The 144,179-nt window shown below is 37.2% G+C and overlaps 1 protein-coding gene and 1 pseudogene across 3 annotated transcripts; both read left to right on the top strand.

Moving 5' to 3' along the window:
* The first annotated feature begins 34,952 nt into the window (after positions 1-34,952).
* On the top strand, positions 34,953-119,286 carry PPA2 (inorganic pyrophosphatase 2). Of its 3 annotated transcripts, XM_059923363.1 has the most exons (12): positions 34,965-35,180; positions 50,845-50,909; positions 54,838-54,882; positions 59,219-59,272; positions 60,725-60,844; positions 68,266-68,352; positions 75,483-75,609; positions 95,729-95,856; positions 97,483-97,568; positions 105,561-105,630; positions 117,969-118,005; positions 119,073-119,286. In XM_059923363.1, the coding sequence occupies exons 1-12, from the start codon at positions 35,000-35,002 to the stop codon at positions 119,099-119,101; spliced, it is 1,029 nt and encodes a 342-aa protein (XP_059779346.1). In that variant the 5' UTR covers positions 34,965-34,999; the 3' UTR covers positions 119,102-119,286. The 3 variants fall into 3 exon arrangements, with proteins under 3 accessions (XP_059779348.1, XP_059779346.1, XP_059779347.1); XM_059923365.1 differs by lacking the exon at positions 68,266-68,352 and having other exon boundaries at positions 34,953-35,180; XM_059923364.1 differs by lacking the exon at positions 54,838-54,882.
* LOC132366605 (26S proteasome regulatory subunit 8-like) lies at positions 40,312-41,578 on the top strand (annotated as a pseudogene).
* Positions 119,287-144,179: the final 24,893 nt, after the last annotated feature.

Raw genomic sequence — 144,179 nt, 5'->3', positions numbered from 1 at the left:
CCTCTAGATTTCTGAGACACTTTCCTAATCTGGATACATCATACTCTCTTCCTGTCTTCTCTATCATGCTGGTTTTCACAGCAGCTTTTGTTAACTAACCAAACTTGGGTCCACTTGCCCAATGCACAGCAAAGCCAATCTACTGATACCAGATTGCAGTGAAGGAAAGTACAGCATTAATTGCAAGGCAACCAATGTGAGGCCAAGGAAGGAGAATGGGCAGCTCATGCTCAAAGGATCCAAACTCCTGGATGGCTTTCAAAGAAGGGTTTTTAAAGGCAAGGTGAGGGAGAGGGTCGCAGGGTGACTGATCAACCCATGCACATTATTCATATTGGTTGACAGTGAGGTAACCCAGTGGTAGCTCAGGAGTCAACATCATCAACCTTCTGGTTCCAACCGGTCTGGGGTCTGTGTGCTGGTGTTTAGCATGCAGTTAATTTCTTCCACCTGGCAGGGATTTTAGTATCTGCAAAACAACTCAAGATTAGGGTTCAGGATATTCTCTATAGCCCTTGAGGGGGAATGAAAGGCCCTTGACTTTGTTTTATGGCTAAACTATTATTATTTTGCCTTGCTTGACTATTTTCCTTTGTTTCTCCATTTTCTCACTTCTCTGATTAAATTTGCTCTTTGGAACTCAGGGAAGGCCTAGGATGCTGAAGATTTTTTACAAACAAGAGGGAGGGGACACCAGTGAGAGGTGTCTGTCCCTTGGAAGACCCCTCAGGGTCCTGCTCGTTTTCATTTCGCATAGTGGAAACACAAGATAGTGTTTGGGAGTGGTAGGAAATGAGACCAGAGGGGCAAGCCTGGACCAAGTCTTGAGGCTGAAGGATCTAACCATGCTGAGAAGCTTGGACTTTATTGTGAGAGTTTATGTTTTGGAAAAGAAAAGGAGGAGAAGAAAAAGAAGAGAAGGGGAAGAAGAGAAAAGGGACTCTTGTTTGTCTGATAATGCATTCTAAGTGTTATCCAATTTCTCTTCCTCTTTTTGCTGCCAAACTTCTCAAATGAGTCCTCTATACTGAGACCTAAATAATAGGATGTCAAAGTAGGATAGTTGCTATTTTCTCAGCTTTAGGTGAGGCTCTAAACTTGAGAACAAAATGTTTTATTATCCACAAATTATAAAAAGAGGTGACTAAGAAGAGACAGCCTAAAAATTAATCAGGTAAATTCATCCTTAGCCTACATTGAAGATACTTTAAGGAGAGGCTTGAAAATTAATAGAAATGGGTGAGTAGAACTTCCTTAGTGAGAGAATCATGAGAGACTGAATATACAAATGAACAGTGACTAGATCATATATGTCAAAAGAACTCTCACCCACATCCTCTGCAGCAACCAGCCAGGAAAGCCAAACCACAACCTCTGTAGCAATCAGCCAGAACAGTTAGGACTTGATCCGTGACTGCCAGCTTCCTATTTTTTGACCTTACTTCCAACTCAGAACCAGCCAGAAAAAAAAAAGCCAAATATGCTCCTCAAACCCATCACATAAGATGCTCTGCTTCTAGTTAGAGCTCCTCTGGCTTCCCCACACCAACAATCTCCAATCAGAGCAAACCTGAAGGCATTCCTCTTTCTATACTCTGGAGCTTTCCTACTCCCCTGCCTGCCTTTGATTCTCTGCTAAATGCAAGTGATGGTGATGACTTCCTTATTACAAAAGGCTCTGAACAAATAGCCTCAGTTCTCATTAAGGTGGTCTTTATTTATTTTCAGAGTGCTATGACATTTCTCCTCCCCTCTGCCTGGGAGACAGGACAGTGATGCTTCCCCTTTGCCCATAGCCAAAGACTCAGGGACCAACATGCTATTCAGTCCCAACAAATGTCTAAAGGGGAGGCTGGTTGAAGGGACCTGTGATGGCTGAAGAAAAAAGGCACAGCTATGATGGGACAGTTTGGTAGGGCAGGGATGTATGCAGATATCACATAGACCAAGTGTGGATCACTTGGGCTATCTTGAAAGGGACCATCCCAGGATGACTTCCTGGGAAAGTGAGTTGACCCCAACAGAAGGTCTCTTAAAAACCCACAAAAGCACCCAGTGAGAGAAATCATCAACTTTTTGATGGACCAAATGGCAAAAACCATACAAGCGAAATAACACTGTTTCTGTCTTTCTTTCTTTTCCCTCCCGCAATACCATATTTAAAGAATCTGTGGGTAGAATAGTGAGTAGGAGAGGAAGTAATGAAATTTTCTTTTACCCTCAAATTTGATTATTTCAAATAGTATTTTTATTGGAATATTATTTCTTTATGCCAACACTTATTTTTTTTGCCAAGGCTTCTGAAGAGTTGCTGAGAAAACTGAGAGTTGCTGAGAAAACTACCCTGCATCTCCTCTGCCGTGGGCCATGACACTCTCCTTGGTTAAATTATGAGTACAGAAGTTTTCTATAAAATATTAAAAGCTTAATATTCAAGACAAATTTGACCAGTCTGCTTTCTCCCATTGTGTTGTTCTAATGCAATTAAACAATGCATTGTGAATTTGCTTTGAGGAGACCACAAATTAACTTGCAATTTTGAACAAAGCCCTGTGATTGCTCATCAGCCCACTGCTATACCCACCCATTAACCTCTACTGACTCCAGAAGAGAGAGAAGAAAAAAAAAAAGAAAAAAAAACTTCACTGACATTCCATCGGGAACTTTAGATCAGGGAGCGCTACAATGCTTCTCATCTCACTGACCTGACATCACCACCCCAAAGACAGGCCTCTCTGCACTTCTTCCTGAATTCATCCCCCCATTCTTGTCTTCCAATCACTCAGTGGGCCGTGAATAAGAGCTGTGGTAAAGAGTAGGAAATGCTGGCAGTGAGGGGAGGGGTTTCTATATTCCATAGAGTAATCAGGGGTGGCCTCACTGGAAAGGTGATAATTGAACAGAAAACTTCAAGAATTCAGAGACTAAGCCATGTGGATGGGGGCAGGGTGGGGAGGATGATAATATTTAAGTCAGAGCAAGTGCGAAGGATATGAGGACATAGGCTTGAGGATTCTAGCAATAGCAACGGACAGACATCACTGGAATGAAGTAAGTGAGACAGGAATTATGAAGAAAAGGAGCTAATGAAGTAAGAGGTAGTGTGTGTATGTGTGTATGGGGGTGGTGGGGAGTGTATCATGTAGGGCTTTGTAGGGCAGTGCGAGAACTTTGGCTCTTATTCTGTGTGAGATGAGAAGCCAGTGGAGGATGTTGAACAGAGGAGTGATTTCTCTCATTCAGAGAGAAAGGATGACTCTTGCTGTTCTCCTGATAGAGGAGTAGTGGTAGGTAAGGACTGATGAAAAGGAGACTATTATAACAATACAGCAAGAACTGGGGGGTGGCTGGATCAGGGTAGGTAGTGACAAGGGGTTGAAATATGCATATATGTTGATACAAGCACTAGGATTTGCTGGAGGATTGAATATGGGGAATGGGAGGGAAAAAAAGGAGTCAAAGATGATTCCAAAGTATTGTCTTAGGCAACTGGTGGGCCATTTACTGAGAAAGAACTGAGAACACGTGGCGGGTGAAGTAGGAGTCGGTAGTTGGCAGTCCATACTGGGGGTAGAAACAAAGAGCTAACATTCACAATAAGGAGGTAGAGACACTGCCCAAAGGTTCAGGAAGGATCCATAGGGTACACGTTTTTAAGCTATGCTTTAATATATGGATGAGGTTTTCACAGGGGAGAAAGAAAAAAGAGTATCCTGTTTCTTAAGCCGGAAGAGCCAAGGCAAAGGAAATGGGAAAGCATGGGCCATTATTTGGAATCGTGATCATTGTGGTTTGGTTGCAACATATGATACACATAGGAAATTGCAGAGAAATAGTTTTGGGAAAGCGGGATGGAGCAAGATGGTGACAGCCTTGCATGCTTAGTTTAGGAGTTTGGACTTGACTTGCAAGGCAACTAGGATATGCTGCAGAATTTTAAGCAAAGGAGGGAAATGATAATATTAATCTCCACTTTAAGATGTCAGTGGAATGTGGGATGGATTGGGGGGGCAGGTGAGGGAATAGAGTTGAAAGCAGGAAAGTAATGAAACCTTTGTGATGGACAGTTTCTATTTGCCCTTCCAGGTTCACTCTCTATCCTTCTTCAACCTGCATTGTGCCCCTGGAGTCTGACTGTTACAGACTATTTATATAGGCTACCTTTACTCTCTAATTTATGATTAATTTGTCCAATAGGAAATACAGCAGGGGAAAAGAGAGCAGGTGTAGAGTGAGGCCAGAGTGACTGTTATCCTGAGTCACTCACTCCCTGCCGTGCATGTCTGCTTGAAGACACAGCTCCTATCAGGAGGCCCTATTCTACAGCAACCTGGGGTCCAAAACCTGCTCTCTTCCTTTTTAAAATTTATTTTATTGAAATATAGTTGATTTACAATATTGTGTTAGTTTTAGGTGTACAGAAAAGTGATTCAGTTATACAGACATATGTACAAATATCTATTCTTTTTCAGATTCTTTTGCATTATAGGTTATTACAAGATATTGAATATCGTTCCCTGTGCTATACAGTAGGACCTTGTTGGTCATCTATTTTATATATGGTGATGTGTATATTTTAATCCCAAACTCCTAATTTATCCCTCCCCCCCTCACCTTTCCCCTTTGGTAACCATAAGGTTGTTTTCTAAGTCTGTGAGTCTATTTCTGTTTTGTAAATAAGTTCATATGTATCATTTTTTAAGATTCCACATGTGATATCATATGATATTTGTCTTTCTCTGTCTGACTTACTTCACTCAGTATGATAATCTCTAGGTCCATCCATGCTGCTGCAAATGGCATTATTTCATTCTTCTTTATGGCTGAGTAATATTCTGTTGTGTATATATATCACTTCTTCTTTATCCATTCATCTATCTGTGGCTCTCTTCCTTGATTCCTTAGGCCTAGAGACCAAATAGGTTTCTTTGCAGTTGGTAAATGTGCTAATGTTCCTTAACCCTGCTCACACCCTTGTGAAAAGTCCCTTCACCAAACTGTCCTTAATAACCCTATTCAAGCCTGCCATTTATTTGCCACTAAAACTGTAACTGTGTGCCACAGAAAAACCTCCAATCATGGTATTTAAAACTTGGTATTTTACTTTTTTTTTTAAATGACATCCACGGCTAGTGTGGTACTTTTGTGGTCATGCAGTATCTTGGATTGTATAATTCTTCACCACACTAGCACTGGCTACCACATGGCTGTGGGAACAATGCCCATCACTACCACTCTACAGGCAGCAGGAAGGAGAACAAAAGGGGTCCACTTCCCAACAACTTCAAGAAGTCTCCCAGGAAGTCTCCTTCAACGCTTTTGTTTCCATCTCTTTGACCAAACTTCATCACGTGGCTCTGCCTACCTACAAGTGAGACTGGGAAATGATTTTTCTAGCTGGGCACGTTGCAGCTCTGAATAAATTTGGAGTTTTGTCATTAAGAAAGAAGTAGAAAATGGTATTGTATAGGTAATTACAAGGCTCAATTCTGGTTAAATAATCCAGAAAAATAGAATAGGTAACAAGGGCCGGAGAATGTGTTGGGGGAAAGGGGAAGTAGTGATGGATACTGTGAAAGATGTACAAGATGTTAATGTTGGAATGGCCCTGCTTAACATCCTCTTTATTTGACAATATTTTACTTAAGCCCTTTGATCTAATAAAATATTATTTATCTGAATACACAACTCTCTAAAAGCTTCTTGTTGACGCCTTTTATAGAGTATAACCAAGAAAAAAGAAATGGACTTAAGTCTGAAGAGAAGTGACTAGAAAACAAAAGAATATTGGCAGTTTCCATTTCTGCAACTTTGGTAATGTTAAATAATTCTGGAGCCATATCAAAGGACACAATGGCAGAATTTCCATTGACCTAAATAACCTCCTGAAAATAAAGAGGTCACAAAATTAAAACTGTTGAATTATGATCATCACACACATACTTTTTGCAGAGCATGCCACTTTTCAAAAGGAGCAAAGTTCAGTGTTACTGATAAACATGAACAACTGTTAATGTGTCAAAGGTCTAAACCTGTGGGACATAAGCTTCCTTGATGAGCTGAATCTTAGGAAAAGTAATAACTTAATTTTGTCTCTCAAACTTTAACACATAACATGTTCCAAGATCTTATGTTTTTTTATTAGTCTGTAGAAAGTACAGAAGAACTATATTTCTTCTCTCTCTGAGAGTTTATATTCCTTGAGATATGAAACTGTACCTCTGAAAGCTGTGTGCATTTTATGTACAATATACTTGCACATATTTGCAACACATTTTTCTTTCCAAAGCCCTCATGGCTGAGTTAGTCACTAACAGAACATTGCTCTGAATGTCATTATATAGAAAAAAATTCCCACCTTTAAATACATTTGTAATTTATGCAGTTGTTCTTGATTTCCAAACTAAGAAACAAATTTAGAACTATGTGAAAAATGTAAACTTAATTTCTCATTGAAATATATATGTTAACACCATCATGGTGACCATCTTTTTGAATGAAGTGATAAACATATATTCTAATTTAGTCCAGCAAGTGCTAGATTTCGTATTGGGAATCTTACATCTGTTCTTCCCAAGGAAACCCACTGTCTCTTAATTTTGATCACCATTAACTTGTAATTTGCTAAATATAAGCTAGTCACATTGTGCTTCATTTGTAAAAAAATAATTAACATTCTAAGGTAGGGGGAAGGGATAGTTAGGGAGTTAGGGATTGACATGTACCCACTGCTATATTTAAGGTGGATAACCAACGAGGATCTACCATATAGCACAGGGAACTCTGCTCAATGTTATGTGGCAGCCTGGATGGGAGGGGAGTTTGGGGGAGAATGGATACATATATATGTATGGCTGAGTCATTTTGCTGTGCACCTGAAACTATCACAGCATTGTTAATCAGCTATACCCCAGTATAAAATAAAAAGTTAAAAAAATTAACATTCTAGCTTGTCTTCCCTTTTCTATCCATCATGCTCTGTGGAGCCATTAGAAAATACACATTTATGAAACACGTCATGGCTTGTAAACCTAGAACTCTGTTTGTAATTCAATTCCCTCTCCACAGTTTACCTTGTGTTATTTATTTAACCAATATTTACCAGATTCAAAAATTTTTAAGACTTTTCCTAACTAGCCATGTCAGGCTCTGTGCTAGGAGCTAGGTGTTTAACCTTGAGCTTTATGTATTGATTAGCTCTCTATAAGTTTGTGGTTGATTATATGATTATATGTCTTTTGATGCCCAGGAGTTTTTTGTTTTTTGTTTTTTGTTTTAATTAATTAATTAATTAATTTGTGGCTGTGTTGGGTCTTCGTTTCTGTGCGAGGGCTTTCTCCAGTTGTGGCAAGCGGGGGCCACTCTTCATTGCAGTGCGCGGGCCTTTCACTATCGCGGTCTCTCTTGTTGCGGAGCACAGGCTCCAGACGCGCAGGCTCAGTAATTGTGGGTCACGGACCCAGTTGCCCCGCGGCATGCGGGATCCTCCCAGACCGGGGCTCGAACCCGTGTCCCCTGCACTGGCAGGCAGATTCTCAACCACTGCGCCACCAGGGAAGCCCCAGGAGTTTTGTCTATGGAGAGGAACAACTAAAAGTATTTTTACTTCATTTGATTTTCAGCTTACTAAATTCATAATTTTACTTACTAGACTCGTATATTCATATTGATGGTAAATTTGGTTAACTAAATTTACTTTAAAAAGATAAACAGCAATTCCACATTAAGCATGACTGAACACCTTAAACAGCAAATAGAATATGTATAAATACAAGAATTATACAACTTATTATTACATATACCTCTACATGTATTCTAAAATAGTAACATTATAAGGTTGGTTAACATCTTCAATATTCCTAGTGTTGTTGTATAATATTTTTACTCTACTTAATTTGATATCTGCCTAAGGTTTTAGTAATATTATGTTTAAATAGTATTTCCAGGGGTGGTAAATCTTTCCTGATTAAAAAAAAGAAAAAAGACTTCCTAACTAGCCATGGTCACAGGATCTAGGTTATCAATCAGCTGATTATTGGATAGAGAATTTGGATATAGAATTTAGCTGTTTCTCTCAAGCAGATTAAAAATCAAGATAATTACTATCAGGCTATTTCCTTTTATGGTTAAGTTTTGCAACCATTTGTCTTTCTTATAAATGATGTATTTTGAAAGTTAGTAATTTCATCTATGTCTTGTCGTCATAATATATTGACCTGGTCTGTTAGTATTATTACAACATTTTTTATTCCTTAACTAGTATCTTATTATCATTTGTAGAACCACATAACAGTTTCATCTCTTAAGAGATGCTAGAACAGGAACATACATTTCTCTTTAAGACATTTTTCTAATTCAAATACTTTTGAACACTCCTACTTTGTTATAATGTGCTCATTACTATTAGAACCATTTTCTACCTGATATTACATGGGGCTATGAGGGCTGATTAGTTCTCCCTGTTATTGATACAATACCGTGGGTGTTTTTTTTTTTTTTCATTTTTATTTATTTATTTTTGGCTGTGTTGGGTCTTCTTTTCTATGCGATGGCTTTCTCTAGTTGCGGCGAGCGGGGGGCCACTCTTCATCGCGGTGGGCGGGCCTCTCACTATCGCGGCCTCTGTTGTTGCAGAGCACAGGCTCCAGACGCGCAGGCTCAGTAGTTGTGGCTCACAGGCCCAGTTGCTCTGCGGCATGTGGGATCTTCCCAGACCAGGGCTCGAACCCGTGTCCCCTGCATTGGCAGGCAGATTCTCAACCACTGTGCCACCAGGGAAGCCCTGATACAATACCTTTTATGGACTATGTAAAAATTGTCAAACTCTTTGCTAAAGTGATTGTACCATTTTACGTTTCCTGCAGCAATATATGAGAATTTAACTCACATCCTCTCCAATACTTAAAGTTGTCAGACTTTTTAATTTTAGCCATTTACTGGGTATTGTAGTGGTACTTAATTGTGGTTTTCATTTGCATTTTCCTGATGACTAATGACATTAAGCATCTTTTCATGTGTTCATTAGTTATTTGTATATATTCTTTTGTAAAGTATTTGTCCATGTTTTTTTGGTTGTTGTTCAATTTACTCTCAATAAGTTGCAAAAGTTCTTTATTTCAAATTCACATCTTTGTCAAATACATGTAACGTGAATATATTCTTCACTCTGTGGCTTACCTTTTCATTCTCTTGAAAATATTTATCAAAGAGCCAACATTTTTTTGTGTGTGAACACCAATTAATCAATTTTTTGTGACTCATGCCATCCCAGAGTAAAAAACATTTGTTCCTATGTTTTCTACTAAAAATTTTAAGTTTTATTTCTTAAGTTTAAGTGTATGTTTAAGTCTAATTTTGACATTTGGTATGAAGTAAGGGTCCAGGCTCATTTTTTTTCATATGTATATCCAACTGTTTGGGCACCATTTTTTAAAAGACTGTCCTTTCCCCATTCAATTACCTTAATACTTTGTTGAAAACCAAATGGTCATATATATGTGGGTCTATTTCTGAACTTTCCATTCTGTTCCATTGATCTGTGTGTCTATTCTTTCACCAATAGCTCACCTTTGGTTAATTTTTTTTATAACAAATCTTAGAGTCCAATGGTATATGTACTCTAACTTTGTTCTTCCTTTACAAAATTACTTGATTATTCTAGGTCCTTTGCATTTCCATACAGATTTTATAATCAGTGTGTCAGTTGCTGCCAAAATAACATGTTGGGATTTGATTTGGATTAGTTTAATGTATAAATTAATCTAGATACTGGAAGAATTGCCATTTTAACAGTGTTGGATCTTCCAATCCATGAACATCATGTATTCCTCCATTTATTCAGGTCTTTTAAAATTTGTCTCTGCAACGTTCTGTGGTTTTCAGTAAACATATATGCAAGCACATATTTTGTTATATTTATTCCCTAAAAATTTCATGGTTTTTGATACTATTGTAATGCAAATGTTTTATGATTTATATTTCCAATTGTTTGTTGTCAATATATAGAAATGTAATTGATTTTTGCATGTTAGCTATGATTTGGGGACCTTGCTAAAGTCATTCATTAGCAAGTAAATTTTTTTTTTTAAGATTCTTTAAGATTTTGTATGTATATGATCAGTTTTCTTATAAATAGAGTTTTTATTTCTTTCTTTGCAATTTCTGTGGTTTTTGTTTCTTTTCTTGCTTAATACACTGGCTAGAGTCTCCAGTAAATGTTGAAAAGGAGTAGAGAGGGACTTCCCTGGTGGTCCAGTGGTTAAGACTCCGTGCTCCCAATGCAGGGAGCCCTGGGGGTCAATCCCTGGTCAGGGAACTAGATCCCGCATGCCGCAACTAAAGATCCCACGAGCCGCAACTAAGACCTGGTGCAGTCAAATAAATAAATAAATAAATATTTTTTAAAAAAGGAAAGAAAGAAAAGGAGTAGAGAAAGCGGGGACATTCTTGTCATGTTCCTGATCTTCAAGGGAAAGCGTTGAATCTTCATTGATGCCCTTTATCAGGTTGAGAAAGTTTCCTCAGCTCAGTGAGATCTCTGTGCTTTGCTTGCGATCCCCCTATCAGTACAACCAAGTGGAATGTCTTCAGGCAAAAAGCCAGGTAATTGTAGGGCTCATCTCATTTGTTCCTCTTCTATATCAGAGATAATAGTTCTACTGTTCCTGTTATCCCATGTCTGAAAATACTTTTTCTTATATTTTATCCAGTTTTCTAGTTATTTATTGTGGGCTGGCAGATCTGGTCTGGGTTATTACATTGTGGTCCCGCATTCAGAGGAGATAGATAAACATCCATATATTAATACTCTCTGTTTATTTAAGTCAATAAAATTAAAAACAGCTCTGTATATTCATAATTTTTGTTGTGACTTTTATTATATACTTCAATTAATTTTTTAATTTTTTGTTTTTAAAATTTTTTATAGAAGTATAGTTGATTTACAATATTATATTAGTTTGGGGTATACAGCATAGTGATTCAATATTTTTATAGATTATATGCCATTTAAAGTTATAAAATAATGGCTATATTTCCCTGTGCTATACAGTATAAGTATATTCTTGTTGCTCATCTATTTTATACATAGTAGTTTGTATTCCTTAGTCCCCTACCCCTATCTTGCCCCTCCCTTCCTTCTCTCTCCCCACTTGTATCCACTAGTTTGTTTTCTATATTTGTGAGTCTGTTTCTGTTTTGTTATATGCATTCATTTGTTTTATTTTTAGATTCCACATATAAGTGATAACATACAGTTTGTCTTTCTCTGTCTGACTTATTTCACTAAGCAAAATACTCTCTAGGTCCATCCACGTTGTTGCAAATGGCAGAATTTCATTCTTTTTAATGGCTGAGTAATATTCCGCGCGCGCGTGTGTGTGTGTGTGTGTGTGTGTGTGTGTGTGTAGCACATCTTCTTTATCCACATATCTGTTGATGGACACTTGTGCTGCTTCTATGTCTTGGCTGTTGTAAACTATGCTGCTATGAACATTGGGGTTCATGTATCTTTTTGCATTAGTGTTTTCAATTTTTTTCCAGATATATAGCCAGGAATGGAATTTCTGGATAATATGGTAGTTCTAGTTTTAGTTTTTTGAGGAATCTCCATAGTGTTTTCCATAGTGGCTGCACCAGTTTACATTACCACCAACTATATACAAGGGTTCCTTTTTTCTATATCCTCATCAACATTTTTTATTTGTAGACTTTTTATGATGGCCATTCTGACTCGTGGGAGATGATATCTCATTGTGGTTTTGATTTGCATTTCTCTAATAATTAGTGATGTTGAGCATCTTTTCATGAGCCTGCACTTCAATTAATTTTTAACTTTTGAATATCTATTCAATTTATCTATTATAAATTGAAGGCTTTTGAGTAACTCAATCTCTTCAGTTAAACCTAATGATAAACAGAATAATCCTACAATGCATAGAAAAACCCCTTTGTAAACACAAAGAATTAAATTCCAGGAAGTTCTGGGTTATCCTACTGATAGGCTGACTAAGCTTCGGTAACATTGGAGAAAGTCAAGAGACCAGAATCCTGAGATAGAAAGCTGTTAGTTTATAGGAAAAGCATCCCATATAGCTTGTTAATTCAATGGTTCTGTCTCAATAGCTTCCTCTAAAGTCGAACTTCCATGCAGCTTGGGACTGTGTCTTCTTGTCTGGATTCCAGCAGTTCTAAGCACAGTGCTTTACACACTGCAATGCCCAGTACTATTTACTGAATGAAATTGCAAAACTTTATAATGCCTAGTAAAGCATCATTTTACAAGAAAACAAATTTTAAATGAATTGCATAATCAAATTTTCCCTTTTGGTAATTTAGATCATGAAAACTAATATTTTCAGTCAGTCATCCACGTAACATTTACTGGGCACTTCCTATAGGGCAACAGATATTTGTCCATTACGACAGAAGTTGCCTCCAAGTATCTATTCTCCCCTTCTTTTTGGCAATAGAACCCTGTAATTTTTGCTTGCACATTGTTATTTAGCTAAAAGACTGTATTTCAGTCTCCTTTGCATCTAGGTATGTTAATTTGACTTAGTTCTGGCCTATAAAATCTCAGCAGAGATTCTGTGGAAATTCTAGGAAGTCTCCTTAAAAGAGAGAACATGTACCATTCTTCCTTTTATTCCCCAGTCTTCTTCCTGTCTTTGATGCAGAAGCTCTCCTAGCAATTTTAGGCCCTTAAGACAAGGGTCATATCCTGAGGATGGTAGAGTCATGCACAGGAAAGAGCCTAATGACCGCAGAGAATCACTAAACGATTAGTGTGAATTGCCTGACTCTAGACTGCATTTACTGAAGAAAGTAAAATTCACTTTTGATTAAGCCATTGTTATTTGAGTTTTTCTATTATATGCATATGAATCAAATTGCAGCCAATGCAATTTGAAAAAAATATTTGAATATTCTACCTTTGCTGATCTTTTATGAGACTATTAATCTGATTTTTCACTGTGATAGTACTGTATAACAGATAGCCCTCAATATCTCAGTGGCTTAACACAGCAAAGACTTTTCTTGCTTATGAACTGGCATGTGGGCTGCTATTCATCTGATCTTGGACATGATGATGTTTGGCTGGTCTTGCCTGGACTCTAGACTCCAGCTGTGCTCCACATGTTGTCATCATCTGGGTCCAGTGGCTGCCTATCTATTTCTAATGATGCAATGGCAGAAGTGCAAGAGGATAAACCAAATCAGACAAACACATTTAAAGTTTAAGCTAATATTTTATTGGCAAGTCACATAGCCAAGCTCAACATCAATGTGATGGAAGAATATACTTCCACCTACTCTACTGAGAGGAATTACAATGACACCTGGTCATGTTGTGTGGATGAATAATTTTCCAACAGGAAGAGAGTAAAGAATCTGTTATGGAGAACTTGGAAAAGTTATAGAGATCTTGGAAAGGTTACTTTGACCTCTCTGTGTCTCAGTTTTTTCATTTGTGAAACAAAGTGTCAGGTTAGATGACCTTTAGGTTTAAAGGTTTGTGGCCATAATTCTAGATCATCTTGTTTTCTTCCTGGTTCTTGGGAGACAGAGATATACCAAAGCATAATACTAAAGAAGATTTTTTATTTAAGTATAGATTAGGGTTATTGAACTTTAATATACATGAAGGAACATAAAGCAGATATCAGCAGGTATATCAGGGATTTTTCTCTGTGAAATATTTTCTTCTCTTCATCTCATCCTACTCTTAAAATAATTAAGGGCACAGTCCATATAAATGTTCAGATTCGGATGGTAAAGTTTTGTTATCAGAAGGTCATTAACATCACATATCTTGACGGTCATATCTGGCTTGAGGGTATGGATATGCTGAGAATCTTCTAAATTGGGACCAGCAGTGGAAGTCCATAGGGAGGAGGAATCATAACCTTTCTATGTTTTCTTTTTTGCTCACTGCCCAATACAGAAGACTCTTTTCCTTTTTGAAATGACTGTTTAAAGAGTACTTAGTTCAGTTAAATCATAACAATAAGCTAGAAAGAATTGATGACGTCTGAGCACAAATTAGCCCCAAAATCATTCCCCAATGATTATGAATATTTTTTCTAATATTTAATATTCTACTTTAACAGAAATTCTTAATGCAAAGACCACAGACACTTAGGTTAGTGAACAACCTAAAATTTTAAGCAAATTTATATATATTGTGCACTTGGTGGGGGAAAGGGTCTATAGCTTTCATCAGATTCTGAAATGGGTCTGTGACTCAAAAAAGACTGACCCCCACTGACACTAAAACAAGGCATAAACACCCCTGATTTCTCTCCTTTGGGCTTCTTTCTGGCATTAAGAATCATATATGGTCTTAAAATATTAAATTCATTCATTGCTAAATTTTTGTTGAGTCTGCTATGTGTCAGACTGTTTGAAGCACCAAGAATTTGGTGCCTAAATGTCTCCTCTGGGGATAGCAAGCCTTACAGCAAAGGGGCTGGTTTCAGTAACACGGGGAGATGCTGAAAGTTGCATGTCAAGTTTTTGATCTCACATCAACAGAAAGGAGAAAATAGTATTATAAATGTGCAAAAAGTTGAGAGACTCCTGCGGGGAAACATAAGACAAGGTTTTATGGAACATTGTTTGGAAAAATCGGTCTCATTTGGAGCAACAGTATTAATCACTTGTGAATTATGGCTACTTACTCAGCCCTAAGTAGTCAGAATGAAGAGACCTAATTTTTATAAATATTGGTGGCTCCCCCTCCTTGCCTCTAGAAGTCTCCTGATTAGCAGAAATCAATGAGGGAGATAACACTCCTGGCTTTCAGACTGCAAAATCAAAGCAGAGCTGTTGGAAGGCACCGACCAGTTCATATTTGTGGAACTGCATTTGATACAGATGTAATTCTATCCCTATCTCTCTCCACCTCCCTCACCCTCCACCCGCTTCTACAAAATAAGTCCACATCCCCACAAGCAGAGTTGCAGAGACTGGGGACAAATAATTTCCTTTATCCTTGGTTAGTAGGCTCCTCAGAGAGGCTTTGGGCTCTGGAAAGAGAATATAAACATTTATTTTCTTCCCATAGACACTCCTGGCTGAGAAACAAAAATCAAAAGATTGCTCAGATCTCTGAGGAGAAAAATGCATATCTATTAGTTTTGTTTTGGGTGATGATTGGTGTCTTGGTGCGTTTGGGCTACTGTAGCAAAATACCACAGACTGGGTGGCTTATAAACAACAGATATTTATATTCACAGTTCTGGAGGCTGGGAAGTCCAAGATCAAGGTGCAGCAGGGTTGGGTTCTGGTGACAGCCCTCTTCCTGGTTCATAGCCAGTGCCTTCTCACTGTGTCCTCACATGGTGGGAGGGGATAGGGAGCTCTCTGGAGTCTTTTTTTATTAGGGCATTAATCCCATTCATGAGGGCTCCACACTCATGACCTAATCACCTCCCAAAGGCCCCACTTCCTAATATCATCACATCAGGCATTAGGATTTCAACATATGAATTTAGGGGAGACACAAAAATTCAGATCACAGTGAGCAAAAACTTTTGGAAGAGTGCACATCATCTTGAGAACTCTTCCAAGAAATTAAAGTCCCTAAACAATGAAGTGGTGAAAGGGCTGAAATGAAGAATGACTTCAACATTATTAAGGGGAAAAACTCAGAAGGCAAATCATTCTCCTCTTCTGAAACAAGTTGCTGATTATAGACAGAGGACCTTAGGATTCATGTTAGATTAGACAGTGCAGGTGGTCAGATATGGGGGTGTGATCCCTGACTTCACTAAGGCTAATAGGTGTGACAGGGGAAAAAATTGGGGGTTCTGAACACTCTGAACCCTGACACTGCTTGTTTGACTCAATGACAGCCATTTGTTTTCTAGGAAGTCAGGACTCGATTGCAAGTGACAGAAATGTAACTAAAGCTAGAGTCATAAAGAGGATGTGTTGGCAGGGTACTGGTGAAGCTCCTAAAGCCAATGTAAGATGAATAACCACCTCTTGGAAAGTCAGGGATTAGAGGAGCTGTAGGAATTTCAATAACTGGAACAAAGGGCTCAAGTACCATTAAGACTGCCTCTGTGCCTCTTGCTGTTTCTGCTGTTCACTGTTGCAGACATGTTTCTTCATACTGTGGAGTGGTGGGGTATGACCCTGGACTTGCATATTTATTACTTACTGCTCCAGTTTTAACAATATCAGAGAAGGACTCTGATTGGCCTGCTTGAGTCATGAGCCCATGTTTGGCTTCTTGTAACCCTGGAGACAAGATCACATAACTTGCATTGGACCATATGCTAGAGTGGGAGTGGGGACAGAAGAATCAGTCCCCCAGAGAAGAGGAGCATCAGAGACTGACGACTGGGAAGATCACTGTGAACCAGGTAATCGCCCCAATTAATGTCTACTCCATCTATTTCCTGAAGATCCTCTATAAGTTTCGCTGACTGGAGGAAACTTATCTTTCCATGCTGATGTAATTCTAATACTCAGGAAGGAAGGGCAGAAAAATCTTTCAAGGTTCTAAATGAACAGCTGAAGATATAATCCCTACAAAACCTGAGTTTCAGACTATCCCAAAATGGGCTCTCAGAGGAAAGTCCTATCCAACTCATAATGAAAGGAGAAGGGCAGAAAAGTTGGGTCCTGGGTCACCAAAGTTCTGAATATTACATTATCTTCTCTTCACCCACCTCTTGGAGAGAACTAGCCAAGGTGACCAAGATTTCCTCAGGGGAAGGTGATATTTAAAAACTGCTTGTTATTTATAACATCTGTTTTTCTAAGAGGGGAAAGGGGATAGGAGTGAAGTCTGATAATTTGAGGACCTTTTGCTTACTTGCTACTGTTTGGAGTATAGAAGTTTATCGCTTGGGAATTTTCCCCACAATTTTTTAAGTTGGAAAAAGGGCAAGTTTCTTTCTTTAATTTTTTCCTAAGTATGTTATGTAGAAAGATGCATCTTCTAGTATATGATCTGTTCTATTGCAATATGTATAATTTACCTTCTAAGTCATGTGTACAGAGAGCTTAGTGTGATTTATTTAAGTAGAATAGACACAAGACACTATTTGCTAATTTCATTTGTTTCTGTGACAAAAGGTACGTCAGGTCTGTATTAGTCAGGGTTCTCCAGAGAAACAGAGCCAATAGGATACATATAGAGAGATTTTTTATGAGGGACTGGCTCATAGGATTATGGAGGCGAAGAGGTCTCACGATCGGCCATCTGCAAGCTGGTGGTGTAGTTCCAGTCTAAACCCAAAGACCTGAGAATTCTGAGGCTGATGGCTTAAGTCCCAATCAGAATCGGAAGGCCCATCCAAAGTCAGGAGAAGATAAAGTCCCAGCTCAAACAGAGAAAGCATATTCACCCTTCCTCTGCCTTTTTGTTCTATTCAGGTCTTCAGCAGATTTGTTGATGCCCACCTGCACTGGTGAGACCATCCTCTTTACCCAGTCTACTGATTCAAATGTTAATCTCTTCCCGAAGTGCCTTCACAGACACATGGAGAAATAATGTTTTACCAGCTATCTGGTCATCCCTTAGCCCTAGTCAAGTTGATACATAAAAGTTACTATCACAAGACCTGTAAAGGGAATTTTAGCCAACGGTGCCTCAGAAAAAAAGAAAAATCCCAAGGTTTCACTGACTTGTCCAAATCATACATTATCAAGAAAGGTCTATTAATGTGCTATATAACACTTGAGTGGAAGGTGAATATCAGTAGAAACTAATATTAGACTGCTTTGCAGTCATGGGTTATAAATTAGGCATATGGATATTAGACAATGTACTCAGTGATGATTATTGACAATGTTGAATCGTTCAAAAGATGCTAATATATGTTCTGCTTTTACCATAAATTAGCCACTGTGCCAAATGATTTGCATGTAAAGTAGCCATCGAAGGAATTCTTTTACCACTACTCCCACCTTTTCTGGGTCTAGTGCCTCTTTCTAATGGAATCTACTATTCTCCTCTCTCTGCCATGTAGTATGTACAAGAGGTGCCGTCTTACAGACCATGCCCCTTGGCCACAGTTGGTTGGTTCACGGTAGGTCACCTCACTCAAGAACATCCAATTAGAGCCCATCACTGAGAATTTTGAATTTAGGAGCAGAGAGAATATGGCAGTGGGGAGCACAAAATCTCAAACTCAGGAGCAATTAGCAGCCATGGTTCTGTTTTCCAGAGAAGCTGGTAAGGAAGAAGAAAACTGATGTTTTCTTCTTATAAGAAAAACGGCAGGAAAATTTGGGTAGAGAACAAGAGTCCTGGACTTATTCAAAGACATGAGCTTCAATTGTTTTCAAGGACCAGCTGCATCCTTGTGGCTCAGTTGTTCAATATTTCCTTCTACTATATGAGATATCTTGTCAACTAATTTCCATTTTTGCTTAGATTAGTTTGAGTTGTAGTCCTGTTACTTGTAACAAAAGCATGGAACTAACACTGTGGATTATCTTATTTAATTCTCTCCATAATCCTTTGTGGTAGGTCCTATTATTCCCTTTTTATAGATGAGGAAACTGAGTTTAGAGAGGTTCAAATCTTGCCCAGGTTAAGCAGCTTGTGAACAGCATAGACAGGAGTCACACCCCAGGTAACTCCAGACACACTTTCTAAAACACAGGATTAGTGAATTATGGCTGTAAGATAAGAAGGCTGATTTTTCAAAAAACAAATTAGACCTTACACATAATAGTACATATTTTTCTGTTTTGCTTGTCTTGAGAGGATATATATTTTCCCAAAAAAGGTTGGTGTATCGATTAACCACTCCTGCAAAACAAATCACCCCAAAACTCAATGGTTTAAAACAACAATAATCAATTTTCCACGCTTCTGCTGGTAGGCAGATATACTCTGTCTGGAGAACCACAAAAACATGTGAGAGAAGGCATGGATACAGGGAGGGTTAAAGAATTTGGAGCAGTTCATGCAATCTACCATGCAGACAGTTATCACAACTGTTTTGGATTTTCCAAGTGATAGTGTTCTGGTTAATTATTACCCTGGATTAGGAACTGAGAAAAGGTTTCTCATGCAGTTGCAGTCAGATGATGGCTAGGGTTGGAACAGAGGGAGTGTTGAAGCCGATGGTGGCTGGCTGGGTATCTTGCTCTCATGGCCTGACCACGTAGTCTTACTATAAGACTTAGTTTGGGTTCCTTACTGCATGGTGGCCTCAGGGCACATGGACTGCTTACTTTAAAAGCAAGACTTTAAGAGCAGATATTCTAGCTCATAGCCTTGGAAGGCAATGTTAACTTTACTTCTGCCACTGTATTCTATTAGTTACAAGTGCATCACAGCTGGTCTGGATTCAAAGGAAGGATAATTCTCTATTTCAACTTCACTTCTTGACAGGGCAGTAGCAAGCTTCTAGAGCATGTGAGGTAACAGATATTGTTGGTGATTTTTATATTTTGGAATATATCATCTACCACAGGCATTATGATATAGCAGAAAATTGGACTTGTGCTGTAGTTCTGGTTTGGCACTTATTAGCCATGTAACTTTAGACATATTCTCTGATCTTCCAGTGTTGGCCAATAGTAAACATCACATAATATTTATCAAATGAATGAATGAGTGACTTCTTCAGCATTCAGTTTCTTCCCCTATATGGGATTAATAATACCTAAAGAAAGTCATAAAGAATAAATGAGATGAGAGACTTGAAGATGTTTTGAAAATTTGAAAGGACAACTGTCTATGGGTATTCTTGTCTTTTTTCTTCAGTGCCTATGACATTCTCTTTGGAATATTCTCAATAATAACAAATTTTTGTCCTCTGAATAATTTGGCTTTTGAAAAGAGTCATTTGAAGCAGGGAAAGGACTTATGATTTCACTGAGTAATAGCATTTTGGGGTCTAAAATGAGATATCATCATGGTATGATAAGACTGATATTTTCAAAGTAGCTGGTAACCTGGTCTGAATGACTTTTCTAAGAAAAGATTACTGAAAGTGTTTTAAGCAAAGGCAGGGGAATTGAAATAACCATATGATGGCTGCAAATAAGGGAAAATGTTCATTTGAATGTTTGTTTAAAACTAGGATTAAAAGTTTATCATCATCACTCTTGTCCAGTGTCTGAGGAAAGACTCAAGCTTCCTTTCTAAGATGGGGAAATTTGAATTTTACTGGTGATCAGTTTAAAAAAAAAAAAAAGCCAATAGGAATTAAGTGAAATAATTGTATTTGCAAGTAAGGACCACCTGTAGATTTCCAAAAGTTACTTAAAAAGCACCTTAGTTCAGTCACCTCTATACTCATCTTCTTAAGGTTAAATTACCTTGCTATTCTTACTTATATGTGTTTTTTTCTTTTTATAATCTTGGTGATAGTGAATGGGAAGTTATTTTTAAGTATTACTTCTGAAGGTTTTTTTTTTTTTTAACTTACAAAAAGCAAATTGTTTCTCCGTCACTAAAGCAAAAATAATTAATAAGAAGGAAAATGATTTCAGCAAATAGGGCTAATCAGTTACCAGCATTTTCTTTCTTAAAGACATAGGTAGTAGTTGGTTTTCTCTAGGGAAACCTTATGTATCTGTGATTAAAGTGGATAGCACTGTGCCATCAAAGTCAGCCAAGAAAAGTCTGAGCAGACTACTTAGGTAATTTTGATATTATTTTCACTTAGAGTAAAGTTAAAAAAAATGTTCTAAGAGAGAGAAAATGTAAAAGAAAAAGATTTTTAAATAAAATTATATATAATATATTATTCTATATGTTATATATATTTTATAATAGGATAGATATATTTTATTAGCATACATAATAAAATTAGGTGAAAGCTTTTAAAAGTATATATACTAGGATCATGCACTGGATTAACAGTCTAGCTGACTGCATACGGTCCTAAAAAGATCACCTAAGAACATTGCATGCTCATTTCTTCTCGAACCTGAAAGGTAATGAACAGCTATCAGAGAATTTTTGGTGGCTTATAGTCTGCTTGACTTTATGGGAAAGGCCTCCACTTAACTTCAGTTATCCACTCCCCTTTGCCCTCTTTCAGATGAGGCCAAACTCAGTCCTAAACAGTTCAGACAGCCCACAGGCCATTTTTGACTGAGCCACTGGCTGGTCCAGAAGACAAGGAGGATACTTTTGACATTAGCCTGAAAGAAAGTTATAAGCCCTGATTGGTCTTATTTGAGAAGGGCTGGGGAGCACAGGACCCACGAATGGCTCTGATAAACGATGCTGGTTTCCATAGCATGAATAGGATGTATAATTGCTGCTGCCTTGTTGCAGGTCCTTTGAGAGTACAGATGCTAAACTCAAGTAGATCTCTCCTTGAGGGGCTTCTAATGTGAGACCCAGATGGGGCTGAGGAGAGTCATTTATTCCACAAAATTTATAACTCTGATTGTCTTTTAATTTAACTAAGTCATTCTTCTTTGTGTTAGAGGTACTAGTATTTATCTTGTTTGCAATGGAAAAGTCCCTTATCTTAAAGAATACAATATTGTCTCTATGAGAAAAAAATTTTTTTCAAGTAGCTTAGAAGGTAAGTCAAGAAAGATACAATAAACTAGCTTCAGAAGTATCTTCGTCAACTACAAAAGTCTGTTCAAATGTGCTGCATCACACCAAGCACCACTGAGCAGATGTTACATAACTTTGATATTTTGTAACAAAAGAGATACTTTTTCACTAACAAGAAAATAACTGAAACCTGCTTAAACATAGTAGCAGATATTAGTTTTCCTAATTAAAAAGTTAAAGAGATATAACATTTAGTTTTTTTAAAAAGTGCACAATCATTTAAATTTTTTCTTAATTGGTGCTCAAAGATATAGATCACTACTGTTTTATGGCCTCCAAATTATAGCCCCACTCATTTTCCTAACTTTTTTTCCCATGTTACATTTTGCCTCATTCTTCCTCAGCTGCACAGTTCTTCCTTCCTTTCTTCCCCTCCATGTCCAGTCATCTTTGTCCTTCTTCTTTCTCTCAGACTCTCCTATCCTTCTGTGTGCTGGATTTGTTCTTTCTCCTCCACTCTGGAAATCTTTTCCTATTTCAGCTTCTCTACCTTTCCTAGAGAAAAGGACCACAAGAAAGCCTTGTGTTTTCCACCATTTTTTGCTGCCACTCCCCATTGTTTCTTGCTTGGATTCTTCCATTGGCCTCCTAATCAGACCCCTAGATGCTATACTTGCACCCTCTAGTTGATTGGCCACACTCCAACCAAGGTGATAGCTGTAAAACAAATTGAATCATGGCATCCCCTGCTTAAAACACCTCACTGGGTTCCCACTGTATTTAAGATTAATTCCAAAATCCTTAAAATGACCCATAAGGCTCTACATGATCTGTTTACTACTCTGCTCTGTTACCCACTGTGATCCATCCAGTGTGGACTGTTTTTTGTCCTATCTTCCTCCCTTGCTTTCTTTCTGCCTAATTATTTTTTTTTTTAAGAAGGGGAGGGAGTCAGAGTGATGGTGATTCTTAGTATCTTAGGCTTATTAAAAAGAGAGAGAGAGAGAGAGAGAGAGAGATACTGTCCACATAGGGGTTGGATGAAGCTCTGAAAATTGTTAGCTATTGGAGGGCTCAGAAAATGCTTACTATAGTGGGAGGCATTACTTTTGCTGCAAGATCATCTAAAGCCTTTTAAAAATACTAAAATAATACATGCTATTGTAACAACAACGACTACTACTACTACTACTCAGAAATAAGCTTCAGAGATGTCCTTCCAGGTTTTTCTCTGCATTTATTAACATATACATAAACACAGGTAAGTTCTTTCTTGGACAAACAAACAAAAATTATAACCTCTCACCCCAAAATAGCTGAACCTCAGAATAGAAGGCTAGAAATTGAGATATTTTTATGATGAACCCCTGTAAAATTTTCTGCTTGCTTTTCCTGTGGACTGTAGAGACAGTTAAATGAATCAGTCCATTTAACCGTTTAATTTTCCTCTTCCCCCGGCCCCAACATAGTGTGGAAATTCACCTTGGTTACTGCAAACTCTGATACACTATCTAACAGGGACGCTTCTTCACTGAGGAAGGTGTATCACGTTGAGAGGGACCATTGTTCAGGGATCCCGGGGTGAGCATCAGTGTAACTAACCACACCTTCATCTACCATGGGTATTATCATCATTAAACTCTTGCCAATGCAATGCACAACAAAACAAAAAGGCTTCTCATTCTAGTTTGCATTTTCCTTGTTGCTAACAATGGCTGAGCATGTTTTTATACATTTGTTGATAACTTGTGATTTTTCTGTGAATTGCCTACTTTTGTCTTCTACTCTATTGGTTATTGGGTTGTCTTCTATTGATTTGTAAAAGCTTGTTGTAATATTGAATATTGTGATGGATGTGGAGATGTCCTTCCCCCCCAGACCCCCCCTTCAAGGAGGGGTTTGTTGCCTCAGCTGCAGAAAGTACTATTGGCAGAGAGCCTTCAGCTGTCAGGCCCTTCAGGGATGGCGTCAGCTGCAAAGCCACCTAGCCCAAAATCACACTCTCACCATAGTGGCTTACATCCAAAGACTGATGTGATGGACGGAAGGTTATAAAGGTCCAGCCATTCTGGCCCACTAGGAGACAATCCTGACAGGCCAGTTTACTTGTAGATCTCCCTGTGTGGTCAACCAGAGCTGTTTGGGTCTGTGTTGCAACTGGACTTTTCCCTTGGCCCAATCCTGAATCCTTCCCCTGCCTTCACAGCGATTGATCCTAAGGGCACTTCCTAATAAATATTATGTCTCAGGTTCTACTTCCTGGAGAATCTATCCTGACAAAAATATATATTTCATATATTGTGGCAAATGTTTTCTCAGAAAATATTTTTCAGACAAATATTGCCTCAGGACCTTTGCACGTTCTCTTCCCTATGTCACTTTACCCTTGGCTATCTCCTACTTACCCTTTAGGTACCAACTAAAATGTCACATCCTTACCAAGGCCTTCCCTGATCTTCAACATAAATCAAGTCTCCCTATTATTTTCTGTCATAGCTTCCTATATTTTCCCTCATAGCACTTATCTCAGCTTTTAATCCTATTAATAGGTTTATGTGATTATTTATTTATGCCCGAATTCTTCACCAGACTCTAAACACCGTAAGGGCAATGATTTTCCTAGTTTTTCATCATTCTTCATCCAGTTACTATCATAGTTCCTGACACATGGTACATCTTTAGTAAATATTAGTTAATGAATGAAGGAGGGAGAGAAAGGATGAGTTCTCTTTCTAAAACACTATTTTCAAACAAGGAAAACTCCTCAGCTACTGAGTTTCTAATACAAGAATCATCAACTGAAATCATGAAACTATTCTGCATTCTTTTATTAGGCCCTGAGATTCTTTTGTGGTGTGAGCGTGAGGTTTGATGTAAATTAATCCTGTCCCTATTTTCTTGCAGTGGGTGACTTAAAATTTATTTCAAGGAATTGCCTTTGGAACCCAGCGTTCTTTTGAATCCAATCGGAAGACCATTATTCCATATAATTAGAATAGTATAAAAGAGGAAAAAAATAAAGAAGTTCTATGGTTAAGCCATTTAAAAACAAAATTAATTCCCACTGCTCAAGGCCTAAAGGGAAAATCTAGAAAGAGGACAGAGAAAATGGGTTGTCTCATTAGATTTTGTTCAGGACCTATTATTACCAATTTAGTAGCTCACCCTTGAATTGGATTAGAGTATTACTATGATTACTAGATTTATAATATTACAAGGGATTTATAATGTGTCATTTGGAACTGAAATTTCTCATGATTATTTTAGCCTAGAAGCAGTAATAATACTTAATCAAGCAAAACTTTCTATTACTTCATGCCATTTAACAATGCGTAGTTAAATCACATGTGATTCTTGTATGATGGATAAATTTTATTACATCCAATTTAGTAAATAGCCAGAAAGACTGAAAGTTTAATACCGATATATTCTGCACATCACTGGGACTTCATTGAAAACAACTTGATTGTCTTCTACTCTATTTTTAAGAGGTGTGTGGGCCTCAGGACATGGACTTATTTTCACATATATATGATCATTCAGAAAAGAATTTCTACATGTTAACAACAACAACTTTTTTTTTTTTCAGACGAAGGGGAATAAAACTAATTTCTCATCTATCAACCAATTATGTCTCTACTTGCTGGGTGAGTCTGCTTCTTGGGCCATTTGTTTCATCAAAACTTGGATCAATATCTTTTGTAAAATAGGAAAGAAAAACGTTAAAAAAAAAAAAAAGAGGACAGACAGATGTCTCATCTGCTCTTCAGTCATGACAGTTTTAAAGAGGAATCCAATACGCCAACATACATTTTTTTCTTTGTCCTCTATTCTTCTATCCAGCTCTTCTTAACCACTTCTACCAAATTACTCCTAAGGGCAAAGGGGAAAGACTATATGCCCCTTCCCTTTACTAGATGTTTACCACCAGCAATTCTGAGGTAGAATTTAGGGGGTCAGTGAACTTGGATTTTTAAAAAAAGATTATGTCTTTATTTTCACTTACTTTAATTAAAATTTAGCATTTATGAATGTAGGCAACAAACCCTATAGTAGTGTTAGTACTATATATGATTTTTGCTTCCAATAGAAATGGTATATAATTGTTATATTATTTTTCGGTTATTGCAGATGTCTCTAAATATCATTTATATCCATCACTACTTCAAAATTATGGTAGTTATTAGATCTATTTCACTTAATGCTTCTGTGAAGAAGCATGTATCTTATTAGATCACGATGTTTTTTCTAAAATATTTTTGTAAATACATTTCAGTGTAATTGGTTTCCTTTTTAGCTATGTATTTTATTTTATACGTTTACAAACATCATTTTGAGAAGAGTTTCATAGGCCTCATAGGTGGCTAGTGGGGTCCATTGAACAAAAATGGTCAGGCACCTCTAAAGCATTTATTTTCAAACTTATTAGACCTAACTTATCCCTTTTTTTAAAATTGAGGTAAAATTGACATAATATACATTTAACCATTTTAAAGTGTACAGTTCAGTGGCACCTCGTGCAGACAAACTATTGTGCAACCATCACCTCTTTAGTTTTGAAATATTTTCATCACTACAGAAGAACACCACTTACCCTTTGAGTAATCACTCCCCATTCCTCCCTCCCCCCATCTCCTGACAACCACTAAGCTTTTTTCTATCTCTAAGGATTTGCCTAGTCTGGATATATCATATAAAAGGAATCATACAACACAAGACCTTTTGTGTCTGATGTCTTTCACTTAGTATCAATGCTTTTGATGTCCAACTCGTAGAATATTTCAGAACTTCATTCCTTTTTATGGCTGAATAATATCCTTTTGTATGTATATACCACAACTTGTTTATCCAACTCAACAACAAAAAGACAAATAACCTAGTTAAACAATGGGTAATGGACTTGAATAGACATTTTTCCAGAGATCTACAAATGGCCAAAAAAACAAAAACAAAAACAAAAAAACCCCACAGGAAAAGATGTTCAACTTCATGGTCATTAAAGAAATACAAATAAAACCCACAATGAGATACCACTACACACACACTAGGATGGCTCTAATAATTTTTTAAAAAAACAGGAAACAATTATGACAAGGATGTAGAAAAATAGGAATCCCTGTACATTGCCGGTGGGAATGTAAAATGGTGCAATTGTTATGGAAAACAGCTTGGTGGTTCCTCAAAAAGTTAAATATAGAATTGCCATATGACCCAGGAGAAATGAAAACATGCCTACACAGAAACTTACATAGGAATGTTTGCAGCAGTGTTATCTGTAATAGCCAAAAGATGGAAATAATCTAAATGTCTGTCAATGGGTGAATGGATAAACTAAACTTCCCTTTTAATAAGAAATCTTTTGTAACAGCATCTTTACTTTCTTGAAATGAAATGGATAGATAATAAAACTTATTACACTGATAATTTACAAAAAAATCAATGTAATGCCTATCATATAAAAGAGACATAAAAGAAAAGTAGTTTGTAATAAAATTATGCATATTTCAATATGTAAATACTCAGGTACCAGTACTTGAGACTTACGAAGTAGTCCTATGTTTGCATCCACATATAGACTCACTGTGAATTAGGAGTTATAAGTGCAGACTGATACAGTATTAGAGATTCAAATATCACAAACATATTAAAACAATGCAAAAAACACTTTGTGTTATATACAAAATGACCTTAGTGTTTAGACGGGGATAATTTTGGAAAAAAAATAAACAGATTTGCAGATCTTGCACCTACTTGAATGTCTGACGGGAGATTTGAGAGCAATGAAGGACATAGGACAATACTTTCTTGCGTAGGCCTATCTAAGTGTTGTAGGATGGTCAGCACCCCTGGGCCCTATACACTAAATGGCAGTAATGCTCCTCAGTCATTGTGACATCAGAAAACACCCTGACAATTTCAAAAATGCCTCCTTGGGGGCAGTACTACCCCTTTGAGAACATGTGACCCAAAGTTTACTTGCTGAATCTTGAAGTTTCTCTGAAGATTCATGTTTTACCCTTAAAATTGAACGCATAGTGCATTCTATGATACAGTGTAAGTGTGCCTGTTTAAATATATATGTAACTCTCATGTATGTGAACTGCATGGAAGCCAGTCTCAGTATATTTCATCTTCCTTAAAACACTAACTTAACTCTGAAAGTGTTAGTGAGTAATATAGATGTCCCTGTAACCTTCAAAGGACGTCTCAGGAAAGAGTTACACTTCACCACATATGGCAAAACTTCTTTAAAATCCGTTTTGAGACTCTCTCCTCTTTTCACAAAGTCCCTCTGTCTCCCCAGATGTCTATCCTTCAGCTTTTCCAGCCGGGCTGGCTTCAGATCTTTTCACAATTCTCTCTAAATATTTTACCTTAACATGCTCCACCAAACAGAACAAATATTAGACAATAAAAGCCAGTGACCAAGTTTCCTGGTCCCTCCCTCCAAATGGACACAGACTCTGCAAGGAAATTATGATCATATTTGTCCTTTTGTCATTTTACAGTAGAACAAGGAGTTCTGGCATTTGAGATTTTGTTTTAAAGGCTTCTGGGCTTTAGGAAGGGACCTACAGGAACACATGGGCCCTCGGATCTGCTCTCTGCAGCCCTGGCCTCGGCTTCCTCCTAAAGTGGCCCTGATTCTGATTGTGCAAACAGTTGTGGTGTTGACAGCCCCAGTTCCTTCCTCCAAGTAGCTGCTTAACAATTGCCTTACAACAAATTGATTTGTTCTCAGGGACCCTTCTGAGAGTGTAGAGTTAGGAAAAGAACTTTGAAACAGTGTCCCTTCAGAAAATAAAACTTACAATTTGCGGTTAGGCATCCTGAGGTCTGAACCACCAAAACTGAGGTTCAGAGACCCACGCTTTGCTCTTGGTCAGGTGGTTAGATGTGTCACACGCAATGGAAATCTCTTTTTCACTTAAACCAAATATATAGGATACTTTCTTTATTCAAGATACCCAGAGCTATGTCCTGATATTTAGACGTCTACAGGCACTATCTCCACTTTTTCATATTCTTCCCTCACCTCAGTCCAAACGGCTTCCTCCACCTTCACAGGGTTATCAATGACCTCCTTGTCAAATACGAAGGTCAATTCTCGTAATAAATCAGAATGAGAGAATCCAGAAGACAGCATTAAATAGGACACTTTTTAATTAGAAATTAAAACTTTTAAAGAAAATCAAATATTTCAGTTGTTTCATCTGGAAAAGTGCAAGCAAGAAGAGTAGTAATTTTATGTTGTACACCTGAAACAATACCTCAATAAATTTTTTAATTAAAAATAGATTGAAAAATAAAAAGAGAAGAGTAGCAATTTTACAAAAAGGGGCGAAAAAGTTCACTTATGATCTTTGCAAAAACTAAGTGAAATAGTTTTAATTAAAAGAGAAACCATTTTAAAAATAATAATCAAAATACTGTAATAAAAATTAGCTAATAAATGAAATGTTAATAAGCACAATGAATACACCAATTCATGAAAAATATAATTCTAACATAAAATTCTGGCTCTTGCAAGAGAAGACAAACATCTTTATGTAAATGATGTCAATTAATTTATAGTAATTAAGTCACAATTACAAGATCTGATCCAATTCAAACTAGTTAACCTCTCTCTGTTCCATGGCTACAAACAACATCCTCTGGTTATTAATGTTAACAAGATAGACAAGATTTTTAAAAATTGATGGAAACAAGCTTTTACTCACAAAAATCTGAAAGTAGAAATCTTACCAGGATGACTCTATAGTGATCATGTAACTTTATATAGAGAGACTAGTACTTACATGTACCTAGGCAGTGGTCAGGATTTTGGTCAACACCAATGTCTGGAAGTAAGTGATACAGCGCTTTCCTATATGAGGGAGCCACATTATTTCTATCCTGTTGCTCTGATGTATTCGATCTCCATTGCTGAGGTAACCTTCATAGTTCAAAATGACTGCTACAGCTCCAAGCATAGCATCTTCAATCTACCTAGCAAGAAAGAAGAAATAAAAGAAGGATGTATCCTTCTCTTAACAACACATCCCAGAAGTTGCATACACCACATATACTTGCATCCCATTGAGCAGGACCTAGTTGACTGTCCATAACTAACTATACACTAGCAGTCTTTTTCAGGGTGGTCATAAGCCCAGATGAAAATTAGGAGCCATACTACTACAGAAAAAATGGAAACTGAATATTAGAGAATAACCAGCAGTCTGCCATAAATGTCGTTTTCTTTTCCTATATCCAACTTCCTTGGAAATGTCAGTGAAAGGTTTACATATTTCTACTCCAGTTGTGAACAAGGTTCACATTCTTGGGCACCTGAGTTCTTTCAGCATCTCCAATTATTTCATGACAGTTAAAATTAGGAGACTGGTCTACCCAAGTTCCCAAAAAGATCAATAGGAGATATCATCACTAGTTAGTTAGACTCCCTGCTTAGATCGTAGATCCTAAAATGTTTTTGTCAACAGTAGTGGTTTTGTCATGTGCCAACTTGATTAGGCTAAAAACTATAAGGCAGACTCTCCCATAAAAAAGAGGGAAATTTCTTTGTGCATATACCATGATGGTTGTATCATTTTATTGTTTCCTGACGTAGAAAAAAAGCTTAGTTGATCTATCAACCTTTGAAATTCAGATGTTTCAACAAGACAAAATCCTATTGAGATAAAGTTGTGGGCTAATTTCTAACGATCTATATATTCTTAGAATGAGATCAAACATTCCAGGTGTTTGATTCTTAGACATATTATTTCTCCATAGCATTAAACACAATGACTTACTTTTAAAAAAAAAAAAATTGAGGTATAGTTGATGTACAATACTATATAATTTTCAGTTGTACAACATAGTGATTCACAATCTTTAAAGGATATAGTCCATTTGTAGTTATTATGAACTATTGGCTATATTCCCTGTGTTGTACAATACATCCTTGTAGCTTATTTATTTTATACATAGTAGCCTGCATCGCCTAATCCCCTACCCCTATCATGCCCTTCCCACCTTCCCCCTTCCCTCTGGTAACCACAAATTTGTTTTCTATATCTGTGAGTTTCTTTTTTGCTATATTCACTAGTTTGTTGTATTTATTAGACTCCACATATAAGTGATATCATGCAGTATTTGTCTTTCTCTGTCTGACTTATTTCACTTAGCGTAATGCCCTCCAAGTCCATCCATGTTGTTGCAAATGGCAAAATGTCATTCTTTTTTATGGCTGAGTAGTGTTAAAGGATGGCTTTCTTTAGAAAATGATGAAGAGAAGAATTTTCCCGAGAGAATTCTTCCTCAAATTAACAGCATAAAGTTTCCTAATACTTGTAGTTACCCATTGGGAGAATCCAGCATATAGTTCTAAGGGCCCTCTTGCCAATGGATTTCCTTAACTCTGGCAACATATTTATTCCTAACTGCCAACAAGTTATGTGCATCCTGATTTGAAGAAACCGACAAAAATATTAAGCATTTTTAGAATATGAAATGTTTACTTAAAATGAAATATTGACACTTGTTATTTTGTAAATTACATTTTAGAGTGTTACCTAGTTTATCTTGCATTCAGAAAAGTAAGTAAGGAATTTTATTAAATAAGTTTTCACTTATTGTTAATCATTTAAATCCTCATCTTTCATTCCCTACAATTTACTGAAATATTTAAGAATCAGAATTAAGAGTGTGTGATAGCAATAAGAAGAAATAATAGGTAAACCAGGTTAAAGTTCTTTAAAGATTTTAAATATGCATTTCTGAAGGTAATATTTATTACATAATATTTAATTATTTCAAATTTAGCCCAATGATGGGCTTGCATCATTGACATCCCCTGCTATTGTCAGGCAGCAAGTCTCAATTCTAGGAGTTTACAAGTTGGAGAGTAAAGACAAATACACACGAAACCATTAAATAACATTTCCAGAGTTTATGCTGATAAAACACACCAGAGGTTCTTGAATAGAGAATTGATTCTATAAACTGATGGTTTAGGAAAACGTTTAGAATAGCATGCAGGAGGAACCAGAATAGGACATAAAAGACAAGGTATGTCTAGATATTGACAATGACTCAAATATCAGGTGATAAGGACCCAGACGTTAGTCCTGGCAGTGGATATAGAAAGGAATATTGGATTTGAAAAAATTTACAAAATTTGATGCCTGATTGGAAGTAATGGAATAATGAGAGAAGAGTCCAAAAAAATCACTTAATTTTCTCTACAGAAGGAGAACAACAACAACAGCAACAAAAGAAAAAACATGTGATGTTATTCTCAGATAAAAGGAAATAAAAGTGGGAGATTAACTTGGAGATAAAATGATAAATTTGCCTTGGGACATGTTGAGTTTGAAACAATGCAGACAGCTCTTATTGAAGATGGAATTCTTTTCACTGGTTGGATTCTCTGAAGAGCAGACTTTGAGATCAAGTGTGGTATGTACAGTGTTTACTAGGTTGTACCCTTGGGACTGGTACATGAAAGTGAAGGCAAGAAAGCGACACTGGGTAGAAGGAGAAGTTGAGCTGTGATGCAGGCCCAGCAACAAGTTCAGCTGACCCTGCAGGACACTCTAGAGCTTAAAAGGCCAGTTAGAGTCGCCCAGTGTAGGGTCAAAATCATCGGCCTTTATAACTCCAGTGATTGGATGGGCTTCCCTGGAGAGGGGCATGACTTGGACAAAGCAGCTAAGGCCGTTCCTGGAGAGGCTGACAGCCGAAGCAAATAGCCCTTCATTAAAGGGGGCACATCCCAGTAACTCCCACAATTATGAAACTGTGGTGGAGATGAGAGTTGGAGCTAAAGCAAAGTTAGTTAATTAGTGAATCCAGTTCTGTTTCTGCTTCTAACATTGGTAAACGTAACACAAAATCTACCATGGTTGTAGTTGTCATTTTCTGAAATGCTGGATTATCCTAGCAGGAAATAAAAGAATTTTAGAATTGTGGAGTAGTCATTCATGTGTTGACTTTTATAAAAGCACATATGTCTCTAAAATGAATGATTATCCTTACCTACAACATAATAAATAAGCAAATTAAAAAATTGCTAATTACCGTTGCTCATGCTTGCTAGCCAATAGCTGGCTTTGGGAGCTGGGCCATGAAATACAGCAGTAGTCAATAAAAGAAATGAGAATTTTAAAACAATTCTGAACATTTTCTAACTTATCTGTTTAGGGACACATAGACTGTGATATTTCACTGGCTTTTTGAATACTTTATCTAAAAGGGCAACTTTAAAAATATTTTTATGTTACCAAACGTTTAAATTTTGTCATACTATCAAATGAATGTTCAATAATATTTCTAAATATTATCTAGAGTTCATGTTCATCCGCTATTTGTCAGCAACACTTTTTCCTTCTAAATACATGTCAAAGTTCTGTATCATTTCTCACTTAAATACTATTATTCTATTGAGAAACAAAGTTATCACCATGACAATACAAAAACTTTGTGGAGCAGAGCTGCCATACTTATCTAGTATACATACCTTTGGACTTTTACATGAGAGAGAAATAAGCATCTATTTTATTTAAGCCACTAATATTCTTGTTTTGGTTTTTGTTTTCTGGTTCTCCCAGCTGAACTTAATTCTAATCTTAATTTTTTTCTTCTTGCATAGGAAAATATTGTAGGGTAAGTTTTTGACTTAAGGCCCCCTCTTTACTACCTATATAATTTCATTCAAAAATGCTGTAAAAATGTTACATGATCTGTCATTATGATGTATTTAAAGTAAGAAGTTATTTGTACTTGAAAGAAAAAGCATGTAATATGTTCAACTCTAAAAACCGACTAAGATAATATTAAAAGAGAAGTTAAGTTGAAATCTTAAGCAGACTGGCAGAAAATCTTTGCAAAACACACGTCTAATAAAGGACTGGTATCTAAAATATGCAAAGAACTCTAAAAACTCAACAATAAGAAAACAAGCAACCCCATTAAAAAATGTGGAAAAGATCTGAACAGATGCCTGACCAAAGATATACAGATGGCAAATAAGCATATGAAAAGACGTTCAACTTCACATGTCATTAGGGTATTGCAAATTAAAACAACAGTGAGATACCACTGCACACCTATTAATTAGAATGGCTAAAATTCAAAGCACTGACAACACCAAATTCTTCAAGAATGGGAAGCAACAGGAACTCTCATGAATTGCTGATGGGAGTGGAAAAATGCTAAAACCACTTTGGAAGACAGTTTGGTGGTTTCTTATAAGACTAAACTACTCTTACCATATGATTCAGCAATCATGCTTCTTGGTACTTACCAAATGAATGAAAAACTTATGTCCACACAAAAACCTGCACATGGATGTTTATAGCAACTTTACTCAAAATTTCCAAAACTGAGAAGCAACCAAGATGTCCTTTAGTAGGTGAATGAATAAACAAACGGACTATTATTCAGTGCTCAAATGGAAAAGAGGTATCAAGGCATGAAAAGACATGGAGGAACCTTAACTGCATGTTACTAAGTGAAAGAGGTCAATCTGAAGGGCTACATACTGTATATTCCAACTACATGAATTCTGGAAAAGATAAAACTATGGAGAGAGTAAGAAGATGAGTGATTGCCTTGGTTTAGGGATGGGGGAGGGTTGAATAGGATACCAGTCTACAGAAGATGTTTTCAGAAGTTTTTCTGAAAAGCCGATAACCAGAATTTCATATGCTCATGAGAAAGATCTGGTAGAGAAGGAGTTCCAGGAACAATTTAACTCAACAACAAAGGAGCCATTATCTATGCAAGACATGATGGATGTTCCATTCTTCAAAAATGCTAAATCTCAAGTCTTAAGTGCTTGGCACGTAGACAATCCAGTGGGCCGGTCAGGGTGAAACAGGGAATAAGATAAGCTCACAAACATATAGGTACAGTACCCAGTGCCATTGTAGGAATGAAAATGTAAGAAAAAGGAAGGATAAATCACCTCTACTTCGGTTAAATAGAAAAAGGGTTCATGGAGGAGAAGGCATTTGAGGAAGTTACCGTTTTTTGGCTCTGTAAGTCACGTCAAGGTCAAGTCCTCACAAGGAGGCCTGATCATTATGTCTCAAAGTGATGTTTTTACGTGCGTGCATGCTTTTCTCCTACATTGGACGGGATCTAGAGCAGTGCTTGGGACAGAGTAATCATTCAATATTAAATCACTATAATAAAAACAATATTATGATAGTAAATACTGTATGGATGAGTAAAGGAGTGAATGCATGTATGCATTAATAAGTGGCAGTGAGCTCCTCTGGGGCGGTGGACCTTGTTTTGATTATCTCTGAACCCCGGTCTCGCTGCGTGTACCGTGTGTATTACTGTCAATTCACCGGGAGCTCTAATTTCAAAGAGCAGTCTCCAGGGCCAGCCTGGCTGGGGCGGGCTTCCAAGCCCCGGGCCGGGAGCGACGACTCCGGGCGGTAGGGGGCGCCGGCGTGCGGCCGGGCCGCTCCCCCGGCACCACCCGCGCGAAGCCGGACCCGGGTCTACGCCATGCGCGTGCTGCTGCCACTGCTGCGCACCAGCTGGGCCTGGCGCTTGGGCGCCCCGGCTGCCGCCGCCGCCCGCCTGCCGCGGGGAGCGAGCGCAGGGCCCGGGCCGCGCCGCGCCATGGCTTTTTACCGCACAGAGGAGCGCGGCCAGCCCCACTCTCCCGGTTACCGCCTCTTTTTCAGTAAGTAGCTCGCGGGGGTCCCACCGCGCGCCGCGCCGGAGGCTCGGGATGAGAGCGCGGCCTCCATCCCTCCCTCTTTCGGGCCCGCAGCGATCACCGCGCGGTTCAGGTCACTTTCCCGCACGCGGGGGCCAGCGCCGAGCCATGGGAGCTGCCAGAGATGGGGTCGGCGGACTAAGTCCCCAAACGCGGAGCGCGGAGACGCAGGCGCGGCCTGGGCCCTGGGCGCGGCCAACCGCCCTCCCCGAGCCGCGGGCGGAGCGCGTGGGAGCGCGCCCGGTCACCTGCCCCGGCCGGCAGCCGTTAGCCCAGCCCGCGTCACTGTTCTGGGTTCGCGTTGACTCCGAACGCGAGGAGCAGAGTCCACCGGTTAGCCGCCTTCCTCCTCCCCTCCCCCTCCCAGTGGACGTAACAAAACTCCTCCTGCTGAGGGACGCCTGCGATTGGAGAGGCAGGAGGGACTTCGGAGATGCCGGGTCCAGCGGTTGTTTTTCAGGGCGGGGACTCTGATGAAGGATCTCCCAGCAACGTGAATTTATACTCGCGAGTTTGCACCTTGAATGCGATCCACGATCAAGAGCCCCGCTGGTTCCAAAGTAGCTCCTTCTCCTCCGCAAATTGAGCAAACCCAGAGGGCGAAGCGACTTGGGGCGCTGACCTGGCCAACTAAGATGGGAAAACACCCAGGTCTCCATTACTCTCATTTTTCTTTGCACCCCGATATTTCACTGTGTAGGTTAGCTATGATGTGAAATAGCGAGGTTGGTTGAGTTGCTTTCATGCCTCACTGATTTCAGAGCCCCGAGGGGAGTAGTACCTTTTTTTCTGTAAAGTCGACCTTGCTTTATCGCCCACCTATTAGGAACACCAGCTCTAGAGAATTTCAGATCTCAGCTCGAATCCTGGATTCTTTAGCTCTTAGCTCTGGGACCCTGGACGAGTTTCCTAACTTGCTGAGCCTTAGTTCTTCTCGTCTGTAAAATAGGGCTGTAAGAATTACATGGCATAGTGTATGCAAAGTGATTAGTCACCAGGTCTAGAATATAAATTCTATTGTTAATAATACTTGTGATCATTATTGATACCTGTAATTTATAAAATGTTTATACGTATCCTATCTGAGCTTAGGGTCGAGGAGTATTTTATGGGAGAGGAAACTGAATTTGCATAGTTTTGTGGTTATAATGCAGTTGATAGTAAAGTTCCCATTTTCTTCAGAATTGACTCCATATTCTTTTCCATCCTAATTTGGTCAAGACTGATCAGGTAGAAAGGAGCCATTAACAAGAAGCCCCAAATTTCTGAACGGATTGTTCCAAAAGGTTACAAAGTGGTGGTTTGAGAAACAGCTTTCCATAGAAACAGTGTTAACAAAATGGCAGTTAGGTTTTAAAGTAGATAAAAGCTGTCTAACTCATAAAATGGTGAAAGTAATACAGTAATAAATGATAGACCAAAAAGTCAATAAATATTTATAAAAGCTGGACACTGTTAGATGTGGCACTGAGGAAATTTTAGTTACGGGCCCTGACCTCAAGAGATTGGTAATATCAATATAATTAATTAAGGAAAGTATAAAAACACTAAAAAACTCAAATAAAATTATTTGAATGTTGGCTGAGAAAAAACAGTCTTGAGGATCCTGGAGCATATGGTGTAACCCACTGAGCACTGACTTTGGCATGGGGACTCCTAGGCCTTGGTTCTCGCTCTGCTGTAACTCACTGTGTGCTGATTGGCCAGGTGATGGCTTCATTTCTTACATGTTCAGTTTCTTTAGCTGTAAAATGAAGCAGTTGACCTACCAGTGATCTTAAAGGTCCTTCTTAGTGCTGATAGTCCTTGGAGACATAGAATGAATAATAGATACTCTTAACATTATCTACTGGGGCCGGGCCTCTATTAGGCATTTTTGAGGCTATATTGGCCTCTCGCTGTGGTTTGTTTCTTTAGCTGCAAGTGTATTTCAGACTCACGATTTTCTTTAACTGGAATGCCACAAATAAAATACATATATATTTTTTTCACTCAGTTGGAACAAATGACAGAAAAGAAGAAAAAAGGTTTTACTGAGGTAAATGGGCAAAAATTGGAAGAAAGGAGAATGTGGTTTGGGGGAGGGGCCAGGTGGTGAGATAGTCGTTGGAAGGTATTGTTGGGTTGAACACTTCCTGAACTAAACGCCAGATGGCATCCTTGGCCCAGGACTGTTTACTGCTTGCTGGAAGGGGTTGGACAAAGTGAAAGGAAGCCCCTTTAGGATTAAGGGGTAATGGGGAACAATGAATAATTTGCTCTTTATAAAGATGGTCACAAATTGTATATTTTATACTCTGGCAGTATCTATGTGCAGTAGTATGGTGCAGTTCTCTCCCTTCAAAGAAGAACATGAATATAGCACTACTTGGCTGAAAAGTATTATTTAGCATTATTACAGTGGAATCATTTCCCACATTTCCAAATGTATCCCAAGCCTATGAAATACGAGTGCAGTTGGGAGGTAGACTTTTTGGCATTTCATTTCTGTAAATGGTTCTCTTTACCATCATTCAGAAGAATTAGAATAAATGATAGATGCAATACTTTTTTTTTCCTTTTGATTGATGTTGAACTTTGTGGGAACAGTATTGAAGTGAGACAGGGTGACAGGGGAAAAAACATCCTGGTGGGAATCATGAGGCCTCCTGGCCCTGTAATTAACTTTTTGTGTGGCGTTGCATGAGTAATTGAACCTCTCTGTACCTCATTTTATTAAACCATGGAAAGAGGAGATTGGACTTGATCATTTCCAAACTGCTTAGTTGAGCACAAGCATCCCATGGTATGTTACTAGGCTTTCTTTAAAGGAAGAACTTAATGGTTTAATAAATTAACAAAACACTTCTCATTTTATCACCTTGGGGAGTCACAATGTGTATATTAAAGTTGTTGGAAATTCTTATGTAAAGTAACTTGTCCCAAACTTTTGAATCCAAGAGCCCCTGTTTCTCAGAACATTTGTTGACATCTTAGTAACTCTAGAGTTTGATGGAATTCTATTTGAGAAGCATTGGGTTCTAGACAAATAGTCAAAACACTTAGGTTGTAGCCCTGGCTTGACTTTTTTAGGCATCACTTGACATCCCTTAGCTCCATTTCTCCATCTGTAAAATGGGGATAGCACTGATGATTTTATAGAATTGCTGTGGCCGTTAAATGAGACCATGTTTGTAAAGACTATCAGTGTCTCACACATGGCACATGGTTAATGTTTAATATGAATTATTTCTTTTTCCCTTTTGACTTTAAGACCAAAATTCTTGTTATATTTTGTGAAGGATGAGAACAATGGGATGTGGATAGAATTGCATACTTTGAGTAAGTCCTGATTTATTAATTCCAAGTCTTATAGTTTTAATGGGTACTGACTTGCAGTCTTTTGAATTAGTTGGGAAATCATAACGAAGTAAGACTTGTCCATATGGGACCAAAGACATAGCACTGCATGCCAATATTCTTTGGTAGTCTACATGTTTTTGTTTTGTTAATAACTTGAAAATTCATTATTTTAGATTTTTTAACTTTTCCGAAAGGATGAGGAGAAGCTACACTTTTCATAATTTGGATTTTATTTTTACTATGGCATAGGTGACTGGTTCACTTAGAGAAATAGTGCTGTAGATAATTCAGGTTGCTTTTATTTAGTGTGAGAACGAATCATGCAGTTCTTTAACAATGAATTTGTTTTATCATTTGTAGTAAGACTATGCTTATGTTGAAATTACTATATGTTTTGTTTTTTAAGTATGTCATTTGAATAGTAGGAGGAATCTGCCATTGAATGTACCACACATTTGGACTTAATAAAATTTACTGAATTACATGAAACATGTGTTTGAGTCTTAAATATGAGTTTCTGTAACTTTTTTTTTTTTCATTTGGCCCATATCATAAAACTTGAATTGACACAGTAGATCTTAATGGTTATTGTGTGGATATAGAAATGTTAATTATATTTATTTGGTTTTTGTCATTGCCACAGCTTCCAATAAGAATCTCTATAAATGCTTTTAGTAATGATACGTAATAATATGTTGGTACTTAGCATACATATAGCTATTTAATGTGTATCACATATATAATCAGGTATAAGTTTTGCAATCCATTCAGTTTCCTCACTTGCTAATACAAGTAATAAACTTTCATCCTGATACAACTTGCTGTTATAAGAGAAAAACATATAGATTACTTACAAAATGATAGAATAAAATCTCATTTCAGTCCAGTCGAAGGGAAAGTTTTGACACTATTTGGCAATGGCTAATGTATATTGATGGGCCTGATAGAATTCATTAGCTTATGCCTAGTAGGTATGTAGTCTGATTTTTGACAAAGTGAAATACCAAGACAAGATGGTAGGGTGACTACAATTGTTTGTCTTATCTCCCTCCTCATAAATATCCTATTAAAGTGATAGTAGGTGGATAAAAAAGGATAACCCTGAAACAACAAATAAGAAGGAGCCATCAGAGCCAGTGATTTCAAGATATTTATAAAGGAAGAAAAGCAGATGGAGATGTGGTTATTGATGAAGCAGCACGGAGGCAGTCCCAGCTGAAGTCTATGTGCTGAGGGGGCTGTAGTTTCGGAAGAAGCTGAACTGCTTTGCAGAACCTTAGAGAGTTTGTGGACATGTTGATGTCAGATTGGAGGGAGAGAGAGAGAGACATGGAGCCTGACACAGGGGGAGCAGTTTAAGTTTTATTATGGAATAGCACACAGATGTTTACCATGCAGGCCTGGGGCTTAGGCGATGTGCTGGTTCCTTCTGCAGAAATTGAAGAAGGTGTTTGGAGGTCAGTAGCCCAGCCTGACGGTGTTGCTGCTCGGCAGAGCTCTGGGCTCTGTGGCATTTAGGGAACGCCCCAGTGTCACAGCCAGCTTCTTACCCACACATCTCCGAGGGAAGCTGGCCGTTCAACAAGCCTCTCTGCGTGCACATCAGTCTTTTCTAGCCTCTTATTAAATATAAACCAAATTGTCAGGGATCACTTTCAGCCAGGTTTTTATCCTCTGTCTGCCAAACTGCTTTGCCAAAAGGTGTCCTCGGCCTGGTGCCAAGGCGGCTCTGATGCCCGCGGTCTCTGCGGAAGAGGGAAGATGGCGCTTGACGGACCAGAGCAGCTGGAGCTGGAAGAGGGGAAGGCAGGCAGTGGACTCTGCCAATATTATCTGTCCAAGATTGAGGAACTCCAGCTGATTGTGAATGATAAGAGCCAAAATCTCCGGAGGCTGCAGGCACAGAGGAATGAGATTAATGCAAAAGTTCGCCTGTTGCAGGAAGAGCTACAGCTGCTGCAGGGAAAGGGCTCCTCTGTGGGGGAAGTAGTCCGGACCATGGATAAGAAGAAAGTGTTGGTTAAGGTACATCCTGAGGGCAAGTTTGTCGTAGACGTGGACAAGAACATCGACATCAATGATGTGACACCCAATTGCCGGGTGGCTCTCAGAAATGACAGCTACACTCTGCACAAGATCCTACCCAACAAGGTAGACCCACTGGTGTCACTGATGATGGTGGGGAAGGTGCCAGATTCAACTTAAGAGATGATTGGTGGACTGGACAAGCAGATCAAGGAGATCAAAGAAGTGATCGAGCTGCCCGTTAAGCATCCTGAACTCTTTGAAACGCTGGGCATCGCGCAGCCCAAGGGAGTGCTGCCGTAGGCACCCGCAGGCACTGGGAAGGCAATGTTGGCCCGGGCTGTGACTCATCATACAGACTGTACCTTCATTCGTGTCTCTGGCACTGAATTGGTACGGAAATTCGTTGCGGAAGGAGCAAGAATGGTGAGGGAGCTGTTTGTTATGGCCCGAGAACACGCTCCATCTATCACCTTCATGGACGAAATTGACTCCATCGGCTCCTCACGGCTGGAGGGAGGCTCCAGAGGGGACAGTGAAGTCCAGCGCACGAAGCTGGAGCTGCTCAACCAGCTGGATGGCTTCGAGGCCACCAAGAATATCAAGGTCATCATGGCGACTAATAGGATTGATATCCTGGGCTCGGCACTGCAACGCCCAGGGTGCCTCGACAGAAAAATTGAATTCCCACCCCCGATGAGGAGGCCCAGCTGGATATTTTGAAGATCCGTTCTTGGAAAATGAACCTGACCCGGGGGATCAACCTGAGAAAAATTGCCGAGCTCATGCCAGGAGCGTCAGGGGCTGAAGTGAAGGTTGTGTGCACTGAAGCCAGCTTGTACGCACTATGGGAGCGGGGAGTCCACGTCACCCAGGAGGACTTTGAGATGGCAGTAGCCAAGGTCATGCAAAAGGAGAGTGAGAAAAACATGTCCATCAAGAAGCTATGGAAGTGAGGCAGATATCCTTTGTGTGGATCCCTCAAATAAAGCTCTGTAGGACAGGAAAAAAAAAAGTGACCTCCATGTGGCAAATTTAATGATAAATTTAAAATTCTCATCTCATGTGAATTCTCAACAGTATTTTCACAATGAAGCCCTCTTTCTTCCTTGAAATGTTTTCTTTTTCCTTCTGGGACGGTGCTTTTATCTTCTTTTGATGGCTTCTCCTTCATCAGTCTCCCTTGCTGGATCCTCTGATCTGAACTCTAACCTTTGAAACGGCCCAGGACTCAGTTCTTAGCCCACTTATCTATCTGTTCTCTCTCTAGGGCAGGGGTTGGCAAGCCCTTTCTGAAAAGGGCCAGATAGTAAATAGTTTAGGCTTTGCAAAACCTGTGGTTTCTTACAACTACTTAACTCTGCGTTGCAGGGCAAAAGCAACCAGAGAGTAAAAGTATGGGTATGGCTGTGTCCCAACAAAAGGTTATTTATAAAAATAACAACAGGCCATGTGCTGGCTTGGGCCCATGGTCTGGAGTTTCTGTTGTTGCTTTTGCTGTAGATGATCCCATCCAGTCCTGTAGCTTGAGATACCATCTATGCCTCCCAGATGTGTAACATTAGCCCTAGTCTCTTCTTGAGCTCAAGATTTACAGATGCAGTAAATGTACTCTGTATTTCCACTGAAACGTCTAAGAAGCATCTCAAGGTTAACGTATACAAAACAGAGCTCCTGGTCCCCTACCCCCACCCAACTATTTCTTTCTGTCTTCTCACCTATAAGCAGTAACTTAGGAATCACTGTTGTGGCCACCACTACTCTTAGCCCATATCTAGTTCATTAGTTTCTCCCTTCAGTCCAGCTTTTGAAATGTATGCAGAAGACAATTCTCTCCACTGCCACCCTTGCCACTATATCCATGTCACCATTGTCTTTCACTTGACCAATTGCAGTAGCCTCCTGATCCTTCACCTTGCCTCCACCATTGTCCCCTGAAGTCTGCTTTCCACCAGCAGTCATCTTGATTCTTTAAGACGTAAGTCTGATCGTGCCAGGTTCTGCTCCTCGTATACAAGTTCCTGTGTGACCGGATACTGGGCTTCCCCTCTGAATTCATTGCTTACCACTCTTCCTTTTGATCACTGTGCTCCAGCCATCCTGGCCTCCTGGCTGTTTCTCAGACATGCCGTGCATATTCTTGCCTCTGAGTTTGCTCTGCGTGCAGTGTTCCTGTCTAGATGTCTGCTTGACTCACGTCCTCACTTCATTCAGCTCTGTGCTGAAGTGTTACCTATCAGAGAGATCTTCCCTGGCATTTCCATATTTCTCTTTTTCCCTCTCTTCTTGCCCTGTACCTGCTAGAGTTGAAAACATCTTCATCGCTCCTATATATCGCCTCCCCCACCAGAATATAAGCAAGGAATAAAAGCAAGGAATTTGTATACCTAGTACCTAAAACAGTGCTTGGTATACTGTATGTGTTCAGTAAATATTTACTGAATGAATAATTTTAAGAAAACCTTATAAGCTAAATGGGGAAAAAAGAAAGTAGAAAGAGAACTTGAATTTTTCAAAGTCGCATGGGTGTCCTCTGAGATTTCAGAAGCGATGGCACCCATTAAGAAGGAAGAGGAGGCTATGAAGAAAAGGCAATCAAAGAACAAGAACTCTTGGAAATTAAAAATGTGATTGTTAAGACAAAGAAGTCAGTGGACGGTGTAGTGGGTTGAATGGTGTTCTGTTGTTTTAAGCCACCAAGTGTGTGCTAATTTGGTGTAGCAGTCCTAGAAAGCTGATACAGAGAAGTTAGAACGTAAGGTAAAGAAATCTACCAGAAAGTAGAACAAAATGTCTGAGACAGCAAAAAAATGAGGAAGAAAGAAGAGACATAGAGATTTAATCTAGGAAGTCTAACATTTGGCTAATATGAGTTCCAGAAAAAAAGAACAGACAAAATGAAGAAGAATTTTCAAAGGAATAGTGGAAGAGATCTAAGAATTTAAGTACCCAAGTGTTCTGAGTCCCAGACACTTTCTTGTGAAATCTCTGAAAACTGAAGCTTTTATAAAGAAGACCCTAAAAGTCCCTGGGGTTGGGGTCGGGGGTGGGGAGGGAGAACAGGTCACCTGCAAAGGACTGAGAATCAAACCGGTATCTGACTTAACCAGCAGTGCTGAAAGCTCGGAGACTGGAGTAATGCCTTTGAAATTCTGAGAAAATTATTTTCCTCCTAGAATTTACCCAGGCAACCATTAATCTAGGGTGAAGACTGAATCAAGACGTTTCAGACATTTAAGGGCTTGGGAAATTTACCTCCCATGCATCCTTTCTTACACAACACAAGTTAAGGATATGCTTCTGCAAAACATGTAAGTAAACCAAAAAAGGTGAATGCATGGGATCCAGAAAACAGATCTAAGCTGGAAACCAACAAAGCAGAGTCTAAGGGTGCCAAGAAAACTTCCAATCCAGATTGCAACAGGAAGAATGAGATTTCCAAAGGGAGCTATTTGGGTAGAGAGAGAATTCCATAGTTCTTATGGAAGCTGTGAGACATTTGAATAATTGACAGATATGATTATGACTGACAATGGAAGGAAGAAAATTAGAAGCACAAGTCATAGAAGCTGAACAAGAAAGGAAATTTATTTATGACATTCTACCTGGCCAAAAATCAACACACAGACAGTGCTTCTTAAACTTGCCTGACTATATGAGTTATTTGGGGGTGCTTGCTAATAATACAGATATCCAGATTTCTCTCCTTAAGATTCTGATTAGATATGGGGGTCCAGCGATCTGTTTAACAAGTAATTCAGGTTTTTCTTAATCTTAGGAAATATACTAACAGGAAAAGCATAGAAAACTCAGTGTGATTATAGAACATTTTATGAGCCTTGAAAAAATAAAAGTGCAGAAGATAAAATTAGAAGAGAGAAGGATGAAGAAAGAGAGGTAAAAAGCCAGTTAGCTGAGTCAAGAAATACTGTATATGTGTGGTGGAGCAAGGAATAAAGCTGTGAAGTATTAAGATTGGCCAATAGAGAATTTAAAGGGAATAGGTTGCGGTCAAATAAACTAAACTTACCTCTCAGAGCTGGAATCAGTAGACAATATTCTAAAATTGTAAATTAAAAACTAACCATATAAATATATTATTTAGGGAGATGAAGATAACATCTAGATCTAAAGTAAGTTAAGGAGGCGTAGGTGGGTTGCCCTAGAGTGGAGCTGGATTGGAGAGAGGTGGGGACTTTTTTTAACCATGCACATGCATTGCTTTCTTTAAACAACAACAAAATAGATATTTATAAAAGTAAATTGGCAACGACTTGGTTTCAATTGCAAAGAAACAACCAGTCTGAGCTACAGATAATGAAGTTCAAACTTAAGATTTATCACTAGTTTACTCTGAGGCTCTAAGAAAGGGCTATTTCTAATCTGTGCTTCAGTTGTATCTTTACAAGGTGATTACCACAGTGCTTGCTGCATATACCGTGCCTCTCTGTCTATGCCTCATAGGTATACTATAGATTACCCTGTTCATTTTATAGTTGATCAGGATAGGTAGTACAGGTTTCTCCACTATCCAGAAAGGGAGCAGTCCTATGAAACCATTCGTAAGCCGAAATGGCATAAAACAAAGAAGCAATACCTTAGGATACATCTTGCTAATAATGAATGCACAAAATAAATGGAGAGAAAGCACAGGTGCTCACAGACACAGTTCAAAGCTATGGCAGCTTGCTGCTGAGACGATGAGTAGTTCCCAGGGAAGGAGCTTGGCCGGGTCACTCTCACTGCTCAGTGGTGCTCGCTGCCTCTATAACAGCTGCTGAAAAACACACCGAATGCTGTTTTCGATTTTTGCCTTTTTTTGTAGAAGTGAAAATCCTCTTCGGATTTCTTTCTGTTAGCAAAAACAGGTACTAATGTAGGTCTTTTGTAAAAGTGAAGTGGCGTAGAGCGAACTTTCAAAAAGCAGGGGATACCTGTACCTATCTTTAAATCCACCTTTAGAGAATCTTAATACCCTTTAAGTGGAGCCTAATAGCATACTTATAGCACTGACTCTAGAAAAGTTTTAATGGATTCTCATCCTTCCTTTGTGTGTTAGGTCAATGATTAGCTCTCTAATTGTGCCAAGAGGACTCCTTTGTTTTTAAATGTACAGGATGATGCTGATCCTGATAACACGTAGTACTCGCCCTATCTTATCTGTGGGCATTGCTCACATTTTAGCACTTTTGTATTCTGGCATCTAGTATGTTGCCTTTTACATAGTACTAAATTGTATCTTGCTTAATTGAAAAAAATTGAGAAAATTAAGTTTCAGAGAGATCGAGTGACTTAATCAAGCTCAGCAAATACATGGCAGATTCTTGGCCTCTGTATTCATTGCTCCTGCGCAGATTTATTGGTATGTTGCCCATCAAAGCATTATGATTATCAGATATCTAAGGCCCTATTTTATTTTCCCAGAAATTATTCTTTTTTTCTTTATTATTATGTTTTTATTTAAACTATTTCATGACCCAAATGGCTTCTAGTAGGTTTGGTTATCTGAGTCAGACCATTCACTTACATTTATATTCTTTTTACCTTCCAAAATGGCAATTAGAAAACAATTTTAACGTATATATTGGCATTACCTTAGTGTTTGAATATATTTAGATCCCAATTTAAAGAAGTAGGTATCTAAGCACGCTTCTCACAGATCTTTAGCTTTTAGTGATCACAGCCTAGCCTAGTCCTGTTTATCCTCATACTTGAGTAGCATGTGCTCCTCTTACATCTTAAGTTTGTTGGGGCTTGTCCCCAGTTAACGAGAGCTTTAGGGAAACTTAACACAAAATCAGTGTGCCAAAGGTATCATTTACTCTTAGTTACAAAGGCAGCCTAGCTATTCTGTCAAGTTTCCTGTACTTCATTAATTTTAATAACAAACTTTCCTGGTTTGTACAACTTCCTGAATTCTTAGAGCTGAGATTATTGTTAATTTCCATCACAATGGTAGGTTCCAAATATAACAACTGAAGTAGTATGCTAAAGGATTACATCTTTCTTCTCTTCAAAATTCTGCCTTATCTTTGTGACTTAAAGCAGAGAAAAGAATCACAGATGGGTAATTGTTATTTGGAATAGGTGCTTCTATTTATATGTTAATATACTATATTTTTCTTAACTGCCTTTTTTTTTTTTGTTCCATATATACTTATTTTAAAAATTACATAGAATAAAAATAAAATTCACTCTTTTTTTTGGTGAACAGTTCTGAGTTTTAGTAGAAATATAGATTCATTTAAACATCATCACAATCATGGTACAGAACAGTCTATCACTCCCCAAAATTTCCTTGTGGCCCCTCTTTCAAGTCAACTCCACCCTCTATCCTCAAACTCTGGCAACCACTGGTCTGGTCTTTATCCCTATAGTTTTGCCTTTTCCAGATGTCATCTAAATGGAATTGTTTGAGTCTAGCTTCTTTCACTTAGCACATTACATTTTAGATTTTTTCATTTTCTTGTGTGTATCGATAGTTCACTCCTTTTTATTATGGACTAATATACTATTCTGTAAAGTGCCATTGTGTGGGTGTAACAGAGTTTGTTTATCCATTTACCAGTTGGACATTTGGGTTACTTCCAGTTTTTGTGGTTATTGAGTAAAGCCACTATAAACATACACTTAGAAGTTTTTGTGCAAACGTAAGTTTTCATTTTTCCTGGTTAAGTACTTAATAGTAGGATTTCTGGGTCATATGTTTAACTTATAAGAAACTGCCAAACTGTTTTCCAAAGTTGCTGTACCATTTTCAATTCCTACCACTATATTTTATTTTAATAAAAAATATGTAAATGTGACCCACTTATGTACCCTTGTTATTTATAGAAAAGTAAATAATCAAGCAACAAACTGATAATTTTGTTCTTTCTGTTCTTGTGTTGCTCATAGAAGACTTTAAAATCAGGCACAGAATTTGAAATTTGATGTGGTATGCAAAAGAGAAGATTTTTTTTTTTCAAGATGCATCCTTTTTAACTCATGGAAAAGAGCTTTATAGATCATAGTGAGTTTTATACCCTTTGCCACTTGTGTGCTTTTTCTCATCTTTAACCTACTTTGTGCACCGGGGTCCTTCATGAGTTACCTTGTTGCTAGGGTGGGAAAAGAAAAATTACATTAACAGCTTGTACAGGAAAATGAAATAGTAATAGAGGTATTTGCTCAGCAAATATTTACTGAATGCCTACTAAGTGCTGGAAACTTTTCTGGATGCTGGGGATCCAGTAGAGAGCATAACAGAGCAAACAACAACAAACAATAACAAAAAAATCTCCTTTCTTCAAGAACTTTAGTCTATTGATAAGTGCTAAGGAAAACTCACACAGCATGAGAAGAGGAAATAAAATTTTGGTGGAGTGGAGGCCATTATTAAGTTATATACTTCTAATTTTATTGGGCCGAAGCCATGGCTTGTTTTTCGTTTGTTTGTTTAAATAAACTTTATTTTGGAATAGTTTTAGATCTGGCAAGGTTGCAACAGTAGTACAGAATTCCAGTATATCTCTTACCACGTTTTCCCTAACGTTAGCATCTTTCATTACCACTGTACATTTGTCAAAGCTAAGAAACCAACATTGCTACATACTATTAACTCAACTCCACGTTTTATTTGGGCATCACTGGTTTTTCCACTAGTGTCATTTTTCTGTCCCATTATCCAATTCAGGGTACCACATTGCATTTAGTCATTGTATTTCCTTAGTCTCCTCTAATCTGACAACTTCTCAGTTGTTCCTTGTTTTTTGTTTTCTAATGACCTTGAGATTTATGAACAGTATTGGTTAGGTATTTTGTAGAATGTCCCTCAGTTTGGGTGTGTCTGATGTCTTTCTCACGATGAGACTGGAGTTCTGGGTTTGGGGGAAGACTACGACAGAAGTGAAGTACCCTTCTCATCATGGCATATCAGGAGGTACGTGCTATGAACATGACTGGTGATATTAACCTTGATCACTTGGTTAAGGGTACTGCTTGTCAAGGGTTCTCCACTGAAATGTTTTTCTCCTTCCATACTCTATTCTTTGGGAGTGAGCCACTAAGTCCAGTCCACAATCGGGGGGACAGGGTAAACTTTACTTCTTGGAGGGGAGGACATCTACATATATTGTTTAGAATTTTTCTGAAAGGAAGATTTGTCTCTTACCCCTCAATTATTTATTTATACAATCATTTATTTGTATTACTGTGGACTCATGTATATTTACTGTATACTTTGGGTTATGATTCAATACAGGCATACCTTATTTTATTGTACTTTGTTGTACTTCGAAGATATTGTGTTATTTACAAATAGTTTTGTGGCAACACTGTGTTCTACAAGTCTGTTGGTGCCAATTCCCAACAGCATTTGCTCATTCGGTGTCTCTGTGTCACATTTTCATAGTTCTTGCAATATTTGTTATGGTGATATGTGATCAATGATCTTTGGTTTTACCAGTACGACTCACTGAAGGCTCAGATGATGGTTAGTGTTTTTTTTAGCAATAAAGTATTTTTTAATTAAGGTATATATATTGTTTTTTAAGATATAATGTTATTACACACTTAAAAGACTACAGTGTAATGTAAACATAACTTTTATATGCACTGTGAAACCAAAAATTTGTGTGACTTGCCTCATTGTGATATTCACTTTATTACAGTGGTCTGGAACCAAGCCCACAGTATCTCCAAGGTTTGCCCATACCCATTATTTATTTTGTCGCTCAACTTGTTCCAGCTTTGACCTTTGGGAACTCTTTCAGGTTGGCTCTATTTCCCTTTGACACACCTCCAACCTTTTGTTTTGGGCACTTGGTTGGTTTCTGGTACTACAGGATATTCCAGGCTTATCTTGTATATTCTTTGCCCCAGCCTTAGAATCAGCCCATTCTTCAAGAAGCCCTATTTCTTTTCATTGGAGAATGGTATTTAGAAGCCAAGATTTGGGTGCTAGGTATACTCATTGCTACTGGAGTGTCAGCCAGTCCTCATTTTATTTATTAAGATATTTTTAAAGTCTAAAGTTGAAAATTATACCAGAGAAGTAGCAGGCCAGAAGTAGAACATACCCTGACTTAGGAAATTACGAAGTGAACATTTTCTATGGCTATATTAAGCCCAGCTTTTGGAAACATGCATTCCAACAAAAGGATGCATTGGGTTATTGTATTTTATTTAAATAATATATACTTTTAAAGGTATTTTATATATACATTTCAGTATGCAATGAGGATAAAATAGTTTCTGTTATTGAAATTTTTGTTTTAAGCTTAATAGTAGCATCCTTATCACTTTGAGTGGAACAAAGGATTCGTTTCTTTTAACTTGGTAGGACCTTTAATCCTTTGTTCATGTGAATTGTAGGTGGAAATTGGGAATTCTATTGCTAGGTTTCTCTTGGGAAAATTGACATCAGTTTTAGTCCATTTCACTTATTAATCAGTCTCTTTTCGAAAGTAAGATTTTTCATATTTGGGGTTTTAGTCTAATTTAGACATTTTTTGCTTTGGATGTTTAAGCCACAGGAATAAGTAAATGGTTTCAGCAACCCAAATATGGTTGATTTGGTATATACAGCAGTCCCCCTTGTCTGTGGTTTTGCTTTTCACAGTTTCAGTTACCCTTGGTCATATGTGGTCTGAAAATATTAAATGGAAAATTCCAGAAATAAATATTTCATAAGTTTTAAATTGTGTGCCGCACTGTTCTGAGTAGTGTGATGAAATCTGGTGCTGTCCTGTTTTGTCCTGCCTTGTCCCTGTCCTGGGCATGAGTCATAACTTTGTCCAGCCTTAGTAGATATCTTGGTTGTCAGACCCACTGCCCAGGCATCACGGAGCTTGTGTTCAGGTAACCCTTATTTTCCTTAATAATGGCTCCAAAGCACAAGAGTAGTTATTCTGGCAATTTGGATATTCTCTTACTGTGCCTAATTTATAAATTAAACTTTATCATAGGTATGTGTATATAGGAAAAAAAAAAAAAAAACATGTGTAGGGTTACTATCCACAGCTTCAGGCATCCACTGAGGTCTTGGAATGTATCCCCCGAAGATAAGGGGGGACTACTGTTTTTCTCTTTGGTCATCAGATTGGAGCAAGTTTTAAAAGTTGAATTAAACTTTAAATTGGGAGTTAAAGTTAATTTTGAAAAAAAACATTAAAAACTTGTTTAAAATTTAAAAGTGGGTAAGAGTATAATTTGCTCTAAAGAACAAGATAGTCCATTGCTTTAATTCTGTGTTTTTGTTTTTGTTTGTTTTCCTTTGCAGAGAATGTAGCTGGTCACTACGTTTCCCCCTTTCATGATATTCCTCTGAAGGTGGACTCTGAAGAGGTATTGTTTTAACTTGTTTGGGGCATGAAAATATGTACTTCTCGTATCACCATAAAATGCTTTTCGGAAGCATCTTGAAAGGAAAGAATGTGGTCGGAAGCTGAGAAGGACAACGGAGTTATCATAACAGGATTATAAGCCTCCTTCGTGAATTAGAATTTGGATAAGAATAGGATTCTTCCAGGAGGACTTGGGGAGAAAGAGATGTTAGTAGTCGATAAAGCTTAGAATTTGGTCAGAAATAAAGATTTAAGGTATAGAATTTAAGAGGTTAACAAGAGGCTTACTGTAAGTAGTAGTAACAGTAGTAGTAGAAGTAATAACATTTGTGAATTACTTTGTTTGCTAGCCACCATGTGAACATATGCCATTTCATTTAATCCTATGAGTTGCTATTATCATCTCTAAGGACATCGGAGCTGAAGGCATGTTATTGACTTGTCTAAGGTCACACAGCTGGTAAGTGCCAGAACCAGGTTTTGAACTAGCATTTCTGACCACAGAGTTCACGCTCCTTAACTACTCTACGAGACAGATGCTAGAAAGATAAAGTTGGGAAGATCATAGTCTTTGAATAGTTATTCTTTTAGAACCTAAAATTACTTGACAGGTGTGAGGGTGGAAGGGATGCAAGTCAGGTCAGAGGGAGATCTGCTGCTGAAGGTGGAACTAAGAGGGGCTCGGAATATTGGAGCCTTCCGAGGACTCGCCTGACCAGTTGGCGAGATGACGTAATTGGTAGTGGATGTTAGTAGTCACCATGATGTTGGAAGCTCTTTCCTTAAAATCTGAGTAGTTACAATAATTGGCTTACTTCATCTGTTAAGTAAGTAAGCAGGACTGTGCTCCTGGTTGGGATTCTATGGGGCTAGTTAGTGGGCTGGGGCTTTCTAGAACTGTGGGGAGATCAGTGTGAGGGCAGAGGCCAGTGAAGAAGTGGGAAGCTGCTTCAGATGCAAGGCTGGTTTGACCTTTCTGGTGTTACCTCAGGGGCTGAATGTCAGGCATCATCCTAAGGTTCTGGAACGCTGGAGTAGGATTTATGCTGCCTTGCAGCCCTTCACAGGGCTGGACTGTCCGTAACGGTGGCAGCGGGGAGGATAATAGCAAAGATTCATTGAGTGCTCCTAGTGCTTAGCCAAGCACTGTGCCCAGAGCTTGACTTGCATTATTTCAAAATGTCCCGGGCTACTATTATCATCCTTATTTTGTTAATGAGGTTAAGTATCTTGCCCATGGTCACAGATCTAGTTTGTTGTGGAGGTGAGATTTGAACTTAGGTGCTCTAACTCCACAGACTGTATCTTTTTTTTTTTTTTTTTTTTAAACATTTCTTCAGGCTTTATTTTAAATGATAGCAGGTTTGAGGTCAAGAAGACAATAGGTGATGGTGACTTGATATAGTAAAAAAAAAAAAAAAAAGCAAAAGGAAAGGTATTTTATTCTAAACTATTATTTACAAACACATTTTAAACTATAGTCATTTCCTATAATGTCTGTAGAATTTTCTATGAATAATTTTCCCAGAAAGAGCGAGGAAAATGATGCCCGGCAGCAGGGGTACCCTTTTCTACGAAGCCTGTGTCTTAACTGCTCTTGTGTGATCCTTCTAGCTCATTACTTCTGAGGACTATTCAGCTACAGGACAAGGAGTCATGTAATCTGGAGAGAGAAAGAAACCAATGAGAGGGCAGAAAGAACTCCACAGTACTGTGTGTGTGTGAATGTGTGTATGTGTATGTGTGTGTGTCCACGTGTTTTGTTTTGGCCAGTGGGCTATCCAACCTAGATATCTCACATCTCCCCAAAATTCTCTTTGATTTTGGCCAAAAGTGCGTGCGTTCATCTATTTATTTATTCATAGACTTATTCATTCAGTAAACAGTTATTGCATGCTTATTATGAGCCTGACAGTATTCCAAGCACTAGAGTTGCAGTGGTAAATAAAGTGAATATAGTTCCCACTCAGCTGGAGGAGACTAACAACCTGAAAATAAACAAGTCAATCAGATAATGTTATGTGCTCGGAAACGAGAATAGGGTAAGGAAGGTAGGAGTGAGTGGTGGGCGCTGCTTCAGGTGTACTGTGACAAAATCTTTATACCTAATAATACCTATACAGTAACAGTGATGATAATAATATTCGGAGGAATCATGTAGCAGGTAGGGGTGGAGGTGGAACAAAGAGTGGGCTTGAAACATCCCAGTGGGCATAATATTCTGCCTAAGGAGGATGGGTTTTGGGGAACATGAGATTTGGGGTTATGAAAAATTGAGGATAGGGCAGGACAAAGTAGAACAGGCTATACCGGTGAATTCTGGGCCTTTTGGAGACTGGTACACACAGCGGTTATGTAAATAGGTTTCCCTCGTTCCCAGTCCTAATGGTTAGAATGGTTGCATCTTATACTTTGGGTGGTGGTATTTTAGGAACAGAAAGAATGTTTCCAGGCCGACTTGGAATAATTGTTTTTCTGTTAGTTTTTGTTTCCTCCACTAGTTGTTCTGGTGTGTAAAAGTTACATATAATGTGTGAGCATTTGTGAATGGCATAATTTTTCTTCTCAACCCACCACATACTCTTAATTTAAAAGTGCTTGATGGAGGCACAGTAATCACACCTTGGTGGAAATCACAGGCAGGAGGTGCAGCCGAGCGCTTTCATGGCTTGTTAGTCACACTCCCTGGAGTTTCACTTCAATAATGAAATGACTGTTTTAAGCATAGTCACTGGAAACTGCCAGTCTTTCCTTAAAGACTGAACAGAGCCTTTGCTTGTTTTATAAAAACTAGGAAAATATACTTGAAAGAGATTTAGCTTTTCTGATAATTTGTTTTATGAAACGCTTTGATGCTCATGCACTGGGGATGCGAATGCTGAGAGAAAAATGAAGTGGGCATTTGGTGGATTCTTTGTTGAGTCAGGTTTCTGGAAGCCTCTGTAGTGGAATGTTTATTCAATAGGCGTATTTTCATTGCTTTGCAGTCAATGCAGCTGTATTCTTTCATGAAATATCACAATCATAAATACGTTCTTTTTTAAATTGAAGTACAGTTGATTTACAATGATTCAGGTGTACAGCAAAGTGATTCAGTTTTATATATATATATATATACACACACACACACACACACACAATATATATATTCTTTTTCAGATTCTTTTCCATTATAGGTTATTATAAGATATTGACTATAGTTCCCTGTGCTATAGAGTAAGTCCTTGTTGTTTATCTATTTTATGTATAGTAGTGTGTATCTGTTAATCCCAAATTCCCAATTTATCCCTCCCCCTCTTTCCCTTTTGGTAACCATAAGTTTGTTTTCTATGTCTGTGAGTCTACTTCTGTTCTGTAAATAAGTTGTTTTGTATCATTTTTTTAGATGCCACATGTAAGTGATACCATATGATATTTGTCTTTCTCTGTCTGTCTTACTTCACTTAGTATGATGATCTCTAGTTCCATCCATGTTGCTGCAAATGGTATTATTTCATTCTTTTTTATGGCTGAGTAACATTCCATTATAGGTATATACCACATCTTCTTTATCCATTCATCTGTTGATGAACATTTATGTTGCTTCCATGTCTTGGCTATTGTAAATAGTGCCGCTATGAACATTGGGGTGCATGTATCTTTTCGAATTAGAGTTTTTGTCTTTTCCATAGATATGCCCAGGAATAGGATTGCTGGGTCATATGGTAGCTCTATTTTTAGTTTTTTAAGGCACCTCCATACTGTCCTCCATATTGGCTGTATCAATTTACATTCCCACCAACAGTGTAGGAGGGTTCCCATTTCTCCACACTCTCTCTAGCATTTATTATTTGTAGGCTTTATGATTATGGCCATTCTGACCAGTGTGAGGTGGTACCTCATTGTATTTTTGAATTGAATTTCTCTGATAACCGTCTTTTCTTTTATAGGAAAATGGCATTCCTACAAAGAGAGCACGAAATGATGAATATGAGGTATATCTAAAGGTTTTTATTTGTGTGTCTCACTTACATTGTCTTTTAAAGACCTTGATGATAGTTTGCATTTGTAAAATGATTCTGAATTATTCTCCCTTGCAAAACTTTTGTGTGCATTCTGATGTTTTTCTTCTTCTAGTAACTCTTTAAGGCAGCTAGGGACAATATTACCATTTTACTTTTTTTCCCTTGTGGTAAAATATACATAACATAACATTTAGCATTTTATCTATTGTACACTTTTTAAGTATACTTTAAGTGACATTAAGTACTTTAGCATGTTGTGCAACCATCACCACCATCCATCTCCAGAACTTTTTCATCTTCCCAAACTGAGACTCTGGACCCATTAGGCAAAAGCTCTCCATTCCCACTTCCATGCAGCCCCTAACCACTATTCTACTTTCTGTTTATGAATCTGACTATTCTAGGATCCAGGAACAACTCTTTTGGGGGTAGAGAAGAAAAAAAAAAAAAAGTTATACCAACTATATGCTAAAATAAATACATTCTAAATCAATCTTTCAAGTATGTGACTGTCAAACTTTTAATATTTCTTGGCTTAGGATCAGAACATTTGACATATTTCTTGACTTAGGATCATCCCGTTTCTTGCTGTTGATACCTTTTTATCTTGCTGCTTCCAGGCAGCTTTTCCTAACACTTCCTTAGCCTTCTTTTCCCTTTCCAACCTTACTGCTATCTAGTCTCTCGTCTGGCTGAAACTTGTGACCCCAGCCTTTGAATCCACTTCCAAATATGGCTGTGGAGCTGTTTAATTCCTGTCACCTTTGCCTGCCCTCCATCTTGTATTTTCCTAAACTAGTGTTTGTCAAATGGTCCTAAGCCATCTGCATTGGAACTGCTCAGGGCCCTTGTTAAAACTTCTGATGCCTGGTCCATTCCATATCTGCTAAATGAGAACCTCTGCTCGCTGGGGACTGGCTAGTCTACATGCTTAACAAGTGTTCCAGGGCATCCTATACGCCTGAAGTTTGAGAACCATTGCTCTAGATGTTGGGTGAATAGACATTCAGGGGCTCAGGTCTTTATAGGTTCCTAGAGACTTTGAGTGTTAAACTGGGAACAGTTGTTTCAGTGGGAGAAATGTATTCCGAGTACACACAGCCAACTTAACATTTAATTCTTAGTTACATAGTTTGTGTGTCAGAGACTACCTGATTTGAGGGTTTTTTGGTTTTGTTTTATTTTGCTTTTTTAAATTCTCTCCTATTTCCCCCACCCCCTAGGCCCTGGCAACCACGTTTCTACTCTCTTTATATGAATTCGGCTTTTAAAAATTTTTAAGATCCCACATATAAGTGATGCCATGCAGTATTTGTCTTTCTCTTTCTGGCTTATTTCAGTGAGCATAATACCTTCCAGGTTCATCCATCCTGTCACGAAGGGCTAGATTTCCTTCTTATGGTTGAATAATATTCCCTTGTATGTATACAACATCTTTATTCATTCGTTTGTTGACAGGCCCTTAGGTTGTTTCCATGTCTTGCCTATTGTGAATAATGCTGTAATGGGCATAGGAGTGTAAATAGCTCCTCAGTATCCTGTTTTCATTTTTTTTGGATATATATCCCAAAGTGGGATTGCTGGGTTGTATGGTAGTTCTATTTTCAATTTTTTGAGGAACCTCCATACTGTTTTCCATTGAGGCTGCACCAATTTACATTCCCACCAACAGTGCACAAGGGTTCCCTTTTCTCCACATCCTTGCCAATACTTGTTATTTCTTGTCTTTTTGATGATAGTCATTCTAACAGGCATGAGCATCTATCTCACAGTGGTTTTGATTTGCATTTCCCTGATGGTTAGTGATGCTGGCCATCTGCATGTCTTCTTTGGAAAAGTGTCTATTCAAGACCTGTGCCCATTTTTTAATCAGATTGGTTTTTTGCTGTTGAGTTACATGATTTCTTTATATATTTTGTATATTAACCCCTTAACAGATATATGACTTGCAAATATTTTCTTCCATTCCATAGGTTGCCTTTTCATTTTGTTGATAGTTTTCTTTGCTGTGCAGAGCTTTCTAGTTTAATGTATTCCCATTTATTTGTTTTTGCTTTTGTTGCCTTTGCTTTTAGTGTCAAATCCAAAGTTTATGTGATATCTTAAGAGAAAGAGGATAGAAGAGTGATTTCCTCTCATTTTTTTTCCCCAAGTATGTAAAATCTACTGACTGCTTTTTCATCTTTTTTTTTTCCCCCTGCAATAAAAATAGAAGGGAAAAATAGAAAGAAAAGAACTGAAGGAGGAAGTAAATGCCCCTGACCCATACTCAACTTTCTGAATTTGAAATGTGTCCCCTTGTGTCTTTGTGATTTTCTAATAAGTTTCAGCAGGCCATTTTTGGTTTGTAATTAACACTAATCTTAGGATAACCAGACTAACATTGGCTTTAAAAAATTACAGGTTGTATGCATTTTAGCCAGAGAGAAGAAAAACAGGCTGGAAATACACTCCTAGTGATCAAGAACAAATGATGAGGGAGAGTGTAGTTTGCAGGCTTAAAATTCAAACCTGATCCATTGTTCTTTTGGCCTAATTCAAGTCTCTGTGAGTGCTTTTGGTAGGTGTCGTTGTGTAAAAGGATTGTCACTAGCTTTGTCTTCTCTGTCACCTCTGAGTATTCATCTGCATGCATTTGTTCTCTTATAGCCAGACTTTCAGGGATGAATAAATTATGTGAACATCTGCCATTTCCTTAGGTTTTTCTTTTTAACAGCTACTTCAGACATATTTAAACAGGTGCTGGGGTACCTCATGAAAGAGCATAGAAAATGAAACATAACAGCAGGCCTGTGTATAAGGTTGCTAAGATAGGTATGAGACATACTTCTAAGGAGCAATTGTTGAGAATTCATTCTCAGCTTTTGTTCCTTATCTCGTTATGAGTATGCAGTTTTGTCACTGGTAAACTTCAGTCTTATCTAGAAGAACTTACCATCATTATTTTTGTGGCTTGATTTATATTTAATTGTATAAATGGCATTCTTTGAATTAATAGCATTCATGTTTCACTGAGAAAGCCCCAGATATTGTTTAATAGTGCTTTAAACCAGAGGTTCTCAACTCTGGCTGCATATGAAAATTGCTTGGAAAGCTTTTAAAAATAAGCAGTGCCCTGGCTCCACCTGAGAACCATTGAATTCAAATATGTAAGAGATGGGACTCTAAAAATCTTTTTCTTTTTTTTAATCGGTTACAGCTCTCCAGGTGATTTTGCTGTGTGGCACAGCTGAGAATAAGTATATTTAATCACTGCTTCCCAAATGATCTGTGGTGAAGGACAGTTTTTTTGTTTGTTTATTTCTAATCTGTTGTGAACTGATACTTTAAAAAAATACAATCAAAATGAATTATTAGAGAAGTGTAATTCAAGGGCCAAATTTTTATTATTAGGTCAACAGTCATAAAAAGTACTCTGTCAGATTGTTATAAATGTTTCTAAATGAACCAGTAACAGTCAGATTACAGATTAGCCCTGGTCCATGACCACGCTTGGAGTAGGACTGTTTTAAAGTATTGCTTTGATAAGTTGTTGGTTACTGATATCAGAATGGCATGCGAGTCAACTTTACCTGTAAGACTTTCTCTTTGTGAGGCCGTTACTGTAGGAAATTATTTTTACTCATCACTGATGTAGAGTCTCCTTTGTTTTAAGTACTCCGCAAAGTTCAGAAATGCTAAAAAGAAGCAGTGGTCCTTTTATAACTTTAGGGAACCAGAGATCACTAGATATGCAAGCTAAGCTTTAAAACTCTTTGTAAGCTTTATAACTACCTATACCAATAGCCTTAATTTTATATTATGATCATAATAACTTGGATTTAAATATTGTTTTATAATTTAAAAAATACTTCATAATTGTCTGTATTTTCATTTAAAATATGTAATTCATCTTCACAACAACCTTGTGTGGGGTGAGGAAGGAGATTATCACACTTACTTTGTAGACTGGAAAAGTGACACATTGAGCTCTCATTCCTATTTTAGCTGGAAAATAAAAATTGAAACAAGTTTCCTGGCTCCATTCTGGTTCTTTCACTACCCTGCAAAGGTATTTCCAGAAATGTAGCAACTCCTAACACTGTACGGTTGTGGGCAAGTGACACGATCAGGTTTAAATTCTGTTGTGTTTTAAACAACTTCTCTAATTTTTTAGAAGGAATTTAAGGCATAGGGAGACATATGATGCAGACGCTCAACATTTTTTGTGGGAAAAAAACTAAAGCATTCTCATGCAGGAGATATGTGAAAAGATAAAGGAAGGCAAAATTTTAAATTTTTTCTCTGTTGTTTTTTTAAATTGCAGAATTTGTTTAATATGGTTGTAGAAGTACCTCGGTGGACAAATGCTAAAATGGAGGTATGGATATAGCCTATTAATATCAAATGGAAATGATAATAATGATATAAAAACTTGGTTTCAAGTTGTTTGCCATACTATTTTGAAATTGGGATGGTTGACAAACTTCTTTATAATTAAAACAATGGAAAACATTCTTGTGAACTTATTTTGAATCTAATTTCAAAAAGAAAAATATTATTCAAAGCTGAATTTACACTTTAAAGAAAGTGTTTTCCATTTTTGCCTCCCTAGTTTGTTATACACGTATTTATTTAATTTTTCTTGACTCCTCTGTCTTTGAAAATGACAAATATTTTCAAGATTTTCTTAAATAGATTCTGAGATGTATTTTGTTCATAGACACAACTGAAACATATTATTTGGGGCTGATAATAATTTTGGTTTCTCAGGACTTAATTTTCCTTTAGATTTTATTTTAGTCTACTAGGAATGAAAGCATTTTGCTGGCCAACTCTTGGTTTCTGAGCACTTTCTAAGAGCATCTGCTGTTCCCCTGGTTAGCTTTTTTTTTTTTTTTTTTTTTTTAAGTTTTTCCGTGAGACATGAACCTGTCAAGAACTTCCCTTTTGCTTTTCAGAATTTTAGGATTTCATCTTCAGTTCGGTAAGATCCCTTATAGTTCCGAGTGAAATTTAATTTATGGTAGTTTGTTTAGTTATTTAAGCCTTCTCCTACAACTTTGGATGTGATGGCAAGTATTATTTCAAGTGTTTAAGGATTGTTATGTCAGTATATATTTCTCAGATTTTATATTTGGAGGATTGTCAGTACCTTCACCAAGTCCTGGTAGTATTTTTTTGTTGTTGTTAATATTTTAATAGGAAAAAGTAAAGATACTAGATTCTTCTTTTGTTCTTGCTTTAAATACAATGTTTTATCATTCTGGCTACTCTCTACCTCACTTGGGTATAGGATCAAGATTCTGTGAGATTCTGCCTAATTTAAGCAGTGTTTATTCATTCAAACATGGCTTCAGTTATTTTTTATATACTTTATAGGATAGTTTTTTTTTTTTTTCTTTTTGCATGGCAGTTTGGATATGTTTGATTGAAAGGTAACCTTGAAATGAAATCACTTGGTGAAAATCTTTAAGTTAACTTTATTATAAGATTGATGGTAGAAAGTCCGAGATTAGTAACAAAGAACAAGTTGATTAATCCTTATCCTCTTGCCATTTCAATAAGCTTTCTTATTTGTGTTAGAAATAATGAGTTCATAAGTAATAGAGTGCCTAAAAATATAGTCTGATGCTTCCTTTTCAGACAGTTTTTTTAATACAGAACGGTAAATTAGAAACAAGAACTGGCTTAATTTATTTTAAAGTGTCTTTGATCAGTAAGTTGGATTATGAATACTTAGTCTGATAATGGCAGATTTTAAAAATACTATTTGAATATAGGATTAATCGTTTCTTATCCCCCACCCCCCTTTGTTCCATGACCTGCTTAGATTGCCACAAAGGAGCCATTGAATCCCATTAAACAAGATGTAAAAGATGGCAAGCTTCGCTACGTGGCAAATATCTTTCCTCACAAGGGTTATATATGGAATTATGGTGCCCTCCCTCAGGTAACATTTTTGTTATAATGGTAAAACTTCTCTGTCTTCTGAAAAAATTGCCTTGTAAATCCTGTGAACTACTTGAATTTACATTGGTTCTGAGGACATGTCAGTGTGAGAGATTTGTGAATATAAATTTTTTTAATGTGGAGTTTTATTGTATCAGTAAATTTTTTTTTTCAAAGTATATATATGTCTGTACTCAAGTTCTTAGAGTTAGGTGTATAGAACAATCACATTTGGCATTTTGAATGCATTTCTTTTTCTGGGCTTGGCTATTAAGAGTTGGTGAAAAATGTTTTATCTCCTTTATCTGCAGTCATTTCTTTGGATATGACAAGTTATGGTTTTATATACATTCATATATGACAGCATGAATTTTGTTTTTTAAATTTTAACAGATGAACCTTTTAAATTGTTACCTCTTTCAGAACTCATTGTGAATTGAATAAAGCAACTTAATTATATACTATTATGAATTTATAATTTTTAAGTGGGAAGCAATGGAAACAATGACTAAGTAATGGTAAAGCAGCATTCCTATTAGAGAGTAACACTATTTGCTTCTTCCTTTCTTCTCCCTTTTTGTTTTCTTCTCCTGTTTCCTCACTCCTGGGAAGTGGTAACTCCTTCCAGATAATTTAGTGAGTAAAACTCAGAATATGCAGATTCAGAAGTCTAGGTTTGGGGACACAGAGAAGCATCTGCCTTTATGTTTATAAAAGCCATTAGAGCATCTGTCTATCTGAATATTTAATTTTGATTATTTAAATTTTATTTATTAATTTTAATATTTTGCATGAAATTCCAAGATGCTTTTTGGAAAATATCTGAGAAAAGGAGGTCTTGCTTTATCCAACTCAGAGAAACAGCTGCCCATGTAGAATAAACATTCACAGGAAAAGAAAAAAGAAAAATGTTTTCTAAAGAGTCAGGCTGTCTTTGATGCAGTTAGACCACCCAAGTAGATACATTCTTGGTTAAAACAGGCATTTCTAACATGGTGTGCTAAGAATGAGGATGTCTGTTGAAACCAAGAAGGCAGGTTTTCTGACTCCCCAGGTGCCTAAGTAGACATCCTGTTTGACCTAGCAGTGAAAGAGCAAGAATATTTTTGTTAAGCTTGGGGGATAGGTCTGTACGAGAAGACATAGATGAGGAGAAGGCCAAAGAAGCCATTGAATTAGAGAAAGACAAAAACAGAGCCATAAAAAGTATGTATTTGTTTATTTCATTAAACATTTATTAAGGATTTATGTGCTAAGCTGTGTATTAGGTGTCGGGTAAACAAAGAAAAATGAGAGATACGTATAAGGTCAAGGCAGCATAATAAGTGACTAAGAATGTTGATTTTGGAGCCAGCTTGCCACTTCCTAGTAATGTGACCTTGGGCAAGTTCCTTTGTCTTTCGGTACCTCACCCTCTTTATCTGTAAAATAGAGATGATAAAGTACCTACTGCACATGGTCCTGTGACTAAATGACTAAATGAGTTATTGCCCGTTTATGTTAGAATAGCACCTCATAGATAGTGATCACATTATTATTACTGTTGGTACTTTTATTATTATATGGTCTTTATATAGTCTCTTGGGGGTGGGTGATCATCAACTAAACCAGCGGTTACAGTGGAGCATAATAGATGCTACTAACTCATCTTTTGTAGTTTATCTGTTTAAAGTCCTGACAAATTTTTGTGCTCCTCTGGATGTGTTTGAATGTGCAAGATGCTCTTACTGCTATTATATTGGTCTGTTAGGTGCAGTGGTTCTTATATTAGAGCAGAGTTCGACTGCAGCTGGCTCTTTGCCCCCTGCCTTCACCACTGCCTACCGAAATTTTATACTCCACCTAGTATCCAAAATACCATTTTGCCCATAAGAGAACCTTTTAATGGTTTCCTATTGCTAAAAGGATAAAATAAAAAGTTCCTAACATGGCTCCTCAACCCTTCATGATGTAGCCCTGCTTCTCCAGCCTCGTTCTGCAACCTTTGTCCTTCCTCACTTCCATCCCACCACAGCAGCTTCTTCAGTGTTTCGAGTGCCCCTTGGCGTTTCCACACCAGCCCTTCCTTCACAGAGCTGTTTATTCATTCTATACACATCTTTTGAGTATCTAACGTTTGCCAGGCCATGTTCTAAGTACTGGAGGTAAAGCAGTGATAAAAGGGACAAAAATTCTTCTGGGACTTTTATTCTGGGCAGAAAGACAGACAAAAAAAAAAAGTAAAAATGTACAGTACATCAGATAGTGGTAAGCGTGTTAGAGAAAAATAAAGCAGGGAATGGGGCTGGGGTGTGTTGGGATTGTTGCAGTTTACACAGGGAGAAGGCCTCAGTGAGGTGGTATTATCTGGAGGGGAGACCTGAAGAAAGTGGGAAGGTGATTATCTTAGTAAAGACCTGAGGAAGTGAGGGCCATCCAGGGCCGTCTAGGGGAATTCATCAAGAAACAAGTATAAAGGTCCCGAGGTAGAAGGAGGCCTCGAGTGCCTGAGTAACAGAAAGGAGGCCAGTGTGGCTAGAATGGAAGTGAGGAAGAGGAAATAGACCTGTATTCTCTCTGCTGTTTTCAACCAGAGATCTTTACTATCTTTTTACACCCAAACTGACGTTGTAGCTAGCGTGTGTGTGTATGTGTGTGTGAGTCTTCAGCAGAAGAATGTACTATAGACTGCGTAGAAGTGAAACACCAAACAAAAATAGCTACATAGACTCATGTTTATAAAAAGTTGAAATTCGGCCAGTTGTTGATGGGCAAGGTACTGTACCCAATATCTCTTTGCTTCCTTGTCGACATTAAGACAGGGTGAGCCTGTTAAAATGAAAGCCAGCCCCCGGTGCCATTTATGTTTTTGATCTCGTGTCTAGCTTCTCTTGCTCCCTCACCTCCACACTGGCCTTCTCACGACTGCTCGATACTCCAGGCACACTCCTGCCTCAGGCTGTCACACTTACTGTGTCCTCCAGCCCGGGACACTCTTTCCCAGTGGTCTCATGTCCTGCCTCCTTAAATGTCTGCTGATCAGATACCTCCTTCATGATGTCTGCCCAGAACATCCTTTACAGTTTTAACCCACGTACTCCCATTCCTCCTTCCATACTTTATTTTTTTTCCCTTTTCCATTAAACGAACCAACTTCGGACATGCTATATAACTTAGTTATTTATTATGTTTATTGTTAATATCTTTTAGCTAGAATGCAGTCTCCGTGAGGGCAGGGATTCTGTCTGTTTTGTTCACTGATGTCTTCCAGCTGCCCAGCTTAGTGTCTGGCACCAAGTAGGTGATCAATAAATATTTTGGGATGAATGAATCCATGAATGCACGGTGTATGTTGCATTTGCTTCGTAGGCACGTGTGGGTAATTGGATTTTGCTGTTCTCTTACGATTTGTCTTGTAACAGCAGGAAGTTTGTGCAGAGCAGTTACCAAGCCAACCACGCTTGGAAGAACATTTAAGCAGCAGAATACTGTTTAAGTAGCAGCCTCTCCATTTAGCTTGTGATCCGTCTGTGCGCCCTCATTTCAGACCTTCATCTGCCTAGACTGTTTAACCCTGATAACTTCCCTTGCACCAGCTATAATGCCTTCCTCAAAGTTTGAGTTTGGACTGGGCAAGAATCATCTTTGTTTGTCTTCCCCCGATTGTTCATATTTCCCACATATTATTCAAGTGTAATAACTTTCTGCGTAAATATTTAGAGGACCTGTCTGAATAATGTTAAAGGACTAGAATCACTAACTTCAAGATTTCTTCAGTCTTAATGTAATACCATTGTATTTATTACTTTGAACTTCATTATAAATTTGGTTCAAGGACCCCAAGTTTCATTTAGTACCGCTTCTTAGCTTTATAACCTGGGACCAGTGACTAAATGTCTCTAGGCCTATTTGTTCATCTGTATCATCCTGCCACCTACCCCACAAGGTTATTGTGGATATTGAATGAGATGATCAAAGCAAGTTTAGCCCCGTAGTGAGTGTTCAATAGTATTGTCTCGGTGATGACACTGTTGCCACTGATTGATATTAGCTGCTAATAGTAAGTAGCTTTTGCTCCAAATTGAAGCTGGTGAAGTTCAGGTAGTGGTTGAGTAGATCTTACTTCCTTTGACTTGATGATAGGAATTCTGATTGATCAGGAAGGAGTTCTCAAGAAGCATCTGTATACCCAGCTCTGTACCATTCAGTGATTTTTTTGGAGAGACTGAAGCACCAGCTCATGGTGATTACAGATGTATTGGTTAATATTTATAAGATTGTAAGGTAATGATCTCAAAACCTTCATGAGGATGAGTAAGGTTTGTTTTAGGCTAGATCAATAATCTGTGTATTCTGATTTTTTTTCATAGCTTTATAGCCATCCTTTGTATGAGTTTAGCATTATTTGTATTCCTCTTGATTGGTTTTTAAACCCTTTTTAAAGCTTTTCATGGGTCCCTGCTAAAATTTTTCTATATACTTAACATATATACATATATACTACTAAGTATATGCCTGTGAGTCAGATTGCTAAGTTCTGAGTTATATACCTATTCACTTTACTAGGTATTCCCAAATTGTTTACAAAAGGAGTTGTAATAATATATACTCCTACCAGTAGTGGTAGGGTTCCAGGTTTCTTACATCATTATCAGTATTTAGCATTATCAGATTTTTAAGTTTTTGAAATAGCATCTCATTTTGGTTTTAATTTGTATTTCTCTGATCAGACTGGGTATCTTTTCATATATTTGTAAATCATTCATGTTTCCTCTTTGAATTACCTGTTCCTGTCTTTGACCCATTTTGTATTGCTTTGCTCTTTTTCTTATTTAACTGTAGAAGTTATTTCTAAATTCTGGATCTAATCTTTTGTCACTTTTGTGAAACAAATATTAAGATTTGGAATTTCCTCTTCTGGATATTTCTTTTCTAGCCTGACGTTGCTTTTCTAGTTGTTTCTCTGCCTAGTTAGATACTTAAAGCTTCACTCCAGGGCATAAAGTTTTAAATTTGTCAAGATTTCCTCTCCTAGTGATTGTTTGAAATTATACTATATTTTCAGGTTAAGTTAGAAGTCATTTAGTATGACTCTCTTTTTGTAGTAAAAAACTGAGCCCTAAGGTATAGAGTGTTAAAGGCAGGACTAGAGATAGAAAGAAATAGTATGGTATTTTTTTCTGGTGAGGGAAATCATGAACCACTGGCCCTAAAATTGACAGCATTGTTATAGCTTAAGAATTTTGCCTGTATGTACTTATTTCCTCAAGAGAAGGAACTAAATTGATAGGTAATGTTGAAAGTGGAGTTTCTGAAGGGAATGTAGACCAACGAACCTCAAAAAACAGAAACACAAAAACCCAATGGAATACAACTTATATGAAGACAGTTTTTGTGTCAGTACAAGAAAGGACTTTTGTAAATATTAAATCTGACCAAAATGGGCTAATTTATCTCATGAATTTGTGAGCTTCCTGTTCACTGGTAGTATTTATGTATATTATGAATGACCACTAACAACCATAGAATTCAGGGCTAGGATGTATCTAGCAATTGTCTTATTTAAGCCATTCTTTTTATAGGTGAGGAAACTGAGGTCTGGATGTTTTGGCCAAGGTAGTTTGTGGCTAAAAACTATCTTCCTTCAGGCCAGAGTGACTTCTAGCTTATCACATTTGTTCCCTTCTGAGAGTGGGAGTGAGGTTAAGGAAGGTTCAAGAAAGGATTCCTGCATTAGGAAGGAAGAACCTCTCAGATATTTTCTGATTCTGCCTCTGGGTTTTCTAATTCCACTTATACTTCACTTCCATCTTGGTTTCTCCAGCACATTAAGATTAATTTTGTAGCATTTGTGACAGATACTACACCATTTATCAACATGGTGTTCTTCAGGGTATTGACTGTGTCCTGTTGGTTTCTGTTCCTAACTCCTGGTTGAGAGTAGGTAATCAATAAATATTAACTCAATGAATGGATGCCTGGTAATAGAAAACAAGAAGCAGTAAGGGCAACAGTAGGAAAATATACCTAGGAGATTCTGAGAGAGAATTTAAAAGAAGAGAATCATGAGTAAGGTTATATCTGAAAGTAATTGCCATTCAATTACCAAATATTTGTTATCAAAATCTGGGCATCATAACATAATTTTTAATAGCATGTGTTCTAATCCCAGTGCCACCATTTAGAATCTGAGCTTGGCAAGTTTAAACTCTGTGCTGCAGTTTACTTATCTGTACAGTGGGGTGAATAATGGTACATTCTTCATGGGATACATGTATGTATATATATGTGTGTGTATATCACTGGGAAGGTATCTCTCACCTATAACCAATATGTAAGGTTAACAGTTATTTTTATTATCCTTATGTTTTATTAGTAATATTAGTATTTGGGGGTAATGAAATGTTGTTAGTTGTGGTTTACTGATTTTGCTTTCTGGTAAGGATGGGTCAGTTTATTCCTGAATTTGCTATAATTATGATCAGAAGGGAAATACTAGAGTTTATCTAGGGTTTAGCTGTAAATAGGGTTCATTTTAAATTATCTATATAAAATTAGAGGAGCCAAGCTTGGATAATCTGAAATTCTAGGTAACATTCTTGAGATGACACAGTCTCTGCACATCTTATAAATCTGAGAGAAATAATTTCAAGGAACTTCTACAGCTCCATTTAGAATCAGCTAATTATGGAGCTTTTGGGGAAGGATAGTGCCTAAGGGATATTTAAACTTGATAACAAATTTCCATTATGCTGTTCATTTATAAAAATACTCAGTGTATATAGTTTATAGCCAACAGGGTATAATCTTCTCAGTAAACTAAAGAGTTGACATCTTTTCATTGTTTTGTCAAGTTTTTGAGATTTGATGACAAAGGTAGAGGATTTTTAAAATGGAATGAAATGGGACAAAAATGGGTTTTTCTTTCGTAGATACTTGTTCTTTGGTTTATGAAGGGAAAACTGGGATTGTTCTAGTAGAAGTTACTTAGAGTATAGGAAGTTTATTTTCAAACCTGGAAAGCCAGACCCAATGCTGTTCCATGTCAAAGGAAGCAGTGAGTAGTGGAAGCAGCAGTCCAGACAGTTAGTGGAAACAAGGGCACAGACAACGGGAACACCCGAACTGAAGCTCTAAATAAAAGTGAGCATGAATTTAGACACTGACTGAACTTGGAAGAAGAGTGTGTTTGTAAATGCCACCCACTTTCAGACGTGATTATACAGACAAATGAGAGACAGAAGGGAGGAAATAGTATGAGTCTGTTTTAATTATTATGATGCTTAGGGATGTACTGGCATGTTGGCATTGAGCCTATTTAATTTCTGAGAATTTTTCCCTCGGATTATGGCTATCTGTAAAACTTCAGGGACATGTGGAAAGATTAAGATACATTATAGCGAGTATTAACCTATATTCCACCCACGCCCTTCTGTTTTTTAGACTTGGGAAGATCCCCATCGAAAAGATAAGAGCACAGACTGCTGTGGAGATAATGATCCTATTGATGTTTGTGAAATAGGCTCAAAGGTTTGTTTCATAGGCTGTTATTCTAACATATGTTCAACTTTATTCATGCCATAAAATTTCAGTTCTCTTTGGAAGGCACCGATTCTTCAAAGTTCTAGCCTATTTATCCCTCTGATATCAGTTCTTTTTTGTATCTTTACTTCCTTCTCTTAAACTAGGGGTTGGTAAACTATAGCTGGTGGCCAGTCAAATCCAGCTCGCCACCTGTTTTTATAAATGACACAGCTCCAGCCGTTCATTTACGTATGGTCTACGGCTGCTTTTGCACCACAGCAGCAGTTGAGTGTAGCAGAGACCGTACAGTCCGCGATGTCTAAATATTTACTCTCTGACCTTTTACAGAATAAGTTTGCTGAGTCCTGTCTTCATCGTCCTTGCCCATTATCCAGACAGGAAGTTCAACACTGATGAAAGCCAGCTGGTACTCTTTTTTTGTGCCTGCTTCCAGGCTGCCGGGTCCCACTGGGGACAAACAAAACCTGTGCTTTCATAGGTTACTGCTACCCATAGAATACTGTGTGTCTTTGCTCGCATTCTTCCTTTCTCCTATTTTCTACTGCACTTATTGCCAATATTTATTGTTCTCTGCTGACATTAAACTCCTTGTACTTTGTTCTCACTCCCAGCAGAACATGTTGCCTTTAATTTTGTAGAGCTCGTAGAAACCAGCATGTAGGAACCCCCTAACTTCCCCCGTTAGAGTACCAGACACCTGTGCCTGCAAACACTCCTTCCCTTCCTTCTGTTACTATGAGACCAGGGCGTCCCCCTGTGCTCTAGATCATGTCCCTTCTTGCCTCTTGAGTGACACTATTTTCTTAGCTCTTCTCTGTCCTGTATTTACAACTTCTCTTTCTTTATTGGTTTCCTCCCATATGCCTCCTCTCTTTTTTCTTTTCATAGGAAGACTTGTAAATAGAGTAAACACTGACCTCTGTCTCCTCCTTCCCACTTAATCTTCAACCTATTTCAAAATTTTTTCCGTCCCCCCATTATTTCAGTGAAACTGCTCTTACTAAGGTTACTGGTAACTTTCTTTTAGCCAAATCCAACTGGCCTGTTTCACAGGTTTTGTCTAACTTGAATTTACTTTAGTATTTTATACCTTTAACCTCATCTTCCTTCTTCAAACAGTCTCTTTGCTTGGCTTTGATTATATCATAATATCTTGGATATCCTCTAATTCTCGTTCCTCCTGGGTTTCTTTTGCAAGCTCCTTTCTTCTGCCTGCTCCTTGAGCATTGCTTCGCTTGAGGGTTGTGCCCTGGTTCACCTCTTCTTCACTTTGTGTGGAGACTCCCTTGGTGATCCAGTCCTAAGCATTCATGGTTTTGCTCTCAAATTAATGTCCAGCTCAGACCTACGTTCTCAACTACCTACACCTACACTTGGGTGTCTCCCAGGCACCTCAAACTCATCGTGTCCGGAACTGAATTCATTGTTTCCTCCTGTCCACACGAAGGACATCTCTCCTCCTTTCCTCCTCACCTCCAGGTTCTTGAGCCAGAAACTGAGGGGTCATCCTTGATCATCCTTTGCTTCTCTTTATCCTATTAGTCATGAAATACTGATTCTATGTTCTAAATGGCCTTTACATCTCTTTCTTTCCATTGTCGCTGCAGCCAGCTTTGTCTAGTCCTCAATTATATTGCATTTGAATTATTCCTACTACTGACCAGTTTCCTTGCCGAGTCTTATTTTCCCTCCTGATTCCAGATTCCTTTCCGGCTCTACTCTTTTTTAGTCCCTGTCCTCCTTTTCTGACTTCCTCTCCTGCCACTGTTCGTCTGCAGCTGTACCGAACTTCCAATTCCTATAATGTATCTGCCGTCTCTCATGTACAGGCCTTCACACAAGCTATTCCCTTTATGTGGAATGGAACATTCTCTTCCTTCACTTTATTTTACTTTCCCCTTCTTTTCACTTTACCTCCCCCTGCTCATCCTTCGGATCTCAGCTATAATATCACTTCCTCTCAGAAGTCTCCCTTTACCCTCCGTACACTAACATACCTGCTCTTTGGTCTGTGCTTCCTCAGTACCAATAGTGCTGTGTTTTTTGTCTAATTGTCTCCTCCGAGATGGCAGTGAGCTCTGTGAGGATGGGACTCACCGTTACAGTGTGTAACTCAGTGCCTGGCACAGGGCGTGTGCTTAATGTAAGACGTTCCAAATGCAGTCATTACTTGAGTCATATTCTTCTAGCTGAGATTAAATCGGTTTTCTCTGGAAACTCATATTAGCACTTTCAGGTTTCCAGAATGTTATTCAGTGAATAGTGTCCTCTGATTCTTTGTCACTTTGTTTATTTACTATGTTCTTCTGTTACTCTTCTTTTTTCTTTCTCATCTTCTTCCTCATTCTCCTTTCTTATTCCTCCTCCTTTCCTCCTCTTCTTCATCCTCTTCTTGAACTTTCTGTTCCTTCTTTTTTTGCTTTTTCTCCTTCTATTCTTCCACTTCCTTCTTTTTTTCTTCCTTGTACTTTTATTCTCCTCCCCCCGCCCCAGCTTCTTTTCCTTCCCCCTGTCTCTTACTCCTTTCCTGCAGGGGAGATTCCCATCCAACTTACATTTCTAGTTTACACCCAGATAAGGACAAATAGGGGCTAGAGTTCATGCTTGTGTGACTCTATAATTCCTTTATCTCTCCAGCAGAAATATGGCCAAATTGTTTGCTTTATTTTAAATTTAAGCTATAGTTTACAAATTTATTTTTTGGCCTTTTTTCTCCAGAGGGGGTAGTGAAGTGTGTATAAAATGAATAGATTGAAGGAAGAATATAAATATTTCAATGAGTACCTCCTTTGTGCCAGATGCTGTGCTATATACTTTGGGTCACTTTCCTGTGTCTTATTTTATGATAAGAAGAGTCACTAAATTAAATAACATTACATCGATGGAAAGGTTATATAGTAGAAAACCCTAATTCTTTTTATTTTATTGAAGTATAGTTGATTTACAATATTTTGTGTTAATTTCTGCTGTACAGCAAAGTGATTCAGCTATACATATATATACATTCTTTTTCATATTCTTTTCCATTATGGTTTATCGCATATATTGAATATAGTTCCTAATGCTATGCAGTAGGACCTTGTTGTTTATCCATTCTATATATAATAGCCTGCATCTGATAATCCCCAAATCCCTATCCATCCCTCCCTACCACCCCTACCCCTTGGCAACCACAAGTCTGTTCTCTGTGTCTGTGAGTCTGTTTCTGTTTCGTAGGTAAGTTCATTTGTGTCATATTTTAGATCCCACATATAACAGATCATATGGTATTTGTCTTTCTCTTTCTGACTTACTTCAGTTAGTATGATAATCTCTAAGTCCATCCATGTTGTTGCAAATGGCATTATTTCGTTCTTTTTTATGGCTGAGTAATATTCCATTGTATATATGTGCCACATCTTCTTTATCCATTCATCTGTCAGTGGACATTTAGGCTGCTTCCATGTCTTGGCTATTGTAAATAGTGCTGCCATGAACATAGGGGTGCATATATCTTTTGGAAATTACAGTTTCGTCTGGGTATATGCCCAGGAGTGGGATTGCTGGATCATATGGCAACTCTATTTTTAGCTTTTTGAGGAACCTGCCTACTGTTTTCCATAGTGGCTGCATCAACGAACATTCCCACCAACAATGTAGGAAGGTTCCTTAGAAAACTCTTATTCTGAAGGTGTAATCCTTGGGGCCACTCAGTTTATATTAAGTGCAGATTATTAAGTTAATTTAAATCCTTATGCAGATATTAAGTGTAAGTGAAAAGATTAAATGAAAGTATCTTATTTTCACTGATGTAAAAATTTGTCAGTGAGCACGTAATTAATGAGATTGGTAACTGGAAATCATGAAAATCTCAGTACCTGATAAATTGATTTGACTTAGTAACACTAAGTCATTATTGACAAAACAAGGGAATCTAAGAAAACTTGATATACAGGCTTTTAAATAAACATATCAAAGTCACTAAATATGTGGAATAAAATTAAACGTTTTAAATGTAAGTGATTTGTAACAAGGTATACATTATTAATCTTGAAAGCATACTTTTGTATGCAGAGAGCAGTCCCTGGTTGACAGCCAGCAAGTTTAGGGGGACCTCAGTCCTACAATTGCAAAGAATTGCATTTAAATGGGTTCTTCCTTAGAACCTTCAGATCAGAGCCTAGCCTGGCCAACACCTTGATTTTGGCCTTGTCAGGCCATAAGCAGAGAATCTAGCTGTGTTGTGCCTAAACTCCTGACCCATGGAAACTGTGAGACAATGTACACTATTTTAAGCCTTTAGATTTATAATAACTTGTTACACTATAGTAAAAACCTAATACACAGGATAACAGGCTTTAAGCAGTTTTACTTTCCATAGTTTTTCATATTGATTGGGTCCAATTGAAGGTTTACCTCATTCTTCAAATTCTAAATCAGCATAGAAGTTTTGTTGTAGACCACTATTACATTCTGCTCATTCCAGGTTCCCAGGAGTTAGCAGTTGACAAGTGTGAGCAGATGAGTACAGGTAGAGCCCAGAGAGAAAAAATACTAATATCTGTGGAAGACCTCTTGTGTTCTAGTTCATTCATCTGTTGTTTCCTTTGCTCTTTATCTTTACATCAAGGAGTAAGTCATGTGATCTCCATTTTACTGTGGAGAAACCAAGTCCTAAACTATTGTGTGAAGTAGTTGGCCTCAGTCACCTCTAGGAATGGTGGAGGAAGAATTTGACCCCATATATTTGTGACTTAAAAATCCTATCTTTTGAAATATTTTTATAATAGCTAGAAAAGTCTGTAGTAACCCTAGTCTGATTCTGCCTGAAATCTTTGAGGCATCCCTACGTTCTTGTTTCAGAATGTCAACTCATTTTTGAAACATGGTCAACTGTATGATTCCCAAGGAATTAGTAACAGAATCTGCTGTGTACATTAATTTCCTCGCAGGGTAGACTGAGAGTTTTATAATGGAACTGGGGCAATAGGTTTTATCTTATATCCAAAGCAATTTATTCTTTTAGTTAATGAGGCCCGAAAAAATATTTAGTAAATGTGAAGTAAGTACTTAATCACCATCTAAACAATAGGCCTTTGTTGGGACTACGCTCCTTTATCTTGTGCCGGGCTATGCCTGGCTAGTCCTTAAATCATCTATAAGGAACATCATAGAAGAAAGCCTCTTTTAACACCACATATGTAAATGGGCAAAGGAAAAGGAGCAGAGTCCTGGAAGTTGTTAATAGACTTAGAATCACAGATACAGAAATTTTTTAAAGTTAAGTTCTTTGAGAAGTGTTATTCATTTGGTATCTAACATGTGTTCTGCAAAATTTGTTGAATTGCTTTAGACTGAATTGAATTGTGGGGTATTCAGAAGAATTTTACCATTTGTTTTTAAGCATCTTATCCTGAGTTTTTGGTTTGATTGAGAGAATTTCCTTTCCAGTTTTTAAAGTGTAATTGCAAGGCAGTGGTTTGTCTAATCCCTTTCTGTTGCTTATGAGATCAGAGGACATTTATCATTCTGATGAAACTTGATAATTCCCAGACATGCTTCCTGCTTGCCCTTGTAACCATACAAGTCTCAAATCTGCTCTTATGTTGTATGAAATTTCAAAGTAAATTAATTCTTGTGAATAAAAATAAAACAATTTAGAAGGTGCCTATAAAAACTATATATGATTCCCAGTAATTCTGATAGACACCCCTGTCACCAAAGTCTGCTGCAGGTTCCTCAGCTTCGGCACTATTGACATTTTGGGTGGATGATACTGTAATAGGAGGCTGTCCGGTGCAGCTTCCCTGGCCTCTTCCCTGCCAATATGCTAATAATACCCCCCAGTTGTGACCACCCAAAATGTCCCCAGGCATTGCCACATGTCCTCTAGAGGGCAAAATTGCCTCTGGCTGAGAAGCAGTGATGCAGTTCATCACTGAGTTAACCAATGGAGCCACCTTTCATTGATGATTATGTGATAACTTTGAACATTTTTGTTTTATAAAGGACCTCCTGGCGGGAGGTGTGTAAGTCTCCCCAACAAGATTGTAAACCTTTAAGAAAAGGGATGCTTTCTTTTTGTATACATAGTGTCTAATATAGTGCTGGGTACTAAATAGAGCCTAAACGTGTGAGAGTCTGGCTAATATAATTGTGCATATTCTCCTAAAAGTGGTATTTCAGTTTAGTTTATACAGTCACATTAATCTGTTGGATAAACTAATTTCACCTTCATGCAGATTTATATTAAGATTTCAAATTCATTTTGCAAATGTTCTGAAAGGATTTATTTGACTTTATGGTTTAAGATCTGTTTTTTTCTCTCAAATAATTTCAAGATACAACTGTGACTTTCTTTTGCATACCTTGATTTCCAGATGTAAAGCTGCATTTTGAATCATGAAGGAATTATTCTGAAGCATGTGTTCAGATTTCAGCTTACAGTGAAATTCTATAGCCGACTAAACCTTTAAAAATAAAAGGCTATAGAAAGAATGTATGCATATAAACTTGGCATTGGCAACTTGAGGGAGCCACTGAAATAACTTTCTTTAGTACAAGGAACATCTGCTTCAACATGATGCTGTTTCTTGGTTTCACTTAAAATCTTTTTAAAGCATTTTATGAAACCTGGTTTGTCTCTATCTTTAACATTTTAATAATTATTTCACTGTCATTCATTATCTTAAGGCTGTATTCAGATATGATAAAAATTTACTTTTCACTAGTAACTGATAAATATAGTTTGCAAAAAAGGTACTATAAAGCAGTTTCAAAGGATTCTCATGTCTTTTTACCCCCAAGTTTCAAAGGATTCTCATGTTTTTTTACCCCCAAACAGCAGAAGCCAGATTTATATTATAACATGATATACATGGCTTTATTTTCTGCTTAGTATGAGTTTCTAGGCCTAGTACATTAAATTTTAAGATCTATAAATAATTTCAGTTTCCAAAAAGGGATCAAGACATCTATTCTAAGAAGGATATCATAAAAGGCTTTATGACTGTGTTTACAATCATTTTAATTAAGTTTCAGTCTATAGTGCTTTTAATCTTTCATATAGATTTTTATGATATATGAGTAAATTTCTCCAAAGCCTTGCAAATGCTGAATTTCTTTTCTCTTTAAAGGTTCTTTCTCGTGGAGATGTTGTTCATGTGAAGATCCTCGGAATTTTGGCTCTTATTGATCAGGGTGAAACAGATTGGAAATTAATTGCTATCAATGTGAATGATCCTGAAGCCTCGAAGTTTCATGGTAAGTCTGTAACTTTCCAGAAACAGAAGTAAATCAGTGTGTCATTGGAATTCTTAGAATTTAAAAGAGGCTCATGTAAAACACAGTGTATATTTTGGGAGTTAAACTTATACGTTTTGTTTTTTAATTCTCTCTCCATGGACAATTCAATATGATTGTGATTCAATATGATTGTGTCTGAGTTATGTCGTACTGCTGGGAGGAGTAAGAGAAAGAAAAGGAGTGCAGACAGACAGACGATACTTCAGATTAAGAAAGTACAATCTATGGGCTCCCTTCCCCCTCACCTCCTTCCCTCCCGCCCTTCCTTCTTTTCTTTCTTAAATCTCTCTTTTATTCATTTGAGTAACAGGAAAAATAAAAAACAAAAAGGGGAGTGTTCATCAAAGACATAAGCTGGTTTTATACCTAGTTTTTGTTCTGTCTTGTACAGGTGAAGGGAAAGATAACGGCCCTCTAACAAAATTTTGATGTCCCAGAAATTTAAGTTCCAGAAGTTTGGTATGATAAAGAGTTAAATTTCTTTGGTGTCGGACAGACTTCAGTTTGCCTTCTGGCTGTGCTACTTTCTACTTGAGTGACTTTGGATAGATCATTTAACCTTTCTGAATTTCAGTTTGCTCATCTAATAATGTAGGTAATTATACCTACTTGTGAGCTTGTTGGCAGTATAAGAGATGATTTACTTAAAGCATCTGGCTGTCATATGAAGTGTTGAGTATATGGCCACTATTATTATTCTCTGACCAATTTTTTCCCCTAGTTTTCTAACCTTTTTCCTTTCAGTTTCATCCTTATTTGGGATCCTGGTCTTTTCTAGACCTCAATTCTTATCTCAATTTGAAAATATACCATTTCTGTATTGACTGAAACTCATTAACACTTACATTTTAAACTCTCTTAATTTATGTGCATTTAAAACCTTTTCTTCACCATGGAGCAGAAAGGAGAAGTACAGAGCGGGAAACTCCTGATACAGAAAACATACTTTGCAGACTTTCCAGTTTTACACAGAGCTGCACTAGCAAGAGGGATGTGTAAAAGCTGTTCTTAGGGATTTTTTTTCCATTGTAATTGTGCATGCTCAATTTAACGTAGGCATTACCACTGATCAACATTGCTTTTTGAAATGCACCAAAATGTAAGCATAGCTGCATTTAATAAAGGAAGTGTTTTCTTAAAAAAAACAAAAAAACAAAAAACTTTTCTTGCACATGGAACAACAAGAGAGATTTTATGCCATTCTTGCTTGTAATTGAGAAAGGGAGGGGTCTGATCGGGTGAAGTACATATAACCTCAGGGTCAAAACTAAAACATGAAAACTACAATTAAAATATGAGACTCAAGCCCATAAACCATATATTTTTCTTATCTATTTCATTATTTTACACTGGATTTCTTTATTATCGTATTTCTCACATATATATGTATGCATGTATATATGTATACATATGTAATAAGAGTAAATCAATACCCAATTTAAAAGTTTTTTAATACATAAGCTGCTCCTCAGGTGAGAACTGATAATATAATGATGCAACAGCCAGCAAAAACAAACTGTTCAATTAATTCATTTGTGATGTGGCACACTAAAGTCACGAAACTCTACTGAGGGATGTCCCTTTAAACTGGAGAGGCTGAGAGTCTAAGGAAACTAGTCTTTAGCTCAGTACTGTTGGAGATGTGATTTAACACCTCAAATTCCCTAACATATGCCAAACACTGGTGCCTGTCCTAGTACATATTATTACTCTTAATTTAGAAGAATCTCAAAGGATTTAAATAAATTGCCTAGGGACTTCCCTGGTGGCGCAGTGGTTAAGAATTCACCTGCCAATGCAGGGGACACGGGTTCGATCCCTGGTCCGGGAAGATCCCACGTGCCGCGGGGCAGCTAAGCCCGTGCGCCACAACTACTGAGCCTGCACTCTAGAGCCCGCGAGCCACAACTACTGAAGCCCGCGCGCCTAGAGCCTGCGCTCCACAAGAAGAGACGCCACCACTAGGAGAAGCCCATGCACCGAGAAGAAGAGTAGCCCCCGCTCGCCGCAACTAGAGAAAGCCTGTGCAGCAACGAAGACCCAACGCAGCCAAAAATGAATAAATAAAATTTTAAAACAAATAAATAAATAACTTGCCTAAGTTTGCACATTTAGTAAATAGTGGAACCATGATTTGAACTCATTTCAGTCTGATGAGAAAGTCCATTGTCCATCTACCGTGCTATACTGCACAATTCATATTTGTGTAATTTACAGTATTTGTAACTAGCAGTATTGAAACCAGATTACATAGTATAAGTACCTTACTCCTACAGTTTCCTAAGGGTTAGAATGAAAAAATATAACTATTTTCACTTTTTTTCTGTTTATACCCCAAATGGAGGTGGCTTGCACTTTGGGCATCCTCTTCTAAATTCTTGTTGTGTATGCTCGTACAGAGAGACATGCAGAAATACTGAAACCATGACATGCAGAAATATTGAAGCTTATTTTGGTTGAGATGAAATTATCAGACTAGAATAATTAAAATAAGAAATTATTGTTTTGAAAGGAAAAAAGGACTTTTTTTCCATTACACTAAAAGGGAACACATACATTATCTTCATCTTAAGAAATACAACAGTGCTTCTTTATAATAACTTTTTTTTTTTTTTTTTTTTTAAGCTACTTTATTTATTTATTTATTTATTTTTGGCTGTGTTGGGTCTTCGGTTCGTGCGAGGGCTTTCTCTAGTTGCGGCAAGTGGGAGCCACTCTTCATCGCGGTGCGGGGACCGCTCTTCATCGCGGTGCGCGGGCCTTTCACTATCGCGGCCTCTCCCGTTGCGGGGCACAGGCTCCAGACGCTCAGGCTCAGTAGTTGTGGCTCACGGGCCCAGCTGCTCCGTGGCATGTGGGATCTTCCCAGACCAGGGCTCGAACCCGTGTCCCCTGCATTAGCAGGCAGATTCTCAACCACTGCGCCACCAGGGAAGCCCTATAATAACTTTTTTAAATCTTAAAAGACTAGATGAGTAATTATTGACATATTTTGCTCTGAAATGGTAGCTGACATGGTGCTTTGTGTTTATTTCCAGAATGAATAAGGTATACAGGGGAAAATGGATTATTTACTTTAAGGATATTTGCATATTATTTACACTGAGTAATTCCAATACTTAAGTACTCTTATATATCTAGATTTTGTAAGATAAGTTCTGTAGTTTTAACAGTTATAAGTGTTTTCTTTTGTGACTTCTCATTTCTTTTACCTGCACGTTACTGTACATACTCCACATATTCCACGTTTCTTCTCTCTTTTATTCGATAGAGACCCAAGAAAAAAAATAGATGTAGGCACAAATTGAAAGGCTGAAGAGTCTGCAGTATAAATTTTTTTTTTTAATCCTAAATCATGGAATACTAGGTAACTCTATGTAGCAGCTTTTATTTTTCATTGAAACTGAAGTTTGGTTTATATTTATCATATCTCTCTAACATCATCCAGCTCTCCTCTGAAACGATTTCAGACAAAAGACAGAGTTTCTGTTGTCCTGCTGCTCAAGCAAATATTAATGGACAGAAATCATTCCTAACCTTACTTTCTTTCTTCACTGCTTAGCCTGGTGTGTTGTCTGTGTTTTCATTAGCACCTGTAAAGGGGGGAAATTGGAAGGGGTGAGAACTGAAAGAGGCTCACTAATCACAGGGGTTGAAAGCTTCCTGAATTTGTGAAGGAATTTTTACAAAATTAGTTTCTATGACTTGATTACAATATTTAATAGCTTTCTCTTGTATCATAATAATTCATCTTCTGAAGGTACCTAACTTATAATTCAGGAGGCGCTTAAGTACTACTGTAAGCATATGGCTTATTTTATAGGATGTTACAGGTTAAAAATAGAACCTTGGCAAGGGTGAGGGGGCCTCAGAAATAAATAAAGGAATCAGCTTCATGATTTTGAGATTAGGGGAAATGCCTCTGATAACAATTTATGGTTTTACTGTAGTAAGATAAAAATGTATATTTGGATTCATATGATTAAATAAATACTAGCTAATAGATATTAAAAGTTTGGTGCTATTCTCTATCTACTATAAATCTTTAAAAATTAATCAGCAGTATTTAATCTGAAACCAAGCAACTTTTAAACATTTTATTGTGTCCCTCCCACGTGTACCTTCTAAAATCACAAACAGAAGACTTTGGATGGCATTTTTTTAATTATAAAAAATAGTCATATGTTTGGAAATAAAAACTCAGAAGTATAAAAAGTGTATATAAAATGAAAAGTAATGTTCTCCTTCCTACTTTTTCATCCCCATCCCCCTAGTCTTACTTCTCATATCTTCTTCCCCATATGTTTTTAGTTCTCAAGTGGTTGCTTCTGTTCTGTAATCAGTGTGCTCACACCTCTGTTTCTTTTCCCTGTTAACTTAAGTTGCTGCTTTCAAAGATTAGGAATTTAACATCTTATACATCTCTCAATTTAGTTACCATATTTCTTCTTCTGTTATCTTAATAACTCTAGGTATTACACTTTGAGCTGTACTTATTGCTTCATTAATTTTGAACAGTAACTCGTGGCTGCCCAGTGTAAAACCAGGGCATTCAGGTTTCTGTACTTCTTTCCTTCTCTGCCCCTTACAACCCAGCTTCCCTCATCTACACTATGAGTTCTACAGTGTAATACATTTGTAATGCGTAGGTTCTGTTCTTTAAAACCATAACTGTTTTTCATGTTTTGTCTCTTGAATCTGAAAGTTGAAAACTAATAAATAGCATTTACAGTATTTATGTGACTATCATTCACTTCGTTTATCATACTGTTTATCGAATGACTGGTTTTAGACAGGCTGTACCCTTGAGCCTGCTGCATAGCTATTACCATGGGGTACATTTTCCAAAAATTTTTACAGAAAATGCATGGGAGATTGATTTCATACATGTCGGAGTCCATACATGTCAGAAATGATTTGTTTTGGTGGTCAACTTCTCCTTAAATAACTTTAAAATATCTAATGCAGTAACCTTAAATATAAATTACTGTATTTGAGTTGAAATTTCTATCACAAAGGAGTGATTTTTTTAACAGTTTAAACATTTGTCATCTATACTTGGCATTTTTATTCAATAGGAAGAAGAATTAAAAACATGTAGGGAAGGGTAACTATCTGGAAATTCTTTAAAATTCTGTAGTTTTCTGAGGATGTGTGTAATACAGAAATTTACAGGGAAATTTTTTTATTATTTCCTATATATAATTGTTATTTAGACATTTAAAAAATAAGTCCCTCCTATTAATTTCTACTACCTTAAGAAAAAGAAGCTGTTTTTGACATGGTCAGTATCTATTTTTTCTTTTTTGAAAACAAAAAAGTGTGTTTTAGTTTATAGACAGTATGTTTTATCTATATATATATATTTTTTTGGTGTATTAATTCAGACACATTTGTATTTCTGTAAGGAAGTTCTGGGGTTGGGAGGTTTTTTAAGCAATTTTTATTACTCTTTAATTTTTATACATGTAGTTCTAGATGTATCATGCTTGAAGCGTGGTACCAATTTTTTAAAATTAATTAATTAATTTATTTTTGGCTATGTTGGGTCTTCGTTGCTGTGTGCAGGCTTTCTCTAGTAGTGGTGAGCGGGGGCTACTCTTCCTTGCTGTGAGCGAGCTTCTCATTGCAGTAGCTTCTCTTGTCGCAGAGCATGGGCTCTAGGCACGAGGGCTCAGCAGTTGTGGCTCGCGGGCTCTTGAGCGCAGGCTCAGTAGTTGTGGCGCACGGGCTTAGTTGCTCCGCGGCATGTGGAATCTTCCTGCACCAGGGCTCGAACCTGTGTCCCCTACATTGGCGGTTGGATTCTTAACCACTGCGCCACCAGGGAAACCCTGTGGTTGTTTTATTTGTTAGGAAATAACTTCTTTGATCCTGATGAACATGTACAGACTTTGGTAGACTGTAACATCCTGTTTTAATGTTTATAGTTTTTTAAACTTTGACTTGACTGAACTAAAACTAGCCATTGCATCAGAGAATACATTTCAGTTGGAAAGAAACTGTGGTTGCTGGCAATATTTCTGTAATTTTAACATTATTATTTAAATCTTCAAGTTTTGCCTTCTGAAAGTGGAGTAGCAACTTTGAAAATCTAAAAAAAATCTAAACAGCATTTGAAAATGAATTCCTCATATGCCCTGATAGAAAATTGGTCACTTTGGCTGGCTCATTAACACTTGGTGAGCACTAAGACCATTTAATGCACTGTAATTAGGTTCCAGCCCCTAATGCTCTTAATGGTACCTTAATGACCTGCAAGAGTTAATAAGACTCCCAGGGCACCTAAATTGTTACTAGAGAATGCCTTGGCTGTTAGGGATAATAGCGCTTGGTTCTGAAATAACCAAGTTCAGAGCTTTTTAAGAAGATGGAAATGCTAGGGCATATGTAATTTCTCTCTTGGTTAAATTAACCACCTTCTATAATATAGAGCTTCAGATATTCACCAAACAGATGTTTGAGCCTCTTCAGGACCGCCAACGATGCCTAAGGCCCTTATGTCAGGAGAAGTAATGTCATAAGGAGGTAATTTAAGCCTAGAAGCTATGTCAACTTGCAGAGCAATAAAGATTTCTTTTGATTGGTATTAAATAAATGAAAACTATTGTTTGATGTCCTGTAATAAATATTGCCTGTGCAGTGATGTTAAAGTTTTCAAAAATTGAAAATCAGAACAATTATATTGATGTAGATACATTCTGGGATGAATAAATTCCATGAGTAATAAGGGAATTATTTTAAGTGAGGCAGTTGGGACTTTTTCCAAGGCCAGCATTGCACTTGTCCTGAAATTATCAGAATTTATATGTATTTCATATTTGTAGAATTTCAACTTACATTTAAAGAAATTTGAAAGTCAAATAAAACTATGTAGTTTCTTTTATTTTCTTTCAAGGCAGGAACAAACACATGGAAACCAAATCTATTTGACTTAAATTTTCATGTGCTAAATAAACAATTCTAGTGCCCCTGCAATTATTATTTTAAAAATAAGCCAAATTAATAAGGTATTTAATTTCCTTACTTCCTAAAACACAAGTTAACCTTATCATTTAGGGAAAAAATAGGGCACAGCATAGTAATCTTAAGGGAAAATATTCACATTAACCTTTGTAACCGAAAGAATGGCGTTCCGTTTGCTTTCCTTTGCGTGTATTCTTTGGTACAGAAAGGGGCCGGCATGTCACCATTGTCGTCCTAAAAGCTCTAACATTTCTGGAACAATTACTGTATGTCGAGGAACTATGCTGAGTGCGTCTTTTGGAATATCTGTTGAATGTTTACCTAAGTTCAAGCAAGATGTGCTAGTGTTCCCTTTTTTGTTTCAGGTTGGGAACCTGAGGCACTGGTGGTTGGGGGCGGGCGTTGGTCGGTGACTTCCCTAAAGGCTGCGGGAGCCACTGCATCGCATCGACGCTCGGAAAAGTAGTTGTGGCCTGTGACTATCTTGCTTTCTGGGAGCGCTGACCACTTGCTCTTCAATAGTTGAGGCATCAGTGGGATAATTATGATTAGAAGTCCCAGTAAAAGATGGCTCTTTTGATCTTCATTCCTTTGATTTCATTAATAGGTATGGCTTAATAGGCGTGGGTGGGTAGGGATGGGATGTGGGAGGAGGCAGTTGAGGAACGGGGACAAATCAAGTAAAATGTACTATAATTAAGAATAGAATTAAATTACTGGGAATCATTTGCCTCTTTTTTGAACCTTGACCTCTTCCAGTGTTTTTTCAGGCTTCAGTCATATTCCTACGATGTGAAGAGTAGGGGAGGCCTAAATTCTAAAATCCTCTCTTGTATGTATTAGTTATCTGACCTTGGGAAAGTGACATAACCTCTTTTTTTTTTTTTTTTAATTTCCTTTTTCCCTCCAACACATGCTCCCAATACACAGATAAGCTTTTTCTTTTTTTTTTTTTTACAAATGTATTTGTTTATTTATTATTTATTTATTTATTTTTGGCTGAGTTGGGTCTTTGTTACTGCACGCGGGCTTTCTCTAGTTGCTGCGCACGGGCTTCTCATTGTGGTGGCTTCTCTTGTTGTGGAGCACAGGCTCTAGGGCGTGCGGGCTTCAATAGTTGTGGCTCATGGGCTCAGTAGTTGTGGCTCGCAGGCTCTAGAGTGCAGGCTCAGTAGTTGTGGCTCACGGGCTTAATTGCTCCGCGGCATGTGGGATCTTCCCGGACCAGGAATAGAACCTGTGTCCCCTGCACTGGCAGGCGGATTGTTAACCACTGCGCCACCAGGGAAGTCCCTCACATAACCTCTTGAAGCTTTCTTCATCTCTAAAGTTGTGGGGTTGATCATCTAATCAGTAAATGACCCCTAGAGCTTTTCTTCTCTAACTTTTGGTTGTTTTAGGAATATTTCAATCCATTATTTAGACAGGCTAAAGCCTGTCTTCTTCTAAAATAGAAAGACCTAAATTATCTTCAGAGTTAGTGCTGAACAAAACGCAGTTTAAATTAAAGATCACGAGATAGATTTCTTGGGGACATTGGCACATTTTTAGGTACTTTAGGGAAGCTGTTAAGTGGTGGAGCTGAAACTTCAGTGGAAGTCTGGCTGACCCAAAGCCTAAGCTTTTAGCTACTTGGTAATGTGGTTCTAGTTAAAATTAGATTAGAAAACCATTTGGATTTCTGTGTTACAAGGCACCTGGATGGTTTTCATTCTATTGGTCATGTAAAATTTCTTGTGAAATGGTAATAAATATTTGTATTTGGGGAAAGAAATCTACCAAGTCTTTTCCAAGAAGTTTTTCTGATACAAGACAAATAGGCTTCTATCTTTGTTTGGTTTTAACTTATTTTGAAGTATATTTCCATTTTTCATGATGTTAACATATATTTTTAGTACAGACGTTGATAAGAGTAGAATTTGTGGAAAAGGAGAATAGAGAAAGAAAAGGCAACTAAAATGAAGGATACTATTCATTAGTCTGTGTGCTATTAAGCATAGATATGCAGAACAGTGTGGAAAACATGAGAACCTTTTAGGGATCCCATGTAAGTGTAGCTATTAAAACATTTCTCTGAGCTGGAACCTCTATTTGTGATGATACAGTGAATATTATGGAACAGAACTGTTATTTCTTGTGGATGTTTGTAAAATGTCATTAAAAACGTATGTCCTCACTTCCCACAGACTTTGTTTGGAGGCCGGTCTTGCACACATTTAGCTCTGTGAGAACAGCATCTACAGCATTGAAATGAGAGCTTTGTGCATTTATGTCACTTCCTTTGGTGGCATCCCTTAGAATTGGAAACTCCTTTTTTACTTTTTTTTTACTCTCTTTGGACAGAATTTCAAACATGAGCACATTTTCTAGTATCTTTTTTTTTTTTCTTTTAAATAATATGGGCAAGGAGATATGGCACTACATTTGTGTTACTGTTTTTTATCTGAAAATAAAAACAAAAATCCTCAGCTGATTATATGCTTTCCTTACTTCCTGTTGTGGTCTGGTAGAGATAATGCCAGTGAAAACAGCATTTTCATTTTTTTTTCCTCTGGATCATTTTCATGGAAGTACAGATGGTTCTCTATATGGGGATGTGGATAGGAAGTTAATGATGTGACTGTATATATAGTTTGATAAATATCCCTGGGTGACCCTGATGGGTTCCTCCAAGTTGAGAACCATTCTGTTAATCTATTCTTCTTTGCTGGTTGGATAATCCAGTCTTGGAACTAGAATAATTGATAACAATTTTGATATATGTTCAGTTAGGAGATGTAATCACCTAATCAAATTTGATGATGTTCTTCTCCCCACACATACCCCTGCCACCCCATATTTAAAGGTAGCGCAGGTGACCCTTGAACAACGCGGTGGTTAGGGGCGCCAACCTGGCACAGTCAGAAATCCACATGTAACTTTACACTTGGCCTTCATATCTGCAGTGCAGGCATCCTCAGATTCAGCCATCCGTGGATCACTAGTACTGCAGTACACACATTGAAACGAATCCATGTATAATAAGTGGACCTGCACAGTTCAAACCCATGTTGTTCAAGGGTCAACTCTATATTGAGGTTACTCTATTCCCTTTAAGATCTTGAGCCAATTACTTAACCTCATGGAGTCCCAGTTTCCTAATTTACATAAAGGAAATAAATAATGCCTGATTTACAGGTTTTGAAGCTTCAATGACATACTATTAACTGAGCCTTTAAAAGTTTTTTTTTTTTTTTTTGCCAATCTAATAGATGAAAATGGTATTTTGTTTTAATTTTACATTTTTCTGCTTAATGCTTGGATGGAGCATCTTTTTCATATATTTATTGGCTAGTTGTATCTTCCCCTCTGTGAATTGCCTGTGCATGGTGCCCTCCATTTTTCTATTGAGTTGACATATTCTTTTGATATTTGGGAGCTGCTTAGATATTTTGGATATTAATTCTTTATTATTTAGGTTGCAAATATTTTCTCCCTATCTTCAGAGAAACTGTGTTGCCTTTTGTCTTACAGACATTTCAAATTCTGACGTATTGCATTTTATCAATCATTTTTATATGTGACTTTAGCATTTTGATTCTTATGTAAGGATTTCTTACCCCATAGTCGCAAAGTTGTTTTTCCTTATTTCTTTTTTATTCTTTTATGTTTTAATTTTTTTACACTTGGATCTTTAATCCATGTGGAATTTATTTTTTCCATGTGAATAATATTTTCATCACCTCTTAACAGAAAAATCTTTTCTCTTCCCCCTTTTTTGAAATGTCTCCTTTATTGTATATTGCATTCTTATTTATACAGATAGTCTGCTTCTGGATTCTCTTTGGTGTCAGTGATCTATTTCTGTGCTAGTGCCACATTATTTTAATTACAACAGCCTCATAATAAAACATATAGAAGGCAAATCCTCCTGCTTTTGTTCTACATTTTCCAAGTTGTTTGGCTTTTTTCTAATGCATATATTCTTCTGGGCAAATTTTTGGAATTAATTGTCAGGGATTTCTGCTATCTTTAAAATATTAAATTTTGCAATAATGAGTATGATATGTTTATATATTTCTCCAATTATTCAGGTTTTCTTGTTTATCTTTTAGAAAATTGATGTAGATTTACTAATGAAGGTCTTACATTTTATGTTAGGTTTGTTTCTAGGTATTTAATTCTTCCACTGCAAAAGCTTTGTTCAGTGTCTGGCATGTTACAGGTGCTTGGTAATTTTTTTTAAATTGATGAATAAATTAATGTATGCATATATATATTGATAAACAAAAAATGAATGTTTTGAGCAAAGTTTGAAAATACCTTCAAAATAGTGCATTTTCACTTATTTTAAAGTGAGAAAACATTTGTACTTAAAATTTTGGCATTTTTAACAATTGTAGTTATGTTTCTTTGGAGTTACCTGTACATTGCTAAGGACAAGTATTTTTTGGTATTTTTCTTTCTCTTGCATAATGCTGTAGGGATTCATGCATATTGTGTGTGATCAGTGTAGTTTGTTCTATTTTGTCACTGAATAGTGTTCCATTGTGTAGATACACCGCAGTTTATCCATCCACCTGTTGACAGAAATTTGGGTTTTGAGTTTGGGGCTAATACAAGTAAAGCTGCTATGAACATTCAAATATATAGGTCTTTGTGTGAACTTATGTTTTCATTTCTCTTGAGGAAATACCTAAGAATAGGGTTATAGGTCAGTGGGTAATTATATGCTTAACATTGTAAGAAACTGTCAAACTTTACTATGACTTTATATACCATTTTGCATTTCCACCAGCAAGTTGTATGAGAGATCCAGTTGGTCCCAGAACCTCCATCCATCCTTTGTGCTTTGGTTTCATATTGTCTTAAACAATAAAATGCCTTTTAAAAAAATTAAGAGGAAAAACACACACACACATATGTATTCTATTATATTTACCCATGTTTTGCCATTTTTTTACCCATATATTTTATTACTTCCTGAAGATCTGTAGTTTCCATCTGGTGTTATTTCCCTTCAACTTTAGCATTTTTTGTAGTACAGTTCTTTTGGCGATGAATTCTCTCCATTTTCATTGATCTGTCTTTTCTTGTCTCTTCTTGCCTTTGTTTTGGAAGTATACTTTCACTGGATATAGAATTTTAAGTTACAGGGTTTTTTGTAAAGATTTTCCATTTTCTTTTGGCCTGCATTGTTTTTGATAAGTCAACAGTGTGTTGTTAACTTAGTATATAATATATTGTTTTTCTTAGACTGTTTTAAAGGTTTTCTCCTCATTTTTGGATTTCAGCAATTTTTCTGTGATATGCTAAGGTGGTCTTTCCTTTATATTTATTTATCCTCCTTAGGATATCCTGAACTTTGCAGATCTGTAAGTTCATGTTTTTGCCACATTTGGGAAATTACTTACCGTTACATTTTCACATTTTTTTCACCCTATATTTTTTACCTTCATTCTGAGACTCATAACATATTTTAGACCACTTTAAAAATTATTATTATATAAATCTCAGGTGTACATCATTATAATTTGACATCTATATTCACTACAAAGTGATCACCATGACAAGTCCAGTTGCCATCCACCACCAAACCATTGACCCTCTTCACCCACCTCACTCACCCCTCAACCCCTTCCCCTCTGGTAACCATTAACCTAATCTCTGTATCTATGAGTTTGTTTTTGTTTTATTTGTTTTGTTTTGCTTAGATTCCACATGTCAGTGAAATTATACAGTATTTGTCTTTCTCCCTCTGACTTATTTACTTAGCATAATACCTTTGAGGTCCATCCATGTTGTTGCAAATGGCAGGATTTCATTCATTTTTATGGCCAAGTAGTATTCCATTATGTTTATATACCACATCTTCTTTATCTATTCATCTGTTGATGGACACTTGAGTTGTTTCCATATCTTGGCTATTGTAAATAATGCTGCAGTGAACGTAGGGGTGTATATGTCTCTTCAAATTAGTGTTTTCATATTTTTTGGGTAAATACCCATAAGTGGATTAGCTAGATCATATGGCTTTTCTATTCTTAATTTTTTCAGAAATCTCCATACTGTTTTCCATAGTGCCTACACCAAATTACAGTCCTACCACCAGTGCACAAGGGCTCCCTTTTCTCTACATTCTCTCCAACATTTGTTATTTCTTGTCTTTTTGAGAATAGCCATTCTAACAGGTGTGAGGTGATATCTCATTGTGGCTTTGATTTGCATTTCCCTGATAATTAGTGATGTTGAACATGTTTTCATGTGCCTGTTGACCATCTGTATGTCTTCTTTGGGAAAATGTCTATTCAGATCCTCTGTCCAGTTTTGAATTGGGTTTGTTGTTGTTGTTGTTGAGTTTTATGAGTTCTTGATATATTTTGGATATTAGCCCATTATCAGATATATGACTAGCAAATATCTTCTCCCATTCATTAGGTTGCCTTTTCATTTTGATGATGGTTTCCTTTGCTGCACAAAAAAGCTTTTTAGTTTGATGTAGTCCCATTTATTTATTTTTGCTTTTGTTTCCCTTGCCTTTGGAGTTAAATCCACAAAAACATCATTAATGCTGATGTCAGTGAGGTTACAGCCTATGTTTTCCTCTAGGAAGTTTAAGATTTCAGATGTTGTATTCAAGTATTTAATCCATTTTGAGTTAATTTTTGTGTATGCTGTATTTAGACCACTCTTAATTGTCTGACAGGTCACTGAAACTCTCATGTCTTTTCAGTCTTTCTTCCTTACTGTTCTTTAGACTCCATGATTTCTATTGATCTGACTTCTACTTACCTGATTTATTTCTGCCATATCCAAGTTCTGCTATTAAATTCATGATTTTTCATTTCAGATACTCCCTCATTTGTTGTTTTTTTTTATAGTTTCATAGTTTTTATTCCTCAACTGAGATTTCCACATGTTCATGCATTGTGGCCGTATTTTCCTGAACGTCCTTGAACATATTCATAATGATGACTTTAAAATCCTTGTTTGTAGGGGTCCTCTCAGGATTGATTTCTTTTGATTTTCTTTTGTACCAAGAAGTTATTTATTAATAAGTAAGAGTGTGTTTTTCCTTTATTGTTTGTTTTTAATATCCAATATTTATATCAAAAGTGGGGGGGACTGGGCATGGTTCTTTTTGGATAGGCAAGAGAGTAATTTAAATTATTTTAAAATATTTAATATTAATTAATTAGAATATTAATATTATAATATATAATATTAATAATATCAATATTATATAATATAATAATATCAATAAATATCTTAAAGATATTTATTATAGAATGTGTTATGATTTTCTCATGATTAAAATTTCTTAATTTTTTTTGTTTTTGGTAAATAATTACTTTTAAAGTTCATTGTGTCTTTGATAAGTCTCCAGAGTAAAAATATGTCATAGGTTAGATATTTCTCTCTCTCTCTCTCTCTCTCTCTCTCTTTCTCTCTCATATTGTTCATGGGCTGTATGCATAAAATGAGCCTTATCGACTGAAGTTTTTACCTCATTTACATCATTACTGTTTGCTTATTTGGCAAAAATAGAGTATTAAAGTGTGTTTAAGTCTGAAATCTGGGTAAAATGGAAGTCTTGACAAATACCTGTGATTAGAAACTGCTCCTAGTATAAGAGAATGTATTTTTTTATAATAAATATTAGAAAGAAAGTCAATTATCAAACCTTTTTTTTTCTTAATAGATTACAGTTTGTGATATTCAGTTACGTTTTAGAAACAAGTGAATTGGTTTATACTGAAAAGAAACTTGATTACATGTTGAAAGGTATACAGTATCTCTAATGAAAGAAAAAGATAAGTCATAAAGATTGCTTTTAAAAAGTGAAAAGTGTTATGATCCTCTCACGTCTACAGAGATAAAGTGGTAGGTTTTGACTAAGATATTTTAGCTTAATTTCTTTGCTTTTGTAAATTTCTAAATCAAAATTAGTTAAGACAAACTAAATTAAAATGGAGAGCTCTGGATTTTGAAAAGCCAAATTAAACTTTAAACTTTGTTATTTTGCATCATTATTTTGTTTTGCTTTTTACCTAGCATTTAATAAAGAAATTTACAAAATTTCCAATGGTTTTATATAGAACTATGGTTATTTATAAATCATGTATTTTTAGTTTTAATATAAAAATTCCCTTAAGGAGACTGTATATAATCTTTGTTAATTAAACTTTCAAATTTGGAAACAGCTCTTTTATAAAGTAAATCATGGCTGTACTCTATTTGTCAGAAGTTATGACACCTTTTATGAAACTAAAAAAATAGGGTGATATATATTTAGGTGACTGCGTTTAGTTGTATTATAATTTAAATTGCTACTTAATGTTATAGACTAGTCCTTTTTAACTCTTTGATACTTTAAATTTTACGTAAGTCTGATCTTTACTGGGTTTTGTTGTTTTTAATTTTTTCTTTCACTGGTAATTCGTCTCAGTTCTGCTTTCTAATAATATCCAAAACTGACCATTTGTCACCACCTCCATACAACTACAATTATCAAAGCCCTCATCACATTTCGCCTCGTATTGGATTTCCTGCTTCCACTTCTTCCTCTCCACGGTCTTTTCCCTACACGGCAGCTAGAATTCTTCATGAAACACGTACTCTGCCCAGAATCCTGTAGTGGCTTCTCATCGCAAAGCCAAGTCCCTAGTCTGGCCCTTAGACTCCTATGTGACTGCTTCTCTAATCTCATCTCCTAATACTCTTACTTCATCCTGCTCTAAACGCAGGGCTTTCTTAACTGTCTTCCTCAAACGTTTGACGCACACTCGTACCTCAGAGTATTGATTGGCACAGTCTTCCTCCCAGGACTCCTTTTCTGCCTATGTGAATGAGCTGCTCCCACACTTCATCTAAGAATTTACTAAAATACTTTTTGTCAGAGGCTGTCCCTGATCTCTCATATCTAAAATCGTCTTCCCCACCTCATCTGCAGATCAATCTACATGTTTAATTGTAAATTTTTACATCTTTGTCTCATCTTTGACTTACCCAGGCCTACTTTGACAGCAGATATTTTTAGCAATCTCTTTTACTGAATTCTTTTAAAAACATTCAAGTTACTGTCATAGAAACAAAATCTCATTTTTTTGTACTGATAAAGTCACTGCCTTATATAATTTTTATTAAATCTCATAATTATAACAACAGATACAGTGGCGTGAATGTTTTGGGAATAAACATACCTGCTTGCTAAAGCTAAAACTTAACTGGTGGGAGCCAAGTGTGGGCTTCATTCTAGAGCTGACTACCAGACTCAGCAGACAGACCACTGTGGACATCAGGCAGAAAGAATATTTACGGAAGTGGAGAGTCTTTGTTGATCATCTGGGGAATTGATCAAGTAGATCTCGATTAAGGGAGTTTAATTGTAGTTAAAAACTGAAACTGAAATAAGCTTAGCTTGATTATATAAAAGAGCTCTTCTAGATTATTCTAACTTTTATTGTTGGATTAGTTCATCTTGAAAATAAATTATATAATTATCTCTAGTAGAAACTTTCGTATGAAATTAATTCCAAGAGTGGAAATAAATGACTACTAGAGAATCGCTGCTTTTCTTAAAATAACATATATTATAAAAAATATATCTAATGAAAAAATTCTGGAGTTAGATAATAATGGTGGTTGCATAACATTGTGGAGGTACTTAATGCCCCTGAATCAAACACTTAAAAATGGTAAATTTTACGTTATGTATATTTTCCCACAATAAAACCAAAATAAAAATACATCTACACATAAAAAATAATATAAATAAACCTGTGACAAACTATTAATGTGCAATATAGAAGAAAAGTCAGAATTCATGGAATTAGAGGACTTGTATTTATATAATACTAGTTCTACCATGAATGAGTTGGAAACATTTTGACAAATCTTTTACATTTTATTTTTTCAAAATTAATTAATTTTTGGCTGCGTTGGGTCTTCGTTGCTGCGCACAGGCTTTCTCAAGTTGCAGCGAGCAGGGGCTACTCTTCGTTGTGGTGTGCAGGCTTCTCATTGCGGTGGCTTCTCTTGTTGCGGAGCATGAGCTCTAGGCGCACGGGCTTCAGTAGTTGTGGCACGCGGGCTCAGTAGTTGTGGCTCACAGGCTCTAGAGCGCAGGTCAGTAGTTGTGACTCACAGGCTTAGTTGCTCCGTGGCTTGTGGGATCTTCCCAGACCAGGGCTTGAACCCATGTCCCTTGCATTGGCAGGCAGATTCTTAAGCACTGTGCCACCAGGGAAGTCCCTTTTACCTTTCCTTAGCTGTAGTTTTCTTAAGTTTTATGTGAATTTACTTACTCCTCACAACTCTCGGGAGTTTTATGAGGAACAAATGAGGTTATTTATATAAAAATCTTTTATGAACTGTGTAAGTCAGTTTATAGACTTCAGGTGGAATTTTTCATATTTTTGGAAGAGTAATTCATTGAACTGACTGTTGGTATTGCATATAAGGTTTTGGCTTGAGGCATTTGCTACTGAGGTTTTAAAAATATTTAAATTGCGTATTTAAAATGTTTTATTTTTTTGTGAAAATGCAGCTGTTTATTCCCCAGGGTTTAATTAATTGAGAATGGAAAAGTTTAGCTTATATTTGGAGAGTTACACTTCTTATTGGCATTATTAAATGTTCAGGTTTTTTATTATTGATGTCTTTTCTTAACAGGTTCCCTTCATAACTTCTGAAGGGAAAACCTTGCAAGCTGAGGTAGATACTGGATAACTTAGTTTTTCCTTTCTTATTTGAAATCGGTGTGTTAAAAAGCAATTATCAAAAAAAAAAAAAAAAAGCTTTATGCAGTGGAGCAGGAAATGGTAGACTGGGCAAGTATAATGGTGTCATAAATCAGATTTAAGTAACAGAAAATTATTTATTTTGGACATTGATTAAAGTGCATTTCTGGTTGCTCACCTTCAGTGGACTAAAAGAGATTTTTTTCCTCTGAGTAAGAAAGCAGTGAGTTGAGGCTTCCTTGGTGGCGCAGTGGTTGAGAATCTGCCTGCCAATGCAGGGGACACGGGCTCGAGTCCTGGTGTGGGAAGATCCCACATGCCGTGGAGCAAGTAGGCCCGTGAGCCACAACTACTGAGCCTGCGCGTCTGGAGCCTGTGCTCCGCAACAAGAGAGGCCGCGATAGTGAGAAACCCGCGCACCGCGATGAAGAGTGGCCCCCGCTTGCCACAACTGGAGAAAGCCCTCGCACAAAAACGAAGACCCAACACAGCCATAAATAAATAAATAAATAAAATTTTAAAAAAGGAAAAAAATAAACTTGTTATAAAAAAAACACAAAAAAACAGTGAGTTGGAGGAACTCAGTTAATTTACAGAGATTTATTTTTGTAAAAATAGAGATAGGATGTAGGAAAATGGTCAATAGAAAGCTCACTTTAGAAAGAAGCTCTTTTTATAAGATAAAGAGGAAAAATAATCAGAATTTAATTAGCTGAAATCTTTATTGAATGTTCCATTTGGGGCATAACAAAGAACTCTGTACCTAGGATACAATGTATAATATTAGAAAGATGTGATCTTAATCTTTAGAATTCACTGTTTTAAACATCCTCCATCACTTACTTAACCTGTGTTCAGTTTCAAGTGATTCTTTTTTCCCTTAGTTAGTTGTAACATTTCTGCAGTTTGCTCCAGAATTACTTTAGATAGATGTGTGGCCCATTGACATATTTTAAAATTTTAGATTTGTGTGCCTTTAGGCCGCACACTCAGTCTTTTATTTGCCAAAGTCTCTGCCATTTCTATGGTCTCTGCCTTACCACACTTATTTCACTTATGTGAAACACCTGGCCTTTGGAGACATATGTCACTCTTGCTAAACCTTTACCTAACAGGCACCAGGCAAGGATAAAAAGGAAAAGGATAATTCCTGTCTGTTCAACCCATGCCTGCAAAGTTCTTACCTTTTCCTGTCATGCCTAGTGAGTGGGGATTCCCACAAGGCTTGGATGAGCATGTCTGAAACCAAGTGATCTTTAAATTATCCCTCTGCCTGGTGTCATCTCCTGGTTTTAGTTATAGCTTTCTAATGCTCCAAGTGCTGCTAAGTCTGTCATTTGCCGTAATATACTGTGAATAAAGGACTATGCTAAATTTCCCTTAAGTCACAGTCTAGTGGAGGGTAAGGACTTCTAGTTTTATCTAGTTATTTCGCATACTTTTTGAATTGATATTTTTGGAAATGATACATTCCTTGGGGACCTCTTTTGGGGGAGGGGCCTATTACTAATACAGTAGTATTTCCAATTATATTTAAATGAATGTCTTCAAAATGTAATGGTTAAGGTGTTTACGTGGTAATAGAACTTAAAAATAAATCCTATAAATCATTACTAATTTGAAATGAAAAACTCTGAACCATCCAGGTATCACTCTGTTTAAAATTGCCCTGACCACGTTCTCTGTCTTCCTTACTCTGATTTATTTTTCATCAGACTTTTCACCACTTAAATTGCGTATCTGTGTCTTTATTTGTTGTCTGTCTCTTCCTACTATGTAAGCATGTGAGCAGGGACTTGTTTCTGATTCCTGTTCTATTTCACTGCTTACAACAGTGTCGGATACATAATGAGACACTTACTAAATATTTGGTGTAGGAGTGCCTGAAACCCTGCTCATCCACCTGTAGTATGTTCTCCTCTGGGTGCTGCCCTCTCCACTCTACTGTCAGCATCCTTTGGCTTAGTACATAAAAAACACGGATCCTGATGTTGTAACTCTCCCTACTTGAAGCCCCCCACTGTCCTCAGAATGACATCAGTCCTTAAGTATATCTCACTTAATCCTCTCACTTTAATACAATTTGTTGTCTATCTGCCTGTTTTTTTGTTTTTTTAATTAAACCTTTGAGCTCCTTGAAGAAAAGAACTTTGTTGTCTTCATCGACTTATCCCCTACCCCTTACATGGTATCTGAAGGTGCTCAAGAAATGTCTGTAGAATGAAGGAGTAACATTTTACATGGGGAAAAAAAGGCAAGTCCGGAGGTGATAGGATACATGCTGATGGTGAGCAGCAGGGTTGGACTGACTCCCTCAGGCCAGTGCTCTACCACTAATAGGAGTGGATTTTGATTTTTAACAAAAAGTAGTTTTGTTTCTTCACTTACAGATATTGAAGATGTTAAGAAGTACAAACCTGGTTACTTAGAAGCTACGCTTAATTGGTTTAGATTTTATAAGATACCAGAGGGAAAACCAGAAAACCAGTTTGCTTTTAATGGAGAATTCAAGAACAAGGTGAAGTTGATAATCTTTATTCTAAAATTTACCTGTGATACGTGTACAATATTTCTTTCACTTTGGGCGATTTCATATGTGAACATTTGTATATAGTATGATAACAAAAGTGCTCTTTACCGACTTTCATATTTAAGGACATTATTTTATCATTTTTATTTTTTAAAAAGTTTTAGGAGATCTCTCTAAGTAAATCAGTAAGGCTGATAAATACCTATATGCATCTGTTTATCTATCAGTAAGTCCTTCATCTCAGAAAATGAAGGATTTCCATGATCAGTCTAAGTCTGCAAATTGTATATGAAGAAAAGCCTTCCATTTACTTATTCCAGAGAAGAGAAAGTTACTTACCATTAATGCAGATCCAAAGGGGCTTCCCTCCTAAGTGTTCATCCTACCATGGCTGAATTAAGCTGCTTAACAATTAAGACAGCACTTGAATTATCTTACTGTCAGAGGATTTTTCTATTAGAAAACCACAAAGTTACCAGAAAGTGGCTCTAATATGACACATATGGAGGAAATAGACCAAAGAGTTAAAGTCAAAAACATGGACTATGTCTTTTAAACTTACTGCCACTATATAAATTTCACATTATAAACCAACCTTTAAGTGGTACTAATAAATAAAGTATGTTTTGCAGGTAAAGTAAGCCATGGTCGTGAAAACTTTAAGATTACAATAAGTATTTTGTTATACAAGAGTTTATTGCTGAACCCAGTATTTTTTAAAGGTACATTAAAAGAACCCTTAAGATCTTGAGGGCTTTGTCTAGGATTTTTAAATATAAATATAAAACTATTATTTTAGACTGTAATCTCTCACTTAAGGAAAATTAGGAACATTTTGGGGGAAAAATATAAAGAATTTTCTGCTTTGGAAAAATAAAGCAAGTTTTCCTTAGACGGTCTTACTAGATCTGTATCTATTGTTGATTTTGCATTTTTAGACACTATATGAATTCATACTAAGAAAAAAAATTAGAAAATGTTGAGGTTTACTACCTTCAGACAGTGGATAATCTAAAACGATTATGCAATTGGACTACTTACAGCTTTGATGATGATGAAATTAATAGGTATATGCTTATTTACAAGCAAGATATTGATAGTAGGCTAACCACTTTACATTCAACATCTTATTTATTCTTTCAACAACTCTATGATTTAAATCAGGGGTTGGCAAACTTTTTTTGTGTAAAGGACCAGAAAGTAAATATTACAGACTTTGTAGGCCATATGGTCTCTGTCACAACTACTCAACTCTTCCATTGTAGCACTAACGCAGTCAGAGGCCATGCACAGATGAATGGGCATGACTGTGCTCAATAAAAACTTTATTTACAAAAACACATGGTGAGCTGGATTTGGCCCACAGGCCCAAGTTTGCCAACCCTTGATTTAGATGATCTTCATTACATTGCATATTATAGATGAAGAAATTAATACAATGAGATTAAGTAATCTGCATAAAGTCACACAGCTGGTAAATAAGGATGTGAGAATTTATACTCAGGTTTGCCTGACTACAGAGCTCATGTTCTTAATAATTAACTGTCATACTATGACTAGTTCCATGTTAGGATAATGATGTGATTGCAGTGTCTGTTTTTGGTTTTTAACTAGGCTTTTGCTCTTGAAGTTATTAAATCTACTCATGAATGTTGGAAAGCATTGCTTATGGAGAAGTGTGCTGGAGGGGCTATAAATTGGTAAGGACTTGTCTTTTCTATGTAGAGTTATTTTATTACTAACTGGTACTAAAGAGCCACATGATACTGCTCAGATCTGATTTTTTTTTAAGAGAATTGAAATATTTTTTCATTTAAAAAATGTTTACAGAGCACCTATTTGAAAGGTATTACCGAGTGCTGGGCACTATGAAATTAGGAATTGACATGACCCCTTTTCCCAAGGAATTTATAGTTTAGTGGGGTATACTGTCAAATAAAGAGGCATTTAATTATAAGGCACTGTGAATATATGCAAAGGTGGATTTTCAGCGACTTTTCAACATGCAGACGTATGATTAATTGATGTAATAAGTACCACATCATTTCTTGGTAAGAACAGTTAAAAGCCTTCTTATCCAACAGGATCTGGGTCACCAGCTAATTGACTAAGGGGAATCAAACAATAGTAACATATATAACTCAAGCGTTTTATTTTACTTTAAAACATTTAAGTGTACATTCATTTATCAATCTGTGGATATAGGGCTAAGACCTTTTCTGTATAGATTACATATAGATTATATATAGCCTAACTTAATATATAATAGAAAGTAAAGATCAAATCCTGTAATCTTTAAACTCCTTACACTTAAAAACCCTTATAAATTTTTAGGGTTCTTTTTTTCTAACCTTTTACAGTTGTCTTACCACACCTAATTTGATACCAGGTTTTTATAGTGATTCACCTTTATGGAGGCTTTTTAGAACCTCGATAGTGTGTACAGCCTCAGTGGTTCTAGAGCCTACTTGGTGTTCATAGAAACAGTTCTCTTTCCATACTCCCTTCATTGATGGGCGTAATTACAGCTTTAATTATGAAATTGTAATACCAAAGACCACTGACATAAAAAAGGTTTGGAAACAAAAACAACTGACTCTTGATAAGCCTAACTAGGAAGCAAAAGTACACAGTCTTTCTGGAGAGCAGAGTCCTACCCATCTTCGTTGTCCTGTTTGAATCAGGGGAAAGTGGGAAGCCATTTACTCTTCAGCAAATACTGATTGAGGGTCTACTGCCAAGTACTGTGCTGATAGTAGGGTTGCTGCTGTGAATACAATAAAGAGAGTCCCCGTCCTTCTGGGGCATAAAGTCTGGGAATCAAGAGAGACATTAAAGAAATCATTAGAATAAAGTAATATGGAGTAAAGAATTAGGCAGTCTCAAGGAATATTTTATCCAAGTCATCAGAGGCTCATCTTGCAAATGCTTGGGCGTTATAGCTTCCAATTCTGTTTCTCTTGAGTCTAGAGTAACACTGTGGACTCCATCTTCTCCTCCCATTTTTCTTACCTCTTACGTATTGATAGAATACCCTTTTTTTTCCATATAGTCTTAAAATTTAGGTAATTGTTTCTAACATAAATAGTACAACTTACTAACAAGAAAACTGGGTGTAATGAAATGTCATCTAGCCCTCACTATCCTAGTAACTAATAGACTGAATTCTTCTTTATGGTCAAATATTCTAAGTCAGATATTAATGTGATGGGCTCCTCTAAAAAGAGGGGCCTCTGATTGTCCAAAGAGGTATTTGCTTGCCGTTTGCTTTCCTTTCCTTCCTAATGGTACTTTCAGAAAAGCTTTTGCAGTCTTTAACGGGACTTGTATGGTTCCCAGGTTTCCTGAACTGCACAGCTAGAGAACATCTCTGGTTAGATTTTCTATAGCTTGACAGCATTCCTTCTATGCTGATTCTAATTATCTTTACTGTGAAGGTAACTTTATTTCTATGCTCTGTGGAGTCATTTTGCTGTAGTTTCCTAGGTAAAGATAAGGATTACATTAACAATAATAATTGACATTTATTGAACTCTAGTAGTTTTCAGGTTCTAAGAGTTTTATATGTATTATCTAATTAATATTCACCAGAACCCTATAAGATGTATATCATTATTGTATCCATTTTACCTATGAGGAAATTGAGGCCACGTAGAGATTGTGACCTATCGAAGGTCTCACTGTGTGATGGATTTAAGCCAGACTTCAAACCTACTCTCTCAACAGCTTTATTCTTCCTCTATGTTTTCAAAGAATGCAACAAAATTAATTTTTTTAGCTTGAAAAATTTTAGGATATAAGTTTCTGGTTATAAATTTTACACATCTAGATAATTTCAAGTCAAAATATTCAGAATTTTAACTCATTTTTGTCCATATTTTCTTTATTTTTTGTCATTACTTGATTTGTAAAATATATGTATATTAATAAAATTTTTCTTTCCTTTGTCTTTACCTAATGAATTGCTTCTCTCTCTCAGTTCCTTACAGTGTACTCTGTTATTGATTACCAAACCATCCCCCCTTCCTTTTTAACCTGTTCTCCCCACGCAAATCAGTTTAGGTCTGAACTGAAGACATTATCACAGCAGTTCTCTCAAACAACGTATAGTACAGCACAGTTACCCAGGGAAACCATCAGAAAATTCAAATGCGTTATCCTTTTCTTTAAACCTGGTGAATTAGGATCTCTGAGGAGTAGGGTCTAAGCATCTGTATGTTTTAAAAGCTCCCTGGCTTCTGATGAGCTTCTCTGCTTAGAACCATTAAATCCAAACTTCTCTTAGAAGAACAAACAAGGCCTTCCAGGATTTGGCACTTGCTACCCGTCTAGCCTCATTTTCCGTCACTTCTTGCCTCTTTTTTCATGTTCCAACAACTTAGAACCACTTGTCACTCCTCACAAACACCATGTTCTTATTGACCTCTGGGCCATACTCATTTTGTTTCCCTTTGCCATGATTTTCTTCTCACTTCTTGAAATGGCTGACTTACTTATCTTTTAAGACTTGGTTTTGACATTGTTCTCAAGGAAACTTTCCCTCATCCTAGCCTTGTGCTTGCTAAGGTGCCATTACACTCTATTCCTTGCCCCCCTGTGTAGTCCTATCACTGCATTTATTAATTAACTGCTTGTTTTATGACTTTGTCTTCTCCTCTAGAGTATAAGTTCCTCAAAAGTAGATGAATAAAGATGTTGTATTCATCTTTATATTCCTTATCCCTGACAAGTAGTAGCCACTCAATAAATACTTGTTGGAGTAATTGCTGAATAATATTTTAAAGCCAACAAATAGATGTTTTTTAAAAATAAATTTATTTACTTATTTATTTATTTTTTGACTGCCTTGGGTCTTTGTTGCAGTGCGCGGGCTTCTCATTGCAGTGGCTTCTCTTGTTGCGGAGCACGGGCTCTAGGCTCACGGGTTTCAGTAGTTGTGGCACACGGGCTCGGTAGTTGTGGTGCACAGGCTTAGTTGCTCCGTGGTACGTGGGATCTTCCTGGACCAGGGCTCGAACCCGTGTCCCCTTCATTGGCAGGCGGATTCTTAACCCCTACTGTGCCACCAGGGAAGTCCCTAGATGTTGTTTTTTAAATCCAGTAGTGACTCTACTGTTTCCAGGAGCCCTGCATTTATTAAATTATTTAATTGGTAATCTTCTTTATCACAATAAGTTTTGTCATTGTTATTTTTATTCCTTTTCCCCACTGCTTAATGTTTACTCTGGAAGCTACGTATTTTTTTAGCAGGGATAATTTTGTTATTTCTGTTTTTACCAAAAACAACTTTAAATTCTTTGTTGGAGAAATACAGTTTTTTGCCATTTGGGTTTACTCTTCAACTCCTCTCACCCTTTCTTCATCATGGTTTATGTATCTACCTTATTTTTAAGAAATCAGAACTGCACTGTTCATTTCACCCATTAATTTTATTCCACTAATCATTATTCCCATCCATTCGTCTTACAAATTTTTCAAGTTTTGACTGATTCTCAACTTTCCTTCTAATTATAAAACTGCTTTAATTTCTTTACTCATAAATTGTTTTGCCTTGCAACTACTCTCCTGTTTAACATATTCTTTACAGTACTGTCAGAATTATCTTTGAAAAATACAGATGTGATTGTCATTTTTATGCTTAAAATCTTCTTGTGACTCCCTTCAGTTAATAGGATCTAATCCAGCTCTTCTATATATTAAACAGTGTGTCTAAACCGACTTTTCCAGCCTCCTGTTCATCTCCTCGTATTTCATTGTCTTTCCTCCATGAATGCCTGCTCATTCTTCAGGAAGCAGTTTAGATGTCACCTCTGCAAAGTATTTTCATTTCTTTTGGGCAAAATTAACTATACCCTCACCTGTGCTCTCATATCACTGCTATTTCACACCTCTAGGTAGAACTTGGACTGTTTTATTACTTTTTTTATGCTCTAAATTGAGTTTGTACTTTAGCCCTAGTGACAGGACTTGGCATATAGTAGGTAGTTTAAACATGCTTACTAAATGAAAAAATTATATAAATATATATGAAGTTTTTCAAAATATGTCTATATTTCAAATATATATATATATATATATTTTTTCATATATATATTCTTCCAAATTGTTTATGTCTTGAAGTTGTTTCTTTTACCTTTCCAGAGGAAGGTGTATCTGATCCATATATGGCTAGCTCCAGTTCTTTTAGCTTTGTATAGATTTACTTCAATGTCAGTTTTCTTCGACAAACTCTGGAGGTTATGGACCCAAATCATCATTCTTATCTCTTTAAATTTTGTCTCTCCTTTTTTCTTGAGTACTTTGCTTTAGAATGAAAAGCCTTGAGCAATCTGAATCCTGGGCACTGTCTTTGAGGATTCTCATGAGTGTGGACCTTTGTCTGATTTGAAATTGTCTTGAAGAAAATAATCTTCTCTTGACTATAATTTCATATTGCTGGCTCTGTAAATTTCATCTTTTAGGTATCTGTTTATTATTTGCAGGTAATTTTCTATTTCTGTTTCTTTTTATTTAACGACTTATTTTGCTCTTTATATAACTATTAATATATCTTTATTATTTGTAAATGAAATTTGGTTTGTTGTGCATAGAAATTTTGGTATTGTTGATCTTTTGTTCTAATGTCATATCTGCTTATTTTGATCAGCAAGATCGTGTGTAGGCTACACAATGTTTATAAATTTAGAACAAAATATTTAATATCTTATTATAAAAAGGAAAACAGCACATTCTTCCCAGTCAGTATTTTTAATCTCACTTATAGTAGGCACCATCATCTTTCCTTTAAGTGGTTATACTGCTTCTCCTCTTGTATGCCATAGTCATAGTTTGAAAGCTAGAAAGAACCCTAAATATTACAATGTTCATGGGGGCTCCATGGTTCAACATTGTATCCCCAGCATCTAGAAATGTCCCTAACACATGGCATAAGAATAATTTTTTGAATCAATAAATAATATGAGTCAGTGTTAACTATTTTTGTATAAGGGACAATTCAGATAAAATTAAAATGTTTCTTGATAACATGCCTTTTATTATACCTTCAAACATTCAAAGTAAAAATCACTTCCTTAAATCCTGAGGAAAGTATATTGCAACCCAGATTGCATTCTTTATTAACTAAAAGGATATTAGTGAGGAGGATGGCACTGTTTGTAGAAATAAAATGCTATAAAAAAAAGGGGGGGGGCTATTGGAGAAATAGTAACAAGGGGCTTTGTAATCTCTCCTCTTTTATATATTATATATCATTCAAGAATCTCCTAAGTCCATTTGTATATACCTTCCATTTAATTCTTGAAACAGCCATACTAATAATTTGTCCAAGGTGAAAAATGGCAGAGCTTGTTGGCTTCCTAGATTCTAGCTGGTTACTTGTCAAGATGTTTTATTGGGGATATTTTAAAAGTTACTCAGTTTTTTAAATTTACAGAATATTTTAAAAGTTACTCAGTTTTTTAAATTTACAGTGCTGGCTTTACTATTTTCTTTCTTTTCTAATATTTCTGTTGATGGTTTTGCTTTGTTGTGGGAATAGAGGATTACTTTAAAAATAGGTTATCAGATTTAACAGGTAAAAATAGAGGACACCCCCTTAAATCTAAATTTCAGATTTTAATGTAAATGTCTCTTGGGACGTACTTATACTAAAAAATAGTTTGCTTGGGACATACTTATACTAAAAAATAATTTGATGTTTATCTGAAGTTCAAATTTAACTGGGTGTTCTGTGTTTTATCTGGCAACCCTATTTACAGGATTCCCTGTTCTCTCATCACCATTTTCCTCTCTCATACACCAATTCCCGAGGAATGTTTCACTTTGGTGTAGTTTTAATGTTAAAAACATTGTGTGTAGCAGGGGTCCCCAACCCCCAGGCCACGGACCAGTATCTGTCCGTGACCAGTTAGGAACTGGGCCACACAGCAGGAGGTGAGTGGTGGGCGGGTGAGCGAAGCTTCATCTGTATTTACAGCTGCTCCCCATAGCTCGCATTACTGCCTGAGCTCCACCTCCTGTCAGCATTATGGTGAGTTGTATAATTATTTCATTATATATTACAAAGTAATAATAATAGAAATAAAGTGCACAATAAATGTAATGGGCTTGAATCATCCCCAAACCATCCACCCCCTCCCCCCACCCCAGTCCGTGGAAAGATTGTCTTCCACGAAACCGGTCCCTGGTGCCAAAAAAGGTTGGGGACCGCTGGTGTATAGCATATTTAGTATACACCATGTTTTCTTCAGAGGAGTAGCACTTAAGACTTTTCAGTGTCTGTTTTTTTGCCTTGTTCCTTTTAAATTTAGTTTTGACTTTCTTTAGAGAAACATTTAACTTATAAAGCCTTACCTTTTTCAATTTTTAGCTTACTTAAACATGGGCTGTGAAGAAGAGAGTATAACATAGTTTAGTCTTAAAGATGATAATGCCACCTTTCATCAAACATCATCACTTATGCCAAGAATGAAAACAAATTCCACATTTTGAGTCTGGATAGAAAGCAAAATGACCACTTTCATAATTGCTATGTACCCAGTGTCTGATTATGGGCAGATGTAGCTGAGAAGATAAATAAATAACTAGACAGATCTTTTATCATATATATCCCAGCATATTTCACAAAGCCATTGCCAAAATAAATTTGATAATGTACATCCCTTAGATCCACTTGGAGAGCACACATGCGTGTGTGTGGGTGTGTGTGTGCATGTGTGTGTTTCATCTATTAATTATCTCCTTTAGGGATCTGCTAATCACTTATTCCTTCAATTGTGAAAAATTAATTTGGCTTTAATGCCCTTCTGTACTACCTTTTTCTGTATCCATTTTAATCCAATTTCTTTGATGAAATTTTAAAAAATCAGACTTAATACGTTTGAGGGGAATGATGCATTTGCTTTCATCTGGGAGGTAAGAAATACGTGGTGGGTAGCATGTTTGTGGAGATAGCATGCTAGTCCCCACTGTGTGGGAAGACTTTGGACTTTATAGACCTTTACTGGTCATGGGAGGAGCTGCTGTCTGTGCCTTGCTAAGCTTCCTTACTTGCACAAAAACTGAGTTTTCATGTTCCTGTGGTTTCCTCTCACCACTGTTAGCTTAGTCTTCCATACCTGTCTGAGAAAGAGATTCTACAACATCTTTCAGCAGCCAATTACAGTGTTTATCACCTCACTTAGAGGAAAGTTCTTCCTCATGGTCGTCGTTCTGTGGGTCAAATTTGTTTTTTCTTTTCTTCAGTAAAGGTGAAGGGTAGTGGAATAGCCTTTTATAAATACCAGGAGATTATTTAAATTTGTATACTATCATTTGAGTTTTTTTTTTTTTTAATTCTGGAGAGTGCAATGCTATGGAGCACTTTATATTTATAACTTTGCCTGAAAGAATGTACAAGACCCCAGTTGTCCTAATTTATATTCATCCAGGTCCTTTTTCAGGGTATCTTATTCACATGTCTGCAGTGCTCTAGCATTCTGCATTAGAAGGTCTCTTGTCTCCTTTTGAGTGAGTGAGTGAGAGACAGAGAGAGAGAGTATGTGTATGTGTTATTATCCACTGAGATCCAAAGACTCAGTAACTGTTGGCTGGGATCATACACTCAAATGTAAAGTATTTGAGAGCTGGTTTTCTTTTTGGTAATTGCTCCTTTTTTATCCTGTTTAATAATAATATTCTCTTTTCCTCTCCAGCACAAATGTGCAGGTATGTGATAGCCCTTTCCATTGCTCTCAAGAGGAAGCAAGATCATTAGTTGAATCGGTAAGGGACAAATGTCCAAGGAATCCTTTATTCTTATAAATGTCATGGAGAAGTCTAGCAGAAATTCTGAAAAATCTAGCAATGAAATGTATCAAGCCTTTTGGGGAGCATAAAGTTTAAAAATAACATTAAAATTATTTTTTTATGCAGGGAATTTAGATTAAAAACCTTAAAACCTTTTAGTTGTATTTCTATTTTCTAAAGTACATTAACCACTTAACTGATTTCATATGATACTATTTTTCACCAATTTATTGTTGTTTTAATGCATTTGCTCTCCTCTATACTGACCTGTTCCCATGAGTTATCCACAATCCAGTGTCTAAATTGTGACTGGCTGCTGGCACAGGTGCATTTTGGCTCAAAAAAAATGAAATAAATACATCTCTTTTCCTTTTTTTTTTTTTTTCCATTTAGTTTGGTTGCCTCACAAGCTTTCCTTCTCTTAACTAAGAAGATATCCTCGGATTTTTACATGTCTTAGTGATAATGCTGCCTGGAGGCAACTGAATTTATTAGCAAAGTAATGCTTGATTTGGAGGCCACTAAATAAGAAAATTCAAATTCAGATAATCAAGTAATGTTGCTATGTAAAGTGTGTTCAGGAGTGATCTTAGGCTAGAAATCCCATTTATTAATTAAGGGTTTTGGGGTTTTTTTTCCTCTTAATTATCAGATAGAAACTAGTGAATTTAGATCTTTACTTAAGGAACAACAAAAATGTTTGCTCACAATGGCTGCTTTGAATTTTTTTCCCATTAATTAATCAGTTATTTAATTATTGCCTGCTACGTGTGGTTAGAATCTTGGTGCTGGGGATGCAGTATTAAAAGACACAAAAACCTCTTTCCTCGTCTCGTATAGCTGACATTCTAGTTGGGGTGATGGATAATAAATAAATACACAAGTGAAATATATAGTGTTTGTGAATGCGATAAATGCTATGATGAAAAATGAATGAGGGAAGAGGGGATAAAGTGCCAGGAGTGGGATGGGAGTTGTAGTGATTGAAAAGTAGTAGGGGACAGCCCCACTGAGGGGAGAACGGACCTGAGTCAAGATTTGTAGAAGGTAAGGGACTGAGCCAAGTGACTATCTAAAGGAGGAGAATTCCATGCTGCAGCCCAAAGGCCATGAGGCAAGTGGGTACCTGACATGTTCAAGAAATACCCGAGGAGCCACAGTGGCTGGTGGAGTAGAAAGAGTCTAAGGGAGAAAGGAGGAGATGAGAGCAGAAATGCGTGGATCTGGGGGTGAAAGTGGAGGCAAATTATTATGAAAGACACTGTAAAATACCCTTAGAGACTATTTTAAGAATTTCATTTCTTATTCTGAATAAGAAGGAACCATTGAGGGATTCAAGCAAAGGAGTGATATGATCTGACTTAGATTTTAACGAGATCACTCTGGCTGCGTTGGTGAGAACGGGCTAGGGAAGCAAGGGAAGAAGCAGGGGAGCTATGACAGTAAGGCAGGCTACAATCTCGGTGTATTTTCTTCAAGTTTTCAATTTTATATCTGTGTCATTAGATTCTGAACTTAGTTCCCATCAATATTTATTATTAATTCTTTAAGAAAAAAATTAAGGAAAACAAAAACTTTATTCACGTAGTCTCCCACTAATCTCAGATTAAGACTATTTCATTTATTTTAGTTTGGGTTTTATAAATGATAGATATAATAGATACCTGTCTTAAAATTAGCTGTAAGAATAAAGTTTCAATCTTACATCTTTTTTAAAAAGTTGTTTCCTAGCATATTAGTAGGAAAAGTCCTCTTGGAAAAAAAAAATAATTGGAGAACATGGATATGATCTGGATAGTTTGATTTGGGGAACAAGATTAGAATTCAGAAACATTAACATCCAGCTTTAATTACATGGTTTGGTAGCTTTGTTGTGTTTCATAATAATGAAGAAGGTGCTATACTGATTTTTCACTGAGAAAGCTATGGTAGAAAATCAAAATGCAGAGAAAGCAGTCCCTCGTCATCAGCTCTAGTGGAACTTACTGTATACGGGATTTCACCGTTAAAAATTTGTAAGTCAAAGAATTGCTCTATTAGCAGACTCATTAGTGATTCAGGAGCTCAGATTAGGTAACAATTTATCCTGAAAATTTTATCAACTTGTAATAATGAAATTCTTTGTAGTCAGAGCATTTTGACTTGGCATTTTCTCTTCAGAACCACATTGAGATGTTTGAATCAGCATTACTTAGGTATATATTCCCAGATCTCTCTATTTTGCTATATATTGAATGTTGCACTGACTTCAAAGTACTGTCAGCTTTTGTTTGTCCTTTGCTTGCTCAGAATAACTTAAGGCATTAAAGTCATCCATCAAACTTGATCATGTTCAGACCACATCAATCCTGGGCCTGTATGGAAACAAATTATAACCCCAAGGTTTATTAGTGGACTTAGAATAAGTGAACTCATTCTAACAAGTTAATCAACTTAGGTAATATTATCTTAAGACAGATGTGTAGATGTTAAATGAGTCTGGGGACTTACCTGGTAGTCCAGTGGTTAAGACTTTGCCTTCCAGTGCAGTGGGTATGGGTTCGATCCCTGATGGGGGAGCTAAGATCCCACATGCCTCATGGCCAAAAAAACCAAAAAAATAAATAAAACAGAAGCAATATTGTAACAAATTCAATAAAGACTTTAAAAATGGTCCACATCAAAAAAATCTTTAAAAAATAGATAAATAAATGAGCCCGAAGTTATGCTTAAAACAAGGCCAGATAGTAATACAAGTTTTCACTTTCTAGATGTATATTCACAGAATATTCAGAATGATCGTTAACTAGGTGAGATTTTAGGATCAAGTAATTGGCTTTGGTGAACATATACTTTTAAAGTATACAAAGAAAAGAAATGGACTAAACTCTTGAGGGATTAGGAGAACTGTTGCAGGAAGCATATACTGGTGAACATATATTGATCAAAATACAATTAAGTGTAGTAGCATTGAGGCCTCCCCCCAAAATCATTAAGTAGTCACCCAACAATATGTACAGATCAATTAAATTAGGAAAAATAGTGTCACCATAACCAAGAAAAATAAAATAAAAGCCAACACCCTGATGACTATTATTTGGATGCATTTTAGAAACAAAAGAGAAAATATCTACAGAAGTAATTTGTCAGACTTAGGTTAGAGATCTTAAGAAGGATAGCTGATCTGGATCTGAGGAGGATAAGGAGAACTGAAATGGTCAGAAAGGTTATTGGATTTCGTTTATAAATGCAGATGTTTGAATTATATACAATCATGAAAGGCATGGCTGTGTCAAAAACAAGGTTTGCTACTTAGATCTGAACACACTAGGGATCCACAGAGACAGTTGGTTACTCTGGGCGTCCGGGCTACAGTGTGTGGCCACCGGCAACAGGAGTAACTCTCAGTGGTAGTTCAACCACAGGACCACCCAATTACATTTTTCTGGATAGTGTGTCTTTTTTATAGCCAAAAAGGTAGGACTCTTTCCCAGTTTTTGAAGACTGTATGACCAGAAGTTGGAGCTTTATTTCAGGGAACAAGGTTCAGAGCCTTTATAGGGAACAAGGAATGTATGTATGTGTATGTGTGTGCACACATGAGTGTGCGTGTGTGCATACACATGTAGTTTTCCTTTCAGATCTAATATCAGTTGATATTTAATGACAATTGATTCTGGGATTTAAGATGCTAGTTTTAGGATCCTTTACTGTATATAAAGTGTTATTTGGAAAATATATTGAGAAGATGGGAACAAAATTTACAAGCTTTATCTAATATATATAATTAGAGAATACATTGTTTTTTCTAGTACATGTGGACACTTCCAAAAATTGAGTATATGTTAGGCCACAAAGAGTTGGAAAAAAATACCAAAGAGTTGAGGTAATGCAGACCACATTCTCTGTCAACAGTATAACAAAGTTACTAATCAGTTATAAAAATATTAAAAGAAAAAAACCCTAAATCTGTGTTGTTTGGAAACTAAAAATACTTCTCAAGTCATGCCTAAAAAACATGAATTATGAAAAATTATAAAATATTTAAAATTGAATGACAACTAAATCACTCTATGTCAAAACTTGCATGATGCAGCAAAAATAGTTTTTGAGAGAAATTAACTGTATACAGCAGAAATGAAGAAAGAAAATTGAGAGGCTGAAAATTCAACTCAATAAGCACTGTTTTTTTCTATCTTTTTACATTATAAGAGAGAAAATTATAAAGAGTAGAGCAAATATTTAATGAAATGGAAAACAAGGAGATAATGAAAAGGATCAATTAAAATAAAAGCTGGATTTTCTTCTTTTAAGGCTAATAATATAGACAAACTTATTACAGGAAAGGCAGTGAAATAGAGAAGCCATAAATAAAAATATCAAAAATTAAAATTAAGACATTATTAAGACACAGGAGATACATAAGTAATCAGAAAGGAATACTCGGGACTTCCCTGGTAGTCCAGTGTTTAAGACTCCATGCTTCCACTACAGGGGGGACAGGTGGCATGGATTCGATCCCTTTTCAGGAACTAAGATCCCACGTGCCACGCAGTGTGGCCAAAAAAAAAAAGAAAGAAAGGAATATTCTAAATTGCTTTTGGCAATACCTTTCTAAACATAGATGAATTGACAATTTTTTAAAAAATATAAATTACAATGTCAAAGCAAGAATAAACAGAAAACCCAAATAGACTTATCAACAGTTTAAAAGAATGCTTAATTATGAAAATGACAATTTCTCCCATATTAATTAATGAAGTCAATCTATTTTTAATCAGAATTTCAATAGGGTTTTCACTGAACTTGGTAAGATAATCCTAAAATTTATATGGAATATTAAAGGGCCAGGAATAACCTAGAAAAGACTGACAAATTTAAATAAAGGTTTTTTTCAAGCTGTAAACAATTAAAGATACCACAAAATAAGTCAAAAGATAAGCCATTGATTGGGAGAAGATACTTGCATATAAGTGACAAAAGGATTAACAACTTATTCAAATCAACAAGAAAAAAATCACCAGTAGGAAAAAAAATGGGCAAAAGTATAAATGGGCAACTCACAAGAGAGAATATTTAAATTGCCAGTAAACATGTGAAAATCTGCTGTATTTCCCCATTGATCAATGAAATCAAATTAAGACATAGTGCAATTTCATAGTTATCAGATAGGCAAATGTTTACAAGTGTTTTTAAGCAAGTGGAGAAGGGAGACCACTCGTACTTGTTGATATGCTTTATGGGAGTATAAATTAGTACAGCTACCTTGAAGAGCAATTAAGTGATTTCTAGTATAGTTGAAGATGCTTATAACCCACTACTCTGAAGTTACCTTTCTAGATGTACATTCTATAGAGACACTAATACATACGTTTTTATGATCAGACATGGGAAAGTTGGAAACTGGACAAATGTCTATCAATAGAAAACTGGGTAAATAAACTGTAGTATATTTGTACAGTGGAATACTATACCACAGGTAAAATATGTGAATTAGAACTATATGACTCTACATGGATAAAACCTGAAAGTGCAGTGTTGGGTGGAAAAAGCATTTGCAGCAGGATATAGTATGCATTGTTGGAGTAAAGTTTAAAACACCCAAAGCAGCACCATATATTTTTAATGAATACAAATAGATACGTTGCTCACATTTTAGAAACATAAATAAGAACAATAAACACCAGTTTCAGCATAGTGGTTAGGAGAAGTTACTTCTGAGAGGGAATAAAAATAAATAAGGTCTTTATTTTTGATGAGTCGGGAGAAAAAGAGACTTCAGTTGTAACTTTTCTGAAATAACAATGCTAACTCTAAAAAAATCTAGAGAGTAGATATTTGTTATAATGGTCTCTTCATTTTCTGTGTGTTTGAAGTATTGATATTTCATAATTAAGGGAGTTTGTATGCCCAGAAAAACAACACAGAAAATTAATGAAACCAAAAATTGACTCTTTGAGACCAGCAAAACTGATAAACCCTTTAGCCAGAATGTTCAGGAAAGAAAAGAGAGAAGACAAATCTTTAATGTCAAGAATGAGACAAGTGGCATCACTACTGATTTAGGAGCTATTAGGAGAACAATAGAGAAATATTGTGAAAAAACTTTATACCAGTTAATTTCACAAGTTGGATGAAATGGGCAGATTCCTTGAAATACATAAACTACCAAAACTCACTGAAGAAGAAATAGGCATAAACAACTTAAATTTGCACTTAAAAACCTTTCTGTAAATACAACTCTACAACTCTAGACCTTGGATCCCACTGCTTTTATTAAGCATTGTACTGAAGCTTCTAGCCAGTGCAGGAAGGCATTAAAAAGAAGGAAAAGGCATCCAGGTTATAAAGGAAGATGGCATGAATGTCTATATTAAATATTCCATAAAATCTAAAGCTACTAGAATAAGTGATTTTAGCAAGGTTGCAAGATATAAGCTCAATATACAATAAACAATTGTATTTTTATATATTAGGAACAAAACGAAAAATAAATACATTATTTATAATTGCTTCAAAAATATGAAACACTTAGGAATAAATCTGGAAAAAAAATGTGAAGAACCTGTACCCTGAAAACTGTAAAACATTGCCCATAGATATCAGAGAACTAAATAAATGGGAAGATGTATCATGTTCGTGGGTTGGAAGACTCAATATTGTTATGATGTCAATTCTCAAATTGATCTATAGATTTAATGCAGTATCAATCAGATTGTAATACACTTTTTTGTAGAAATTGACAAACTCATGTATGTGAATACTAAGGACCTAGAATAGACTCAACAACTGTGTAAAGAACAAAGTTGGAATACCAACTCTTCCTGATTTCCAGACATTTTATACAACTACAGTAATCAAAAGAGTATAGTAATGGTGTAAAACTAGAGAAAGATCAGTTAAAACAAATCCAGAAATAGACCTACATATATGTGGACAACTGATTTTCAAAGTAATAAGTTTTCAACAAATAGTGCCTGAACAGTTGGTTATCCCGTACGGGGGCAGTTAACATCAGTATATACTGTGGCCACCTCTTTCATCCCTAAACTTTACCAGAAATCTCATAAACGCATGTTGGCGTTTACATAACCAGGCGAAGGACTTTAGGTGAATCCATCATCAAAAGCGTCTGATGTGAGTCTGAGGCATTGTTATCGCTAAAAGCAATAGCACTTAAAAAAATTCACACCAAAGCCATATTAACATTTTTTTAGAGGCCCACAACAAAGATAATCAATAAAGCAGCTAGTTTAGAAGTGCACACTTTGGGGTTCTGTGCTCTAATGGGAAACTGCCAACTAATGAATATTTTTAAATAGTTTCAAATATGAAAAGTAATGACCAGAAGAATAATGTTACAGTTCATTATAGTTGTTGGATAGGACTTTTAACAGCATGCTTCTCAGATCGTTTCCTTTGGGCATGTACTTCATCTCTGCTTAAAGCTATTGATGACAACAGCAACAGTTTCCTTACACATCTCAGAACAAGATGACAATCCTTGGCTTCTGGTTTTTGAAATCAAGCCAACTCAAAACTAAGTTCTGAAGTCACTCTGGCTGGGATACCCTCTTATCACCAGGGTTGCTTGGACTTCTTGGACTGCCTAGGCAAAAGACCCTTCCTTCTGTGGGCACTCACTTTACATCTGCATCAAAGAGGACTGTGTTTCCCTTTAGAGTGGAACCTTTCTGTGGATGTGATTTTTCTAATGAGGTCATGCTACAGTATTTATGCCATACAGATTTGTTTTATTTGTGACTCTGAAAATGAACATCTTTGTGGCAGTTTACTATTAAAAAATTTAAATAATGTATTTTCTTGATAAATCAGGATCTGATTCTAGTGTATCTCCCTCTTCCTTTCCCCTTCTTTCCTCTTAAAAGCTTCGCTGCATTACCACTGAAAGATGGACAAAGGAGATGAAAGTAAAATAATTTTTTTCAGCTACTAACCAATTGTATACATTCTTGAAAGGAAGAGGAAGTAGATTAAACTAACATAAACCTAAAATACTCTTACAGGGACTTCCCTGGTAGTCCAGTGGTTAAGACTCCGCACTCCCAGAGCAGGGGGCCCGGGTTCGATCCCTGGTCGGGGAACTAGATCCTGCGTGCCGCAACGAAGACCCGGCGCAGCCAAATATTAAAAAAAAAAAATACTCTTACATTTTGTTTATGGATAACTAAGAATTGGTCAAGTTTTGTTGATTTATAAAGCAGAAATCAGAAAAGAAATGTGAAAATAAAATGAATATAGATGGGGGAGATTAAGAGGTACAAACTTCCAGTTACAAAATAGGTGAATCATGGGAATGAAGTGTACATCAAGGGGAATGTAGTCAATAATACTGTAAAATCTTTGTATGGTGACAGATGGTAACTAGATTAATCGTGGTGATTATTTTGTAATGCATAGAAATACCAAATCACTATATTGTGCAGCAGGAACTAACATAGTGTGGTAGGTCATTTATACTGCAACAAACAAACACACTCAGAAAAAGAGATCAGATTTGCTGTTACCAGAGTGGGGGGTGGGGGGAGGAAGAATTGAATGAAGGCAGTCAAAAGGTGCAAACTTCCAGTCATAAGATAAGTAACTACTAGAGATACACGGTAGAGTAGGATAAATAGCATTCATGCCACTGTATGTTACACATGAGCGTTGTTAAGAGAGTAAAGCCTGAGCGCTCATCACAAGGAAAAATGTGTTTTCTGTTTCTTTAATTTTGTATCTATATGAGATTATGGCCGTTCACTAAACATATTGTGGTCATCATTTCATGATGTAAGTTAAATCATTATGCTGTACACCTTAAACTTATACAGTGCTGTATGTCAATTATATCTCAGTAAAACTGGAAGAAGAAAAAAAAAATGAATATAGAGTAACTGCCTTATGAACCATGGAAACATAATGCAGGGAGAGAATACCCAAGGTAATTTAATTCAACTAAAACCCTACTGCACCTGAATGAAAAATCAGGAACTTTTTTCTCTTTAATTTTGAATCCTTATAATAAAGTAAAAGAACATCAATCCTCATATCATGTAGTAAAGCAAGCTTTTATGTTGGTTGAGTGTGTCATGTTTGTTAATTAATTTGAACAAATGTAACCTGCAGGTGAAAATGCCTATAGGGACCTGGTGGGGTTATCTGAAGGAGTACAAAACAGTTGTTTAATAGTTCATATTCATTTAAAATACAGTTTACACATGAGTAGGGACAGAAAAGAGTAAGCCTTCTTTGGTTGATAAAAGAGGAATACTTTGGTAATGAGAACACTAAATTTGTTTGAAAGAAATTAAAGATATGAATATTCATGAGAAGTATTTTTGGAGTGGGAGAGGAGAGGAGATAGCATTTTTAGAATGAGAGTATAAAGTAATACAGTTTCCTGGAGAATTTATCTTAGATGAGTAGAGGGTGCCCACATTCGTCCCCTACTGAGAAATTAGGAGAAGTAACTGAAAATCCTTCTGTTTCTTACAAGGAAAATGTAATGATGGTGACTTCTGAGAGTGAGGGTTGGGATTAGGTCACTTTAAAATGCTGCTCTGTGCGTTTCTTTGTTCTTCCATTTTCTGTAAGCAAGTGTAATGTTTAAGAATCAGGAAGTCATTGACAGTAGATGAAGAGTTAAATAGCTGATGTGTATCATGAACCCACTGTTGTTTTCAAATTTAAATGTTGGTCTCTTTTGACATATGTTAACATGGAAAAATGTAAAACAAAAAAAAACAAAAAAAACCAAAAAACTTCCAGACTTTCATAGTTATTTTATCTCTGTTAGATTTACCTGTGATGTTTGTTTTCTTTTATATGAGGCTTTGTACAGTCTGAATATATTCTACCAACCAAGAAATATATTTCAGGAATAAAGAAATAAAACATTCTGGGAATTATTTTTAAAATAAAATGTAATGATAAATGTTTTAGCTAGAGTAGTTTGTCCATTTCTTTTCTGTAATGCTTTTTAGGTTAATGAGAAGCTGCTCAATTATTCTATTTCATATATCATACATTTTCTTCCCCTGAAATGTTTGACAGTTCCAGCAAGAAGCAGCTGCTAATTTTAAGCAGGAAATCTAAACAGCTACCTTTCCAACAAACTCTGTAATAGGCATCCTGAACAATTTAAAGAGCATAAGAATTTCAAAGAATAAGCAAGTTATTCTGTTTTATAGTCTATTTAGAAAAATAGAGCCATCAAATCCCAAAGGCCTAATCTCAATTTTTATGTTGTAGTGTTACTTTCACACCCAGAATTATTTAAGTTCTGCCATCCTCAAAACCAACCATGGTTAAGCATTTTCCCTGTGCTGGGAAGCTGAATAGAATTTTCTTTCTTTTTTTTTTTTTTTGAAGTACTTGGAAAAATCTCACGGATGTTTTACATAAAATTTGTACAGAGGTCTTCTTTATTTACATTGTTACATCATCATTTTGTATGATAGAAAATAAAACAAAGCATATTTGATTAACCTTTTTCTCAAAGAATAGAAGGAAAGATAACTTTAACCCATTTATGATTCAGAGGAATGTATTAGCCAGCGTTTTTCAGAGAAACAATCAATAAGAGATACATATGAAGAGATTGTTAAGGCTTGGTGATTCCAAAATCTGCAGAAGGGGATGGCCGGCTGGAGACCCAGGAAAGCCAGGGATTCAGATGAAGTCCAAAGGCAGTCTGCTGGAGAACTCCCTCATGCTTGGGGAGGCTGGTCTTTTTGTCTGTTCAGGCCTTCAACTGATTGAATGGGGCCCACTCACATTATGGTGGGCAATCTACCTTACCTAGAGTTCACCAATTTAAAAGTTAATCTCAACCAAAACCAACCTCCAAGTTGGCACATTAACTATCATAGAGAATCTTTTAATATTGCTGAAATTTATATTTTCCTGCTGAGTTGTTCTTCAAGACTGTCCTTAGACCTAGGGAGGGCCCTGCTTTGGGTCCTTCTTTTTAGAGGATCCTGCTTTGGCCCTCATCCAATCACATCCCTCCTCACAGGGCAAGACCGAGGGACCAAAGTTGTGCATTCACCAGGAGCCCAAGCCCCCATTCTAGACCACCTTTTAGTTACTCAGGTCCCTGGAATTCCTTACCCAGCTAGCTGCAAGCCTGTTTCCAGGGCCTACATGGGCATCTCCCCAAGTGCACGCTCGTGACTGTGCGGGCTCTGCTCACCATTACTTCTACAGGGGCCTGTGGGTGGCTGTTAGGAGGCAGGGGACGCCTAGATATGTGAGCTACCCTTGTGCAGGTGAGGCCCTCAACACAGCATGGAGCCTGGGGTAGCAGAAGCGGGGCGGGATGAGGGCCACGTGCCTCTTCTCATTACTCTGCCATGTTCAGGCAGTCTCTAAGGTGTCCAGAATGCTAAACGAGAGCTTCCAAGTCAGTGCAAAGGTATATTTATCAAGATAGTAGGATGCAACAGTTTTTATAGTCACTTTGTTAGCTTGATTTATAACCTTTAAATACTCAGGTGTATGATATATGGGTCTCCATTTGTACATTTGCCCCAGACCTCAAATATCAGAGGCAGATCTTTCCTACTAAGGCTGAGCAAATTCAGAGAATTAGAAGTTGATTATTAAATTTGAAATCTGAAAAGTGTGTTATAAAATCAGGGTGGTGGTTATACCTCAGGGAGAAGAGGTTATGACTGGGGAAGTGCCTGGCATGTTCCATTTCTCGACTTGGGTGTTGGTTACATAGATGCTTATTCTGGTTATTCTTGGGCTTTGTGCATTCTTCTCTGTGGAGAATGGATCTCTCTTTAAATTTTTTTTTAAACCTTTAAAAATGTATTATTCTTAATTAGGAAAAAATCTTATATCTCAGAAAGACTTTTCAATCTTGTCTACCACAGGTTATGTCTGTTCTAGGAATCTTGGCCCAGTCATCAAAATAGAAAAATTAATTTAAACACTTTAGAAAACAGCTAAATACATTATATAATGTGTCTCTGTGTGTGTGTACCTACGTACACATGTGTGCATGTATCTATGAACGTGTGTCTTGGATTTTTGTTCTCAGGGCCTCAGCCAAAGAAGCAACTGAAAGAAAACCCCTCTCCTCTCTTCACATTCTCAGTAGTTCCCATGGGTTAATGACAGAAAATTTTTTCAAGAATGCTTTTTTTTCTTATTTGACTCTTAAGTCTGTGGTTTGTTTATCTGAAAGAACAGGCAATAACAATAAAAGGCAAAGAGGAGTATTCACTTTGTTCTATCATTTCATGTTAAAAAAAAAACCATTCTGGATATAGTTTCTACATCTAAATGTTCGTTATAACAGAGACTCTGTTCTTATCTTTCAGGTGTCATTTTCACTGAATAAAGGAAGTAATGAAGAAGGTATGGTATATGCTGGTTCTTGAGGAACTAGATATGTAAATTTATTCATTTACAGTAGTGGAGACCCCAAAAAATACAATAGATTAATTTAAAATTTATATAAACTAAGTAAAATACTTTTTTAGTCATTAAAATTTTGATGAAATCAATTATTTCCTAATTTCAGAAAATAAGGAACACGTTTATTACTTTTAGGCTAGAAAGTAGTTTGATTGTGCAGTGACTTTGTTGGTGAAGTACTGAGGTTCCAGCTAGTTCTGATAAATTTTAAGCCTCCAAATGTCTGCACTTGGGAGACTTTATTTATTATCTATCATCATTTTAATGAATCACTCATTTTAACTAAAGATCTTAAAATCAAAATTTATAGTAGGATTAAAAATAGCATTTTTTTAAATTACCATTATTTGAAGCTGTTTTGAGAAACAAGTAAAAATGTTCTGTAGTAAAAATTTCAAAATACAAGCATATGCATGTATCATTTGCCTTTTAAAATATTGCAAGGCTTTTTTGCCTTTTCGTTTTAATATGAAACTTTAGAATAATATTCAACTCGCAAGTTTGGAGGAAAAATGAGAACTATTTACTATGAATCGAGTTGTAAGATGTTTAGAAAGGAGCAAATGCATAGACATGATTTCGTGGGAAAGCAAACTATATTCCTTATATGGGAAACTAACAGATTGTTTCTTTGCAATACTATCCCATTTTGGGTATTTGACAGACGGTCAGATTTTACAGTACAGGGTTTTCCTAGACCTTTCATGCCGTAGCTAGGACACTAGCTTCAGTACTATTCAATAAAGACTAAAGTGACCCAGTAAGATGTAGGAAATAAAGTGGGAAGGCTCTAGAATATAAGGCCTTAGCCAAATGAGAGAACTTAGGACGAGAGTTTAAAGGTGAGTGGCTTTAAATATAGAAGTGTGTCATACTAAGTTCTGATTGTTTTTATCTGCCTAAATCTTTCCGAAAGGTCTAAATTAAATTTGTCTTATCCTCCTTTCCTCCCCCCCTCCCTCTCCACCCCTTCCCTAACACCCTGCTTCCCCCATTTTTAAACACAGATCAAGTATGGCACTTCCTTGGCAAGTGATGAGAACATTTGAAGTTCTGCCATCAGGATTCCAGTCTCTAAAAACTCCAAGACTCCATCTCCCCCAAGTGCTAGAAACAAGCAGATCTATGAGAATCTGCTAACTTCCTGTTGAAACTTCTTTTTTTTTTTTTTTCAAACTTTTTGAGATATGCAAAGTGTAAATAAACATTGAAATTTTTGAATTAGTTTCCTTTGGATATTTATTGATGTGAAAAGATGTTGAATTTCATAGCAAAAATTGAGAAGCATTGAGTTTCACCAGTTCCAATTTGCATGCCTGAAGGAACCCAATGATTTTATTAACTTTTATTTCTGTGAGTTAATATAAAAATGATAAATTTAGTAAGTTAATACGATTTTTGTAGATATTATTGCTCCCATTTTCGTACCATATTATGTTTTTTGAGTCCATTGCTGGTGGAGACTTCATTTAGCTAACCTTTGTCCTCTTAATAGTCCTGTGTAAATGTGTTTACATTTATTAAGGCTCTTTCCTACCATTTATTTTGTAGGTCCTAAACTCCATTTGATTCTCATCAAGTCCTCTTAGTTTTACTTCTCGTCTCTATGGTGATCACTCCCAAGTCTACATAAGAAGCCCAGTTCTCTCTCCTGGGGTTTATCTAGCGGACATCTCTTTAAATGCCTTGGATCCCTCTTGTCCAAAACTGGACTCATTGTCTTCCCTTTTTCTTGAACAGCGGAATTAACATTCTCCTAGTTCCCCTGTCAGACCCTTGAAACCATATTGAATCTCCCTTCTCCTCTCTTTACTCATGAAGGTCATCTAAATGTTTCTTTGCCCCCTCCATTCCTTTGCACCCTTACTATGCAGGTTTTCCCCCTTATTTCTCCCAGACTCTTGTAACAGCCTCCTAGGTCTTCTCCATGCCTCCAGATCCAGCCCTCTGCCTCATTCCCATTGCTCCAGCTCAATTTCATGCCCTCTTGCCTCCTAACCAAGTTGTTATCCTACCTCTGGCTTTCCTTCCTGCACATCGTCTTCCACATTTCCAAATAGTTATGTTCCTAAAGCATGGATAGTGCCTTGTTAGATTTTTCTCAAAATGCCTTCAATGGCTTTTCATATTCTTGAGAACAGAAATCAGGAATGCCATCTTTCAGCCATGTCATGTTACCCCTTCTCCAAGCACATCTTGTGCTTTTCACATTCCCAGTTCTGTGCTTCTGTGGCCAGTTCTGTTCATATTTTTTTTCTCCCCTTTTCTTTCTATTATCATTATGAACACACTGCATTTACATAATGTGTTTTGTGGTTTACAAAGCCCTGCTATAATAGCATTTCTTGAGCGTCTATTGCATGTCGGGCAGTGTTTTAGATGTCGTGCATGCATATACCCTATAAGGTGGAAATTGCCCACTTCACGTTGAGGCTCCGAGAAGTTTAATAACTTGCCAGAGGTCACAGAGATAGTAAGTTTCAGAGCCAGAATTAGGACTCATGACTAAATGCTATGGTTTTTTCACCCTGCTATGCATGCTGCTTCCCTCCTACAGCCACCTTGTGATGTGGGCAAAGCTCAGAGCATGCCTGTTTGACAGATGAGGAAATAGGCACAGAGTTTGTCATTAGCCCAAGTGAAATAGCAATGTTCACTTGAGATGCCTTTGGGAATGTGTGAACCTCTTTGAGGGACATCAAAGAATGTAAGGAGAGAATCTATTTTTAATTTTATATATTGATAGCTTAAGCTGTGAAAATAATAAAACTTATAGAAAGATATAAAATAGAGAACAACTATTATTTCAATTCAGTTGGCCCTTGAACAACATGGGTTTGAACTGTGGGTCCATTTATATGCAGGCTTTTGTCAATGATAAATACTGCAGCACTGCACGAGCTGCTCTGCTACTTGGTTTAATGCGTGGATGTGAACCACAGGTACGGAGGAACCGCATATACAGAGGACGAACTGTAAGTCGCACACAAATTTTCGACTTTGGGGAGGGTCTGCACTAAACAATAAGCAAATTATCAAAGGATGGATTAACGGCTTATGGCATGTGGCATATTAATCTCCTGTGAGTTGGAGAAGAAGCCATGTCTGGTGGGCCTCGTGTGGGGTAACTCACGCCTCGTATTTGGCTCCCCTCCTCCTAGCGGTCAGTGATACTTAGATGCTACCTGGTTAGTAAGCCTTGCTCACTACAGTACAGTTAATCACAATTGTCTTCATAGTATATGACTTTACATAGTTATAATCTTAAATACATCATTTTGAATTTTAACTCATTATTATAAGCATCTTTCTACATTGCTACATAGTCATCAGTATTATTATGGTGACAGTTATATTTCAGTGAGCATCTATTTCATAATTGTTTCAGAATGTCTTCCAGACTAGCTAATCTGATCTTTGCTAGCCCATTCCCATGGAACAATTAACTTGAACACAGAAAGGAAAAATCCTGCGAAAGAATAAAAATGAATCTTTGTTAAAAATCGCCTAAAACAAATTAGGAAACCAAAAGTGATCCATGGATGGGATTTTGGGTAACACCCACAACTAGGTCCCATGGATATGAAAAATCAAAGGGGTAGACTGTCCAAGATTTATTTTTCTCAAATGTGCTGTCTGAAATTTTTGTGAGCTTTTCTTTATTTTTCACATACAGACCAAATCATTTCTTACATGATACATTTAGTATCACTCCGTTGTTCTGCAGAAGAAACACACTGAATTTCATAAAATGCAGTTCTCCATCAAGGACTACATGCATTTTTAGCAGTTTGTGTACTCACTAATAGCAACATTTGATGATTTATTCCCAGGAGGGGGTTCACTGCCTTGTCATGAGTAAAGATGTTTCTTGTGACTGCTGATTAATCTTTATTACTTACTGCTTTATTATACAGTGGATCACATCTTTAAGTTCTGGGTCAGGTATGTTCTTTTCATCCTTCTTTCTATGTTCTGTCCAAGGTGATATCAGTGTTTGCTGGTGGGGTCCATGAAACACCTGCTCCAGAATCACTTAGAATGCTTCTTAAAATACAGATTTCTGGCTTTCCCTAAAATCTACTAAATCAGAATTTCTGGGGTTGGGGCCATAAACTTGTTTTTCTCCCACCCCCATAAAGTTTTAAACCCATTGGTTTAGATAGTTGAGGAGTAGATCATATTGAGAATTTCTTCATGTTAATATTCTGTTTGAGGTTATCTTCCCCCTAAAAAGAGAAGAAAGAAAGCCAGATGTCTGCCTTCGTAGTGGACTTGTATATAATATTATCACTACTTCCTGTTAGAAAAAAAATGAAAGGCAATAAAAGTTATATGAAGTTTAGTGTCAAATATTAAAAGTGTTCTTCTGCATTTCAAATCAGAGAAAAATTTACACCTGATGAGAATCACTTGTGATTTCTAAGTTATCAAACTTACTAGATAAAGTGAGCCCATAATAATTGGTCACCCCCCGCAGACCCACCCCTGGCTTCTGTCTTCCTAAGGCACCTTGAGAGAGAAGTGGCTGCTTCTCATGCGACAGCCTCGAGGTGTCGAAACAATGAAGAGATGGCTCTACTCCGACGGGGTGGGGAAGACAGCAGTGGCAGCAGGCGATGGAAGAGCTCTGAGGAACGTGTGAGTGCTTGTCACGCACGGGCCAGGGTCTCTGTGGCTGAACTGACATTTACCCTACTTAGATCACCTGTTGGGAACAAACTCCACTTCTCAGATCATTCCCCACCTTAAAAGGAGCCAGGAACCCAGTGCAGCCAGGACAGAGGCATAAGCTCTTCTTTCCTTCAGTCAAAAAATATTTATTGAGCTCTCTTATGTCAGGCCGAACAATGCAGCTGTCAGTCCTTTCCTGAAGACCAAGACTCTCGAGGTATCCTGGTACCCCAAGAGGGAAGCTGCCGGTGCTTCATCTTCTCTGTTCAGGTTCCCCAATACAGAAAGGGCTCTTTCCCCTTTTTAAAGTACCTGGTTGCAAAGGGTTGAATCACGCAGAAAGATTAAGAGGTTTGATTACATCAGTCTAGAATGCATTCCATTACCATGATTTTAATCAGCCAACCCTCTGTTTTTAGACATGCTTCCTCCTTTTTGCTATTTTAAACTTCATTCATTCAACAGTTATTTACTGACTGCCTATGTGTAAGTGCCAGGTACTAGTCCAAGTTTTTAGGATACATCAGTGCAAAACTGACAAAAATCCCTGCCCTTGTGGACCTTGTATTTTGTGTGGGGAAGACAGATCATAGACATTGTAAGTAATTTCTATAGTATGTAGGAGAGAAAGAGCAGGGAGAGGGGAAATCAGCAATCCAGCTTTTATTCAGGGCTAGGAATGTGAATTGGAGTTTTAAACTGAGTAGGTCAAGACAGGCCTCTTGGGAAGACGACAGCCGGGCAAAAGGTTGAGAGAAGCAGAGTGGGACCTCGTGGGTCTCTGGGGGAAGAGAACTGAGGCAAAGGAAGTACTCAGAACAGAGGCCCTAAGGTAGGAGTATGACCAGTTTGGAGGAACAGCAAGGAGCCTGTGTGGCTGGAGGGGAAAGAGCGAAAGAAGAGTGACAGAGATGAGGTCCCAGAGGCAGAAGGGAGGGCGTAGGTGGCCTTGTCAGCCAACATAAGGCTTGGCCTTATACCTTGATCAAGTGAGGGTATAAGGGAGGGTCCTGAGCAGAGGACTGTGGTGATGAAACTAGATTGTGCTGGGGCTGAGTGTGTGGAGGGACAGTGTAGGGCAAGGATGGGAACAGGAAGATTCCTTATGAGGTTTCTACAGTAATCAGGTAAACTGTCAGAGTTTTTCCTTCTTTGAGATCATTTTCTCGGTATAAATTCCATAAGAGGGCATCACAGAATAAGAACATTTTATGGCCAAATACATTTTCATAAAGGTTATTCCAGTTATATTGCCACCCGTGATATGTGAGACTTTTAGTTTCTTCTTTCCTATCCTTCCTAGGATGGATATTTTGTTGTTGTTATTACTATAATAGTTAATTATATATATATACATAACAGTTGATTGTATTATTAACTGTTTCCCTACATTTTTACTAGTTATAATATCTTTTATGAATGTTCTGTTTATTTTCTTTGCCTATTTATCTACTGGATCTTGATGTTTTTATCAATTTGTATAATATCCTTATTTTCAGGTGCAAAATTTGGATCCTGAAGGCTGGATCCAAGTTTAAAGAGATTAGCCCACATTCAAAAATCTAAACCTGGGCCCTAAAAATATTTATGCAGAGCTAACCAGGGATGCATGGGGTAGTTCTACTAATTTTCCTGGTTTGAGGCAGGACTATCTATAGGACTGTCCTTGTTATGCTCCCTTATTACTGCTTCCTGTTCTCTGTTAAAAGGAAAAAATGAAAGATAAATTTTTTAAAGTTAACACCTTAAATGAAAAATGGATAAAATAGTACAACCAGTACAGTTTTAAAAGAAATCATGGAAGAATGCCAAACAATGAGTTTATCCAATTAAAGCAGCTAAAACTGGATGGCAGACGTGCATCTGTGGTCCTTGACTAGGAGAATTTAGCAGTTGGCAAGATCAGGGATTACCATCCTAAAGCAAGGGTTCTCGCCATCCGGGGAGTAGAACATGAATACTAGGATTCAGGCCAGAACCTCATGCATCAAGAGCACCGCTATGCACAGGTGGACAAAACCAGCTCAGCCCCCAGTGAAATCTGCAAGTAGACTTTGCTGTTCTCTCCTGTCTAAACCAACAACAAGGCAGGCAGAGCCCCGTGCTCAGGGCCCTCCGTGTGCCGGAGGTGTCTTCAGGCTTGCAGTGAGTGATGCAGGCAGGTGTGGAGCAGAACTCGGGCTGTCGACTCCAAGACTGATGCCCTTTCCGCTGTATCTCATTGCTTCTTGCACTCTTTCTTATCCTCCAAGTTCAGCTCAAATGCTACCTTGCCTGTGAAAACTTTCCCACTCTTCACGTTGAAATCAATCATTTTCTCCTCGGGGAGAGGGTATAGCACTATTGATTTATTCCTCCATTACAGGATTTCGGTCACTATAGCTTATATTAAAATTGTTCATATTGCCTCTACTACTGGATTATAAACTCACTGAGAGCAGAGACTGTCATGACAATTTTAGCATTATTGTTTTACACATTAACAATTCATGTTGGTTGTATTAAATTGATACTGCATCCTGTGAGGAAGACAGATATTCTTTCTATTTTACTTATTACATTAACTGAAGTTTAGAGGTTCCTGCAAATCACAGGACTTCTGCATCTGAAGACAGTGTCCTATCACTGCATGGAAAGCATTTTGAGGGTATCTCTGCTCTATTCCAAAGCCATTTAAGATCTTTGAAATATAAGAATCTATTCCTTTCAGGGATATCCAAAAGAGGAGATTTAACATATCTAGCCTACATACCAGTGATTTTAATTTAACTTACTTTATTTTTAATGTGTATGGACCTGATCACTGTACTCAGAAAACTCCTCATAAATCTTAAGGAATAAAATTAAGTATTAAATGTCTTTTTTTTTTTTTTGCAAGCTACGTAATTCTTGCTTCCTAAAATTCTACTTATCATTGATATTTTTCTTGAAAACCCTTCTATTTTACTGGGTTGTTTTTTGTTTGTTTGCTATGGAGCCCTCAAATGAATATAGTAACCATCTCTCTAGTGTAAAAACAACAACAACAACAAAAAACGGATACTTCACTTGTTATGAATTCCATATACTTTTTAATGCAGCCTAGAATATTTTGTGCTTTCCAAAAAAATGATTAGTGTTACCCATCTTTATGTTCCCAAGTGAATCTAAAGGGTATCCAGAAAGTAAGATTCTCTGGGAAGGATTTTATCTATTATTTGTATTTAAGGCATTTTGAGAGTTCTTACATGAGATTCCTCTAATGCCCCAGGGGAAAAAAGTTCAACTTATATAAAAAAACAATACCTTAATTGTGAAAATACTAAGGCTGATCATCACATGTTTACTGCTGCTCTTTTATGGAGTATGAGGCAAAAATAAACATGGAATACTTCAAAATAAAAATAGGCTCAGCGCTCAAAGGCCAAGATTCTTTTCCCAGAGTGGCTTCTTCCTGGGTTTTTGGTTTAATTATTGATAATAACTTCCATGTTTGAAACTTGACCTTCTGAACTTGAAAGTAGAAGTAACATATTTTGGTTTTCAGATTAAGAACACCACAAGAAGCACCATGATAGAAAACCTGAATAATCTCAAGAGTGGTAGGACAAATAAGATTAATACGCAGTGAGAAATGAGAAAAATGTAATCCATGTTGATCTAATGTAAATAGTTCAGTTGATAAACTCATTAAAAAAAACCCCAAAAACCTTAAAACTCCACTTATTCTAAACTACTGTATTTCAGGGAATATTTTCTCACAGAAAAGTTAGCTTTTCCTACTCTTCCCACAATATCAAATGTCACTCCTCTGATTTCTCCTTTTATTTCATTTTGAAGAACAATTTGAAGATTTTAGAAGTTCTTGGTAGGCTTTCAAACCATAATTTGATTTTTACCAGTATCCGCCCCAGCCTCGATCCTTCTGACCCTCAAAAGTCCTATAAACATAATTTACAGTAGTATTCGTATTATCTGTAGAATATACCTAACCACTTAAAATAGATTTTCTGTAATTCAGAAATCAACCAAAAGCACAATAGGTATAGACTGTAGGTTGCTTTTCTGAATCTGAAGGGGGATTTAGAATATAGAACGTTTTGAACTGGAAAGAACCTTGCATGTAAGTTGAGGCAAGGAGGGCCCAGAGAGGTTAATTGCTAAAGCCACGCAGCTACCGAGTAAGGGAGACTGACCTGAAACTAGATCTTCTGAATCCAAGCCTGTTGTTTTTGTTTTTGCTTTTGTTTTTTGTCATGCTTTCCTGTGTACTTTGTGGTCTTTAGAGTAGAAAGGTAATTTTTGCCCCCTTTCTGTGGTATGCATTGAAAAATAATTGTGTGACTGTGGAAATGAAGATACTGTCAACTGAAAAAAAAAAAAAAAGCACAATGTGAGAGCTGTGAGTTAAGTTTTATCTGGAGCAAAATGAGGACTATAGCCCGGGAGACAGCATTTCAGATAGTTCTGGGAAATTGCTCCAAAGAGGCAGGGGGGAAGGTCAGCATTATCTGTGATTTTAGTGAAGGGGAGGGCACAGTCAAGCACACATGTTGGCAGAGGCTTGCTGCTAGCCATGAGGAGCAGGTGTCACCATTAATGGTTTTGGTGCTTTTCTAGATGCGAGGAGATGCAAGAATTGGGCTCATAAAATCTTCTCCTGAAAATACCTAACTATCTGAAGACCTGTTCTGCCAGTTCTTCCCAGAGCACAGAGGGCCTCATTCCTGATCTCCACCCTGAACTCCTCTCAGGGGGTGTTGAAGGTCAGCGGCTGCAGCGGCTCATGATTTGATCCTTGTAGAGGTAGATGGCAGGTGCCAATTTGTAGTTGGCAATATGCATCATTTTGCAATTCTTTGGCGTAAATTTTTCCCCAACTATTAGCTCTTTAAAATGTTTATGGTTATAATAGAAAACAGTATTCTTTATATGGAGGTTTCCTTTTTGTAATAGAACTTCTTGGCAGTCTCTCCAACCACAATTTGATTTTTACCACTGCCCAACCTGGTAATATTTCTTGTAAATATAACTATGAATTAAAGATCAAATGTAAGTCCTAGAATACAATGTATGGCTTAACATTTTACTTGTGATTGACTTACAACAACTTTTTTGGGCAAAGTTGTGTTTAATTTTTGTGTGTGAGTCTGACAATATACTTTTTGCTCATCTTTGGCGTGTTTCCATTCTGTGGCTCTCAGCATCCCATGCTGGGAACAGACAGGAGATGAATGCAAATCTGTGGCTGTCTTCCCCTTAATTCTTATGTTAGACAATGAAAATGTGGATCAATCTTAAGTTTTTCATGACGTGTTAGTATGTTGAGCAAGTGGGAAGAACACAAACCAACTATGCTATTAAAAATACTGTCTTTGTATTTGCTAGCATCTGTTTGGGTGGATGTTTTTCCCGTGGTGGAAAACAAAAAGTGCAACAAATTAGGTTTGCCCCTCCTTAGTGCTTTTTTCCAATGTGCACTGAATGAAAGATTTAAAACAGAGACCAAATTCCAGAGAAAACAGGTGGTGTGAGAGCTGGACTTGATGCTGGCCAAATCCTCTGTGGCAGGGATTCACCCTCTCTAAGCAATTGTCCATCCCATGAAAGCTTTTTGAAATTGATTACAAGGAACATATTATGTGAGGAGTGTTGAGAGTTGGCCTCAGGGTTGGACACTTGGGAGGACTGTGACAAAGGATTATGTGCTGATACCTATGTGTACATGAAAAATTATCCATTTTATAATGTAATTTCAAGTTAGATTAGTACTTATTTCTTGGAAAAAGGAGGTACTGTTTATACTCAGATGGCATTTGGCTTTCTACCTTCTTTTCTCCCCTTGGAGGGACGATCTAACTGGCAAACATGATTATACTTGACTGTGTGTGTGCATCCATGAGTATGGTTTAGGCAGTGCCTCTTGGAGAAAAAAGGGAGAAATAATGAGTCTTTGTTGATGGTCTTCACAAACGGAAATTTGGCAATTGCTTTACATAGGACATAAATCTTTGATGATAGGATCAGTGTAAAAATTCTGTTCCCAAGAAAATAGTTCACAAAAACAATTATCTTCCTGTAATTTGTGAAAATAGGAGTACAACAACTTCACATACAAGGAAATAAGGTTATCATCAGGTGGTGGGTGCCCCTTTGGCTTTGTACTGTCACAGAGAATATGGTCAGTTTCTTGCTGGCTATTGGCATGGGGCCTCTCCAACATGGCAGCTTGCTTCATCAAAGTGCCCAAGCCAAGAAGGAAATAGAGTCTCCCAGCAAGATGACAGTCACAATCTTCCATGAGCTAATCATGGGAGTGACATTGCATCACCACGCTGTATTCTGTTGGTTAGAAGTAAGTCACCAGGTTTAGCCTACACGTGAGGGAAGGGACTAAACATAAGAGTGGATACCAGGAGGCAAGGATTATTAGGTACCATTTTAAAGTCTGCCTACTATAAGTAGTGGAAATTCAACATTGGACAATAGAAGGTTGTGTGTGAAGGGAGATCAATACTGCCTGTTCCAAGGGAAATGGACTTGCACAAGATTTGTGAGGTTTACCTGAGTCAGATTTCCAGAAAAGTGGTGTTCTAGAAAATTGAGGCACAGTATGGGGAAAACTTTCCCCTAGAAATAGTAACAGAAGTCTTAAGGTGAGGGACATCCAGTTAAGGAGAAGGTGACATCCACAGCTTAGGCCAACAATCAGTAGTTAGTTATGTCCATCAAAAGCATTTTATGCTTTGGAATTTTTGTAGGTGTCTAGTGAGTCATGAAAAACACAGAAGATACAAAGGAATGCATGATTTAAAGGGAAAATAAAACAAGCTAATGCATTTAACTGCTAAAAAACAAAACAAAACAAAACAAACTTTGAACAACTACAGAGATTTTAACATCCAACTGTCAAGGAACATAACCCTGGAAACACTGATAGTGTGGGTTTCTCACACGTGACTCCAGATTCCCAGGGGAGTTTCAGAGCCCTGAGCAGTTGAAGGGGAAGGGAAGTGCCAGGGCTGTTTGTGTGGATGCACAAAGTGATTGGAGAGGAATTTGCAGGATATGAGATATCAGGGATATTAAGTAACAAACATGTTTCAGAAGCAATCAGATAGTATGGCCTGCTTGTTAAAAGCTCTGAAATCAAACAGAAACTTGCTTCCTAGGGCCATTACTTGGTTTGCTGTGTGATCTTGGGCAAGTTACTTAATTTTTTTGAGCCTCTGTCTCCTTTTTCTATAAAATGGTTTTATCAATAGCATCTACCTCATGGGTTTGAGAATTAAATGCAATAATGTAGATGCCATTTAGTGGCACAGAGTAAATGTCCACTAAATATTAACTATTACTATTATATAAATTGATGACTGCACACAGAGGAGAGAGAAAGAGTTGAGAAAGGATGATACAAGGTTTCGGCTAAGGATGCTGAGAGAATGCTGGTACCATGCACTCACCCAGAGTAAAGGTTAAGGTGAGGGTGTCATATCATTTGGGTGGGGTATGATGAGTTTTGGGCTTGTTAAATTTGAGGTGGCAGCATGTGACGATATTGAGCAAATCTTTGTGTGCTCAGGTAAGAGGTTAAGTCTGGAGGTGATGATTAGAGCTAACATGTTCTTATGACCACTTAGTCATAGTCGATCAACCCTAGGTGAGCACTTGACCCTTTCCCTTGACTGGACCCACAGTCAGAATTGATTTATTCAAGACCCAATCCTAAGCTGAGCCAATCAAGATCCTTTCTTAGAGATTTGGGACTGAGACCAAGACATTACAGCCCAGTCTTCCTGGTCTCTGCAATGAAAGAGATGTAAATTCAGTCTGCACAAAGGAAAATGAAATAGACACAAAGAAAAAGAAAACAAAATAGGCAAAAGAAACAAAAAAAGCCACATGTTTTGAGTCCCTAATACCAGGTGTTCCTGAGGCTCGGCTTCATTATTGCCTGGGATCCTTAAATATGTTTTATATTTTTATGCGGGTTCAAGTTCGGTTTCTAATATTTGCTACTCCCAACCAATCCCAAGAAGCCACATGTAGGTGATAATTGCAGGTATTTATAGTGAATGAACTCCCTGAGGAAATGGGAAGAAACCATGAAAGGAACAGTAAAGGTGCAGTGCAAGAAATGAGTGCAAAGCTAACCTAGTATGGTGGTAGCCACGGGAACCAGGGCAGGGATGGGGAGGGGTAGATGGACTGCCTCATCAATGCTACAGAGTGGTCAAGGAGAATGAGATTGGAGGAATGGTCACTGACCTTAGTTTTTAATTTTAATTAAAATTTAATTTTTTTGAGTTACCACTGGTAACTTTAAAGATGTCTACCATTCTCAACAGATTATCTATAATGAAATCTCTAAGTTCAAACCTTTTTGAAGCTCGGCAAATAGTGTTTCCTCCTTTATAAATCTTCTTAGCACACATGTTGAGTATGCCCGTATTTTATTTAGAATTGTTGGGTAAATGGATTGACTGAATTAAATCTACGTTGGTTATGGTTCAAAATGATCTGATCTTTAATGGTAAGGTTACTGATTAGGGCTGAGTTACTTAGTCTTGAGCTTAGGAATCAGCTCAGAAACAGCTGAGGGTGACATCACCGTGGCCACTATAAAAGGCAGGAGAAGAGGGGTATTTCAGCCTGCTTCAGGATGCAGAGCTTCACGGAAGGGAGCAGTCCCCAGGTGGAAGAAATTATGACCCAGAAGAATGGAGCTGATCAGAGACAGGCTTCTCTGAGAATCAAGAAAGACTCAGCACAGGTGCATTGAGTACACTGGTGCTTTTGGCAACTGAGTAACCGAGTAGCAAATTTTCTACCTTTTTAAACACTGAGACTTGACTTAAAATAAGAGTGAATCCCCTTATAAACGTAAGGCCAAGGGATGATCAACATAAGCACATTGAGAAACATAGGAAACCTCTTTTTTTCCTCCTTTTGTTTTTCATGCTATTATGTGGTTCCATGTCTGTGTGTTTGACAAGGAAGTTAACTGATTTGTTTTGAAAAGAGTGTGTGTGTGTGTGTGTGTGTGTGTGTGTGTGTGTGTGTGTGTTAGGATAATTAGTAGGGCTTTGCTTGCCCATATTTACATTTCTACAGGCCTAAATCACTGTGTTTTTTCCACTAGCCGAAAGAGGCCCACAAGCCTTCTAGCAACACTGAGTGATGGTCTAGATGAGAAAAATTCAAGGATGTCCACTAATAGTTCCAGAGGTACCTCAAATCTCTCTGAGTCTTAGCTGTGGTCAGAAGGGAGAAAACTCCATCTTAGATTTCTCTGTAACACCTGGGACCTATCTGGACAGAAGATAGGGGCACACAACTTTAAGTGCTCATGGAAATTATAAGTTACCATTGGAACTGCATGTCTCCTACTGACCTGCATTGCCCTCAGGACAAAAGGCCTCATTGCCTTCATCCCCAGCTTCTTTATCTGTTGCTTTGGGACCCTAAATTAAGTATGAAGAAAACTCCCAAAATCTTTTGCCAAGGAAGTGATGGGTGCATATTTACCCCCTACCAGGCAAATGAAAAGCTGATGATATCCTGGAATCGGTTCTCCTGCTTTCAGTTGGGTTTTTGCTTGCATATGGCCAATGCTTGTCAGCACTCATGGTAAGGGGGATGACCGTGAGCTTGTCACCTAAAAGGTAAGTAGTTACCAGATTGAGAATTGTTTAAAGAAGTAACTGAAAAAACTGAAAGTTTTTACCATCTAACACAGGTGATGTGGCCTCTCAAACGATAGTTTTAAAAATTAGCAGTACAGAAAAGTGCTTCCTGACAAGTTAGGTGAAGGGAAACTAAATACAAAGTAGCATCTGTTATGATTAAAACTAGGTAAAAAGTATACATGTGTACAAACAGAACACATTTTTTGTACTTTTTTTTTTTTTTTACGTAGACAAACTGAGAAGGGTGATATATTAGAGTGATGGGCATCTGGATGATTTTTTAAAATTCTTGTTGACGTTATAATATTATGAGTGTAACAAATTTAAAGTAACCAAATTTGATGGATTTGTAGCAAGTGATGGTTTTCTGCTTGAACAACAATAAAAACGTCTTAACCTAAACCATGCACGTAATCACTGAATCAAAGAGTGGCAGAAATCCAGATTCTTGCGAGCCAAGCAGTTATATGGGGTGATAGAGTGGGGAGGCCTCTCATCCCAGGAAGGGAGCCGAGGGAGCTCAGAAAGGGTAATAGGATCACTTAAGTGAGCTTTCTTTCTCCATAAAGGAGGCCTAATAGCTAAACTCTGAAGCTGGGCTGTGCAGAAGTTACACAAGTAACTCTGGGTTCATGGCTAGTTAAGAAGAGAGAAAATATATGTCAATTTCTTCCGGGAAATAGTCCACGAAGCTAAACAATAAGGATGGTCTAGTGGTGACAAATTGTGCATAGAAAATTGACCAGAGGAAAACGAAACCTTTTCTTGAGAGGAGATGGGTCTAACTTACTGGAGATATATGTGTTCTGCAAAAGTAATTAGAATTAGAGTCCTTGAGAGATGGCCAATTCAGCTAGAAAGCAGGAAGTTTCACTTCCCTTGACTTAATGATGTAGATGAAAATATGGGCCCTCTATGCCTGTCTGTCTCCAATGAGCATTTGTTTTTGCATATTAAACTTTAAGAAGACACAGCAATAACTCCTGAAATCACAAAGATTCTAGCTTAGTAGATTCAGACGGCTTTAGCAGTCCACAATGTATGCTGAAATGGTTAGATCTAAATTAATCTAGTGGTGAAAAGCACAAACTTTGGAGTCACATGGACTTAGGCTTGAATTCCACTTTTTACTCTCTGCATCATCCTGGGCAACATCTTGCTTAAACTCTCTGAGTCTCAACAAAATGGGGATAAGAATACTCTCTTAGAGACCACTGTGTTGCATGGAATGAAATCTACTCAAGGTAATTTAAGAAACGAGAAATAATGGTAAGGATCCAGGCTGTCTCATGAACCAAGGACAGGACCGGAAGTGTGGCGGACCTCATAAGCAAGTGAATCCAGGAACTGAAACATAGCCAGGCACCAGCGGGAGTTCTGAGTCAGTCAGTCTCTCTTAAGACCAAACAGTCTTCATCTGCATCATTCTTCATTCTCCCCAAAGACTTGCAAATGGATCCAACATGGCCTCTCCATCAGACATTTATCTGTTCCAATGTTCAACAGAGACCAACCTGGTTTACCTATATCCAACCGCAAATTTCTAACAGTATGAATTAGTTTGGCACAGTCTACCTACCGTCAGGTGTTTGGTCTAGTTCAGTGTGACCTAGTGGATCAGGATCTTGTCATACGAAAACCAACCCCTTCCTGAAATGTGATGATAAGTGTGTAGGAGTAAAGAGAAAATGATAGACATCTCTAGAAATGAAACTTGAGGATCAAGTGAGATAATGTATGTGAAGGATATAGAACAGTGCCTGACAAGTAGCTCAATAAATGGAGTCTGTGAAATAAACACAGCTGATAGGCAAGGGCTGCAAAATCTCCTCCACTTAATCTTTGAAATCATATTTTGCTGCACCTGTCATCAGAGAAGGACGCTCACAGAATCATTAATTATGTGAGATCTATGAAAAGTTTCTTTCTTGACCAAAGTGGCCACTATGAGAAAGAGCTGCCCAAGCAGCTGGTGTTATTGTGATCAAGTTCTTCCAGCCTGGTGAATGTTCACATCCCATCTCCCATCTCTGTGATCTCATCTGAGTTTCCCATATATGTTTACTATAAGTATATGGCTACTTAAAGAGCTACCTGGCAGAATGACTAAATTATTTGGATACTTTCCTTGAGTTTATGTAAAAGACCATGTAGCCACTGACTAAATATTTTGTTAAATTGTTTTCTCCTCCTGCATTGATTTTGATGAAATTATAGAGCATCTGAGGCAAGACATTGGGCCCAAATGAAAGCTCCTTGCTTTAACACTGAAATGGTATTTACCTTTCACAAGCACCTCTTCTCTGACTCTGAGAAAAGTATCCCCCATGCAGAAAGAAGCATTCAGTCTCCCAAATAGCCAAGCTCAGCTGAAACACAAGCTCCTACCTGAGATGTGCTATTTCATTCCTGCTTAAATCAGGTTGCCTATTTTTAGAATTTAAATATCCCCTTCAATTAAAGAAACATTATGAAATGGGTATGAATGCACTTTTTCTTCTGCACCTGCAGCAGTTGTCTTGTCCAAGGTGGTGCTATTTATAAAAGAAAAATTATCCCAATAAACTTGAGTTCTGTACTTGATATTGTATATAAGGGAACTTTTTGAAAAATTCAAAAACCCAAACACACTGAATAGTTTCTCTTTGAGATGATTGGAATTTATTATTGTACCAAATTAAAGCAATGCCTTTCCTTGCAGGTTTTAGAAACCAAAAAATATAATTAAATGCAGAAAAAAGTTAACTTCTCTCTGAAAGATATTTTAATGATTTCATACTCGTGGAAGACATTACTTAATACATTTCCTCCTTTTCTCACTTGCAGCTTTCATACTTTACCTTTCAGGGCTAAATTCTACTTTAGTCTAAGGTCAGTATTTATTTCAGAAACAAGGGTACCAGTGCAGTTGTCAGGAAATGTCTCAAAGAAAACCATGATGCACAAGTTATGAGAAATGCACATCTTGCACGTGTCAGTGAAGTGGCTGTGGCCACCTCTGGTTTTAGGCTGAAGAATCTGGGGGAGAAGTCCTGTCTTCAACCTGGTTTAGGATCACATCAGGAACCTGTATTTGTCCTGCCTGGATCCAGTCCACTCTGGTGCAGACTTCCTAAAATTGCCCCAGATAGCCTTCATAAGATGGACTTAGAGGTCCCTCCACTGCTGGGGAGTAAAGATAATATGGTTTCATGGTGGATACATCACATCTCACTGACATGTTCAGGATTACACAAACATTGTGTAGGATATCAGAGGGCACCCTGGTTATTAAATGGATAGCATTGGATAGAGATAGAGTGAAGGTACCAGACCTTAATCCTGATGCTGGAGGACACTGCCCTGGGCCTTGCCTAAGTGGCCCACTACCTTATCAACTCAAACTTTTTTCCTGAGCCTGACCTGTGTATCCAGCTGCCTCTTAGACATCTCCAACTGGAAAAAGCACAAAGCCCAGCATGTCCAGAAATTGAACACATGGTTTTTTTCTTCCAAAACTATACATCTTCCATTGGTGAACAGGTTCCTGCTTCCATCCACTTGCCCAAGCTAGAAATCCAGGGGCTACTCTTTGAAATTCCTCTCCACTCACCTCCATATCCAGTTTCACTCAGTCATGTCAATTCTGCCTCTCAGTAAATCTTTGACTTTGTGGTTTGTACCACTCTTGGGTTCCTTTTAAAGTCCATCAATTACAGTATTTTCTTCTCTCAATTGAAGTGATGATTACTTTCCTAAAAGTGGGTCATTAAAAAAAATACAAATGAATTTTTTGTAAGAAAAACAACGGCATCAGAATTATATATTCAAGTCATTAAGATAGAATAGTTATGCTGGAGTAATATGAATAATAAAAACAGTTTATAGAAAAATGAATATATAAAGTATTTTTTCATGAAAAAGAACATTAATGACAATGACCAAACAAAATTAACTGATTTAAGCTCAGTCCTCCTCAAAGGCTAATGGTGCTTACGAATCACCTGGTGATCTTGTTGAAATGCAGATTCTGATTCAGTTGGTCTGGGGTAGGGCCTGAGGTTCTGTGTCTTACAAGCTCCAAAATGATGCTGGTGCTGCTGTTGAGAAGTCCATATTTTCAGTAGCAGGACCTTAGCTGTGCCACTCTCAGTTATGTTCATTTGTATCTTAAGGACTTCTTGCCCCAAATCATCTCCGTCTTACTGAGGGATATTTCAAACTTGGCTCTTAAATATTAACAACATCGTTCTGATGCTTTTCCTCTGGTGAAGCAACTCCTCAGAGAGATGACCCGTTCACATTTTTTCATTGTATGTGATAACCTCTATTTCTATACCAGGTGTAAAGGCTTCAATTGGCATGAATCCCAATGACATTGAATATCATTTGACAGACACATAAACTCTTAAAAGATTAAAAAATAAGAAACAAGACCAGCATTCCATAAATACCTGTGTTTATAGAGCATGGACCTAAAAGCACCTCAAGAGCAACTGAGAAATCACTTCGCATCATCCTTAGCCACTCTCAGCATGAGAACTTGTATTGCCAGCAGAAGTCTCCAAAAATGTTGTAGGGCAATATAAACCATGTCATCTTGAAAATAACACATGAGTATTTCCCCTAAAACAATTTTGAATTTTTTCATCACTTTATTCTGAAAATGTAAGGAGATATTTTAGGAGTTGCAAAATTTGATATTTTCTGGAGACAAAATTTTTATATTTTTTTACACAGATAAGATCATGCTATATATTCAATTCACTTTCTCCACTTAACAATGATCTTGGGCATCCTTATTTACTGGTACACTATATTATTTTTAACATATGCTTTTTGATGCCGGTGTATCAAAACCCTTATTTTTGTACATTTGTATGTATTCTGAAATTGAATTTAAAAACTGTCTGGCCTGAGGTAGAGGTTCATACCCATTAACTGAAAAAAATTAATTAGTTGCATGACTTTAGATTAAATTGTTTTGCTAAACACTTTCTGAATGCTTCCTCTGTCCCAGATACTGTACCAACTGCTTTACAAGCATTATTTCATTACATCCTGGGGCAAAATTTAATGTAAGGTGTTGTGAACCTAATATGTAGATGTGAGTCACTGCTTCTATCCCCAAACCCATTCTGCTTTCATCCTCAGCTTTGTGATTTCTTATTTGTCCTAGCAGATGCAATAACAAAAACAAAACTTTATTTCTTATGAAATATGATTCTGTAAGAACTTTATACTTACTAGTTATTGCTAATGAGTAGATAGAGGTGAAGAAAAAGAGAAAAGAGTCTAAGAAAATCATTTGGATAAAGAGTAGAATGTCCTATTTGGCAGTGGTTCAGATTAACTTTATCATTGTAAAAGGATTGCTATGGGCATTCCAGTTTGAGTGCAAAAACTGCTCAACTGGAAGGGAAAGATTCAATAAAAAATTTAAAGTCATTATGGTATTTAGACTGGCAGAGGACAAGAATCTTGAAATGGAAATGGAAAGTTATTTGGGAGAAAGCCAGGCACTTCTGTAGACACTGTCATATTCATTCATTGGGAATTTGCAGGGACAATTTCCTTGTGAATGTCAAAGACCTGCTGTAGTGAATCTTTTGAATTGGCCTATTTCTCTCTGTCCCCTTGAGCGCTAACCTAGTTCAAAGCCTTTGTGACTCCTCATCTGGACTATTGCAGTAGACTCCGATCTGGTCTCACTGCCTCCAATCTTGCTGCTCACCCCTGCCCCAGCCCAAATAGTTTTCCACACTGGCAACAGAATCACCTTTGTAAAATGCAGATCTGACTCTGTCATTCCTCTCCAAACCCTTCAGTGATCCTCCATCAAGTACAGGGTAAAGTCTCTGCAGCCTATTTGGTGTACAAGTTCCCCACAGCCTGGCCTTTCTTTTCTCTTCACTCCCTCTACTCTAGTCCTTGACTCTATGCTCCTGAAATACCATGCTACACTTAGGTCCCCAAATATATGTGGCTACTTCATCCTTTGTAGGCCATTGCCTACACCACCCCTTTCACCTGGAATCACTAGGCACCATGGAAACAGTAAGCATCATGAGTACAGGGACCATCTGTCTTACTCTCAGAACCTGGCACCGACTTCCAATTTGTATGAAATAAATGCCCCTTTATTTCTTCTATCTCCTCTGTGTTACTACCACAGCCAGCACACATCACAGGCAATGTGTCTTCCCCCACTAGGAGTGAAGGGGTTGAACCTTGTAACTGAAGACAGTTATTCATCTCTGTGGGATAACTATTTAGCACAGGGCCTAACAGGGCTCAGTAATTTTTTTTTTATTTTTCCAAATTATTTTTTTTATTCTGAATTGAGTCGGTGGTTTGTTATATATGAGATGAACCTGGAGGAAATTTACCCTTAATTAGGATGAACAATTGAGGCAAAATCTCTTCTCAGCTTTTCCCGATCTCATCAAGTGGCTTCTCCATGTTTTCTCATGTTCACGGATGATTTCTGACTTTAAGACATTTTAGTTTGCTTAACTGATGCTTTTTTAGTAATATTTAAGTCTTCTGGGTCTATTTTCCTCATTGTCATCTACTTTGTGAGCCGCTGGGGTAGGAAATATGTCTGAGTGACTTAATCTTACACACACACTGAAAACACACCTTTTGAGTAATGGATTGAGGTGGGAGTCTTTATGAACAGAGCCTCTCGCTGTTTATTTCCACACAAATCCTGTGATGGTAATAAAGTGTATAGGAGGCGGGTGGGAAGAAAGACGCACCGGGAAGGGGCAAAGGAAGCGTGTGTCAGCTATTCCAGTCCTCATCATACTTTCTGTGTGGACAGCACATCACATTTGGCTGGGGCTGAAAAGCAAAATCCTATATTTAATGAGCCAATAAAATGCCTGAAGCACCAGTGGGCTTGGGGAGGCTTGACTTTTCACTAAGCTAAAAGCCGGTAATTGAGCCTGTGTGCCAGCTGAGACATGGAGGTTTCTGCTGAAAGAGCTGTGGCTTTCACAATTTTTTTCTTTTTCCCCTCTCATGTGCAGCCAGCTTCTGATGAGGACTCCAATTCTCCCGGGAGTCCTATCACGTATATTATTTTGATTAACCCTTACTCTGAGAGTCTCAATTAACTGACATGCCACATTAACGGCAATGCTCCTGTGTAAATGCCTGAGGGGGGAAGTGATAAACCAGGTCTAATGCCAGGGGATGAGGTTGAGCCTTCTTTGTTGTTTTTTGTTTGTTTTGTTTTTTTTTAAGCTTGAAATAGAATTGTAACAGTTTCTCCTTCACGAATGCACAAGGGAGAGGAAAAGTGTAGCACCAAAGACCATTTTATATAATTTTAGGCTAATCTTCCCCCTTCAAGTAGTAAATTTAGCTGTGAGATTGCCTTAGTGGGGATAGTTTTTAAAACATCGAAGGGACCCCACTGCTTGATCATGTCTTTAAACAATTTTCATAATATATCTGGACCCTCATTCCCATAGTCCTCACTGTGTGCGTCCTGAGTTAGAGTTGATTCTTCTGGGAGTTATACAGGAAGGCTTTCTTGAGCTTTTGAGGCTGGTGGTAGAGAGATGTTTTGGGCATTTAAGAAACTTAAAACCCAACAAAACAAACAATATTGTCTTAGTCCATTCAGACTGCTATGAAAGTATACCACAGGCTGGTGGCTTATAAAAAACAGAAATTTATTTCTGAGTTCTGGAGTCTTGGGTAGTCGAAGATCAAGATGCCTACAGGTTCAGTGACTACTGAGAGCTTGATTCCTGGTTCGTAGATGACTGTCTTCTTAATGTCCTCATATTTGGGGTCTCTTTTATCCCATTCATGAGGGCTCCACCCTCTTGACCTAATCACATCCCAAAGGCCCCACCTCCAAAACCCATCACATTGGACATTAGGGATTAATATATGAACTTGAGGGGACAAAAACCTCCAGTCTCTAGCAATTATGATAGATTACTTCCACAAGTCACTAGCCATTATGAAAAGCTAGTTCAACTACATTTGTGGACATAGAAGGCTAGTAATGTGATGACTTTTGAGCTTGATCCAGAACCTGGATCCTATGTTGTGAGATATGATAAAAGAAATCAAATGGGTGTGGGGGGGGGTGTTGGTGGTGGGATGAATTGGGAGATTGGGATTGACATGTATACACTAATATGTATAAAATAGATAACTAATAAGAACCTGCTGTTTAAAAAAAAAAATAAAATTCAAAAATATATATATAACCTGACATTATTCTACATTCAGTGAGATTCATCTTTTGAAATATCCAATAATATAATGGCTTGACATAGAAGTGGAAAGTGGATACTTAATGTAGTGTAAATGAATATAATTATAACTTAGTCAAACAGCCAATGAAATAACAACAACAACAAAAAAGAAACAAGAAATCAATTATATGACCAAAGTCCCCTGAGATTCTGGTAGATTTTTTTTTTTCAAGGTGTATAAAATGAAGTTCAAGGAAACATTCTTTAATGAGTCATCTGTCAAGTTTAATATATAACTGTGATTGCACACCCCCAAATTTTATGGACAGTAGACAAATTTAAGTGAAAATGGGCCATTACAACTTAGGTAAGTGTATTATATTATAGGCTAGAGCAGCTATGTCAATCTTTTGCCATTTCATTTGCAAAGAGGTTTTATGCCACATTCTTCTTTCACTTAAAAACGTCTGTAGAGCATTTAATATAGTTATGTAAGATAAAAGGGTTTGTTTAGCATATTTTCGTCAGGAAATAATTCCCCTCTGGCCTACATTTTCAGACTGTATGTACACACTATCTGGCCAATTGGGAAACCAACTTAAAAACTCATTTTCTAGAGCCAGCTTTTGTTTTCTCTCCTTCTCTTGCCCCCGGTACCCCATTTCTCCTGCATAAATTTCACTTGAAAGTTAGAATTGAGATTTCAGGAGAGTTAGAAGAAATGAAAAAATTGCAGATCAAGGAGGCAAATAATGATTAAGAGATGAGTGGAGCCTGCAAAATTTTTGTCAGATCCTCCTAACTATCCAGCATTAAAGGAGTTTCTGGGCTCCTGTATGGAGTTCCACATGTGTTCTAAATTACACATTATCCTCTGTGATTAAGAACTTTTCCCTTTAAACTAGACTCTTTTTCAGGAAGATACATACAAAAAAACTCTTTTGTTTAGGGAAACAAAAATTTCATTCGTATCCATTAAAGATTAAATTGATACATATGTATAACTGAATCACTTTGCTGTACACCTAAAACTAACACAACATTGTAAATCAACTATACTTCAATTTAAAAATAAAAACTAAAAGAAGAGGTTAAAAAAATAGTCTTATCACCATTGAATATAGCTGGAATCAGTAATAATTGATGTAATTAACACAATCATTTATTATAAAAAAATTTATTAATTTCCTCCCAGAGATTCACTTTAAAACTGAGAACAGATTTCATTGGCTTAACTTTAAGTTTTGAAATCAAAACATGTGCTTGCTTTATTTATTTATTTATTTTCATAAATTAAAAAACAATCTTTTTTGGAGTATAATTGCTTTACATTGTTGTGTTAGTTACTGCTGTATAACAAAGTGAATCAACTATACATATATTTATATCCCCATATCTCCTCCCTCTTGCATCTTCCTCCCACCCTCCCTATCTCACCCCTCTAGGTGGTCACAGGCACCAAGCTGATCTCCCCATGTGATGCAGCTGCTTCCCACTAGCTATCTATTTTACATTGGTAGTGTATATATGTCAATGCTTCTCTCTTACTTCGTCCCAGCTTACCCTTCCCCCTCCCCGTGTCCTCAAGTCCATTCTCTATGTCTGCATCTTTATTCTTGTCCTGGCCCTAGGTTCTTCAGAACCTTTTTTTTTTTTTTAAGATTTTTTTAGATTTTTTTTTTTAGATTCTTTTTTTTTTTTTTAGATGTGTTAGCATATGGTATCTGTTTTTCTCTTTCTGACTTACTTCACTCTGTATGACAGACTCTAGGTCCACCCACCTCACTACAAATAACTCAATTTCGTTTCTTTTTATGGCTGAGTAATATTCCATTGTATATATGTGCCACATCTTCTTTATCCATTCATCTGTCAATGGACACTTAGATTGCTTCCGTGTCCTGGCTATTGTAAATAGTGCTGCAATGAACATTGTGGTACATGACTCTTTTTGAATTATGGTTTTTTCGGGGTATATGCCCAGTAGAGGGATTGCTGGGTCATATGGTAGTTCTATTTTTAGCTTTTTAAGGAAACTCCATAGTGTTCTCCATAGTGGCTGTAACAATTTACATTCCCACCAACAGTGCAAGAGGATTCCCTTTTCTCCACACCCTCTCCAGCATTTATTGTTTGTAGATTTTTTGATGATGGACATTCTGACTGGTGTGAGGTGATATGAAATTAGAACACTCCCTAACACCATACACAAAAATAAACTCAAAATGGATTAAAGACCTAAATGTAAGGCCAGACACTATAAAACTCCTAGAGGAAAATATAGGCAGAACACTATGACATAAATCACAGCAAGATCCTTTTTGACCCACCTCCTAGAGAAATGGAAATAAAAACAAAAATAAACAAATGGGACCTAATGAAACTTCAAAGCTTTTGCACAGCAAAGGAAACCATAAACAAGATGAAAAGACAACCCTCAGGATGGAAGAAAATATTTGCAAACGAAGCAACTGACAAAGGATTAATCTCCAAAATATACAAGCGGCTCATGCAGCTCAATATCAAAAAAACAAACAACCCAATCCAAAAATGGGCAGAAGATCTAAACAGACATTTCTCCAAAGAAGATATACAGATTGCCAACAAACACATGAAAGGATGCTCAACATCACTAATCATTAGAGAAATGCAAATGAAAACCATGTGCTTTAAACCTAACACTTGTCACAATTGTTCTCGAACGTAAGTGTGTATGAATCAGAATCAGCTGACGGGCTTGCTAAAACACAGATTGCTGGGCCCCATTCTGAGAGTTCCTGATTCAGCAAATCTGGGGTGAGGCCAGAGAATTTGAATTTCTAAAAGTTTCCAGGTATAATAGGCAGAATTCTAAAGCTGTCTCACCAGTAATCCCATGCCCTGGTTACTCAATCAAACACCAATCTAGAAACCCCTGTAAGTGTGTATGAATCAGAATCAGCTGATGGGCTTGCTAAAACACAGATTGCTGGGCCCCATTCTGAGAGTTCCTGATTCAGCAAATCTGGGGTGAGACCAGAGAATTTGAATTTCTAAAAGTTTCCAGGTATAATAGGCAGAATTCTAAAGCTGTCTCACCGGTAATCCCATGCCCTGGTTACTCAATCAAACACCAATCTAGAAACCCCTGTGAAGGGACTTTGCTGATGGAATTCAGGTTACTAATCAACTGACTATAAGATAGGAGATTATCCTGGAGTATCTGGGTGGGCCCAATGTAATCACATGAGCTCTTAAAAGTAGGAGGAGAGGTCAGATCAGAAAGAGTTGAAGCGTAAGAAACACTCACTCCACCCTTCCTAGCTTTGAAGACGGAGGAAGGAGCCTGCAAGTCAAGGTTGTGGTTGGCCTCTAGAAACTGAGAACAGCCCCAAACAGCTCAAGGAAACAGGGGCTTTGGTCCGACAAGGAACTGAATTCTGACAGCAACCTGAATAAGCTTTAAAGTGGATTCATCCCCAGAGCTTCTAGAAAAAGCGCAGCCTTCGTGACACCTTGATTTTGGCCTTGTGAGACTCTAAGCGGAGAACCACTTGAGCCACGCTGAGTCCAGACATCTGACCTACAAAAA

This window comes from Balaenoptera ricei, chromosome 5 (genome assembly GCF_028023285.1).
Source record: "Balaenoptera ricei isolate mBalRic1 chromosome 5, mBalRic1.hap2, whole genome shotgun sequence".
In the NCBI taxonomy this organism is placed as follows: domain Eukaryota; kingdom Metazoa; phylum Chordata; class Mammalia; order Artiodactyla; family Balaenopteridae; genus Balaenoptera; species Balaenoptera ricei.
This window is presented reverse-complemented; position numbering and strand designations above follow the sequence as displayed.

What these genes read in the sequence shown, in the direction of transcription:
- PPA2 (XM_059923363.1), top strand. Translation starts at nt 35,000, where the DNA reads ATGCGCGTGCTGCTGCCACTGCTGCGCACCAGCTGGGCCTGGCGCTTG. An exon ending in GGACAAATGCTAAAATGGAG is followed by an intron (nt 59,273 to 60,724) that starts GTATGGATATAG and finishes TGACCTGCTTAG; the next exon opens with ATTGCCACAAAGGAGCCATT. An exon ending in TGAAGCCTCGAAGTTTCATG is followed by an intron (nt 75,610 to 95,728) that starts GTAAGTCTGTAA and finishes CTTCACTTACAG; the next exon opens with ATATTGAAGATGTTAAGAAG.